Genomic DNA, 144,179 nt, shown 5'->3' with positions numbered 1-144,179 from the left:
AGCTCTTTGAAAATAGGGACTGTATTTTTATTTGTTTTTTATATCCCTAGAACTAAACACAATGCCAAGTACGTAGTGATTGCATAATAGATATTCTCTCTCTCTCTCTCTCTCTCTCTCTCTCTCTCTCTCTCTCTCTCTCTCTCTCTCTCTCTGTGTGTGTGTGTGTGTGTGTGTGTGTGTGTGTGTGTCTCTCTCTGTGTCTGTCTCTCTCATGCACATACACATACATTTATTTAAAGTATGAAACAAATCAAATCAAATTTTCAGCACTTCAAAATCGCAAAAAAGTTAACATTGAACACCCTAATATTTTGAAAATGTATCCTGATTATCAAATAACAAATCAACATCTTTATCCAAATGAAATATTCAGGATTATGACCCTTGATCTGGTGTCACAGGACCTGGGTTTGAATTTTATCTCTGACACTTGAATGACCTTTATCCAGCTATTTCATTTATCTAGTCTTTAGATCCATTATCTGTAAAATGAGCAGGTTGAAAGAAAAGATCTTTGAGGTTCCTTTGAGATCAAAATCTCATAATCAATCAATCAATCCTGAATCTTGTTGCCAAACTCATCTCCTTTAAGTACTTCTTTCATCATGACTCTTCTCTGTTCAAAATCTTTCAGTTCTTCCATATTTCCTATCACATTAAATCTAAACTCCCACATCTAGCTTTGAAGGTCATCCAGAATTCTGTACAAACCTTGCTTAAATGATTCCCAGGATTCACCCTTTTGCTCCAGACAACCCCTTCACTTTCACACATGTATGCTAGGAGATAAAAAATGAGCTAGGAGATAAAAAAATGTGTAAATTATTTTCTTAGAATATAAAAAGGATTTTTTTAATCCATATAGATTAAAATTTATAAAGCAACTTGTTCACTACACTAGCTTATTTTTCTCTATTGGAGGCCCATTATTTTAGTGACGAGACCACTAATATTATGTGACTATACTTGCATTTTGATACTTAATATAGCATATTGTACTAGTTCTATTAACTAGATATCTTATATTGAAAGTTAGTAGAGCATAATGGATAAAGAGCTGGCTATTAAAGCAGGGAAATTTTGGTCTTTCAAATCCTGTATCTAACATATATATGTATATACATATACATATATATATATATAATTTGTCTGTATATATAAATAGAGTATATTGAGAATCTGTATATATAAAAATTTTTTTAAATTTGTCTATATAGAGAAAAAGAGAAGAGAAGGAGATGGGGAGGGGAGAGAGATAAAAAAAGAGAAAGGGAAGGAGGGAGAGAGAAATAGAGGGAGAAAGGGAGAGGGGGGAGAGGAGAAGAAGAAGAAGAAGAAGAGAGAGAGAGAGAGAGAGAGAGAGAGAGAGAGAGAGAGAGAGAGAGAGAGAGAGAGAGAGAGAGAGAGAGAGAGAGAACGAGAGAGAGAGAGAGAGAGAGAGAACGAGAGAGAGAGAGAGAGACCAATTCAGCATTCAGAATAGGTAGGGTACCAAGTCAACCTGAAAAATGATAAAATCATGGTAATAGATTCCAGGAAAGTCAAAAGGCTCAATATTCTTTCTCCATGATGTGTCACTGATGCATGAAATTCTGTTATAATTCATTGCAACAAGCATATGTTAAATAACAACTACAAAATGAAAAATGTATACCTGGTTTTAAGGAGAAAGCATTACTGGAACATTAATTAAATGACAAGATTTTGTTCCATATTAAAATAAAAATAGTCCTTGAAAACATGATGATCATTAATTATTTTGAATGAATTTATCAAATTCTTTCTTGAGATTTTGAGTTGTAAAATAGAAGGAGCTTGAGAGAGGGTTGAGACACAGGGAAGGAGAGAAGGGAAAAAGGGAGAAACACTGTAGTGAAAGGGAAAGGACTCAAGATAACTATGTCAAAAGAGACTCTTTTGAAAAAAATTAGGATGTTCAGATCTTATAATTTCTCATTATAGATCACACTTTAGGACTACTGTGACAAACCTCTCTCACACTCACTGGAAGTTTGGTTGCCCTCAAGAGTAATTAATAGGGGGCAGCTGGGTAGCTCAGTGGATTGAGAGTCAGGCCTAGAGATGGGAGGTCCTGGGTTCACATCTTGCCTCAGATACTTCCCAGCTGTGTGACCCTGGGCAAGTCACTTAACCCCCATTGCCTAGCCCTTACCTCTCTTCTACCTTGGAGCCAATACACAGTATTGACTCCAAGACAGAAGGTAAGGGTTTTAAAAAAAAGAGTAATTAATACCTCTTCCCTAAGGATCCTAAGGATTTCCCTAAGGGATTACAGTTGGTTCCTAGAAGTATTACTCACAAGACCCTACTGATATGCTTTCCACTGAATATCATCTGACATTAATTAGCCAGTCAGAATTAATTAGCTTTTAGAATGAATGTTTACTAGGGTCACATATTAAAAGTGGTTAATATGAATCATCCTCTCTATAATGCTCCCAAAAAAAATCCCCAGATTTTATGCTATCCCAAAAGTATACCAAGTCCCAGGGAAAGTGGTCTCAAGCTTTAAGCACACACGTAAAATGGATCAAGTGAGAGATGGTATACGTAGCATGTTTTGCAAGCTATAAAGCACTAAAGAAATTATCGTTATTATTGGCATGGTCTTGTGATCTATGGCATGGACAAGAGGAATGTACTCAGATGATATGATCAAGAAAATGACTGCCACTGATCTTGTAACAGTCATTACTACCAAGTGCTTTATTGCTTTCTGAATATGATCTTATATTGTTTGCAATCAGGCTGAGTTTGGCATATATATATATATATATATATTTATATATTTATATATATATATATATGTATAGATATCCTTGTGTATAGATATACAGCACACAAGGGAGCACAGACTTAGATTTCGGGAAAAAAGACAACCAAGAAAACCGAGTTTGTAAAATCATACCATTTAGTCCTAACAAGAGACTTCACTTGGTTCCTTTTTTCTCCCATCTTCAAAAATAATCATCCCTATAATAACCAAAAAAAAAAAACAGGTTATCCTTTAACACAAGAAAAGAAACTTTGCCTCTTCCAGTTTTTAGATGCTGTCACAGGCAGCCTTAGAGTGGGAGAAAAGCTGGCACCCTGCTACCCTGCTACCCTGCTACCCTGCTATCCTGCCCAGGGCTATCCACAGCGGCTGACCCTACAGTTCAATTTCCCTGCCTTTCTTATTGGGATAATGAAAGATGGATGGTCCTACAACAATCTGTTCAAAATTCCATTGTACAGTTTTACCCAGAAAAATAGGTAAGCAGCCATTTTCACAGCAGATTTATAGTCCATGAAATGATGCTGTAACCAGCTTAAACACAATTTAGCCAAGAAAAAGGTAGAGAGGATATGGGGGGGGGGGATGACTGAAAGAATTATGGGAAATACATTTTTTTCTAACATGCTTATTGTTATTGGTATTGTTTCCCATGGAATAAAAGGAAGTACCTTACTTCTAGAGGAAGTGGGTGGTGGTAGAAGTAAAGGATGAAGGAACATCGAGATGTCTCGGGCCACCAGCCATGTCTCTTGTGACACCATCTGCCCTAAGGCGCTTAGGAAAAGAGGTTACTTTGGGTACTGGTTACATCAGAGGTAAATCATTTTGAGTTGTAGTATTTGGCATTTGAGTTCTAGTATTTGGCAGCATTTACACTTTCTCTGAAGAGGAAAGATGGGTTTTATTATTTTAATGACAACCATGACAACTAGATAGCAGCAACAATATGATCATCATTTATTAAGTTACTACTGTAGACCAGGATCTGGGAGAGTTTCAAGGGACACAAAGGCAAAAATATAATAATTCTTTCTCTCAAGGATCTAATGTTCTACAATGAGAATAGCAAAACCATTGCCATTGCTTCACCTAATGCCTGGACCGTTGCCATAAACTGCGAGTGTCCCTCCCTTAACTTCTCTCCATTCCAGGCCATCCTCTAATCAGCTGTCAACTTGATCTTATTAAATGCTGCCTGACCATACCATACATTCAGCAGCATCCCTCCATTCAATAAATCCAGCATTAAAACTGGATTGAGTTGACCAGGGCCAAGTTCAGCAAAAAATATTATTTCATTGGTGATAGATTTTGTGGTGGTTTTTGTTTTCTTGATGTAGTCCAAGATTTCTAGCTTTTTAAGTGATCACATCAATAAATCAATCAGTGAGCATTTATTAAGTACTTACTATATGCCAGGCACTGTTCTAGGCACTGGGGAAACAAAAACAAAGAAAGAAACAATATTTACTTATAAGGAACCTAATACGACTTATGGTCCAATGAAATCACATATCTGACTTTTTTTATACTATTAAAAACACATTCTTCATTAGGTCACAGTAGTTGATCCCTTCACTAATTTCATAAGTGAAATAGGACACATTTGTCATCTATATGCTTGTTAGAAAGCAGCACGGTATTGTGGCTGGAGCTGGCCTCAGCCTCAGGAAGATAGGTCATTCGAGTTCCCCTGTGACAAAGGTTGTGTGACTCTAAGTGAAGTCATTAGCTGCTCCATGCCCCAAACAGCTGTCTAAATTGTGAAATATTGTAGATAGTCTTGATGGTTGTTTTGTAGATGTGAGATATCAAGGTTTGCTGGTCTCTTGTTACCCCACAGTGAAGCTGGTCCTGTAGACCTCCCACATTCCCAGGGCGCTTATCTGACTCTAGACCAGTTTAAAAAACAAAATCAGGGTTTTATTTGAATCATGGGGTGGGAGGATTAGGATTAGGATGCCCTAATCTAAGAAAATCTAGCTAGGCTTCCCCTCTTCCTAAGGTCCCTGCAAAGGGATGTCTTCGTGTCTTCCAGCTCCTTAGAGTCCCTTCACTGACTGTCTAAAATCCCCAGCTGTGTAACTGACTAAAATCTGACTAAAATCCTCCCAAATAAGGTTTGGCAAGGTTTATATAGTTCTTTAGATTAGATTGGCTGACCTGTTATCTCAGGAATCAACCCTGGCCGGTTAGGCTCAAGATGGCTGTAGACCTGCTGGTCGTCTTCCTTCACTGGTTGACCAGACACGGAGCTCAGAGCAGCTGGAAACAATCTCTCAGGAGGCTGGAACACAAGTAGATGGCAAAGTATGACAGATGTCTTCACACGATACCAGAGCTGGTGGCTTTGGCTTCACTAGGATAGGAAACAAAACGCCCTCCTTGACTTGATAGAGATCCCAAGCAGAAAGAAATTATTGCTTCAGGCTCTCCCAGAAACAGGAAACCAAAAAAGCCCCTGGCACCAATCTGTGCCCCCTTTTCTAATTCCCCTCACATTCCAGAGCACAGCTTCTACCGTTCTATGGCATGCGGTGAGTCCAACACACTGATCTCTCTGGAAAATCCTTCCTCTTGCCTGTTTGCACCCATTTCTCTCCTTTCCTTCCAACAGCTGGTAACACTTTGTGTAAGGAAAATGCATCTTGATCACTCAGGTACCAGCCTGCATCGGCAGATGGAGTCTACTTTTAATAATTCCATAATTATTCCATAATAATAATAATAATAATAATTCCATAGTTATTCCATAATAACACCATAATTCCTGGGAATTCCATATATCAAAGAAATCATAGGTCCAGCCCTATCTCTATTCTCTTCTACCCAACAGAAAAGATTTCATTAAAGTATATGTGGAAGACTAAGAATTGGCACATGATAAGAACTTAATAATACTTTTTCATTAATTTATTTCATTACCATCAAAAACAGAATGTGGAAACAGCCTCCACCAAGGCAGCTGGCAGCCAATCTTTCTGTAACCTAGTAAATAAATCTGAAGTCACTGGATGAGTCATATAGAGAACTTGTATGAGCTCAAAATTCTTTCAAAATGAATCCCTGGCCATCTTGACATGAAGCCAAAATCCCAGACTGTCCTGCCTTCAAACCACTGTGTCAAGGTTGTTCTGACTACATAGATACTGATTCGATCGTCCCCTAAACTTTTAAACTAAGATTGTCTGCATTTTTAAGGAGGGGATATTATGACATGAAGAGATCAGTCCAATGGCTCATTGTCATATAAGGTATAAGTGATGTGATGGAGGTTTCAAACCCAAGAACTGGAGTTACAGTCTGGCTGAGGCTCCAGCAATTTCCCACACTGTAACTCCAGTTCTTGGGTTTGAAACCTCTATCACAGTGGGAAGAGGGAGTGTGTGGTGTGAAAACTCAGATCTCAGTCCAAACTTGGCGAATGGTCCAGGAATGAAAATGGGCACAACAACCTCCAATATCTGTGTCTTTGAGTGCCACAAACACCAGATTAGAGTGTGGGAAGACTTAGTCTTCAAAGTACAACAATGATGACTGACAAGCCCCAGATGGAGCCAATTAACCCTCTTCATTATGAACTCCACAAACTCCATTCCCAGCTACTCCATCTCCATCAGCCATCTCCATTATGATGAATAGCCAAAGTCTGGCCCGACATGACAGTTTCCCTAAGTTCCTAGGGGTCAAGCCCTATTTTAACCTTTTAAAGAAAGCCAGACTCAGACCAATGAACATTCTGAGGTATCATTTTCCCTGAAGGCTCCAGGCTGAGTCTGCACCATGGGGACATAGCTCACTGAATATTTAAAATAATAACATCATCTTAAACTCAGGTAGCACTTTACAGTATTTAAACACTTTTACAGCAGAGCTGATCCTCTATTGTCCAGATTGTCATCCTGCCTAAGTGACTCATTGGGAATGACAGATACTTTCCAATATTGTGTGGGGTGGTTGAGGCCAGAACTATCCCTAATAAATTACATTTAGTGGAAACTGGTAGTCTTGGACCAAACAATCTCTGTCCCAGAAGTTGGGCAACTCTCATGTTGCTCAATCCTTATGAAGTCATTTCAGATGTAATATTTTTGAAAATAGTGTTCACACTATGGGTGTTGCATGAATGGATGCATGGATGGATTGAATGACCAAGTGAATAAATGAAACCAAAGAATGAATGAATGAATGAATGAATGAATTATATAAGGGCATACAAGTGTAGAATAAATCTCCTACCTGATGCAGTGCCTGTAGGATATGAGATCTTACTGCTCTCAAGAATAGAGGGTGGGGGGCAGCTGGGTAGCTCAGTGGATTGAGAGCTAGTCCTAGAGACGGGAGGTCCTAGGTTCAAATCTGGCCTCAGACACTTCCCAGCTGTGTGACCCTGGACAAGTCACTTGACCCCCATTGCCTAGCCCTTACCACTCTTCTGCCTTGGAGCCAATACACAGTATTGACTCCAAGATGGAAGGTAAGGGTTTAAAAAAAAAAAAAGAATAGAAGGTGATCCTGTCCCACTGGGCACAGATGAAAAAAAAGTAGTTAGATGAACTCTAAATTGGGCTTGAAAAGAATACAATTCCAAAGTTCAATAAAATCCATTAGCTCTATTGCTTTGGAGGTAGACTGGTTATTATGGTTGGTCTAATTTGGGTGTTTCCTGAGGGTTAGAAAGAAAGATTTTATTATTTTCAATTTTTGATTATTATAATCTTTCTAAGATAAAGGAATGCACTTTTTTTCTGATCATACATAAATGTCAGCTCTGTTTCTCACTTCATAGTGATGCTTTAGGGATCCCCACCGGCTTCAGTTTTTTACTTTATTGACACTTTGACTTGCCTATTTCACAGTTCCCTGTGTAACATTTTCCAGTGTTGATCTCCAATGTGAATGACCTCTTTAGACTTGGAGAAATAAACCAGTAAATATCTAATAACAAATATACAACTGCCACTAAATGACTCTCTTTGGGGGAATAAATCATTTTTCTTTCAGCCTCAAACACTATTTTAAATTAAAAAGTAATTTCCGGCCCCTTATCTTGGACCAGTTTGAGGAATAATTGTCATTCAGAAGAGGAATGGAACTTGTTCTATTTGGGCTAAACTAGGAGCCGTGTTTAGAAGATGCAGAGAGATAGATGCAGGCTCAATATAAGGAAAAACTTCCTAAACAACCAATAAAGCAATAGAAATTTATTTAAAATGCCTACTATGTGTATTCACAATATTCTGGGATGATCAGTTGTGAAAACTCTCAGCAATACAATAATTGAGGACTATTCTGAAGGATTTATGACAAAGAATGCAATCCATCTCCAAAGAAAGAACTGCTGGAGTCAAAATGCAGAACAAAGCATATATTTTTTCACTTTAGTTTATTTAGGTTTATATTTTGGGACTTAGGTTATATATGAGTATATTTTTACAACAATGAATAATAGGAAAATAGGTTTTACATGATAATATATGGATAACCAAGATCAAATTGCTCACTATCTCTGGGAAAAGGGAGAGAGAAAATTTGGATCTTATAACTTCAGAAAAATTATGTGAATTGTTATTATATGTATCTTTTAAAAAAATAAAATAAAGTACCTGCTATGTGTCAGGCACTATGCCAAGTGCTAGAGCTATCAAGACAAAAATAAAGTAGTCTCTGCCTTCAAAGGGCTTGTGATTTCACGAGGGAGTCAGAATGTACAGGTAAAGGGATTTTCAAAATATAAGCAAAGTATTTAGCAGGTAAACTTCCAGGAGAAGACCCTATAAGCTGGAGCAGGGGACCAGGAGAGAACTCACAAAGAAGGCAAATTTTGAACTGTTTCTTGAAGAAAAATGTGGATTTCAGAAGACAGAGTTAAAGAGGAAAAACATTCCAAGCATGGAAACAGGAGATGAATATTTGTGTATGTGAAAAAGCAGGTAAATTGGTACAAGCTGGATCATAGGGTATAGAAAGGAGAATAATATGGAAGAAGAAAGTTGGAAGAAGCCAGTGTGTGAAGCAGTGTAAATGCCATTTAGAAGAGTTCCATATTTATACTAGAAGTGATAGGGTGGAAGGGGAAAGTCAACATTTAGAGTGCTCTAAGAATAGAGTTGAATGCCTTGGGAGTCATAGACGCATAAATCTAGAAATTTGGGAAGGCTTAACAAGTCATCTAGTGCAATCTTCTCATTTCACAGATTTGGAAACTGGGTTTAGGAATGTCAAGTGACTTGTCCAAAATCACACGGATAGTAAATGACAAGATTTGAACCTGTGCCCTTTGACTTCAAACCCAGTGTTCTTTCCATTGCGCCATGTTGTCTCTCAGGTAATGAGGATAACCACTTGGTGGGTGGGATGCCAAAGAGCTTTCAATTCAGATAAGAGTTGAAATATATATCCTCTGAGGGTCCTTCCTCTACTGGGATTTTTGAAGTCTCTGATAAATGATTAATCTTAGGTTCTGTCTACAAAGATATTATAAGCATCTAGTTAGTACAAGCAAATTGAGTTCTTGGAGCTCTGCTGATCTCCTGGATGATCTTTGGCAAGCTCCTCCATGGCTCTTTGACTCAGTTTCTCCTAATCTACTGGGATTAACACTGGCTGTTGTTTTGACACATCCATTGGGGTTTGCAGCTGAAAGGTTATCCAGATGGACAAATATCCTTCTGTCAACCCTAAACAAAGGATGCTGAGCCTTACACATAAGGGTTTGTTCCTAGGAAATGAAGCATTTTATTTTCTCACCTTTGACCATGTCAGAGTCAGTCATGCTGCACTTTGCAAATATCTTGGAGAATGGCTGGAGTCACAGTAGCTTTAGAAAAATAATCTCTACAACTCAATTTCTCCCTTAGAGGGTGCCCAGAGCTCTCAATCTGCAAGTGAAGAGTCTGACATAAAAATGAAACCCTTAGTTCCTAAGCCAAGGGAACTCATCACTTCTTTATTCAAGTTCCTGTCCTAGGCAGGCAGTGAATCTGAAGTGAGAGAAAGGAGGAGGGAGTGGCATGGCGAGATGCCAGTGCTCGACCCAAAAGGATTTGGAAGGAGTTACCCCAAAGCACAGGAACCAAAGAGTGCCCTAATGAGGGAGCTTGGCCACTGCTCAAGTTACCTCTCTGAAGCTGCATGTTTCTAGACCCTGAATGTACCACAATGCAATATAGGAAGCATATACTGAATCCCTGTACCTTGTGCAAGGCTCTCTACTAAGTGGTGGAGATACAAAAACAGAAGCACAAGTCTTGCCCTCAAGAAGCTTGTATTCTATTGAAGGATTCCCAAGGTAGAAAAGTAAAGTAAATAGAGGGTGATTTGCAGAAAGAGGGACAGTCTAGCATACACACAGAGATAGACAGACTAATGGGAGGGGGTAGGGGGGAGGAAAGAAAAAGAAAAAGGGAGAGACAGAGACAGAGACAGAGAGAAACCGAGAGAGAGAGACAAGTGGAAGCATGGAGGGGGGAGAGGAGAAAAAAAGAGTAAGGGAGAGAGAGAGAGAGACAAAGAAGAGACAGAGAGGGAGAAATAAAGACAGAGACAGAAATGGAAGCATAGCGGCACAATAGCAGGACCTAGAGAATCAAGAAAGATTTCTTGTGGGAGGTGACATCTAAGCTAAACCTTTATGAAAATGAAAACTTGTGATATATGCAGATTATTTCCTATAGAGCTAAAGAACATACACATATATGTTATATTTATAGAGAGCCAAATGCATTTTCCTGAAAAGTTAAGTCAAATGAATTTATAAGATATTTTTATCATCAATAATAAAATCATTTTAAATTTAAGTATTTCCCTACAAAAGGTGCTCAAATTGCTATTCTGTGATATCATGATCTAATACAAAGAGCTTTTGATCCAAGAAGTTTATTTTTCTATGAAATTAATAAGAAAATTTAACATTAATCAGAAAATCATTATAAAATTAAAGATTTCCATATAAAAGGTGCCAAATGGCCCTTGTATGATATATATATATATATATATGATCTAATATAAAGTTTTTCTGCATTTTTTCTTTTTTTAATACATTTTTTTCAAGGACAAACAGAGGTAACCTGCTGTAATGGATAGAGATTCAGGTTTGGCATCAGAAAGACCCAGATTCAAGGTCTGCCCCTGGTACATACTAGCTACATGATTCCAGACTAGTCCTTTAGGTCTGAGCATTCTAGACAAAGCACTGATACTTGGATAGCAAAAAGTGATTTCCTCTTTTGGGAATTCATCACCCCAGTGAAATCACAAGTTCATTCCCTCTCTCTATTAAATTTTGTATAATGGAACTGGCATTGAACTGCTTGACTTTTCCCTCCTCTGAATCCCCTGCTGTTCTCTTCTGTGATTTTTTAATACCTTAACAATTCTTTTTTCTTTTTTTGTTTTACTATTAATAACTCTTTCCCTTCACTTCCTTTTCTCCCTTGAATTAATTTCTATGAATGAAATTACCAGTAAAATCATGGATCCTTGAACTATTGAAGTAAGTACATTATTTGTGCCTAAAGAATCCTTACAATGAAATCCAGGATAAATAGCTAAATTGGATATTGCTTCTTCTAGAAATGGAAATATGATATTGTAGGTGTGGAGTCTCCTTCCCGCAGTTTAGTACATAATCCATATATGTTTTCTCTTCTCATGCAGGTCTAAATCATATTTTTCTGTTAACATTTAGAGGACCCAATCCACTTGCTAAAGGCTGTTTTGTATGAGTTCAATATTTAATAGTTCTTCCTCCAGAAAGACAGATGTCAAAAGTATAGCTAAAAACATACACACCCACGTACTCTGTGTGTGACAACCATACATATGTTATGAACTTGTATAGTCCAGTTAAACAAATTCTCACATTGGCCGTACCCAAACATGTATGTGTATGTGAATATGTGTACATATACACATATGTACACATGTGTGTATATATACAGGTATTCTTTTCACAGTGTGACTTTCTCTATCATGGTTTTGATCTATCACGGGTCAGCATAAAAGATTAAATGGGAATTTGGGGGGGGAGTTTTGTGGAAGCTGCAGATGATATAATGAAGGCAAGCAAATGACACAGAAAAAGTTTAGAAATTCAGAAATCCACAAATGATATGTATAGTATTGTATAACACCAAAATATTTATCTTGTAATACTATAAGCATATATAATTTCTTTTTGAAGTTAAAGTAAAATAAAATCTTATAACACTATAAATATATGCAATTTCTTTTTAAAATTTAAAATAAAATTTAAATTTAAAAATTACAGTTTATGAAAAGAATACAAAAGACATTTTATGCAGATTTTTTTAGATTTCTGGGGCACTCTTCCCTAATCCCTCCAATGTGGAAGAGATATTTATGTGTGAAAATGTATGTGTGTAGGTATATGATTATATACATACCTATGTATATAGAAAGTACATGTTTGTAACAGGGGTTTTGTTTTTCTTGCTTTCTCAGCGATAAAGTGGGAGGGAGAGAAGGTGCATCTTCATTTGAAAATGAGATAAAATTGAATTTTAAAAACTTTTGTGGGGCTGCTGGGTGGCTCAGTGGATTGAGAGTCAGGCAAAGAGATGAGAGATCCTGGGTTCAAATCTGAACTCAGATACTTCCTAGCTGAATGACCCTGGGCAAGTCATTTAACCCCCTTTGCCTAGCCCTTACCACTCTTCTGCTTTGGAGCCAATACACAGTATTGATTCTAAGACGGAAGGTAAGTGTTTAAATTTCTTTTTTCAATTAAAAAAATAAAAGAAAACTGTTTTTTTTTTCTGATGATCAAGGGAGCCTTGGGCTATCTACTTGTTTACCTTCACTCTCAGGATTTGACTGGCCCACTTCCTCTTTGGACCACTGTTATCTTAATGGTTTGTTTTGCTTCATTTCATGGCCAAAAGTCATTGTTGTTAATATGCTGCTGTCACTTACATCTATCATGAGTCAAAGCTTTCTGTTAAACAAAACATTTCATCGGAGAAAAGCTACAAGAAAGAAATCGACCCTCCTAGTATGTTGATGCTAACATTCCTCCTCCAGAAAGCAAGCTCCTTTGCCTGCCTCAGAAAAGTGTTTGCAGTAGCTACATTCTAACAAGGAAGGAGATTGATGCATTCAGATTTCAGGCAGTCGATATTTAATCCTATAGACTGGATAGCAAAGACAGTGACTCTCTTCATGGTTTGGTCTTTGTCAAAAGAAAGAGTAGCTGGAGGGAAGGAGGTCCTTTCTCCCACCTCCATTATTTTTGTACAACAGAAAACCATAGGAAATGCAAAAGGTGTGTTAAGTTTCATTAGGGGAGAAGCCAGATCTTGTTTCACACAATAACATCTGTTATAAGTATTCATTTATTCTGGCTTTTCCAAATTAAATTCAATACTTATTAAGCACCCATTGCCACTTGTAAGTCACAATCCAAACTTTTGGGGAGCTAAAGACAAAACGGAAAAAAGCTTCTGCCTTCACAAAGATTACATTCTACTGGAAGAATTAATGAATAAATAGATAAAAAGTAGATAATGCAAGGAAAAAGGATTTATTGGTCTTCCTGAATGGAAGATTTCCCATAAATGGTACTGGTGATGATGGAGGAAGAGAAGGAGGAAAGGGAGGAGGAGAAATTTTGGAAGACAGCATGATGTAATGGATTATATATTAACTATTAAGTCAGGAAGATCTGGGTTCAAGTCCTGATTGTCTGTGACCTTTGGCCAAGCACTGAACTTCTTAATCAGTCAATTAGCAAACATTTGTTTATCACTTACTATATAAAAACAACAACAAAAAAGTATATTCCCAAGTCTCACAGTTTAATGAAATCACAGGTCACATCTGAAAACAGACAAGAACAGAAAGAAGCACAATAAACAACACACGCATGCAAATATACATCACTTTGAGTTTGTGGCTTTTAATTCATCGTCATTCTACAAGCTACTTAATCACTTTTTATGTCTTTTCATCCCTCTTCAAAAGCCCCCAGTTATCTGTTTGCCCACTTCATTCATCTGCGTGACATCTTGGCTTATTTAGACTACTTGTTATTAAGAAAAACTCTTCTGACTGTTATTGTGTGAACTCTGAACCTGTGTCACTTTTCAGCTCTTCTGTGTGTGTAGGAACCATCTGGCTGAAAGAATCCGTGAAAGACCTCATTCAGTCCTAAAGCAGACATAAAGCAAGAGAAGAAGAGGGTCGGGTAGAGTTTCCTATCAATCTTTTGGTAGTCAGACATTTGTGTATGAACCTCACCATAGCATGTCAGCTGGTCTGTGCCCAGCAGGAACTCAGAAGTCTGTTTCTGGGATCACTTCACAGCCTCCCACCTTTATAAACTTTGTCAGAGTTCAATTTCCAATGATAATGCCTTCAAGAACCCAGTATCCCCTTCCATCCCCAGAATGCTAACGTGGTGTCACTTTGTTGAGATAAAGTTCAGAGAATCAGGTCTTAAGCTATTGAAGAATCACCCCTTCACACTTAGAACATCGAATATCCATAAGTAGAATAATTTAACAGAAGTTGAGTTGACATTTAAGCAGAGAGAGGAAGGCAATTGGTGACAAAATCTGAGAAACAGAGCAGTTGAGTTGGAACTGAAAACAGCAACACCTACAGATAAGTATAACAGGGCATAAGATTCTCTCCCACTGTGCATCTGCCTGCAAGGAGGATCTAAAAACATGGGACCACATTGCTTTGTGCTGGTGTTCCTAAACTGGCTTTTATGAGAAAAGAGAGCAAAAGAGAAAGGTGAGACCCTTTTTAATCTTTCCTACCACACATAAAAATGTGTAGGCTCCCCTATGCTAAAAATAAAATGAAACAAGAAACAATCTTCATTTGACTTACCCTACTATTCCCTCAAGCTATCTTCTTCTTTCTTCTTTCTTCTTCTTCTTCTTCTTCTTCTTCTTCTTCTTCTTCTTCTTCTTCTTCTTCTTCTTCTTCTTCTTCTTCTTCTTCTTCTTCTTCTTCTTCTTCTTCTTCTTCTTCTTCTTCTTCTTCTTCTTCTTCTTCTTCTTCTTCTTCTTCTTCTTCTTCTTCTTCTTCTTCTTCTTCTTCTTCTTCTTCTTCTTCTTCTTCTTCTTCTTCTTCTTCTTCTTCTTCTTCTTCTTCTTCTTCTTCTTCTTCTTCTTCTTCTTCTTCTTCTTCTTCTTTAAAATGTTTGCCAATAGCGATTACCTTTATTTCTTCACTTCCCAAATCATTTTTATTCCCTTGCAATCTTAGTATTGATCCTGCTGTTCAAAAGAAACTATGCTCCCTACAATTACCAATTATGTGTTCACTCCTGCATAGCCTTAATGCCCTTTGTCCTTTCCTCCATTCTCATCCTTGTCTGCTCTGCAGCCATTTTTTAATACCACCTCAAATTCTCATCCTGAGAACTCTCTCCTCTCTTGGCTTCTGTGATATTGATCTTCCTTTCTTTTCCTCCTATCAGTCTAACAGCTTCTTCCTAATTTCTTTTGTTCAACCATCTTCCTTCATCTGACAGTAAATGTAGATGTTGTCAAAGTCTCTGTCCTAATCCCTTTTCTCTCAATGGTTTTTCCTTTCATTATTTCATCAGTGTGCATGAGCTCAATAATAATCTCAATGCAGATGACTTCCAAAACTCAACTGCAGGTTCTAACGTCTCTTCAGTACTCCAATCCCACATCCCCAATTGCATGGTGGATGTATTTGTTTTTCTTGTCTTGTGGTTCAGTTGTGTCACACTCTTCATCACCTCACAGGACCTTCTGTCCTCCACTATCTCCCTCCATGACCTTTGTTCAAATTCATGTCTGTTGTTTCCATGACATAATCTATCATCGCATCCTTTGCCATCCCTTTCTCCTTATGCTTTTAATCTTTCCCAGAAGCAGGATTGCTTTTTCTCCCAATGAGTCCTGTCTTCTCATTTTGTCACTCAAGCATGTAAGCTTTTGCTTCAATATTTGCCCTTCTTATGAATAGTCAGAGTGAATTTCTCTAAGTATTGACTGATTTAATTTCTCCACCTGGAAGTGCCATAGTTACCTAAAACTCATAATTTCCAAAAGGGAACTCTTTATATTTCCTCCCTAGCCATTCCCCTCCTTCAAAATCCCTTACTTGAGGACAGGTACCATCCTTCTGGTCATCAAAGTTCTCAGCCTTTGAATCATTTTTTATTACACTCTTCATCCCCTTTCTTGATGATTCTCCTCTCATGTCACTCCCCTTCTCTCTACTTATGCAGACTTTGTCCTTTCTCTCTTTCCACTAAATTGATTATTTATTTATTTAAAATTTTTTCTGAGTTCCAAATTCTCTTCTTCCCCTCCCTCACCCATTATGAAACACAAAAAGAATTGCTATATATAGTTAACATACAGTTAGATTTCATTTTTCTTTTATTTCTTTGGGATGTAGATCTAGTAGTGGCATTGCGGGATCAAAGGGTATACCCAATTTTATAAGCCTTTGGGGATACTTTAAATTACTCTCTAGAATTTTTGGATCAGTTCACAATTCTACCACCAATGTATGTGTCCCAATTTTTCCACAGCTCTTCCAACACTTGTCATTTTCCTTTTCTGTCATATCAGTCAATCTGAAGGGTGAGAGAAAATACCTTAGAGCTGTTTTGATTTGGATTATTCTAATTAATAGCAATCTAGAGCATTTTTATATTATAGATAGCTTTAATTGCTTCTCCTGAACACTTTATATATTTTGACCACGTATCAATTAGGAATTGGCCAGGGTACTGTATATAATTGAGAAATGAGATCTTTCTTTGTCAGAGAAACTTACTGTAAATTTTTTCTAGTTTCCTGTTTTCCTTACAATCTTGATTGCATAGGTTTTACTTATTTTAATTTAATTTAATCAAAATTATCCATTTTATATCCCACATTGCTCTCTGTATTTTGTTTGGTCATATATTCTTGCCTTATCCATAATTTTGACTGGTTAAATTTTCCATTCTCTCCTAATTTGCTTATGATATTATCCTTAATAATTAATTATTAAAATAATTAATTAATGTAATATTAATTAATATAATTAACCCTTAATTATCCAAGGGTTTGTCTTGACAGAAGATTTCTAGGCATTTCATATTGTCTCCAGCTATTTTAATAGGAATTTTTCTATCTCTTGCTACTGGATTTTGTTGGTAATATGTAGAAATGTTGATGATTTATGTGGGTTTATTTTATATCTTGCCAATTTGCTAATGTTTTTGCTTGATTCAATTATTTTTAGTTGTTGCTCTAGGATTCTTTAAGTATACCATCATATCATCTGAAAAGAGTTACAGTTTTGTTACTAATTACCTATTCTAATTCCTTCTATTTATTTTTCTCTTCTTATTTGCAATATTATTTCCAACTTAATAATAGTCATGATAACTGACATCCTTGCTTCACTTTTGATCTTATCAAGGCTTCCAGCTTATCCTCATTACAGTTAATTATTGTTGATGATTTCAGATATATACTACTTATTTTAAGGAAAGCTATATTTATTCCTATGCTTTCTAAATATTTGTAATAGGAATGAATTCTATATTTTGTTGAAAGCTTTTTCTGCATCTATGGAAATGATCATATGATGTTTGTTATTTTTGTTATTGATAGTCAATTATTCTGATAGTATTCCTAATATTAAATAAACTATGCATTCCTGATATAACTCTCACAACATAATGCTCGTCATCCTGGAACTGGGTCCTGGAATAGTGCATAGGCAATTTTAGTAGGGTCCTGAGCCCAGTACCAGCAAAAGGTCCATGGTCATTTCTTTTTGACCAGGTGTCAATCCCCTTCCTTCCCTGGACTGTGAACATCCAAAGCTACTGCTGTCGCTGTTGTGGTTACCTACAAGGTCTGCTTCTGGTGCTGTGTTTTGGTCCTGAGACCACCGCAGTGTCATGGACTTCTTTATCAACCTCCTGAGTTGTCTTGGACTGAAAAAATGTCATACAGCCACCTTTTGTTAGCTCTTCCACTCCAGAATTTGATTTGAGGCATTATTTTAAAATTTTTGTAGGAGAATTCAACCGAGTTGCTGCTTGTTCTCTGCCATCTTGTCTCTACCTCTCAGTTTCTCTCAACATGAACTCTCATCCCTTTTTGCTGGGTATATTTTCATTGCCATCTAATTTGTCTTCCTATTTTCGGTCTTTTCCCATCCATCCCACACACAAAGGTCAAACCTATTTAAAAAAATAATCTGGCTGTCATCTCACCTATCCTTTACTGCCCATAGGATAAAATATGTAATTCTCACCCTAACATTAAAAGCTATTATAATTTCCCTTTAGAAACTGCAATATTGTATGTACCTCAAGTTAAAGATCTTTTAAATTGGTTATATTTAAATTTAAATAATCCCTTGGAGAGACTAGTCTCCCAAAGGATTACAGGGGTATTGAGTAAATAGAAATTGAACTACATTTCCCAGAATCCCTTTCCTTTCATCCCCACATTGCATCTTTACATTTTGAAGATAAGTTTGTATAACTCCATTCCTTTCTCTCCTGTGTGCACAGTCCAGGAACCATCTCTTTACTAAGGCTTTCACTTTTCTCTACTTCAAGTTTTTATTGATAAATCTTATAAAAATACAATACTTCAAGTATTACAAAGCCTTCTTTATTTTATTTTCTTCCTAGGTTTCTAGTATTGTTTCACATTTCCTCCCTTTATTGTACTCATCATTCCAAAGTGCTTTTCTAGCTACATCTAATATATATCATTCCATCTCCCTAATCTTTGAAAAAAGTCTCATCCACCTACCATGTCCAGATGGAACATAAGACCCCCTCCTCGCCTCTACCTTCAATCCCTAGACCCTTCAACAATTGCCCACATGTTACCACCTACCTGAATGCATGAGATGCCCCCTGACACATATGCCCTCACCACCTGCCATACCCACCCCTCCCGCCAGATATTAGCATGTATAAGAGGGAAAAACCAGAAGCAATGGAAAAAATCAACTAGACTTCTGTTCCACATTCTCTCTCTCTTGAAATTATTTTGTATTACATTTTGTTTCCTTGGTATTTACTCAGACATTTGTCACATCCACAATGAAATATAAGCTCCTTTCCATCAAAGACCACTTTGTGTTTGTCTTTATATCTCTAGCAGTTAAGGCAATCCTTTGCACTGAGCAGATATTTAGCAGATTATTCCAAATTGAATTGAATCAATTGCAGAGGTCTGAATAGTCACCTGGGTGCCTTTCTCTGTATCTGTGTCTCTATTTCTGCTTATTTTCTGTGTCCCACAGTAAATTTTGTTATTAGACTGTCTTCAAGCTGGGTGATGTCTTAGGCAGAGCGTGTGCCAAAGGACTATCTGGCAGTGACTCTGAGAATCATGTACCTAACAGCATCCTCTGACTCCTAACCACTCTTGAATGTGCTTCTCTCAGAACTTATAGGACCTTTGCAATCAGTGGACTGGAGAAGGACCATAACAAAAGTCCAGTGGCCTGCAGCAGCCTCACATGTACTTTATGTGCTTTTTTGGGGTCATGCAGTGACCTATCACCTGTGGAAATCTTGCCAAGCCTGGCAGCATCCGCATTCACCCCGTCAGCTATAGTACAAGGAAAGCATAATATAAGGGATCCCATTAATTTCTGAGCTTGACTAGATGAATCCTGAGGTCTCTTCCAACTCTCATATTCTATAATTCATTGACTGCAGCTCACTTGAGTTATTGAGACCAGGCAGCTTATATGCCTGAGCCATGAGGCTAGCAAAGAAGACTTGAGTACCACTTCCTCCCTCTCCTGATGGGTTGTTAGCCATTGACTCCTCTACCCTTGGTTCCTTTGTTCTCTCTTACAAAATGAGCAGATTCAAATCCAGCCAGAAATACTGCCACACCATAACCTCAAGCCGAGTAGAACAAAGGACTTATATATCAAAGACTGAGGTTTTTGGTGAGTGTGTATTCCGGTGTAATGCCCTTTCCCATTAACCTGGGCTCTGACTCCTGTTTCATGGAAACCACTGCAGCAGCTGAATGGGAAAGGACTGATAAGAAACTCATTGGGAACAGGAAGTGGGTCAAGAATGGTGTCTCAAATCATGTCGGTTTTCCCCACCCAACAATTTAACAGTGATGACCCAACTGAACCACTGGCAAAGGAGAATAGAGAAGGAAGAATTCCAGGGCCAAGCTAATACAGTATCACCATGAAGCAGATTGTTCCAATATGTTTAAAATTTTTATGAGATAGAGAGGTATGTTCCCTGGAGATTCCTTTGAAAACACAGACTCTTTTACATTCAGAATGTAACCGAAGTCTTCCCCGGTAATAAGGTCATTCCTCTAAGTGAATGAATATACACAGCTGACTTCTACCTTTTCATTTGAGGTCCATAAAGAGAAACAGAGATAGAGTGATAGAGACAGACACAAAGGAACACAGATAAAAACAGATACAGAAAGAGAAACAGAGAAGAGCGCTTTGTTTATCATACAGATCTCAGTTTATTGTGCTAACTACATCTCCTAACCTAAGTGAAATATGGGAAGGGATTGCTCAGGTTTCATGCTGGAAAAAAATGATCTTCCTGGCATATATTGATCATGAACTATTTGCTAAATTTCTTTCTTAAACAATTCACAGTAATGGACTTCTCTACTAATAGCAATGCAAAGATCCAGGACAATTCTGAGGGTCTTATGAGAAAAAACACTATCCACATTCAGAGAAAGAACTGTGGGAGCAGAAACACAGAAGAAAAACAACTGTTTGATCACATGGGTTGATGGGGATATGATTGGGGATGTAGATTCCAAATGATCACCCTGGTGCAAATATCAATACTATGGAAATAGGTCTTGATCAATGATACATGTAAAACCCAGTGGAATTGCTCATTGGCTACAGGAGGGGGGTGGGAGCCTGGGGAGGGAAAGAACATAAATCATGTAAGCATGGAAAAATGTTCCAAATTAATTAAATAAAATAATTAAAATTGATTAAATGAAAATTTTCAAATCTAAAAAAACTAATTCACAGGACTTATTAAATTTAATAAGGTTGATAATCATCAAACGTGAAATGGGGTAAAAGGGACAAAGTAGGCTTGGTTTATACATGTATGATAAAATGGTTCAAAAGATCCTAGCCATGGGAGCAGCTAAATGGCTCAGTGGATTGAGAGCCATGTCTAAAAATGAGAAGTTATGGGTTCAAATATGACCTCAGATTCTTCCTAGCTCTGTGACCCTGGGCAAGTCTCTTAACACTCACTGTCTAGTACTTACTGCTTTTCTACCTTGGGATCAATACACAGTATTGATTCTAAGCCAGAAAGTAAGGGAGGGTTAAAAACAAAGATCCTAACCATGTTGTAGAAATATAACAGGTAATTTTGACATCTTTCTTGTCAGAAATACCTACTAACTTTACCATCCCCAAGTATTCTGATTTTAAAAATCATGCAAAATTCATTGTTCGAAGGGTTAGTTTAAACTATACTTGAATGAGTCTATTCTACAGTAAATCTATCCAATGACTTCCAGTAAAGAGAATCCCACCTCCCTCGGAGGCAAGTAGCCCATTCTCCATGTTTGTTATAATTGGTAAGATACTTTTTCTTTACCTAGACTAAAAATTTACTTCTTTGCCCCTTTTACTCATTGTTCTGGGTTCTTCCCTATGGAACTAGGTAGACCTGTCCAATCCCTTTTCAGGTAGAAGTTTTTTAAAGGCTGAAAATAGTGGTTATGTTTCCCATGAATCTTTTCTTCTCTAGTGTAGCCATTTCTGTTCCATATATCCTGGAGTCATTGCTGATTATACAGTCACTTAGGACTATTGTTTGACTTTACTGTTAGATTATTCAAGCTTCCTAAGAAGTCAAGAAGAGTTTATTCCATTAGGATCAATATCTCACTGGCATCCCATAATGAGATCTTTCAAAGAATAACAAGTGTTGACAGAAAGTTCCCCCAGAGGCTTAGAATTTGCATGTGTAAAAGCAAGCTATTGGTGAATTAATTAAAGATCCTATCAATGGTATCCACAGGACTGAACTCTTTCTCTGAGGGTGGAAAATGGGAACAAGATTAGTGCATCTCATTGAAGTGAGAGTTCTTAGGTGGATTTGAGCTCAGGTTTGTTTCATTTTATTTTTTTTTCTCCAGTTTTATTTTCTGCAGTGTATGGATGTTGGAGAAACATATTATCACTGAAAATTAGAGCATTAGCTAACCCTTCTCTCTGGCCATCTCCTCAGTCTTTCCAACTGCCTAGCCACCAGTATCAAGACCTGCCAACCCAGGACCCTTATAAATGACTACTTCTCCCAGACCACTATTTTAGGAAAGCCTTAATTACCTTTTGTTCCCCTCTCATCCAATTTCTGGACACATGATAAAATCAACTCTGGCGATTATTATGGACTGACCTATTTCTTTATGGTCCCACTCAATTTGCCTGCAAATTTCTAGACCAAAGTGTTATTCCCTGGCCATCTCTTCCCTATGTGTTTGGTATCCTCATTTTACAATGTCCTTGTGGACAGGAACTATTTATTTTGGGGGGGGGGGGGTTGTTGGATTGTTTTACTTTTCCCAATAGTTCCCAACAAGTACAGTGCATCTTGAAACATAAAAGGTACTTAATTAATGCTTATTGACTTTATGCTTAGCATACAGCAAGCAATTAATAAATGCCTTCTCATTCATTTTTGCATACTTTCAGTTGAGTCTCATGAGCCCTGCGCAACATATGTATGATAGATATTATTACTTTTATGCCCATTTCAAAAAGAAAGAAAATGAGGCTCACAGAAATTAAGGGACTTACCCAGAGTCACATAGATGTCTTGAAAATATCAGAGGCAGAATGGAAACCCAAGATTTTTCTACCTCTATGTATATGGATGGCCCTGTCCATTACACAGTATTCCTTTCTAGCTAGACTCCTGGTTGCCCAGATATTGGCAAGAACTCTCATACACTACAATGAGTTATAAAAGTGAGGACCAGGTCTAAAAAGCATCAGGCATTTTTTAAAACAGTCCTTCCAGGCCCTTCCCATTCCACCTAGCCAATCCCTTTCCTGTATACTCCATTTATTGATTGATTATTCTCTCTCTGTCTCTCTCTGTCTCTGTCTCTCCCTCTCTGTGTCTCTCCCTCTCTGTCTCTATCTGTCTATCTGTCTCCTCTCTGTCTGTCTGTCTGTCTGTCTGTCTGTCTCTCTCTCTCTCTCTCTCTCTCTCTCTCTCTCTCTCTCTCTGCCTACCTTGACTTCACTTCTCTCTCCTACTTAAAGACCAGGATGGTCCAAAATATAGCAGTTTTCTTTCTATTGCTTGACTTCCTTAAATACTTAGCAGAAGTACCATTTCAAAATCATCATATCTTATTACTATTATTATATTAGCTGACCTTTATATAAGGCTTTAAAGGAGCAGCTGGGTGGCTCAGTGGATTGAGAGATAGTAGATCCTGGGTTCAAATCTGACCTCAGACCCTTCCTAGCTGTGTGACCCTGGGCAAGTCACTTCACCCCCATTGCTCTTACCACTCTTCTGCCTTGGAATCAATACATGGATATTGACAATACATAGTATTGATTCCAAGATGGAAGGTAAAATATATAAGGTTTTAAAGATTGCAGCATGATTTTTATGCACTACTTTATTTGATCAATAATGACTGGATGATATTCGTACTTCAGATAGCATATCCTCATTTTTAGAAATAAGGAAACTGAGGCAAAGAAAAGTTAGGTGACTTGTCCAGGGTCACTTAACTGGTATATGCTGGAGCCAGGATTCAAATCTAGATCTCTCCTTACATCAAATTCTTCATATCTTTGACTGTACCATGTTGCCTTACCCTCTTAATCAGTTACACTTCTCTTCACATGCTTCCCGAATAGTCCCAATATTTCTAGGAAGAATCTTTGAGAATCTCCCTTGGGAGGTACAAATGGCTGACTACTCTCTCTTCCAAATCCACATTCCACAATGATTCAATATTCCCTCTATACTGAAACTTACAGTCTCAAATGTCTTGTCCTGGGATCACAAAGCACTTAAAAATTGTTAATTTAACAAGAATTGAGCCTTCCAGGAAGGAAGGTATTGCTCTGAGCCCCTCTTTCCACAAGGAGAAACTACAGCCTATAAAGAAGGATGAGGTGCTTTGCCTATTTCCATTCCAAAGGAAAGAAACATGAGAAATTCCAAGTCTCAATAAAGCCAAACATTCATAAAATTATCAGATAAGAAATCCTATTCACCAGGTGGTAGGGAGCAGGGAGTCACTATGAAATGTGAAATTATTCCATTAGGCATCTATTTTTCAGGTGGCTAAAAATAAACGCCGTCTTGCCTTTGCTAGATGAACAACTATAAACAGCTGAATGAATGGGGATTTTTCTATCTTCGCCTTCAAGAAAAATTAATAACAGTCTCCCATACTTTTCAGATGGCTCCCACATTAAAAGGAACAGGCCAATGCTGAAAATGCTTTTTCCCAAGCCAAGTTTTCACCAGCAAAAGGTTATACCAGAGAGGCTCATAAACATCATTCTGGGCTAAAAGGTTCAAGACACAAGGCCGGCTTCTCAGCAAAAAGGGGTGTCTTATGAGCTGTGGGAAAAATTAAAGGCCACCCTCCAGGGAGAAAATCAAGAGAAGTCCAGGAAAGGGATGATATGGCTTCTATGGAATCAAGCAGAGATGGTCAGGTTAACCAGTTGAATGGAGACCTTTGATGACAGTATTATTAATAATACTTCCTTGTGTAGATATCATGCCTTTCTTCCTGAAAGTACCATTGTATCCTCTTCTCAGCTTCAAAATGAACAAAGTTTGGAGAAGCTACAGAAGAATTAGAGAGCCTATCATTTGCAAAACTAAGGAAGGATGTCTGGTACCTGTATACACGAGAAAGAACATGAAGGGGAAATGAAAGGGTTCAAGACTTTTTTTATACTTGAATACTTTTTTTTATACCCATAAGCCCACGCTGGTCAAGATACTGTGGGAAGTGATAGAGGAAATACAAAATAAGTGTTAACTATAGTCTCTGCCCTCCAGAAACTTGTATTGGACATAGGGAGATGAGGTATGGGAATAACTCTAGGTCAGTATGTATTAAGGAGTGAAAGAGAAATATGAATAGAGGCATTCAGAAAGGAAAGATTTTTAGCATGTTAGAGTGGCATTTATGATGTTACTTAAAGGAAAATAAGGATTTTCATCAAAGATATAAGGGTAAAGCCTAGATATTTTAGAGAAAGCCTTGATTTCGGTTATCCCTAACCCTTGTATTTTAAATCCTTTATTTCAAAAGCCCACCAAAAAGGAGTCCACCCTATTTCAAACCCCTAGAGTTCAATGACTGACTGGCAAACTAAAAAGTCTCATTTTCTCCTCCCAGAAACACAGAAAACTGTCCCCAAGATCAATGACAGACTTGTTCTGAACTCAACATGACTTTGTAGAAATGGTTTATTGTTAGAAACCTACTTTCCTCCTATATTTTTCTCTGAGTCACCTGATACTTCATCTTGCCTAGGTTTGTAATAATGTATAGAATGCATAATATGTATAATAATGTATAGATCTGTATTCTAAATTATGATAAAATGTTTTTTTCTTGCCATGACAATGGTTTGGCTAATGGCCAGACTTCTAGGGATAGGTCTCCCCAAACTTATTTAAACCAAACTCAGATGACACACAGAGTATTCATTGGCTGAGCTCAGACTTGGAACCTTTCTGGTTTTATTTCAGTCATATTCAACACTTTGTGACCCCATCTGGGATTTTCTTGGCAAAGATATTGGAGTAGTTTGCCATTTCCTTCTCCAGCTCATTTTACAAATGAGAAAACTGAAGTAAACAGGGCTAAGTAACTTTCCCAAGGTTGTACAGCTAGTAAGTGTCTGAGACCAGATTTGAACTCAGGAAGATGAGTCTCCCTGATTCCAGACGAGGCATTTCTCTAGCATGCCACTGACCAGCCCTTCTAATTTGGTAGAACTTGTTAGATTTTCTGTTTCAGAATAATGTTGGTGAATCTAGGCTATCTCAAGCTATGGTGAAATATCAGGAATATTGCATGGAAGTAGTATAGGATTATAAGGGTGTTTTCACCCTTCATCTTAGAGTATTGCCCTTTTAGAACTCTTAGCTGCATAAAAAATTGTTTTCATAGGGGCTTAGTATAGTAACATGTGTCTTTAATCATGGCTGCAAATGAGACTGAGAATGACTGATCCACTGAGTCCAGGAGTTCTGAGCAACAAGGAAGGCAAAACTAGTGTGGTGAGCACCAGGAGTCATGAAGGTCTCTAAAGATGAGCAAATCATCTCAGATCAGAATGAGAAGAGTTCAATGCTTCCATGCCCATCATCAATGAGACCTGTGAGTGGATACCAAACTTCATCCTGGGAGAGACAAGGAGACCCAATATAAAAAGAGAAAACTTATTTAAGATTTTTTATGTGTCATCTAACATACTGAGATTGTTTCATAGAGCATATTACATGCATCAGTCTTGAAATGAACAATAAGGCATAATGAAAAGTATTTTTCACTCTCAAGAATTTGGGTAGCTCAAATATTCTCCATAAAAAAAATGATCTCTCAGGGGACAGCTAGATGGTTCAGTGGATTGAGAGCAAAGTCTAGAGACAAGAGGTCCTGGGTCCAAATCTGGCCTCAGACACTTCCTAGCTGTGTGACCCTGGGCAAGTCACTTAACCCCATTGCCTACCCCTTACCACTCTTCTTCTGCCTTGGAACCAATACACAGTATTGATTCTAATACAGAAGGTGGGAAATTTATAATAATAATAGATCCCTCACTAGACCTACTTAATCTAGGACTGAAACATCTAATAGATTTGTTTGGTTATTGAAAGCAAAATTCTCATTATTATTAACTATTTTTAAATTTCTCACTCAGAATCAAACTCCTAGGAAGGGCATTTCTTTCATCTATTGAGAGCTGTCCCCATCTGTCCTGGTGATACAATTATGTAACTTTTAGAGATGGCATATTACAGCATCGTCTTGTATATGGAGTTCATGACGAAAGCTTCTGGTGATCCCCTTTTTTTATTCAAAAATTTTTTAATTTTCCTAATTACATGGAGTAATAATTTTCAAAGTATGTTTTCCAAAGATATAAGATCCAAACCATCTCCATCCCTCCGTTCCCTCCCCCCACTCAGAGATAGTAAGTGATTTGATCCAGACTATTCATGTGTTATCATGCAAAACACACTTCCATATTGGTTATTGTTGTAAAAGAATACTTGTACAAAACCAAAACCCCAAAATAAAACTATAAATATATTGATGTGAAAGTATGCTTTGATCTGCTTCTGACTTCAATGTTTTTTTCTCTTGAGATGGATTGCATTCCCCACCATAAATCCATCAGAATTATCCCAGATTATTGCATTGCTGAGAGTAACCCAGTTTTTGTAGTTGATCATCATTCCATATTGCCACTACTATGTACCATGTTCTCCTGGTTCTACTTATTTCACTCTGCATCAGATCATGTAGATCTTTCCAATTTTTTCCAAAGTCACCAGTGATTCCTTCCATTTGATAAGACTAAATTTTACATTTGCTTTATCTCAGGAAAAGATGCTAGCCAATAAAAATGCAACCAAATCCTAGAGTTGGAGGGTACCTTGCAAATCATCTTATATAGCCCGTAGCTAAATTGTCATCTTCTCTGGAGTAGGCCAATGTTCAAAGGATTTTGAAATCATGCATTCAGTGCTGAAAGGTGCCTCAGAGATTATCCATTCCAATCCCCTCATACAGATGGGGAAAGGGAGGCTCATTTAGACTGATATGTGACTAAGGTCCCATATTAAGAGCAGGGATGAGAAACAAGGTCCTGTAGACTAGAGTGCTAGCACTGGAATACAAAGGCCCAGGTTCAAATCCAACTTATGACATTTATGACTCATGATCTTAGACAAGAACCATAGCCTTCCTAAGTCTCAGTTTCCTTATCTATAAAACGAGGATGATGGACTAGATGATTTTGGGAGTCTCCTTTAGATCTAAAATTCTGATTTAATGAGTGTCATCTCCAAGTCTTCCTAAGAATATTGATTTAGCCATCACATAAGGACTTCTAGAGAGGTAATATTTACCATCTCCCAAAAGAGCTCATTCTCAGATGCTTTGAATTGTTCTTGCTAAGTGTAAAATGCGTTGAAAGTTCTGGATCCAATAAGATCCATAATCTGCAGATAAAGAAATATGACCAATGAGTTCAGCAGAACACAAGAGATGCATGCTCCAGCATGGCATCCTTTGATGAGTTCCTACAGACTAGCTGAGAAGCACACAGGCATTTGGTCTGCTTGAAGATTTAAGGACGCAGAGTGTGGGCTTTGCAACGTGGGTCAACATGGGAGATTGTGCAATTCAGACTCTGGTTGAATAACATCCAGGATCTGTCTATAACAACTATATCACCTGGCACAAGGTGATCCTGATTATCTGCATGACAGAAGACTCAATGTTCTATCATATGCAGAGGGTGCATGACTGAGGACTTCAGAATGCTGCAGCATTTGCAGTGGTATTTATGGATTATTTATTTAATCCAGGCCCACAACAACCCCCAAATCTCTGGGCTTTCACATGCCAAGTTTAAGCCTGGGCCCCTTACCCCAAAGGAGCCATTTCTTTCTGCTGAGCTCTTTAACCCTATGCCAGAGTTTTCTCTCGGAAAGTCTCCAAAATAAAAAAGTTGGGTATAGCTTGAGTCTAGGTTTCTCCAAAAGCAGATCCAAAGTCTCTGGCTTCCACAGAGGCATTTGCCATACTAGTTGGTTGATTGTTGTCCTACATACTCAAAGAAGACCAAAATGCCATCATGGATTATGTCTTTTTTTTTTTTAAACCCTTAACTTCCATCTTGGAGTCAATACTTTGTATTGGTTCCAAGGCAGAAGAGTGATAAGGACCAGGCAATGGGGGTCAAGTGACTTGCCCAGGGTCACACATCTAGGAAGTGTCTGAGGCCAGATTTGAACCTAGGACCTCCCATCTCTAGGCCTGATTCTCCATCCACTGAGCCACCCAGCTGCCCCCAGATTGTGTCTTTTGATGTGCATAAATTGGACTTAAGTGAAGCAGAATGCACAATGTTGTCAGCCTCAATCTCTCTTCCAGAATTATCAAAGTCCAGTGGCAAGACAAAAGTCAGGATGACTGGCGATGACATACTAAATACATATGGAATATATTTTACAATCTCTATTTCACCCACCCTTCCCAGAAAATGTATAAGATGAGGATAACTCACTTCTTATAGGATATAAACAGATCAGAAACACATAAAACACACTCAAACAACCCCTTAGACTCCCCCAGAAGGTAATCATATTTGGGGACAATATCCCATATACATACATACATATTTATAAAGTTCCTCATCCAATTTAGTAAAATAGTCTTTCTTTCCTTTTTTTTAACTTGGCAAAGTAATACTGATTCAGGAGTCAATATAGATTCCACCATAGGAAACCAACTTCATAAACTATATATACATTGTGCTCCAGCCAAACCTAATAACCTCATTTTCCCTAAATTTATTTCTAATTGTCAACCTTCCTCACTGTGGTCAAATTATTTCTAATCCCATTCAATATTCTTCATCAAATTTAATTGATAGCTCCCCACCAAGGGCTAGAATACATGCTCCAAGATGTTTCTCTTGTTTCACCCATCCAACTCATAACAATACTTACTCTATCTTCTCGTATCTTGCATGTGCTTAGTATGCCATCTTTTAAATAGGCATTTGTGTGTATATCTTGCCTCCTTGACTAAATTTAAGAGCAGAGACCAGGTCTGATTTGTATTTATATTTTCCCCAACATATACCACCCCAACATTTTACACATAGCCACAACTTAAAAGATAATTTGCTTAATGTTCATAGAAAGATGAATGAACCAGTCCAAATGGGCAAGTATATTCCCAACATCTATGGGCATCTATGAACAGATCTCCCAAGGAAATTTGAAAGTAACAAAGCTGATAGAAGCATCTTCCTTAAAACTATCTTGCTTTTTTTTTTGCTATTTATTCTAAGGACATACCAGAACTATAAAGTGGAAAAATGAATAATGCTCTGGACACTGTGACTATTAAATGGCAATCATCTTTTATTCCTACAGTATATACTTCACAGGTGTATGTGGTATATATTTCACTGCTTTAAAAGAGAAAGTCTTGTCAATGTGTGTCCCTTTGCTAGTTAAAGGGTTGTGGTAGCTCACAGATTCCTAGTTGAGAGTGATTTTTTGCCCCCCTTTTGCTTGTTTCTGCTCTGTATTTATGTCATAATCATTTACCTATATATGTACTATCTCTCTCAATAGAATCTAAGTTCCCTGAAGTCAGGCACCATCTTGTTTTGTCTTTGTATCCCTTTAAGGGCCTAACACAGTGCCTAGAACATTATAGCCAGGAAATAAAAAGGTAAAAAAGGTAAAAAAGCTTGTTGCTTGATTGATTTCTGCCTTGCTTTGACCTCTGAGTCCTGCACTCTCCCCAGTCCCTGACTTCCATCTTGACATCAGTCTTGCAGCTTGTCTTTACCTCTAGTGACCAGGCATGTCTTCAGCTGAATTGTGCACTTGATGGGCTCCTAGACTTCCTACCCAGCCATGCTTTGGCTTTCCCAATCCTGGCTTCCAAGCATGCTTCCATACTCTATCACAGATGTTTCTGACAGAGTTATAGTTAAGAAATACATCCATGGAGAGCTTCCAGGAGAAAAGAGTCCAGGTGCTCTATAGGAGTTGGCCTTCTGCCATATTTGGACCAGATGGAGAGAAAGGGAACTGAAGAATCAGAGGAGATCTGCTTTCCTTTTAGTACAAACCGTAAAAAGGATAATCATCTGTAAAACGAGTTTATCTTTGTTTCTAATCAGGGGCCCCTGTCGACAGAATCGTCTGTCTTGGCATGGTGATACAGATGGGAGTCAGGATGGATTCCATGGCCATCTGAGGCATCTTGGATTGCTCTGTCAATTACAAAAGGAGGGCCAGGTTCCAACAAAGCTGCCATACCACCAGGGCTATGTGGCCAGGGCTGTATTGACTGCTTTGGGGGACATGGAAGCAGCCATCGGGGACCCAGAGATGTTAAAAAAGAGCTGAGGAGACTGTTCTGGAGGGAGGGAGCCAAGGCTTATTACATCAAAGGACTGATTTAGGGCACAAGCTATGAAACTGAAGCTGAGAAATATGTACTGTGGGGTGAGAAAGACAAGTTTTTCTTCTCTCAAAAGATAAAAAGTTCACCAGATGCATGGAAAGAAAACTGTCCATTACCTTATTGACCGATAATAATGGCACCTTCTGCAGAAGCCTTTCCCTGGGCTGCACAACTGCTAATGTCCCTCCCTCTTGGATGACCTTTCTGTACTCTGCATATCTCTCATATGGCCCTGGGCATTTGGTCTCCACCATTAGGATGAATGGTCCTTGGGGCAGAGACTGCTTGCAGATTTCTTTGCATCCCCAGTACTTAGCACAGGCCTAACATATAGTACATGCTTAATAAAACGTGTTGACTAATTGACTGACATTTGAAGAACACTTTAAGATTTACAGATGGGAACAGCCAGGTGGTTCAGTGGATTGAGAGCCAGGTCTAGAGATGAGAAGCCCTGTGGTCAAATTGGGCCTCAGATACTTCTTAGCTGTGTGATCCTGGGTCAGTCATTTAACTTCCATTGGCTAGCCCTTAGCACTCTTCTGCCTTGAAATCAATACACTATATTGATTCTAAGACAGAGGATAAGGTTTCAAAAGATGTACAGAGCTCTTTATATTCATTACTCTTAGAACATCTCTGAAATGTACATGGCATAACTAATGATATTTTGGTCTCCAAATAATATGTGACATTCAAAAAAATTAGACATGTCCTTACTTACATAACTAAGTATGAGAGAGGGACTGCTAGGTGGTTCACTGGATAGAGAGCCTGAAGAGGGGAGGTCCTGGGTTCAAATCTGAACTGAGATACTTCCTAATTGTGTGACCATGAGCAAGCCATATTGCCTCAATTGCCTAGACATTACTGCTCTTCTTCCTTGGAACTAGTAGTTAATATCAATGCTTATTTTTTAAGGTGAACAGGGTTAAGTAGCTTGCCCAGGGAAACATGACTAGTGTTTAAGGTCAAATTTGAACTCATGAAGATGAATTTTCCTTATTTCAAGCCCAGTGCTCTATCCACTGTGCAACCTAGCTAGAAAGAAAGAAAGAAAGAAAGAAAGAAAGAAAGAAAGAAAGAAAGAAAGAAAGAAAGAAAGAAAGAAAGAAAGAAAGGAAGGAAGGAAGGAAGGAAGGAAGGAAGGAAGGAAGGAAGGAAGGAAGGAAGGAAGGAAGGAAGGAAGGAAGAGGAAGAGAAGAGGAGAGAGGGAGAGAGAAAGAGAAAGAGAGAGAGAATCCCAAAGAGTTTTGCTTATTTTATTTTTTGACCCTTATATTCTTTCTTAGAATTGATACAAGTACTGATTTCAAGACAGAACAGTGATAAGGGACAGGCAATGGGGTTTGAATGACTTGCTCAGGGTCAGGAATTATCTGAGGCCACATTTGAACCCAGGACCTCCAGTCTCCAGGTCTAGATCTCAATCCACTGAGCCTCCTAACTGACCCTAAATATTTATTGATTAAATGATTAGTTGAAGTCAACTTTGCTGCTTTTTGCTCCAAGATAAAGTTCCTGAATCTCAGAACTAACATAGCATTCCCAGATGCTCTCTAGTCCAATCCAAACCTAAGCAAGATCTCTCTACTACATCTATTCCCTAGTGGTCGTCTCTCCACCAAGCGAAGGCCACCAGCAAGAGGGGAATCAATATCTTTCAGCTGCTGCCATTGAACTTTTATATAACTTTATTATTGTCAGCACTCTTTTCCTAAGATAACACTAAACATCTACCTCTGAAACCTGGCCTAGCTTGTAGATCTGCTCTATGGAGCCAAGCAGGCAAATCTAATTATTCTTCCACATAAAACTCTGGTACGTGCCTGAAATTACTTACCATTCTGCCCTTTCCTTCAAATCTTCTTCAGTCAACAATCAATAATTAAGCATTTAACAGATATAAGACAAAGTACTTAGGAATGGAGTTGCAAAGAAAGAAAAAAATAAGACTATCCTTCACTTGAATGTTACACGGCATGGCCTCAAGTTCACCAACATCCCATTTGACTTCTGAACACATTTAAATTTCTTAATGTCCAGAAAACAGTATTCTAGATGTCGTCTGACCAAGGCAAAGTAGAAAGGGATTATCCTTTTCCCCATTTTGAACAGTGACTATTTTAATGGAATCAAAGATCATGTTAGCTTTTACAATGGCTTTACCATACTTTGAACATACATATTTTATAGACTACTTGCTCCCCCAAATTTTTTTTCAAAAAAAACAAAACAAAACAACAAAACGTGATTCTTTGTAGTCACAACCCTTTCCCATACACAGGTAATTAATTTTTCTGAATCAAAATATAGGATTTTGTGTGTATCTCTATTAAACTTATGTCAGGAGGCAGAGTCAAGATGGTGACTGAGAAGCAGTGAAAGTCAAGTCCTCTGTGAAAACTCATCCAATCAAATCAAAAACAAAGTGCTTTGAAGGGAACACAAAACAAAATACAACAAAACAGAGCCAGGGGACCCGCCTGCTCGATTCAACTTAAAAGATACACAGAGAAGGTTGAATTCTCCAGTTTAAGGAAAAGGAAGGTCCCAAGACCCTTCCCCCACCTACTGTGCTGAGTAGGTGGTTGTTGGAACCCACTCAGGTGGCTGTTGGAATCTTAGGCAAGGGCTCCCGCCTGTAGAGGGTGCCTTGCTACCATAGCTACTTGAGACTCAGGACTCTGACCATAGTTGGTAGGGAGGCAGCTGAAGGAAAGGGGTAGAGAGGAGGGCAGCCTGGTCACAGCCTTCAACCATCACTCCTCCATCTTGGACCTCTGCCTCTGGAGGTCAGAGGGCACATGCAGCACTGCAGATCAGATTGGATGGCTTATTCTAGTCTCACAATAGTGCAGATAAGAAGCTTTCAGAAGGCAGAAAAGATCAGTCTCCAACACCCCTCTCCTACCTACTGTGCTGAGACCTGTGGTAAGAATTTGGCTGACTGAGATACCAGGGCAAAGGCTGTGATCACTACAGAGTACCTTGGTACCACTACAGGAAGCTCAGGGCTCTGACTCGGAAGCTAGCAGGGAGGTGCCTGGCAGAAAGAAAAAGAGGAGGAGGAGGGTAACTACCTTCAGCCTCTATACCTTCACTTTCACCTTCATCTTCTGCTGCCAGCTGGGGAAGATCTGGCCTCAGAGCTCATTAATACAACGGGTCATTTTCATTAACCTAATCCAGTTAATCAGCAGAGCAGAGAAGAAGCCCCTTCAGGACAGATTGGATCAAACCCACAGATGCAGTAAATAAATGAAGGAGCAAGATTATAGCCAATGATGAGGGGTAAAAAAGGAAAAAAATATGAGCAAAAAACAGAAAAAGAAAAAAAATTACAATTGACAGCTTCTATCCAAGTAATGAACAAAGAGCAAATGGAACAGAGGAAGACCAAGGAACACCAAGGAAAAACATGGAAACTCCAGCAAATTGGACACAGGCTTTGGAAAAACTCAAAACACAATTCAAAAAAACAATTAAGAGAGGCTGAAGACAATTGGGAAAAGAACTTTCAAAGCAAAATAAGTCATCTGGAAACAGAGGCACATGAATTAAATAAGAAAATATTGTCTTGAAGGCCAGAATTGACCAGCTTGAAAATGGGGCAAAGAAAATGAAAAATGACCTACAAAGAAAATCAGACCAGAAGGAGAAGGATGACCAAATAGCCAGGGATAAAATTAAGTCTTTAAAAATTAGAATTCAACTGGAAGCAAACTACTTAACAAGGCATCAAGAGTCTATAAAACAAAATCAAAAGAATAAAAAATGAGGAAACCTAGAGACGGGAGGTCCTAGGTTCAAATCTGGCCTCAGACACTTCCCAGCTGTGTGACCCTGGGCAAGTCACTTGACCCCCATTGCCTAGCCCTTACCACTCTTCTGCCTTGGAGCCAATACACAGTATTGACTCCAAGACAGAAGGTAAGGGTTTAAAAAAATGAGGAAAATATGAAACCCCTCATTGATAAAATTACAAACCTGGAAAAAAGATCTAGGAGAAATAATTTAAGAATTATTAGACTACCAGAAAATTATAACAAAACAAAAGTCCTGGACATCAATCTATAAGAAATTATCCAAGAAACCTCCCTGACATTCTTGAACAAGAGGGTAGAGATTGAAAGAATCCACAGATCACCTCCTGAATTAAAGCCCCAATTGGCAATGCCCAGGAATGTTATAGTCAAGTTCAAGAACTTCCAGACAAAGGAAAAGATATCACAGAGCCATATTTAAGATAACACAGAACCTGGATGCAACCACACTGAAGGACTAGAAGGTATAGAATATGATAATCCTAATTGGGTCTACAACCAAGAATCAACTACCCAACAAAATTGACTATATTCTTGCAGTGGAAAGAATGGTTATTTAATAAAATGGAAGCCTTCCAAGCATTCCTAAAGAAAAGACCTGACTTAAATAGAAAATTTGATCCCCAAACACAGAACTCAAGAGAATCACCAAAATGTAATTAAGAAAGGGAGAAAAAAAATTTAAGGGACTCAATAAGTTCAAAAGAATTGTATTCCTATAAGAAATTATGGTGTTGGTAACTTAAAAATTGTTATTATCATCAAGGTAGATAGAAGAAGTATACATAGAGGGTACAGTGACAAATTGCATAGGATGATATTTCAAAAAATATATTAAAAACTAGGAGTAAAAAAAAGAGGATAATACTAAGAGAAATGGGAAAAGAGATAAAATGGGGGTAAATATATATTTTATAAAGAAGTGCATGGGGGGAGGGAGGTAGAGATAAGACCAATACAATGGAAGGATGGAAAAGGTTGGTGACAGGTAATAATTAAATCTTATGCACATTGAAATTGACTCAGAGAAGGAAAAATAATCAGAGTTCCACTGGAGCAGAGAATTGTATCATACCCTATACAGAAGTAGAAGGGTAATAAACAGGCTGGTGGGGAGGGGAGGAATACAAGGAAGGGAGAGATTGGGGTGATTTAAAAGGCACTATAGTAAGAGGGGAATAAATAAGAAAGGAGGTAGTGGAAAAGGGAGCAACATTAGGAAGGGGAAAGAGGGGAGACTAAAAGTGAAAAGTTGGAGGGGAGGCCAAGAGGGATAAGAGAAAAGGCAGAATCAAAGGAAAAATTCAAAATGGAGGGGAATACACAGACAGTAATCATAACTGTGAATGTGAATGGGATGAACTCATCTACAAAAAAGGAAGTAAATAGCAGAATGGATTAAAAACCAGAATCCTACCCTAGTTGTCTACAAGAAACACACTTGAGGCAGGTAGACATACACAGGGTAGAGGTAAGAGGATAGAGTATAATTTACTGGGCTACAACTGAGACAAAGAAGGCAGGAATACCAATTACAATCTCAGACATCTTGATGAAAGACAGCATAAGTAATGAAGAAATATTAATATTTAGCATATATGTGCCAAATGGTACAGCATTCAGATTTCTAAAGGAGAAACTAAAGGAACTTAAGGAGGAAATAGATAGTAAAACCATACTAGTAGGAGACCTCAACCTTCCCCTATCAAAACTAGATAAATTGAACTAAAAAATAAATGAGAAAGAAGTAAGTGAAGTGAATGAAATGTTAGAAAAATTAGAGCTAATAGATATCTGGAAAAAATAGAGGGGAAAAAAGGAATATACCTTCTTTTCAGCACCAGATGGCACATATACAAAGATTGACCATTTACTAGGGCATAAAAACATTGCAAACAAATGTAGGAAAGCAGAAATAATAAATGCAATTTTTTCAGATCATAATACAATAAAAATCAAAATTAACAAGGGCTCATGGAAAAGAAAATTTAAATTAATTGGAAACTTAATAATCTAATTATTCAAAACTGCAGTATCAAAGAACAAATCATAGAAACTACTGATTTCATTGAGGGGAATGGCAATGAGGAAATAACATGTCAAAATCTATGTGATACAGCCAAAGCAGTACTCAGGGGAAAATTTCTATACCTAAGTGTGCCTATATCAACAAAATAGAGAGCAAGGAGATCAATGAATTGGACTTGCAACTTAAAAAATTAGAAAGAGAACAAATTCAAAATCCCCAGATAAAAACTAAATTGGAAATCCTAAAAATCAAAAGAGAAATTAATAAAATTGAAAGAAAAAAAACTATTGAACTAATGAATAAGACTAGGAGCTGGTAATTTGAAAAAACAAATAAAATAGATAAAGTACTGGTTAATCTAATAAAAAAAAGAAAGAAGACAATCAAATTAACAGTATAAAAGATGAAAAGGGCAATCTCAATTCTAAAATGGAAAGGAAATTAATTACTAAGAACAATTTTACCCAATTGCATGGCATTAATTATGACAATCTAGGTGAAATGGGTGAATATTTACAAAAAATGTAAATTGCCTAGATTAACAAAAGGGGAAATAGAATACTTAACCAGTCCCACCTCAAAAAAAAAAAAAAGAAAAAGAAAAAGAAATTGAACAAGCCATAAAGGAACTGCCTAAGAAAAACATTCCCAGGGCCAGATGGATTCACAAGTGAATTCTATCAAACATTTAAGGAACAACTAATCCCAGTATTATACAAACTATTTGACAAAATACACAAAGAAGAAGTTCTACCAAATTCCTTTTATGACATAAATATGGTACTGATTCCAAAGCCAAGCAGACCAAAAACAGAGAAAGAAAACTACAAACCAATCTCCTTAATGAACATAGATGCAAAAATCTTAAATACAATACTAGCAAAAAGACTCCATCAAGTTATCATGAGGATTATTCACTATGATCATGTGGGATTCATACCAAGAATGAAAGTATGGTTTAATATTAGAAAAACCATCCATATAATTGACTATATCAATAGCCAAACTAACAGAAGCCACAAGATTATCTCAATAGGTGCAGAAAAAGCCTTTGACAAAATACAACATTCATTCCTATTGAAAACACTAGAAAGTAGAAGAATATATTGGCCTTTCCAAAAAATAATAAATCGTATATATTTACAACCATCAGCAAGTATCATCTGCAATGAGGACAAGGTAGAAAACTTTCCAATAATATAAGAAGTGAAGCAAGGATACCCAATATCACCTCTATTATTTAACATTGTACTAGAAATGCTAGCAGTAGCAATTAGAGAAGAAAAATAAATTGAAGGGATTAAAGTAGGCAATAAGGACACTAAACTATCCCTCTGCAGATGATATGATGGTCTTCTTAAAGAATCCTAGAGAATCAATTAAAAAGCTAGTGGAAATAATTAACAACTTTAGCAAAATTTCATGATACAAAATAAACCCACATAAATCACCAGCATTTCTATATGTTTCCAACATATCCCAGGAGCAAGAGTTAGAAAGAAAAATTCCATTTAAAATCACCCTAGACAATATAAAATGTTTAGGAACCTATCTGCCAAGACAAACACAGGAATTATATGAACACAACTATAAAACACTTTCCACACAATTAAAACTAGATCTAAACAAATGGAAAAACATTAATTGCTAATGGGTAGGACAAACTAACATAATAAAAAATGACAATCCTGACTAAATTAATTTACTTATTCAGTGCCATACCTATCAAACTACCAAGAAACTTTTTTATTGAATTAGAAAAAAAAGTATAACAAAGTTCATTTAGAAGAACAAAAGATCAAGAATATCAAGGGATCTAATAAAGAAAATGTGAAGGATGGGGGCCTAATAGTATCAGATCTTAAACTATTCTATAAAGCAGTGATCATCAAAACAATATGGTACTCGTTAAGAGAAAAAAGTGTGGATCAATGCAATAGACTTGGGGTAAATTACCTCAGCAAGATAGTGTATGATAAACCCAAAGATCCCAGCTTTGGGGACAAAAACTATTTTACAAAAACTGCTCGGAAAATTGGAAAACAATTTGGGAAAAATTAGGTTTAGATCAACATCTCACACCCTAAACCAAGATAAATTCAGAATGGGTAAATTACTTAAATATAAAGAAGGAAATTATAAGTAAATTAGATGAACATAGAATAGTATACCTGTCAGATCTATGGGAAAAGAAAGAATTTAAGACCAAACAAGAGATAAAGAATATTACAAAATGTAAAATGAATAATTTTGATTACATTAAATTAAAAAGATTTTTTTACAAACAAAACCAATGCAACCAAAATTAGAAGAGAAAGAACAAATTCAGAAAAAATCTTATAAAAAAATTCTGAGAAAGGTCTAATTCCCCAAATTTATAGGAGCTAAATCAATTGTACAAAAAAAAATCAAGCTCTCCAATTGATAAATGGGCAAGGGACATGAATAGACAGTTTTCACATTAAAAAAATCAATACAATCAATAAAGACATAAAAAAGTGTTCTAAATATCTCATAAATATAGAAATGCAAATCAAAACAACTCTGAGGTATCACCTCACATCTAGAAGATTGATCAATATGACAGCAAAGGGAAGTAATTGTTAGAGGGGATGTTGCAAAATTGGGACACTAATACATTGCTAGTGGAGTTGTGAATTGATCCTACCATTCTGGAAGGCAATTTCTAACTATGTCCAAAGGGCTTTAAAAGAATGCCTGCTCTTTGATCAAGCCATACCACTGTTGGGTTCGTACCTCAAAGAGATAAAAGGGGAAAATACTTGTACAAAAATAATCATAGCTGTGCTCTTTGTGGTATCAAAAAACTGGAAAATGAGGAGATGTCCATAGATTGGAGAATGACTGAACAAATCATGGTATCTGATGTGATGGGATACTATTGTGCTGAAAGGAATGATGAACTGGAGGAATTCCATGTGAATTGAAAAGACTTCCAGGAATTGATTCATAGTGAAAGGTGCAGAACCAGGAGAACATTAAACACAGAAATTGATACACTGTGGCGCAATTGAATGTAATGGACTTCTCCACTAGTAGCAATGCAATGATCCAGGACAATTCTGAGGGACTTATGAAAAAGAATGCTATACACTTTCAAAGGAAGAACTGTGGGAGTAGAAACCCAGAAGAAAAACTTGATCACATGGTTCGATGGGGATATGATTGGGGATGTTGACTTTAAATGATCTCTGTATTGGAAATATTAATAATAGGAAAATAGGTTTTGAACAACGATACATGTAAAAACCTAGTGGTATTTCTTGTGGGCTCCAGGAGGGGGGAGGGAAGAGGGGAGGAAAGAACATGAATCATGTAACCATGGGAAAATATTCTAAATTAATTAAATATTTTTTAAAAACTTATTTCATTAGATTTGGACTATTATTGTAACTGGCAAATTTTTTTTTCATATCCTGATTCTGTCATCCTACCAGTTATCTCTCCCTTCCAATTTTCATGTCATCTGCATCCTTGACAAGCAGACCTTCTAAGTCTCCATTTAAGTAAATGATAAAAAGCACAGGAACAAGGACAGATCCTTGGGAAACTCCACTATTGTCCTCTCTCTGAGTTGATATTAAGCCTTCAGGGACTCTTTTCTGAATCTGGTCATTTAGCCAGTTGTGAATCCTCCAAACTATAGAATTGTGCAGCCACATTTTTTTCCATCTTTTCCTTGACAAAAATGACACTTTGTCAAACGCATTGCTAAAATCGGGCTAATCTGGGTTTCCAATATTCCCCTGATCTACCAACTTAACAACTATGATAGTCTGCCACAACCTGTTCTTAAGAAAGTCATGATGACTCAGGGCCTCAATGTTTCTTTTCTAAATGCCTACAAATCACCCATTTAATTATACATTTTAGAATTTTGTCAGGAATTAAAATCAAGTTCAATGGCTTATATTTTTCATACTTGTTCTTAAGCATCACTTTTTCTAAATGGCAGTGCACTTTCTAATTCAATCTAATTCAGTAAAAAATAATTATTTAGTGCCCTCATAATGTGCCAAGAATACAAAAACAAAAAGGAAATAATCCCTGTTCTCAAGGAATTTGCACTATAATTAAGGGGTATAATATAATTATGAACAAGTATGATACATAGTAATAAATAAAGGAGTACAAAGAAGGTAACTAGATAGTGTAGTAGACAGAATGTCAAGTCAAAAAGTCCCAAGTTCGAATCCTACCTCATAATTATTAACCAATAATTAAACATAATAGAGTTATTAACTACATGACCGGGTTAATCACTTTTCCTCTCAATCTCAGTTTTCTCATCTTTTGTGACAAGGAAAAAAGATGATAATAAATATTCTATCTCCAAGTATTGTTGTTGTGAAAACAAGCTGAGATCTTACATGTAAAGTGCTTTGGAAATGTGAGACTATTATGTAAGTGTTGACTTTTAATATTTTTAAGGTAAAATCAAATAAAGTTGCCTAGGAATATTTGAGTATGATGGGAACAATTTTCAACTGAAATGACTTGGAATGAGGGAAGATGTCTGGGTGGAAGTTTCACAAGGAGATGGAAGGATACTGAAAGGCTGAGTTGAGGAGGGAGTGCATTGTAAGCTAACATGGGGGGTCCTTGGAAAAAGGTATGGAGGCCAGAGATGGCATGTCTAGTTTATGAAATAGCTCATAAGTCTGTTTTGATTGGAATGTAGATCAAAGGGAGTCGCAAGAAAAAAAAGGCCAGGGAGGTAGATGGGAATCCGATTGTAGGGTATAGACAACTCCTATGAGAGTTTCTAACAGAATGCATTGATCAGTTACATTGCATATTTTCTTATTCTAATAATTTTAATATTCTCTTATAATGGTTAGTTTTTGGAAAGCTACTCTGAAATCTTGCTTCTGTTCCACTTGACCATACTTCCATCTTTCAGCCCCAAAGCACTCAAATTCCTGGGAACATATTTGGAAATGAACGGACCATATGTTTTCGTGGTGCTTGGCAGATGGGACCTCCCCAAATGAAAAGAAAAAGTGGATTCATTGATTCAGACTACTTTAAAAAATAAAGCTAATTTTAAAAAATATGAAAATAAACAAACACTTATGCAAATAATTTTCAAGTTTACAGTGGGTTTTTTATTTATAAAATTCAGTCCAGCAATGAGAAGTGTCTCTCCTCCCTCCAACCATCCATTCAGCTTCATTTCTAGAGATGAAGAATGATAGGTGTGGATATATAGACAATGTCATTCAGAGCCGCATATAATGCCAGACTTTTTTGATATGCTTGTTAATTTTGATTTTTTCTTCTTTCTGTTATTTTTCATTATAAGGCATTCTCTGAGAGGAGAGGAAAGAGGAACATAATGGGAAATATGGATGATCTAAAATATGATAAAAGGTTTCAAAAAATTAAGCTAAATAAACCAATACTTCTTTTACCTAAATGAAAGTACTTTGAGTTGATTTGTTCACTTTTTATTTAAAGTTCATAAATTCAATAAAGGTAATAATTTTAAAGAGTTGATTATGTAAAAGTAAATACATATTGAAAAGAATTTTACATAAATTTAAATTCCATCTTTTCTACCATATGCTAAACTACAGATCAGAGAATATAATCTAGGTCATTTAAAAATATTTTATTTTTTTTCCTCAACTACATGTAAAAGGAACTTTTAACCTTTGCTTTTTAATTTTGAGCCAAATTGTCTCCCTCACTCCTCTGCCTCCTCCCTGGGATGGTAAGCAATATGATAATGATGTTACATGAAGATCATTTTTTTTTTAAAAGATGGGTCTTTGGGGAAGCTAAGTAGTACAATAGATAGAGTTGGTTCTAGAATCAGAAAGACCTGAGTTCAAATCCAGTATCAAACACTTACTACCTATAGGACTCTGGCAAGTCCTTTAATTTCTGTTTGACTCAATTTCCTCATCTGTAAATAGGAATAATAATAGCACCTATATCCCAGGGTTGACCTGGGGATCAAATGAAATAATAAAGTGCCTAGCACAATGCCTGGCATATATTAAGTGTTATATAAATGCTGATTATTGGGACAGCTATGTGGCTTAGTGGATTGAGAACCAGCCATAGAGATGGAAGGTCCTGGGTTCAAATTTGACCTCAGACACTTCCTAGCTATGTAATACTGGGTAAGTCACTTACTCCCCGTTGCCTTACCCTTACTGCTCCTCTGCCCTAGAATCAATTCTAAGACGGTTTTTAATAATAATAATAATAATAATAATAATAATAATAAATGTTACCATTTCTTCCCCTCACAGAAAGCTTGAGGTCAGTAGAAGACCTTTGTAATTTCCTGAAAGAAAGCGAGCTTTCACCTTTCCTTTTTTGCTCTGATTATTACTGATCATGTTCTATAGGGTGGCCATCCAAATGCTCATTGAAATTTGTGCAATAGACTTTTTTCACCCACTTAGTATTTCTTTTGTGGATGAGCAAACCAAGACATTTGGAAAGATTTCTGATCTCTTCCAGGAAACTCTGCATGGTTTTGTAATTTGATGCCATTACCACAAAGATGATATGCAAACAAGAGCATCTGAAGGACCTCAATATCAACAGGGAATCTCTCTTCAACCTGGACCACACACTGTGGCTCCTGCATGACGGTGATGAAGACCTTTGGTGAATGCATGTCTTCCCGTGCTATTCTGATGTTTGGTTAATGTTTATTATCAGAGAGCAATTTTCTTAACTGCTATCTAGCCACATCTCCACTTCAATATCATAGTTGTGAAAAATATCTTAGAGTAAAGTTGCACATTTATCCCTATTTAAATTTACTTCATAGTTGGCACATGGTTTTAGATTAATACAAACTTTCTGGATGCTCTTTCATCTAACATGTTAACTCTCCCTCCAAATGATGCGTCATATGAAAAATTGATAAACATGGCACTGTGGCTTCATAGATCCAGAACTGGAAGGAACCTCAAGGACATCTATTCCAACTCCATCATTTTATAACTCTAGAAACTGAGGTTTAGAATGGTTAAGCAATTTACCCAATGTTATCCAGGCAATAATAAATATCCAATCCAGGATTTAGACTCTTATTCTCTGATCCCAAATCAAGAATCTTTCTACCACATTATGGTGCCTCTCACAGCACCTTCTTGATTATTATGATGCAATTGTCATGATTAAATGAGACCAAATGAGATAATATTTGTAAAGCACTTAGTATAGGACCTGGCAAATAGTGGGTGATTAATAAATGCTACTTCCCTTTGATCCAGCCATAGCACTGCTGGGTTTGTACCCCAAAGAGATAATAAGGAAAAAGACTTGTACAAGAATATTCATAGCTGCACTCTTTGTGGTGGCCAAAAATTGGAAAACGAGGGGATACCCATCAATTGGAGAATAGCTGAACAAATTGTGGTATATGTTGGTGATGGAATACTATTGTGCTAAAAGGAATAATAAAGTGGAGGAATTCCATGGAGACTGGAACAACCTCCAGGAAGTGATGCAGAGTGAAAGGAGCAGAACCAGGAGAACATTGTACACAGAGACTGATACACTGTGGTACAATCGAACGTAATGGACTTCTCCATTAGTGTCAATGCAATGTCTCTGAACAATCTGCAGGGATCTAGGAGAAAAACACTATCCACAAGCAGAGGACAAACTGTGGGAATAAAAACACTGAGGAAAGACAACTGCTCGACTACAGGGGTGGAGGGGATATGATTGAGGAAAGACTCTAAATGAACACCTTAATGAAAATACCAACAACATGGAAAAGAGTTCGGACCGAGGACACATGTGATACCCAGAGGAAGCACACATCGCCATTGGGGGGGAGGGGGGGATGATCTTTGTTTCTAATGAATAATGTTTGAAAATGACCAAATAAAATAATGTTTAAAAGGGAAAAAAATAAAAATAAATAAATGCTACTTCCCTCCATTCTCCAAACTACTATGGCAATCAAAGTGAGTGCTTGCAACATTTGGATGCTTCTAACCAATGATCTGGATTTCAATTCAATTTAACCCAGAAAACTCTTTTTTTGCTTACTGTGCACTACTAGAACTCTATGCTGGAGGTGTCTGCCATACAAAAATAAATTAAAGCATACATATTCTTGCCTTCAAGAAGCTTGCAAACTTGTAGGATCTTTAGATAATCGATGGATTGTTAATACTCACAAAATGATGATCAAGTCGGGCTAACAACCTAGAACTGGATAATTCTTTCTAGAAGACCAAAGGGGGGCTATAAGGGCATGATCCATGCCTAAAAAGACATCATAAAAACAGAACATCTGGTTTGCTTTGGTTTGGTCAGATAGGATTGCTGGATTTGTACTGAATACTGCACCCCAAAACTTCTACCCTAACCGCCATTGGCACATATTGAAGTATTTCTTTCCTACAGACAACTCTGCAATAATGGAATATGAGGAGGTCTTCCTGCTGGAGACTCTTGCCCCATCCGCATCTGGTGGTCAGCCCTTCATCCTTTGCTAAGCTACCCAGCAGAGTGAAAACATGTGTCCAAGGTGATAGTGCCACGTGTAAACCTGTCATCTGTGAAAAGGCCAGCCAGTGCTCTGAAGAGGATGCAGAAGCCTCTCTTATCTACAGGAATTGGAGGAGGAGGTCCAAAGAGCTGCTTTCCTCCCTGCCCAGGACGACATTTTAGTGCCCCTCTTCAAATACTCAGCTTCGAAGGAGAGTTCCAGGACAGGCACGTTTCCTCCGCACGTACCTCGGCTTACAACCTCTCAGAAAAGGGGCTGCTTTCCTGCCCTCCTGAAAACAGCTCACAGAAGTCTGGTCAATGTTATCCTGGCCGGCTCCACCTCTCTTCCCCAGCTGAAACTGATGGAATATTACGTCCAAGTGATTTATCTTAAAGCCTGACTTGGGGATAAAGAAGAGACTTTGTGTTCAAAGGAGCACTGACAGTTTCAGAGGAAAACCTTACTGTGCAGGTTTGAATTGTTTTATTGTCCTTGCGGGGAGCTAGAGCTGAGGCTGAGACAAGACTAATAGAGAAGGGGTTGGGGAGGGTTTCTGAATTCTTTCATTTGCCATTCCCTAGTTTCTAGCTTCTTTGGTAATAATAAAATCATAATAAAAACAATAATCACTAACATTTATATGTGCAAAATGGTATAGATGGAATACTTCCTCCATAAAAACATTGCCTTATATTTATGTTTTCATGTACTTATATATGGGCAAAGCAGCTTGGTCTGGTCAAGTTGGTAGAGGGTTTACCTCATAATGAGGAGCTAAAATGAACTCTTAACTTTGACAGATATTACCCGGGTTAAATAGAAGAGCAAATAGAGAACTAGACCTAAAGTTGGGAAGATCTGAGTTAAATTGTGGGTTTTTAAATTATTAATCAATAACTAAGTATTATATTTTATAAAATTTTATTAAAAATAACTAAAACAAAAGAACTATCTGACTTCAGCCCGGATGCAGGTCCAAGGTAGCAAGAGGGAGGAGTTACAGCCACTTAAATACAATCACAAAATATGTACAAAATGCAGGAAAATGGAATTTTGGAAAATACTAAGGGACTTCTGGGGGATGAAGTCCAAAGGCTCAAAATCTCCATTTATACAAAATCCAGTTTCAGAAATTTAATATGTGACCCTGGGTAAGCCATTTAACCTCTGTCTCAGTTTCCTCAACTGTAAAATGGGGATAATAATAGAACCTACCTCCCAGGATTGTTGTGAGAATCAAATAAGAAGATATATGTAAAGAGCTTAGTACAGTGCCTGGTACATAGTAGGTACTATATAAATGCTCACTCCTTTCCCTCTTTCTCTCAGTAGCTTTCTATGACTATAAGTTGCAGAGCAAGTTTGACTCTGCATTGGTTGAGGAAGTTTCCTCATTCAGGTATATCTTTTACCAATAAAATAAAAATTCCAAACCTTATTCTTTATATATATGCAAGTTTCTCCTGTTATTATTATTATTTAAATAAGTACCTAGGATAGTACCTGACCATAAAAGACTTTATTAATTGCTTAATAATTAATTGATCGATTCATGTATGGACTGGCCTCAGGAAATACTGTAAAGTAGAAAGTGAGTAATCCTGAGATTCTTTTCTGATACATCTCCAATTGGCCCTAGGTCCACAAAGAGAAAGGGGAATAAGACAGAGCAGAACACAGACCTCCCAGCTTAGAAATGAGAAACAATCTGTTTAACTGATGGCACCTTTTGTTTTGTGTATTTCCATAATATTCTACCTCAATTTCTGCCCTCCTGGGCTGCTTGACTCCCCATTATCTGTTGAACTCAATTTTGGCTAAAGGGCTCCTTTCTCTGGTTTACCCTAAAATAATCATTTCTAGAATCTAGGTAACAGTATTCTGACTAATATTAAACAATTGGCTCTCCAGAAAAGAAAAGGAAAAGCAATCTGCATTACTAACATTTTTCTCCAGTACTTTCTTATGTCTAGAAAAGTAGTAGAACAATAAAGCAAGTCCTGATCTGAGACATTTTCAGATTTTTGAGGTTTAAAAGTACACCAGAAATGTTTCAACCAGTCTAAACTGGTTCTGACATGTTCATGGCTCCATCACACTTTTGATTGAATTCCCTGGGATTCTTCCTGAAAGACTGCCCTAACTCTTACTTCCATAACTTTGTATTTCATGGAAAAAAGATCCACCTGTATTAGTGAACCAAAAATTCATTATTCTTTTAACAGTGAAATATGGAATGTAAAAATAGCCTGCAGGAGAAGTATGGTGGCACAGGTCTGTAAATTCTGCTACTGGGAAAATTAAACCTGCTAGATTTTTTGAGTTCAGGAGTTCTGAGATGCAGAAGGACAAAAGCCCATCAACTGTCTTCACTAAGGAGGGTACCAACAGGGTGAGTTCTTAGAGCAGGAGACCACTAAGCTACCTAAGGAGAAGTGAAACAGACCAGGTCTGAAAGGGAGCAAGTCAAAGGTATTATGAAAATCAGCAATTGGGTCAGGCAAAAAAATAATAATAATCCAGGGCAAAATTGAGAGATACAGCCTCCAAAAGATAGGTAGTAGGGAAGAGAGAGAGACAGAGACAGAGAGACAGAGAGACAGAGAAAGAGAAAGAGATGGATAGACAAAAATATAGATAAACAGACAATTGGTAGATGATATAGGAATGAATTAAAAATAAATTGATCAACAAGCATAAATAGGTAACTAAATGAATGAATTAATAAATAAAAATAAATTAATGAATAAATAAATGCCTGACAGAATGATATAAGAAACAGTATCTAGAATTAGAGAGGAGACACATTTTTCTCATTTCATTCACTCAAAAATGCTAACAGAACATCCAATGCAATCAAATGAATTTTGCTTCAGTTATATTCCTCAGTCCCTGGCCTATAGGGAAAGTCTGAAGGATATTTCTTATTGTATCTCACAGAGATTATACTTGGTCTTTCTTTTGGCTTCACTTTAGGAAATTCTTCTTTCTCTCTACTATTCTATTAAGTTTGAATTCCAACTCTGCCACTTGCTTTATGTAAAATGTTGAGGCATGGGGCTCACATCACTTCTGTGGGTCTCATTTTCCTTTTTCCATAAAATGAAAGCATTTAATTATATGATCTCAAAGGGACTTTCCAATTCTAAATGTCTAATTCACATAAAATTGTAGGCTGGCAATGGATATGGCCGCCATATTTGCATTTCAATGGGAATTCAATCATTTAAAAACCTTAAAGACCCCCAAAAAATAGGTAAGAGGAATAAATTGCCCATAAAGTGTAACAGATACTTTATCATAACATAATGTATACTTAAGGTTTTTTGACTTGGAAAAAACACAGAACTATTAAATAGTAAGAAAACCACTCTTTAATCAAAGGAAAGGGGTTCAATGCAAATAATAGGCCTCCACACAGAGTCTGAGGATTGAACTCTGCATTCTCTGGAAACTGACTCCTGAGAGAGTCAACCACACTAGATGGACAACTCCAAAGAACAGAAGAATTTGGGGAACCTCTATACCATTTGGGAGATCCAGGGGCAGGGAAAGATGATTAGCATCACTATAACTACAAAGAAAATGGGAGTGTTCAAACTATTTGGACAGGATACAATCAAGCCTGGGGAAAGAATCATAGCTAGAGGTGAGGGTCTAAGGGAAGGGACTATTTACAATGGATACTAAAAGGATGGTCCCTGCCCAGGTGTGGGTCTTCTTGGGAAAGGGTCTCTTGATATAATAGGGTTCATTATTCAGTCAGAAACTGTTAGCCTGAGATTCCCTTCAGAGTGGATTCTCAAGGGAACCAGGAACTAGTATAAACTTTGGGGTCTCCAACTTACAATCTAGTACTGAAACTTGGGGTTCATCAGATCTTACTAGGCTACAAGTTTGGGGTTTCTAGATTCCATGCTGACAGGTTCAAACCAACCAATTAACAAGTATGTATAAAGGACCTATTAGTTGGAAGGTCTCATGTCTAAAGGCAGAGGATGCAAGTGCAAAGAATTAATCTATCCCTTCTTCTAGTGAGGAAGACAAAAGGTACATATAAAAATAAATCAGCATAAACACAAAGCCATTTCCCAGAAAATCAGCACCTCCATTAGTTCCCAGTCTTTGTCACAACAACAACAACAGCAAAAGAGATTTTATAAATAATTTTATACATATTCCTACATTTTCCTCTTACTTTGACCTCTTTGTAGCATAGGTCAGTAATGCTATCATTGGGCCAATCAAGAGTGATGTACAATTAGTAATTTTCTGAGCACATTTCAAAATTGCTTTCCAGAATGACTGGACCAATTCACAACTCATATCACAGTACATACATCAACTGTTTTCTTATAATACCTTTGATAAATGTTACTTTTTCTTTTTTGTCAACTTTGTCAATCTAATGTGAAGAATTCAGTATTGTTTTCATTTTTGTTTATCTAATTATTAGTAATTTTGAGCTTTTTTGATCTTGGGATGGATAACTGGGTTTTTATTTTATAAACTATCTGTTCATCTCTTTTGACCATTTATTTATTTATTATGAAATTTTATGAATATATGTATATACATATATATATATATATATTCACCCTTACCTTCCATCTTAGAAATAATACTCTATATTGGTTCTAAGGCAGAAGAGAGGTAAGGGCTATGCAATGGGGATTAAGTGACACATCTAGGAAGTTCCTGAGGTCACCCAGGATTTCCTGTCTCTAAGCTTGTCTCTCAATTCACTGAGCCACCCAGCTGCCCCCTGAAACAGGAACTAATTGAAATATAAAAACAAATGTGGCATTTTATAATAAATAAAATTTTATTAAAATATTTATTATTATACTATATATATAGTATAATACTATATATATAGTATAATAAATATATATATATATATATATATATATATATATATATATATATATATATAAAGAGAGAGAGAGAGAATCCCCAAAGAGTTTTTGCTTATATGGGGTATATCTATTGATATTTAACACATTAGAAATTAAAACATCTTAATATTATTGTGAAAATATTTTTTATCTGATATAACCCCTGAAAGGTTTTGGAATCCACAGCAATCTCTGGACTACACTTTCAGCACTACTGGAAATTAGACTTTCTGTCAAGTCTAATAAGATTCAAACTAAATAGGCTTAATGGAAAATGCTAACCCAAATCTGAAAAAAATCATTTTTCCTAAGTATAATATGTATTCTTTGATCCAGTGAAACCTGCTTCCTGGTTGCTTCATAAACAAGAGACTCTACCTCTCAAATCTGAGCATGTTTCTCTAAATGATCTCCAAGCCTACCATGATCTCCCTCCTCAACTCCATCTATTAACTTCTCTGGCTTCCTTTAAGTCCTATCCAAAATGCCATCTTTAACAGGAAGCCTTTCTCAACTTTTCTTAATTCTAATGACTTCCCTCTATTTTTCCCATTTATTCTGAATGTAGCTTATTTGAATTTATTTCTCTGTTAGTTCTCTCATTTTATTATGAGCTCTTTGAAAGCAAGAATTGTCTTTTGCCTTTTTTTAAACTCCTAGCACATAGCATAGTGACTGACACATAGTAGGTACTTGGTAAATGTTTGCTGAATAATCATCGACTAATGACTTTTTCTTCACACATGTGATGGTCTACACAGCTCCTAGGTGTTATGAGAGTGCAGATGTATACCCCTGGGGTTCAGGAAGGATACCTTTTGCAAGAATGCAAGACTCCAAAACTTAGCTTAAAAACAAAGAGAAATTTATTAATTTAGGAGGTAATGTTGAGAATGGGCAGGAGGATAGCAAGATGGAACAGCAAGATGGGGAGCAGTTCCTGGGAGTACAGCATGAAAGGAAAGGCTGTCCCCCCCCCCCCCATGACATCGGTTCTGGGGATTTTATACTCTTTACAACAGATGCTGTGTCATGGTGTGGACATGACCCTAGAGTGGTAAACCCTCAGGCATTTGGTGGGGTGGGGTGGTCATCTGACTGGGGCCTGCCTGGAGTCATAAAGATTCCTTAACAAACAGATATCTTGAGATGTAGCCTGATAGGATCAATCAAAGGAGGACAATCATCTCAGGCTCAGAGACAGGAGGATGTAAGGGAGCAAGGGAGTTTCCCTGATAATAGTTTGCCTGAGTTTCTGGGGGTACAGTGCTCAGGTCACAAGGGACCTTTTTCAACTCAGAGATCTCTGAGTCTTGTAACCAACTACATCCATTCCTCATTATTCATTTAAATATATATATATATATATACATATATGTGTGTGTATGTATGTATTGTTAGATTTAAAATAGTTTTGAGTGTTAAGTAGTTGTAGATAAGAGAGTGGGAGCCATAAACTGTGATAATTAAAATGTTTGGGAGCAAAGGAATATATATATATCAATTATGACCGCTGAAATATGTTTTCTACTGTGTCTTGGTTTTATATAAATATAAGATGGTCGCCAAGAAATATATTCCCAATTTATGAACATGCCCAAGCCAACTGGGTTTTATAGAGAAATTTAATTTATAATACACCGATTAATCAATAGAAAAAGAGAGAAAATAAGAAAGGAATAAGAATGAATAAATCAGTCAGTTGGTTTTATCACTCACCCAAGATCTTTCTAGGTAAGGCTTCTCATGCCAACCTCAGGCTCCATCTTCAAGAGAGACTCCTTTCAAGAAATGTTTCCAGAGAATTCTCCTCCTTCAGAGCCAGCCTTCTCTCCTGGTCCTCCCACAGAGCAACCTCCTCAGTCCTCCTTCAGAGCCACCTCGCTCAGAGCAAAACCTCCCCTCTCTCTCCTCAGACCCCTCTATCTTTAAGGAAACCATATAAGTTCCCTCCCCTCAGTTCTCACATCTACCAATCACTGTCGATGTCTCCCCTGTGCCAATGATGGCTCTAGCTTAACCCAGGACTGCCCAGAGGTCTGTTTCCTTTGCACATGTGTGTTGTAGGTCATATTCTCAAATAATTAAATCTTGATCTATGCTACAGCCCTTCCTAAATCCTGTTAGACTGAATAGGGTGGAGATTGTAAGTTCCAAGACCTGGTTCTGTCATTCCAAGTATCTCTATTGTATCAATTCTAAAATCAATCATGACTCAAAGAACTTCCTGTTCTATGCTTAAGCATAGGTCAAAGCCCTTTCCATTATTTAGCAAAAGGTTTCGGTCCTAAAGTAGTCTTAAGTAGGGAGCAGAAGGACTGTCCCATGCCAAGGGTTTTCACATTCCAATAGAGTTCTTACTATCAGTAGGAAATTTTTCAAGTATGAAATTTCCCAATGGGGAAATTTCCAACATTCATAAGTCTAAGAAATTTTAAGTTTTACAGTATATATATATATATTTATATATATATATATACATATATATATATATATATATATAAAATCAATGCCAGTGGACTATCACAGATATATCACAAGAAATGATATTTATTTTTTTTAATGTTGATTTGTCTTTTTTAATTGTTTTTAAATTTATTTAGCATATTTTCCCATGGTTACATGATTCATGATTTTTCCCACCCTTCTTCCCTCCCCACTCCCAGAGCTGACAAGCAATTCCACTGGGTTATCACTGTTCAAAACCTATTTCCATGTTATTCATAGTTTCAAAAGAGTAATCTTTTAACAGCAAAACACCAGTCATATCCCCATTAAACTACATGATGGATCATGTGTTTTTCTTCTATGTTTCTGTTCCCACAGTTCTTCCTCTGGATATGGACAGAATCTTTCTCCTAAGTGTCTCAGAATTGTCCTGGATCATAGCATTGCTGCTAGTAGAGAAGTCCATTATGTTTAATTGTGTCACAGTGTATCAGTCTCTGTACAATGTTCTCCTAGTTCTGCTCCTTTCCCTCTGCATCAATTCCTGGAGGTTGTTCCAGTTCACATGGAATTCCTCCAGTTCATCATTCCTTTCAATGGACACCCCCCTCATTTTCTAATGTTTTGCCACCACAAAGAGTGCAGCTATAAATATTTTTGTACAAGTATTTTTCCTTATTATCTGTTTGGAGTACAAACCGAGCAGTGGTATGGCTGGATCAAAGAACAGGCAATCTTTTAAAGCCCTTTGCACAAAATTCCAAATTGCCTTCCAGAATGGTTGGTATAATTAAAAACTCCACCAGTAGTGTATTAGTGTCCCAATTTTGCCATATCCCCTCCAACATTTATCACTTTCCTTTGCTGCTATATTGGCCAACCTGCTAGGTATGAGGTACTAACTCAGAGTTGTTTTTATTTGCATTTCTCTAATCAGGAGGGATTTAGAACATTTTTTTTTCATGTGCTTATTGATAGTTTTGATTTTATGTGAAAACTGCCTATCCATGTCCCTTGACTATTTGTTGATTGAGAAATGGCTTGATTTTTTTTTTTGTAGATTTGACGTAGTTCCTCATATATTTGGGAAATTAAATATTTGTCAGAGTTTTGTTATAAAAATGTTTTCCCAGTTTGTTGCTTTTTTTCTCATTTTTGTTGAATTGTTTTTGTTTGTACAAACCCTTTTTAATTTGATATAATCAAAGTCATTCATTTTACATTTTATAATGTTCTCTATCTCTTGCTTGGTCTTAAAGTCCTTCCTTTCCCACAGATCTGACAGATACCCTATTCTATGTTCACCTAGTTTATTTATGATTTCACTCTTTACATTTAAGTCATTTACCCATTCTGAATTTATTTTGGCATAGGGTATCCGATGTAGATCTAAACCTAATCTCTCCCATACTGTTTTCCAATTTTTCCAGCAGTTTTTGTCAAATAGTGAGTTCTTGTCCCAAAAGCTAGCATTTTTGGGTTTATACTACCTTGCTGAGGTCATTTACCCCAAATCTATTCCATTTATCCTCCCTTCTGTTCTCTTAGCCAGTACCATATTATTTTTTTGTTTGTTTGCTTTTTGAAATTTTACATGCAGAAAATATATTTAGGTAATACTGTAGCAGAAGGTATTACATGTTTATATTATATTATAGCAACTTGCTTATAATGAAACAAAATCTATTTGCAAGCTATTTTATCTAACAAGATAATTATTATTATTTTTAAACCTTATATTAGGCATTAGGGGTTAAGTGACTTGCCCAGTGTACCACATTGTTTTGATGACCACTGCTTTATAGTACAATTTAAGATCTGGTTCTGCGAGGCCCCCATCCTTCACTTTTTTTTTCATTATTTCCCTTGATATTCTTGATCTTTTGTTCTTCAAGATTAACTTTGTTATATTTTTTTCTAATTCTATAAAAAAAGTTTTGTGGTAGTTTGATGGGTATGACACTGAAAAGGTAGATAAATCTGAGTAGGATTGTCATTTTTATTAAGAAATGATATTTATAAAGGACTGAGAAATTCAAAATCACTTTACCAACAGTTTATGTGATTTTTAGAATAACCCTGTGAGGTATGTAGTGTCAGCATGATAATCTCCTTTTTTTATGATAGAGGAAACCCAGGTTCCAAAAAAGGAGTGATTTGATAAGGCAGATCTAGTGAGTTTCAGAACTGAGAGGACAACCCAAATGTTGCTGATTCTGAATCTAATTCTTTTCTTTTTTCCTTTTATCCCATATTACCCCTCACTGAAGCCAGCTAGTTCAGGTTTTTACATATGAAGGCAATAAGGTTAAGCAGTCCTGGCTAAGAGCCATTCCCTACCAGATAAGTCTACCTTTGAGGCTCCCTCTTTATATCTGCCCAACAAGAGGGTGCCCCAGGGCTAAAAAGATTGTCACTCATGGGACAGAGTTGATGGCCATTTTTTGGCAGTGTCTTTCCATCACGAGGTCCTCCTGATGCATCTGTTCTGTATTTAGGGGCTTGTTTTCAAAAGGTAGCTTCTGAGGATCAGCTGAGGCCTTTCTCCCCTTCCAGGGATAAAATAAGGGAGACAGCTCAGCCAAAATAAGCAGCTGTTGGTTAATTTAATCAGGAAAACATTTCCCTGAATTGATAGACCCTCATGATACTCCAGTTAAAATGTAACTTTTGAGATTTTTCTTTTGTTTTATTATTTTTTTCCAACAAAACATCAAGATTTAAACCGAAGCAAATCATCTTCATTCCATGCAGATTGCTTTCCCCCTAAAGGCTCAGTGGTGTTGGCCTGAGATACATTATGTTCCCTATTCACAGATAAACCTTGACCAAAATTTGGAGATGAAGTGGTTTAATCCAAAAATGCAAATGGAATAATCTGACTTCTGATGTTTCTTATTTCTTAGGGTCCCAGGGCTATGAAAAGGTCTCTGGATGTTTGAAAGAGGGGACCTGTGGTTCTGACATTCCAACTCAGCCATTTAAAGGCTGTACCATTGGCCGAGTTATTCAGTTTTTGGAGGATCACATTTCCTCATCTGTTTGACTATATGATTTTTAAGGTCCTTCACAACTCTTGATCTGTAATCTAATGATCCTCCTAGGCTCTACCAAGTAGTGTCTTCCCCAAGCTACCACTGGAAAGTTGCCAACATCACCAAAGGTAGCTCTCTTCCTGAGCTGTCAAGAGATTCTCTACTTCTATGTTTTATAGCCTTTCTTCCTAGAAATCCTGTAGCTCCCAAAAACAGAACAATTTTTTTTCAAACTGTCCTGAGCAATCAGAGAGAAAAATTAGTGAGGCATTATAATGGAGGGGATAAGAACCCTGAATCTGGCCTCAGAAAGATATTGGTTTGAATTTTGGCTCATATTTACTAGTTATGAGACCATGGGCAAATCACTTAGCATTTTTGAGGAAAAGGGGGATAATAATAATTGTAGAACTTATATCACAGGATCATTGTGAAGATCAAATAATGCTTTTATTGGCTCTGATTGAATAAATGAGGTCTTCATTAAATATTATGTACAGAGATTTGTGTTAAGGATTGGGTATACAAATAGAAAAGTAAGACAATCCCTGTTCTCAAAAACTCACATTCCAACAAGGGAAACAATACATATGGAAGGTTTTAGCTGGAAAGTCAGATGGAAAGGTTCTGGGGTCCTTAGGGTGCAGCAGCAAAACAGATGAATTTGGAACTAGGAAGACCTAGATTCATCTTCTTTTAATATCATTTATTTCCACCAATAAAATAGTATGTTAATGATATTGAACCATTTGGTAGTGTCAATGGTTTGGTGGCAAAAACTTTTCTTTCATCCTTTCATTTTTTTTTCCAGCAAGAGAAATAGAGATTGAAATCAAAATGGATCATTTCACACATGGACCACTTTCCTCCCCCCCAAAAAATAAGGGTCTTTACCTTGAAGCATTATAGTATATTTATGTCAGTATTATCATTATTGATACAACATCAGGGTATATTATTATTCCCGTGGGTACAATAATCTGTTGACCCATGGACTCAGTATCAAGATGGGATAACAGAAATGACAATATATTTGGAGTCATAATCCAGGGTTTAAACCATTTCTTTGCTACTTTCTAGTCCTGTGACCTGGGGCAAAGCAATTCCCCTCTCTGAACTTCAGTTTTCTCATCTATAAAATCAAGGGATCAGCCCAGAACCATAGACTCAAGATAAAATCTAAGGTTCTTTCCCACTTTAAATCCAATTGGTCTCTTTCTCTACTTAATCTAAATAAACAGCTGGGGAGGTAAAGACAAAAGCATCCTCTTGAGAGTTAGCTGCTCTTCCTCACTCAATCCCTCTGAGTTACTACTAGATGCTGGGTAGCAGCAGCTCTGGGTCCCCCAGTGCTCTAACAGTGCCTCTAACAGTGATTTATCACTTCTTACAGGGGCCTTCTACAGAGGAGGAATGAATGACACAGTCCTTTATTTTCTTCAGATGTACATTTTAGATCCAGAAAATAAAGGTAAAGCACTTCTCTACAGAGTACTCACTTGCAAAATTTCTTGGAAATTGAGTCCAAAATAGAATCAACAAGTCCTTTCAAAGGAATCTGTTTCAGAAATGTCAGCCCCTTGCAAATATGTATTGTCTCAATCTTTGTACTTATTTCCCCAGCATCAAGCATGATGTCTCTCGGTAACCGAGGATGACAATTGTCTTTGTGCGTTTTCATCTATGATAGACGAGTGTGCATAAAGACACTTGTGTGTGAAGGAGATTTAAATGGAAAAGTTGGTGCACAGAGACAGTCCCACTCTCTCAGCGTTGGAAGCCTGGGTCCAGTGGTACGAGAAGTCCTTACACCTGGAGACTTCCTCAGCTGCATTGGATGGCCGTGTTGTCTTTTGTGCTCCAACACGCCCTGAGCACTCCACAGTGCTTTGCTGCGTCGCCATCTCAGCCATTGAACCTTCTTATTAGTTTCTTCCATTTCATAAATACTTAATGATTTCTTGATACAAACCTATCTCCATAAACTTAGTGAGCTGCCTGTTCAGGAGATCCCTGGGAAAGGTCTGGTAGCAAGTAGAGAGGGAAGTCATTGTGTTGGATAATAAAGTAATGGACTTGGAATCAGGAAGAACTGGATTCAAGTTCTATCTCTGTCTCTTAGCTGATTGATCATAAACAAGTCATTTAATCTTTATAAGTTCCAGCTTTCTCTTTTGTAAAATAAGATCTTTAGATTTATGATCTTCTGATACTTGCTTTTTTTTATCCTTTATTTTCAGTGCAAACTTTTGTTTTTAATTTAAGAAAGTGTAGGAAGATCAGAGTTGCTTTATAATGAGGCACATTATTTTGACAAAAGCACTTCACTTATTCAACTTTTTGACATTTTCCCATCCATTTACTTCTCTTGTTTCTTCTGCCTTAGCCAAGAACAAAAGTCAATTCATTTTGTTTCTGGTTATTGTGCTATGTTGAAAGAATCCTGGGGAAAGAGCTTGAAATGAATTAAGAATTCAGGGTTAGGAATTGGGGGGCAGAGGAGGGAGAGGGCTAGAAGACTGATAGATTGATAACTAGGCCTAGAGATGGGAGGTCCTGGCTTCAGATATGACCTCAGAGACTTCCTAGCTGCATGACTCTGGGAAAGTCACTTAACCCTGTTTGCCTCAGTTTCCTCAGCTATAAAATGAATTGGAGAAGGAAATGAAAAGCTACTCTAGTTACTATTGTCCAGAAAACTCCAAAGGGGGTCATGTTGAGTCTGACAACTGCAATGACTGAATAAAAATATATATGTATATATACATAGAGTCAATAGCAACTTTTACAGGGGCAAAATTCTTAGAAAATAGCGCAAAAGTTCAAAACTGAAATGGTAATACATTGATCCTATAAGAAATATTGGGGTTGGGTTACCACAACCACCAAAAATAGCAATCTTTTTCTTCTAGAAATTGCTGAAAATACATTTTTCTGCATATAATTTTGTAACAGTATTAATTCTAATAATATGCATTTTACCTAATACAATCTTGAAATAGTCCATAAAATACAATCTCCAAAATAAAATGGGTAACTTGCAAGAGATTTTTCTCCCTAGTAATTCCCAGGAATACTGTGACTCTGTGATAATCTTTTTAAAATTTTTATTTCATATAATACTATACTGTAAACCTGTCTACTTTGGCCACCCTCTGAAAAGCAAAGGAGAGGTTGCTGGGATTTTATTACTTCTGTCATAAGGTGCAGAGCTGGGAGAGCTCTCAAAATCATCCCCAATATTCTGAATGAACAGGATGCTCCTTACAACCTCAGAGGTGAACAAGACCAGCGAAGTACCCAGTAGGACACCAGCTACTCACAAACTTGTCTTCATCATCCCTCTTTTTTTTTCCTCCACTGCACAAAGCCATGTATGTGTGTGGTTAACAACGCTCAAGTGAAAATGGAGTTACTAATAAATTCACCCAAAAGCTTGAAGCCCCAAAAATTAAATGTACAAATGCTGAGGATTGTCTGTATCTATATCTATGCCTATATCTATCTGTACATATATGTATGTGTGTTCCATTAAAGCTTAAGGATAATAGGGATAATTTCATTCTTTGTGCATATATTTCCAGTTTTTTGCACAACACCTGACACATCATAGATCCAACAAATTCTTATTGACTGGCTAATAAAACAATTTGTTTTGCAAAGTGCTTTAGATAAATTATCTAATTTTATTCTCACAAAATCTCCATTTTACCAATGAGGAAGTTGAAACAGAGAAATTAAGAGTTTTGTAAAGAATCACATAATAAGTATCAGAGGCATGCTGGGAAACTTTGTTTAATATTAGTCTGATCACTGTCTTCTTTTATTTTAAAAAATGGCCAAGTATGAAGTTGTCCAGTGCCTCTATCACAACTGATCATTCAATAAGCTCTTATTATGCATCCTAGAAAGAAGGCTCTAAGAATACAAAGATACTTGAAAAAATTACTTTGGACCCTCAAGGAGCATACATTCTATTGTACAAAATGATTTGTACACATACAAAAAAAAGAAAAAATACTAAGTATCTGTGAAGATAATTTGGTGATAAATTATACTAATAACATGGTCAGAGGATTGGCTTTCATAGGTGATGATACTTGAGCTAAACTCTGAAAGAAATTAGAAATTATGAAAAGCATAAGTAGGAAGGAAGCACATTCTAGTCCTGTGGACCAGTCCTTGCAAAACAAAGATGAGAGATGAACTAGTCTATAAGAGGCAAAACAAGCAGGCCAGCTTGGCAGGAAGGTACAGTGTGTGAAAGGAAAGAATAATTAATAAGCTTGGAAAGGTAGGTTAAATCCAGATTGTAAAGGGTTTTAAAAACCAGTTTCCATTTTATCTTAGAGACAACAGGAAATGGATGTTAAAAAAAAAAGGTTATTTGCCTAATTTCCTCCTAAGAAAGAAGATTTCAGTAAACATAATTTAATCTACCCTTGTTAATTGAGTCTTTTACAGGATCAGCACCATTTGGAACATCACTTCTCTCCACATAGGATCCATAAAAAGAATAAACCTATCTCATTTCCTGGCAGCTGTTCATTCCAATTTCTTAATATCAGCTTCTGATGATATTGCTTCCTTTCTCCAAGCTGAACACAGAAAAGCATTCTGGTAAAGATTTCTGTTTGCAAGATTTGGGTAGTGACAGCATCAGGGTCTCATGGGTCATCTTTGGACACCATCTCCTTTCATCAGAAGAATAAGTAACTAAAGGAGATGCTGTTGACTCTTCTTTCTATACTCACATTCAGGCCATGCAGCTAAATGAAGCATGCTGCTTATAGACTCTACTTTCTAGATATGAGTTTTTGAGGCCAACCTTCCTGAGTTTGTTTCTTTCCTCCACAGCCTAAGTAGAAAGCCTTTATGCTCACCCTAAAACCATTTTTCCATCACATTCATCACTAAGGGTGCACATGCATTTTTCAATAATAGTTATAGGTCTTTTCAACCTGAGGAATCTTAGAGCCAAAAGCCTCTACAAGTGGCTTCTTTCTAGACTTCCAGGAGAGCCTTTCAGTCATCTATTTTCTAAGGGTGATCCCTGTATTCCTTTCGAAGCTCCCAGATTCCATATGTCGCACCTTCTATTCCTCCTAAGAAGGAGTGGTAGTCTCTCGGTGTCCAAGAATGACTATGAAAAGAAAGAAAAACATGGATGAATAGAATGTGTTGTATGGTTCTTCTCAGCATGCATACTGTGAAAGGCCCCTTTAAACTGATTTTTCTCAGCCAGCTAGTATAGCTCTCAATCTTTTCCCAATTTCCTTGAAGCATCATTTAAAGTGATATTGTTATAATTGAATTCATTGCACTTTTCCATACTGGTCTTTGCAGTTTTCCACATTGGCATAATGCTCTTAAATTTCATGTAACAAATATCGCATATATTTCCTAGCTGAAAGTAAGACCTAGGAGATCATCTAGCCTGATTTTCTACACAGAAGAAGAGAATTCTCCAAGGGTACATGAATAACAGAGATGTTCTTTCATATTGTTGTTAATAATTGGTGATTAATCTTTTGAGTACTATTTCTGATGATGCTGACCACTTATCAATTGATCCCTTAGCTTAAAAAAAAAACAAGCAACAATTAGGTGGCTCACTGGATTGAGAGCCAAGCCTGGAGACAGGAGATCCTGGGTTCAAATCTCGCCTCAACTTTCTAGCTGAGTGACCCTGGCCTCCTGGCCCTTACCACTCTTCTGCTTTGGAATCAATACTTGGTATCAATCTAAGACAGAAAGTATCTAAGTGCTATAGTGGAAAGAATATTTAATTTGGAGACAGGAAGACCTGGGTTCAAATCCTAATTCTGACAACCAATTAATTGTTACTCTAGAGAAGTTATCTATATATTTCCTCATGAATAAAATAAGGATTGCAATAAAACTTCCTTCACATGGCTATTATAATAATCAAATGAGATAATATGCATAAAATCTTTTGTAAGTTTTAAGGTGATATATAAATTAATTTCATTGATCAGAAGCCCTTTCCACACCATACTGCTTTTTCTAGAGTGAATATAATCTTTGAAGTAATGTTCTCAATTATGGAGGTAAAAAAAAAGGAAAAGAAGATTTGTATTCTTGATATCTCAGATAGCTTTTAGTCTATGAGGGATAATTTTCCAGAACATTCTTTTGAAAAAATATTTTAAACCCTGAGTCATAACTAAGGCTTGCCCATAATAGAGGACTTTCACCTGACATCATCTATGCATATGGCTGGGGAAAGAGAAGTCACTTAAGAGACTCTAGAGCCTGCTTTTTGGGGATGGAAAATAAATCGAGTGAGCTAAGAGGCAGAGGACGTCCCACTCTAAGTGGGCCAAGAACCTTTGGTTGGAATGAAACAGAAGAAGAAGAATGGACAAATAGAGAGCAGTCCTCCTGCTATGATGTCTCTGAACTCAGGAATCTAGCAAATGCTGGTGACGCTGGATGGACTAAGGCAAATGGCAATGTCCAGTCCCATCAGCATCCCATCTTGTTTACTAAGACCAAGCAGAAAAAAAGACTGACGGTTACCTTCCTCTGTCCAAACAAACAGGAAAGGGAGTTTTCTTGACCCTGAGTGAGTTTTCCCAATAACTAATATTTCTCTTCTAAGGTCTAAAAGAGGCTACATCCATTTTGCACGGGTGGAATGAAGGAAGTTTGTGAGAATGATTCTGTTGCCCACCTATCTTCCTTTGTTATTAATTAAATATGGTGCTCTCATTTGTGATTTCTGTGTGTTGTAGGATTTGATAATATGTAATTGAATGGGAAGTAGAGTCATCGTCATATTCACATGACTTGAATTTAACAACAAAAAAAAATCCACTGAATATAAGATGCCTTGTGACTTCAGCACTGTGATTTCCTTGTCACAGAGGCCACATGAAACATTTGTGTTTAGGGTTTTTTTTTTTAATTGGTGCCAATTGATTTACTTATAACCTAAGAATTTAGTGCAAGTTATTTCTTAGATTTTTTTAAAGACCTCTTACTTTGCATTAGTCTTAGAATCAATACTGTGTATTGGTTCCAAGACAGAAAAGTGTTAAAAGCTAAGCAATGGGGGTTAAGTGACTTCTCCAGGGTCACACAGCTAGGAAGTTTCTGAGGCCAAATTTGAACCCAAGACCTCCCACCTCTGGGCCTGACTCTCAATCCTCTGAGCCACTCAGATGCTCCCATTTCTTAGACTTTCTGTAGCTTTGAGATCTCCCTCCCTCACTCCTACTCTGTAGTTTCTTGTAACAGAGTAACAATGGACCCTTCCTATGTTAAAGTCTACACTTGCCACATTCTCTGCTCTAAATTTGATATTCATCCCATGTTTATTCCCCAATTAATTCTCTGAATTATTTCTTCCCCTCTCTGTTGCTCCTTTTACTACTGGGTTAAAAGACTGAGTCTGTCACTAGCAAACATAAAGAGTGTATCCCAGCCCTTAGTATGAGTTAGAAACTCTGAGGACTTAGAAAACAGAGTTCTGATTATATGCTCTGTTCTTTTCAATTTAAAAAGAAAAAAATATTCAGTGTGTGAGATCCACTGCTGATTTCCAGATTTGCTCATTGAGTACACTGCATGATTTCTTGATTTAGCAAGTGTTTCTATTTTCCAGGTTGTTTCTTGTTGGATGTGTCTGTTCTTTATATATATATATATATATATATATATATATATATATATATATATATATATATATATATATATATATATATATATATATATATTTGATTTTGTTAATAATTCTATCATTCCTCAGCATTACTCAAAGACATTCATAATTTTTAAGAAGATATAAAGAGGTTTCAATACAATAATCCCATTGCCCTATAACTACCCAGAACATGGTGATAAGAGGGGGCAGCCTTTATGAATCCCCAGGATCACAATTTTATAAGGAAGGCAAGACTTAGACTTGAAATAAGGAAAGATTTCATCACATTCTATACTATCCAAAAAAGAAACGAACTGCCTCGGAAGGCTGTGGGTTCCCTACCATAGAAAGTCTGAGTAATAACTGAATAACTCCTTGTTGGGGATGGTATAGAAGGGATTCCTGCCCGAATATGGGTTAGATTAAATGATCTCCAAGGTCCCTTCTAACTTCGAGAGTCTGTGATACTGAGATTTTATAAAGCTCTCCCCAGCCCTTGCAGATGGTCTTCATAAGTTGCTGTGACCAATTGGTAGTTTTCCAATTTTAAAAGAATTAGAGTACAACCAACATCACTCAGCACTACCACTCTACAAAGCACATACTAATCTGCAGTGATTCAGAAGGTGCTTCAGGATTCCTCAGTGTCTCACTCATCCTTTTAAAATTTAACTCTCATTGTCTAGGGCTGAAACTGGAGATGTCAAGGGACACTGGAATAAATCAAGCACTGAGCCCTAGAAGTCATCTGGTCCCCTGGTGGTTGGTTTAGGCATAAATTCCCAGTATCCATTTGTTACCGTCATCACTTATCTCTTTCTAATAGAAATAGAAATTATATTCATACACTATAACCAAGTGGGTTTTATACTAGGAATGTAAGGATGTTCAATATTAAGAAAACTATCAGTATAATTGACCATAATACTAACAAAATCCACAGAAACTGTATGATTATCTCAATAAAAGCAGAAAAAAGCTTTTGACAAAATATAGCAGATTCCTTATTTTTTTTAAATTAGAGAACATTAAAAATAGAAATTATAGGGAAGAAAAATGCATATAATATCAGATAAATAGGAGTTTCATGGACTTAGTCTAAAAGCAATATACATTGGGTCCCCCAAATCACTCTCAGGTCAGCTTAAAAAGCCACCATTCGTTTTTCATGAATAAATTTGGACAGTGCCAGAGTCGTATCATTGAATTGTGTTCAGATTTGATTGTTGGAGATGACAGATATTTTTTGATTGTAGTAAATCTAAGATTAGTGACATATTATGATATCCATTCAGTTTCTTCTTTATAACAAAAATTATTTTATAAAGAAGGATGCCCTTCATGCTATAAGATGAAGGACCCAATCCACTCTTGATTTCATGCACCCATCTATCCATTCATTTATTCAACACGTTTATCAAGGGTCTACATGCGTTGGATAAGATTAAGCATTGCACAGTGAAAAGAGTGCTGGGTTTACCACCAGGAAGTCCTAGATTCAAATTTAGCCACTGCTATTTACTAAATATATAACACTGGGGTTTTCCCTGGTTAGTTAGGCAGCGTGTTAGATTTGGAGTCGGGAAGAGTTCAAATTTGGTCTCAGATATTTACCAATTGGGCAAATCAATTAATCTCTCTTTGTCTTAGTTAACATTTGTAAAATGAGGATGATAATAGTGTCCAGCTCCCAAGGTTGGGGCAAAAATAAAATGGGATAATATTTGTAAAGTGCTTTGCAAACTTTTACATGCTATATCTTGGTGTGAGTGTTGTTCAGTCATTTCAATCATGTCTAACTCTTTTGACCTCATTTAGGGTTCCCTAAGCAAAGATATTCAAGTGGTTTGCCATTTTCTTCTCCAGTCCTTTTGACAGATGAGGATTCTGAGGCAAATAGGATTAAGTGACTCGCCCAGGGACACACAGATAATAAGTGTCCAAGGCTGGGTGTGAACTCAGTTCTTCAAGACTATAGGTCCTGTGTTCTATCCACTGCACCACCTAGCTGCCCTTCACATGCTATATAAATGCTCACAATCTTCGTCACTTCATCTCCCACAGATGACTCCTCATGACTTATCTAATGAGTCTCAGATGGGGCGCCATTTGCCGTGAGTCTGGAGCTCCTCAAGCTATTGAAATCATCAGTCCTGGATGTGTTTGATTACCATGAGATATAGGGACATAGGTGGGATGTAATGTGCACCTCTGGAGGTCAGACCTCTGTGAGTGAGATCACAGATGCACAGAAGCCCAGAAGTAAATATTTGGACATTGAACTGCGTGCTAATGTGAAACAAAGATAGAAAAGTCAGTTTGCCTTTACTAAAGGATAAAACATGCATGTGGAGCCTAAATTTCTGAAACTTGCCTCCTATCTGGTCAACCCTCTGACTACTCTCACAACGTAGACAATCGAATGTTAACCTTTGCCTCACTACTTAGATGCTGAGACTTACTTGTAACTTCAAGTTTTGTCCTGGTGTCTCTGATGGCCAAGTTCTTTGCCTCTTCAGAAACAACATCCCACTCTGTTTTTTTTCTCTTATGCATTTTTAAAGATCTATACTGTATTTATTTATAGAGAAGCTGTGTGATATGGAGGAAATAATCTTTCTTATTTACCCTTTAAAGTTGATGTAACTTTCCCCCAGCAAACCAATGAAATTGATTATTACATATTAAAACAAATATTAAACCAATTTTATATATGGGTAAACTGAGGATTAATGAGGTTAAATAAATTACGTACAATTTGTGATAGAGCCTGGATTCCAATGCAGATCTTGTGATTCTAGCCCCCATACCACTTTACTTTAGTAAAGAGTTAGTCAACAAGTGACTTAATTAAGAGCTTACTATATAGGGTCAGAGAGGTGACTCAGTGGATGGACAGCCAGGCCTGAAGTAAAGATGACCTGGGTTCATAACTGCCCTAAGGCACTTTCTATTTGAGTAATCCTGGTCAAGTCAACTTAACCCCAATTGCCTAACCTCATAACTCTTCTGCCTTAGAACTGATACTTAATATTGATTCTAAGACACAAATTTAAGATTTTTTTAAAAAGAGTTTATTGTGTGCTAGGTTTTTGCCCTCAAAGAACTCACATTCTAATAAAAAAGCCCATGACTTGGAATCTTAATTCCTTAATTTGCATCCCAGATTCAATACTTGTTAGGTATGTTACTAAGGGCATGTGTTCATCATTTTGAGCTTAAGTTTGCCCATCTGTAAAATGGGGGAAATAACATTTCACTATGTGCTTTGTAGGTTTGCAAGAAAGTGCTTTGTAAATTATAAAATAAATGGAAGTTATAAATATTAGTGAAGATTGTTTGTTTATGTGCTATTTCTTCCTCTTAAATATTAAGCTTCATAAAGAGTCTCATCTATATGATTCATAGGAGATGGTATAGAGACCAAAATATTATGTCACAGGTTTAAAAGAAGAAATGCATTTGCAACAAACATGGGTAGTAAAAAGAGTATACTAGAGATCTTCTTACAAGGAAAAAAATTTGACCCATGGTAATCACTATTTTGTGAGGTGAGACTAACAATTGCAATATGGTTCTAGAAGGGTAAACCTCATTCAAAGAGAAAAGAAGAGCTCAAAAAGGGTTGTGAAGTAACATTGTATATTAAGAAGATCTACACCTGGGAGGAAATCCCAGGAATTCAAGGGGGAAAACACAATAAAAAACATTTGGGATAAGATTAATAGAGAGAGAAAGAGAAGTGATATTACCCTAGGAGTATACTATAGAGCATCTGGACAGAAGGAGGAAATGGATGAGTTGTTCAAACAACAGAACACAAATCTGTATGGAGGCATGATAGAGTAGTGATGTGGGATTTGAACTCTTCAGATATTTGCCCAAGCTCTGTCTCTTCAAAAAAAATCACAGCTGATAAATTTTTTAAATAATGATCACATTAATTTTCAAAAAATGGAGAAAGTGACAGTGAGAATGGCTATTTCAGATGTGATTCTGATTGACAAACAAGAATTGGTTTCTAACAAAGAAATGATGAGAACCATGGAAGGGAATGGCCCTTTCAATGTTAAAATTTGTGATAGAAGAGAAGAGGTGAACCAGAAATATTGTGACATGTACCCTAGATTTTGGGAAAGTGGATTTCATTAAGTTAAAGGAAAGGAGAGATGGGATCTCTTGGCCTAAAATTCTGTTTGTGCTTATACATGCTCCCATGAACACACATGAACACACACACACACACACACACACACACACACACACACACACCAAGAGGGATAGGAAGCTCAAAAAAAATTTATAGGGTAGGAATAAACAATGAAGGCAAAAGTGTCCTGTTAAATCTTTAGTAACTGGTTCTCTGAAGAAAAAAAATTGACTAAATGTAATTTTCATTAATAATATTTTCTCCATCATTTTCTTAAGCCTAGACAATCAACAACTTGATCCTAAGGTTTACAGATTTCTGAGGTGTATATGCACCCATTGAAAATTTAACCATTAGTTTCAAAAACCAGATGACTCCAACATGCCCCCAGTGGGGGGAAGCAGGAAAGACCACCTGTAGAAGATGAGGTTTGATCTGAGTTTTGAAGAAGTCTGGAGAAACCAGGAGGAGGAGTTAAAAAAGGGAAAGCACACTAGGCTTGAGAGACAGCCATTACAACGACCCAGTGACAGGAGATGGACTACCCTGAGTAATAAATAGAAAAAAAGTTGATGTTTCTGGTTTGTAGGTTGTGTTTTCATAAATTCTAACATTTATTATCTTTGGAAATAAACTAAGACTTTTTTCATCCTGAATATATTTCCAGTGTTCGGTGATGCAATAAGTAACCTTTGGTAGAAAGCAAGAAAGATCTTATTTATTCTGTGACTGTATTACTTATATTTGAAAAGAGTCGACCCAATTCACAGGATCAACACCAAGAAAAACTCTGAAAAAAACAAATGGCTCATTAAATTGAGGACAGAAGAAACCTATAAAAATGCCCAATTGGCTGGGGACAGTTTTACACTATCCAGATCTGAACAGATAAAGAGAGCAATAAGAGTTGTTGTCCTTTGACAGAAGGAATTAAATAAAGCTAAGAACTAGGATTTCACTATAAAATTTATTAAAAACACGTATACACAAGGGTGACCTTGAGGCCATTCAAGATTCCCAGCTGACTTTAGAAAGTTTATGTGGGTGTGAAGGGGTCATACTGTGAATATATATCAGCCTCCTAGTTTCTCTTCCTTTTCTCCCTTTTCCAACCCCTTTCCTTTTTCTCTCACCATTTGACACCTGCCCAGGGTCCTCCATTGCCTTATGCCCCACCCAATTGGGATTGTCAAGTCTCAGGCTGATACCCAGGATCAAATTCTATCCTACCAGCCCATAAATTTAGGACTGGCATAGAAAAATGTATCCAGAGAGCAGTTAATAGCTTTTGGTTCCAATAATTATATAGACTCAGACTTCCTAGAATAACTGAAAGAAGAGGGAAAAGATAAGGGAAAAGGGAGAAGAGAAAGAGACATAGACTTCCTTTCCGTGAACTTTCAGAAAAGAGGATAAAAAAGTAAGCAGGAAAGTTCCTGGTTTCCAGGGTCCTAATTTCAGGAAGAGCTATGCTGAAGAAGATTCCTCCTCTACAACTGTGTCCTTCCATCATTGATCTTTCTAAATTTCTCTCTTCTTCCATCAGCTCCAAAGATGAAGGAAAGAATCTATCTCATCACTTGTGACATCAACATGGTATAGGAATAGGAGGATAGCAGCAAAGTAGGGGGGAAATCTTGTATATATTCAGAATTTCTTCCTTTATAGAATCACTAAATTAGAAGGTGCTTCAAAGTCCAAAGTCCTCCTGCATTTGGGACATGATGATGTGATCCAGCTCCAGTCATTCTAGTTTCTCCTTAGAAACAGTGCTGATAGATAGATAGATAGATAGATAGATAGATAGATAGATAGATAGATAGATAGAAAGAATTTTGACACCAAAGCTTCCATTTTTCACTATTTTCCAAAACTTCCCCCTCCATTTGCATCCTTTACTCAAGGTACCACAACTCCTCCTTTTCTCAGTCTCTAAGCTCGCCCGGCTTCATTGATTCTAATATCTTCTTCGCTCAATCTCTAATTACCTTTCCCGCTCGCTTCTATTGCCGTCAAAAAATTAGCTTTCATAGAGGGGTATCCACTCCATTTTTCTCTTCCTGCTTACCATGTCATATACCTCTCATCTGCCCTGTATTCCAGACAATAAGAGAGTGTTGACTAGAAATAATTTGCAAGGTGGAAAAAAATATCCAAATTCAGAGGAAAAGACAATGTCAGAAGTCTATATGAAAGGAAAAAATATCCAGTCCATGACTACAAGGTAGCCAAGATTTAACTGAAATTTCCCAGGCCTGACTCAACCTTTATGATCTTCTCTAGGCCAGGGGCATCTAGGTTCCTTCCTTGAGGCCCCAGAAAAGATATACTTCTTCAGCTTCACACCAACTATAAGCTAAGTGAGAATTTACACACTAGAGTTTCCCAACTAGAGTTCATTTATCCTTTGAACAATATCAGCCTCCTTCACAACCTATAAAGGAAATTCTTGAATTTAAGAACAGGTTTTGGGGACCCTTTCTATATTCCCCTTTAAATTTTTGCTATCTAATTGACCCCATTTCCACCTATCTGATGAAGGGAAAAGCAAGAAAATACAAACAGGTACAGACAGTGTCTCTATTACTAAAGAGATCATAATAATGAAACTCCACAATGTTTTTTTTATTTTTATTTAGAATATTTTTCCGTGGTTACATGATTCATGGTGCCCCTCCCCACCTCTGCTTTCTCCTCCCCCCTCCCAAATCTGACAAGCAGTTCCCCTGGGTTAGACATGTATCATTGTTCAAAACCTATTTCCATGTTATTCATATTTGCAGGAGAGCCATCCTTTAGCATCAAAACCCTAATCACGTCCCTATCACACTACATGTTGATTATATATTTTTCTAAAGCATTTCTGCTCCCACAGTTCTTTCTCTGGATGTAGATAGCATTCTTTCTCCTAAGTTCATCTGTATTGTCCTGAGTCAATGTATTGCTGCTAGTAGAGAGGTCCATTACGTTCGATGTACCACAGTGTATCAGTCTCTGTGTATGTTTTTCTGGTTCTGTTCCTTTCACTCTGTATCATTTCCTGGAGGTAGTTCCAGTTCACATGGAACTCCTCCACTTTATTATTCCTTTTAGCACAATAGTATTCCATCACCAACATATACCACAATTTGTTCAGCCATTCCCCAATTGATGGGCATCCCCTCATTTTCCAATTTTTTGCCACCACAAAGAGTGCAGCTATGAATATTCTTGTACAAGTCTTTTTCCTTATTATCTCTTTGGGGTACAAACCCAGCAGTGCTATGGCTGGATCAAAGGGCAGGCATTCATTTAAAGCCCTAATATAACCCATAAAATTAATAAGAGACAATCTCTTCTTTTGTACTGGAACCCACATTGTGCAGAACACCTGATGCTTGGGATGAGCAGTTCTTTGAACAGATGCCAGAGTTAACCCACAAATCTTATAGTTTGATGGTAACTATATTGAAAGAAGAATAATTGAAATAGAATATGCTAGAGAACTTGGAATTCTCTCTTTAAAGGTACCAAAAATCCATGAGGAATGGGCAAGGGTACTATTCAAAAGTAAAGACCTCCAACTACATAGTCAGTTTGGGGGGGGGGTGGGAGATGGAGTAAAAGACTTCATCACTGGGTCAACAAGCAATTGGCTCTGGGAAAATATAAGAAAAGTTATGGTATAGTGGAAAGGGTCCTGGATTTGGTATTCCAAGACATGGATTTGAGTCTAAACTCAAGCATTTTCTCGTTTTGTGACTGTCGGAAATTTACTATTGAAGATAATGAGAATCCCTGATTCCCTGACCCCTTTATATTAGACTGCAGATATTAGAATCAATCAGTATTTGGCCAAATTAATCTGGGATAAAGATAGATTGGAGATTAATAGAATTATAGTATATATATATTGTTTATATATATATAATATATATTATATAATATAATAAATATATCATATAAATATATACAAATATAAAAATAAATATATTATATACATCTTTATATAACATTTGTAAGTCTCCAGGTGTAATGACATTTCGTGCCAATGGACCCAGGCTTCCAACACCGAGAGTGGGACTGTCTCTGTGCATTGGCATTGACTTTTCCACTTAAATCTTCATGCACAAGTGTCTTTGTGCACAAAAATGCACAAAGACAATCGTCATCCTCGGTTATCGAGAGACTACTTCTATATAACATTTATAAAATATAAGATATATGTATAAGTATATTTTATAAGGTGATTAAGCAAACCAAAAGTAATATATTTAACCATTTTTCTGTAACTTTCTAAAATCCAGCATTTTGCAATAAGGTGTGACTCCACCCAGGTAGAAGGTTTGTGTACCCTAAGTAGAAGCTTTGACTCATTCGTGGGAAGGTGAGCATCCTCTAAGCAGAAGGCCTTGAGGGCCATGCCCTCTGAGTGACCAGAACCCTTATAGGTCATGACTTCTGAGCAAGTACTTTAAGCAGAACTGCCATATAGGGCATTTGCCCTCTACCATGTCTAAGGCATGTCTGGAGGAATGTGAGTGGCCTTGGACCCTGCAACATGTCCTCTTGAGATCCAATATGCTGTAATGGTGAAGTTATGGAAAACTCTTATTTCATTGTCTTGAGTATGAGAAAGCCTAATGACCCAGCTTTGCAGTGTGTAATCAGAAAATCTTGTGATGTCTCCCAGCATCCCTTTCCTCTTTCAGTCCCACCTTGTGTGCTTGCATATTGTCTATTTGTGTGTAACTCCTCCTCTTGCACTCTTCTCCCGCATGTGCAGCTGGGTTAACTGCCTCTTTAGCTTTTTTCCCTTTAATTCAAGTTATTATTATTAATAAATCTTATTAGATATAATACTTGAGGTATTGAATATTAATTTTTAATCTTACAGCTGAAGGACACCAGTCTCTTCTCTCAATAAACATGGAATTGCCTTGGAGTTTGCCTCTTTGGTTTCTTTCAGCTTAGCTGAAAATTATTCATCATAATACTCTTCTGAACCTCAGTTTTCTCATCTATGAAATGGGGATGAAACTTGCATTGTCTTCCTTATAGGCAATCTATGAGCAGGAGAACTTTAACGTGCTATACAAATGTAAACTAGAATTTCTGTAATGATTACACAGTGGCTTGTCTACTAGTTATTAGGGGTAGAGGTCAACTATTTCTGCCCACTGGCTCTTAGATCTACCATGGAGGATTTATAGAAGCATTAAGACATAAGCCCCACAGGTCAAGAAAATGTGAATGGATGCTTTACAGTTTGGGTGCTGGCTGGTGTACCACATCAGTGAAATCAGAGATACACTAAAGAACAAAAGAATTAATTTGCTTGCCAGGCTTGCTGACAAGATGTATTTACGTTTCTCAAGCTTCCATGATACATGATGGGGGGGGGGGGTGTAGCATGAATACATGGAAACCAACTTTAGCGACCAGGATAGGAAACAAATCTAGAATTCAGCATGAATAAAACCCACAAGGCAAATAATGCCTGGGATTTCCAGGGCATGTGAACAAATACCAGAAGTAGGGCTTTAGGTACATTAGAAACCAGCTGAGGGGGCAGCTGGGTCACTCAGTGGACTGAGAGCTAGGCCCAGAGATGGGAGGTCCTGGGTTCCAATTTGGCCTCAGACACTTCCTAACTGTGTGACCCTGGGCAAGTCACTTAACCTCCATTACTTAGCCCTTACCACTCTTCTGTCTAAGAACCAATACCCAGTATTGATTCTAAGATGGAAGGGAAAGAAAGAAAGAAAGAAAGAAAGAAAGAAAGAAAGAAAGAAAGAAAGAAAGAAAGAAAGAAAGAAAGAAAGAAAGAAAGAAAGAAAGAAAGAAAGAAAGAAAGAAAGAAAGAAAGAAAGAAAGAAAGAAAGAAAGAAAGAAAGAAAGAAAGAAAGAAAGAAAGAAAGAAAGAAAGAAAGAAAGAAAGAAAGAAAGAAAGAAAGAAAGAAAGAAAGAAAGAAAGAAAGAAAGAAAGAAAGAAAGAAAGAAAGAAAGAAAGAAAGAAAGAAAGAAAGAAAGAAAGAAAGAAAGAAAGAAAGAGAGAAAGAGAGAGAGAGAGAGAGGAAGGGAGAAAGAGAGAGAGAGAGAGAGAGGAAGGGAGGGAGGGAGGAAGGGAGGGAGGAAGGGAGAGAAAGAGAGAAAAAAGAAAGAAACCAGCAGAATTTTTGTAATGGAACTATGAGAAAAGTTGGACATTACTGAAACCAGGAAGATGCTGTACTATTAGCTTAAAACATGCTATTAAAGTGGCAGCACAGTCATTGAGCTAAAGATTAGTGAAAAGATGATGAGCACATTAGTATAAGATTCAAATGGATACTGGTCCAACTGGAGGGGCTGGGAGGCAATTTGAGGGTATGCTTGGGGAAATGGGGCTAACACCTAATCAGGCATCTGACAGGTGTAGGCTATATCTGACAAGTGAAGCCAGAGCACATATAAATGCTTCCACCAGTATGCTAAAAGCCTATAAAGTAAACTGGATGAGTTGGAATGCTTGGCAGCCAGTCAGGACTTAGATATTATTGGCATGCCAGACGAGGGGTGGACAGAAGAAAACTGATGAAGTCTGGGGCTTCCAGGCTATTCCAGGTAAACTAGAGATGAGAAGACAAGAGAAGGTATAGCAGTGTGTGTGTGTGTGTGTGTGTGTGTTCATGTGCATGTGTGTATGTGCATGTGTGTTAGGAGGTTGGAGATGAAAGAATAAGGTATAAAAAAGGAAAAAAAATCTTATTGGCTTCAGAAAATCTATGAAATCCCTGTGGTGGGAAATTTCAGGCATAAATAATAAAAGGTTACCATAGAAATATATTCTAGGTCACCTCATTAATGTTAACTGAGTTTGGGAGACCTAAAATATGATGTCAGGTAGTAATAATGGAGAGTTCGAATATCTACACACAGATTGATGGAATGCCTTAGAGCAGGAGAGTTCAAGGTGTTGGGTTCTTTGGTTGGTTGGTTGGTTTTTTTTTTTTTCATTTGTGAGCCTCATGATAAAAATATCCATGTGTGCAGGTCATACATATTATTTTCGCTACTATAGTTATTCATTAATCCAAGCCTGATAGTATGACATCTGACCTCCAATTACATAGCATTATTGGTGAACATGGAGTAAGTCATGTGTGCTTACAAAATAGCTTTTTTAAAGCCTCTTTTTCAATAAAGATTAAGCATACCATGATAGATCAAAATGGCATAGTGGATAGAGAAATGGTCTCAAAGCCAGGAAAACCTGAGTTCAAGATTTTCTGGTTAATAGGACCCTGGCAAGTTACTTAACCTTCACATGTTTTATTAACTCTTAAATTTTATAAGTTGACAACCTTTTTTATGAAACTCTAAATTTACCCTTGTCCCATGGAAACTTGACTTCAAGAAACTCCTAGACCAACCTTTATCTCAGACTGAACAATAAGCCATCAAGTACCATTAAGCACTCAGAATAGGAGTGATAGAGGTACTCAAGTCTTAAGTACCTTTTTGTCTTCTACGTTTCCCTTTTGTATCTAGGATGCTGCCAGATAGTCTAGCTTCCAACTTCATTCCTCTTTCCCTAGCCTCCATGTTAGTCAAATAGTTGTCCTTCCTTTCTTACACTCTCTAAAGTATATATAAGACCCCAAGTTCTTTAATTTGATGGAAATTCCTATTTGTGGTGTATTTTCCTGGATACTTTGTTCCCAGAGTTTCAGAGTTTTGTTTCAGTGTGGTTTTGGTGTGTGTGCACATGACTCTATGTGGTGGCCATAAGAGCACTGTCACCCTTGCCCTGATTAAAGACATGTTCTTTGTGACAACATTATTTCATGAAATCCCAAATTTACCTTTGTCCCATGGGAATTTGCCTTCCAGAAACTCCCAAACTGGCCCTTTTCCCAGACTAAACAAGCCATCAAACACCCATTAAGCACCCTGAATAAGAGTGATAGAGATATTTGTCTTAAGTATCCTTTTCTGATTTCTTGGATTCTCTATTTGTATTTGGCCTCTCCCAGATTCCCTAGCTTTCTCTGGTTATATTCCTTAAAGTATATATAAAACAACAAGTTCCTTAGTTCAATGGAAATTCCCAAGAGGAAAATTCATGATGGATGTTCCCATTCGTGGTGTATTTTCCTGGAGACAGGGTACCCAGAGTCTCAGAACCTAGTGCAGAGTGATGGTGTTGATGTTGTGTGTGCATGGCTCTGTGTCCTGATTAAAGATTTGCTCTTTTTAACTGCTTCAGTATTTTTGTGTTTCTCCAGGTTGATATGTAGCATTAGTATAAGAAATCTCCTCACCTGAAAGCTTCTTTTATACATGAAATATCAGGTCTATCCTTCTACAATACTGTACAAGTACGTAAATTGTATTTGGCTGCTTTATTTATTATATAAAGAAGGAAGGAAAAAAACATTTATTAAATGCCTACTATGTGAAAAAAATCTCACTTGAACCACAGAACAACCCAGAAAAGTAGATGCCATTATTATCCCCATTTTACACTTGAAAAAATTGAAGGAGATAGAGGTTAATTGACTTTCCCTCAGTAATATTGCAAAAAACCTTATTTGAACTCAGATCTTCAGACTCCAAGTTCAGTACTCTACTCATCAAGCCACCTAGCTGCTCCTAAGAGAATTACAAGGATTTTTATTAAAGGCACAGAAAAGCAGAGCCTGGAACACCATTTCCACACCTATCCCTGCAGCATTCCTAAATTCCCCTTCAGTTTTATTGAGTTTCAAAGTAATTTGCATGTTTAAAGAACCACCAAACAAGAAAATATTCAGGATATTCACAAGTATTCACTCTCTAAGGCAATTGGGAAAGATTCCTAAGAACTTCCCTTATGGATCATATCACAGATAATGTCTTGCCTTGCCAATGAATTGGACTTAAGTGAAGCAGACTTATACAAAGTCATCAACCTCATTCTTTTTTCCAGAATCATTGAAGATGAGTGGCAAGACAAAAGTCAGGACTATCTATTAGTGATGGCCCCAGGTACAGTGAATGACCTTGGCTTCTTCCATGTCTGATCAGCCTCAAAGAGTTCCACAGCACTTACTTTAGTTGCATTGATGACTACTGGAACTATACGAATTAAAATTTTGAGACTAGCCTTAAATTAATAAAGCTTTTTAAAGTCACTTGGATAGGTAAAAGATGTGAAATAGGTAGAAAGATGAGTAAAACAGTCTAATCTAACCATCAGCCTGATCTCCAGCAACTCTATGACCCAACACCGGAGACAGACAGTGAACACTGCCTCAATTGTCCCTTTTATCCTCTCTCTCACTTCTGGGTCAAATTCAGAGTCATGTCCAGATCAAACTCAAAGTCATGTGCCCTACATAAGTGACATAGGTGATACAGACTCACACAGACTCACATACTCAAGTGACCTAATTTACCCAGTGGTTTCCCTCACACAGTCCTGACTTCTAGGTCAAATGGCAGGAGATGAGGTCAAGTGTGGGACCCCAGAAGAGTAATTTCCTTCACACCATTCTTATCCCCCTTTGATTCTTTGGGAGACCAGCATATTAAATCTCCTTACTCAAATTGAGGTTCCTGGGAGATTAACATGTCAGGTCTCTCCAGTGAATCATTCCACATATGCAGCCTATACATCTAAAGATTCTCTTACTAAAGGTGTATAAAATATTGTGCCTTACATAGAGGAAATTATTACAATTTGGGGGAATAAGAGGGAAAGAAGAGAAAAAGGAGAAAGAAAACAAAAAAAAAGATTGATAGATGCATTGACAAAAAGCTAATTAGGGGACATCCCTTAATGCATAAGAGTTTATTTATTATTCAGAATAAATTATAGGTTCAGACCCCTTGAGTTCAGTTCATTATATTACAAAGTTCACTCTGGATCTCTTGATGTGGTGTGTAGTTTCTGTAGGCATCCTTATGACATCTTCTTGTTGGCAATTTTATTTTCCTAAAATTGCTTTAAAAGATCTTAAACCTTGGATTTTAGGGAACAAATTATTCCCATCCATCTACTCAGTCAGGAGAATTCTCCACATACCTGAAGTAGACATTCTTCTAACTTATCAATGGATGATTACCTCCCAGACACACTGGCCTGAGTCAAATTAATAACCAACTGACTATTCCGTATGAAGAAAATGGCAGGTCTAAGAGATGTTAACTAAACTTTGTTGAAAAAAAGCAGAATATGGAGACTTGGAACTCATAAAGAAAAAAATAAAATCATAAATAAAATAGATCAACAATGACACTTGGCTAGTTATCTAGAGAAACTTGACTTCTCCAGGAATTTCATCCTCTTGTGCCCTCCAAGCAGTCTAGGGAGATTGTGTTCCTCAACAACAGATAATGTGTTTACAGCATGACTTCCCTTCTCTATTTATTTCTTTATTCTGTCTTAATTAAACAGCTTTTTTGGTTTCAGCTTTCTTCTTGATCAATTGATAGATAAAGCACTAAATAGAGGTTCCAGCAAATTTGTGCAGTTGTGGTGATAGAAAAATCCTGTCCACACTGAATTTAAAGTAGCAAAGGATTCCAAAAGTCAATGGGACACTTCTTAAAGACAAGTCGGGCATGTGGCCTTGAGATGAATGAGATATGAAAGCAAAGTTTGGGGATAAGTTGAATGAATGAAAGGAAATACAGAGGAGTTGGTCTTGATTTGGCAACTTTTTTTGTATAGTAAGTATCTCAAATGAATGTTGTTATTATAACATTCATAGAATGATGAAGCTGGGTATTTTAGCTTTAAAAAGCTGAAAATTTTTCATCACACAAGTAATCAATTTTGGAGAATAGAATAACCACATAATTTTAGAACTACTAAAATGTATATTTTGTTCATCATGGAAGATGGCTAAATGTTATAGACTTCTATTCATAAATGGGGTCTAGTTATAGATGAGTGAACTTCATTTTCAGTAGAGAGACTGGTGAAATCAATAATAAAGATGAGGCACATTTAATGCTTAAATAAACATAACCCTACTAGGGCAAATAAAATTTGATTTTAGTAGGAGGAAGTTGTAGCTAGCTAAAGTAGAGGATTTTAAGCAAATAAATATAAACAAGAATAAGGAAGAATTGGGGGCAACTGAGTGGCTCAATGGATTGAGAGTCAAGCCTAGAGATGGAAGATCCTAGGTTCAAATCTGGCCTCAGACACTTCCCAGCAATGTGATCCTGGGCAAGTCACCTAACCCCCATTGCTAGCCCTTACCACTCTTCTGCTTTGGAGTCAATATTGACTCCAAGACAGAAGGTAAGGGTTTAAAAAAAAGAGAATAAGGAAGAATTGTGTATGCAATCTACTTTATTTAAAGATCATTGCTTCTGTCATTATAAACATAATAAAAGATAAAAATAGAAATCTTTAATTCTAGAGAGATGAAAGGTGAAAAGAAATATTGTAGACATTTATAAGACAATTAAAAGTATGGATGCAGTGTCCTTAGACATATAAGCTTAAAAAGGGGCGATTTAGCATAAATAAAAGGAAGTAAGAGAATACATGCACACTTGACAAATTAGAAAACTGGACCAAATGTAACAAAATCACAGTGAAAAGGGGAAACTTTTTCCGAAAAAATCTTTTGGGTTAAAATTTCTACTTGGGTTGAAAAGGAATCAGTTTCACAAATACAAGAAGGAAAAGATATGGGTGAGTAGAAGTTAGCCTGGGGGAAGTGGTTTCATTGACTTCAAACTCATTATGATTCAACAGCATGATATAGCATACAGAAAAGACATCTGCACTTTGGAATGAATTGAGAGAAATATAGATTCCAAAAATGATGATCTTAATGCATTCTGCCTTAGTTGGATCATACATTGAATACTGCATTCAGCTCTGAACATCATAATTTCAGGAGTGAATTGTTAAACTGGATTATGCCCAGAAGAGATAAACCAAAATGATAAAATATCTTTTAAATAAACATCCTTAAGAGCAAAGACTGTTTTGTGTTTTAGCCTTTATTATTTTTCCCTGGCATCTAGTACAGGGAACAAGAGGCACAAAGTAAGCATTTAATATATACTTATTGACTTGATTCAGTTTGACACAGAACAGTAGGGTGAGATGAGACATGATTTTGAGTGAATATTGAACCGTCACATATCCCAACCATGGAGTAGCTTTTAAATGAAACCATGTGCTCCAAGGACCATAAATGGTTAATTTGTAAGGAATCATCTGGGATTTCTCTTTTTGGATACTCTAGGACTGAAGGGACCAACTGAAGATTTTTCTTTTTATATTGTTTCCTAGAATGGATTAATAAGCAGGTTTCTGATTTCACTTTTATTAACTCTATTGGTCATTTTTCTAGAATAGGTTATTTCCTATGATAGTTTTTGCACGGTGTATTACATACACTAACAATCTCTGAATGGTTGGGTTACATTGTGTTCATGAATAGAGTTCAGTAGATGTTGGACCAATGATGCTTTTTCATAAAAATTGACATATACCAAGGACTATTGGTTGAAGACCTATTGATTGTGCTGATAGCATTGTATGTTTATGCCTCACCAAAGGATAATATAGTTGGGCAGGAATTCTTTTTTTATATTTTGATAATTATTCCATTATAATTTACTTACTTTAAGATCTTACGCATTTTATTTTATACATTTAAAAACATCCTCCTGAGAAAGAGTACACAACCTTCACCATGTTACCAAAGAGGTCAGCTAATACACAAAGGTAGTATAAATATCCCAATGTCAAGGGTGGATTAAAGAGTACAGAAGCTGAGAAACAGTAGTTATATTGTGTACATAGTCTATAATGGTGATACATTTTGGCATTCCCAAGGAAATGACTCTTGATGGGAAGGTTTGGGAAATATCTCATAAGGTACTCGATGATGACAATTATCAGGCATTTATGAGGAAGGTTTAAGGCTTCCTGGTTTAAAAAAAAAGTGATTAGATGGCAAACATGAGATCATAAGATCATAGATTGAGAACTGGAGGGCATTTTAGGGACTATCAAATCCAAAATTTTAATCTTACAGATGAAGAAACTGAGATGAAGAGAAGCTACATGATTTGACCAGGGTCATGAAACTAGATTTTGAAGTCAAGCCTTCCTGATTCCATACCCAGTATCCAATCCTGTACCCCCATGATGCATCTCTTAGAGGAGTTTATCTCTCATTTTCAGCTCACCATGGAAATGTAATATTAATATTAGCAACTCTGGAAGCAGTAAAAACCATGACACTAAATAAAATAAGGTTTATTCCTTGAGTAAAACTCTCTTGGGAGGTGTAATGGTTTAGGAAAAGACAGTTGACATCCTTTAACGTTGCCATGTCCTCTAGAATTTACCAATTCTCTCAGAAACACTGGCATCCCCTTGGTACCTTAGACAAATGATCTTTCCCCAGGAAAAGATCAAGGAACCTAGAAGAAACTGGTGGTTGTACTTTGGAATCTCATCATTCCCATTTTCCAGATAGAATGCATTTCCATAAGCCTGTCTTAGAGGAAGTACTCTCACCCTTTCTTTCATCTTTGGAGGACTACCTTGATACCTGTTGTCATTTCCATTCCACAAAATCCTCAGTCTACAAGTATTTGCTAAGAAGCATGGTAATGGGGCAAGCATACTGGATCTAGCCTAAAAGGGCCTGGGCTCAATTCCTGTTTCAGCTGCTTACTTAGTATGTCTTTGGCCAAATCATTTGAATATTCTAGATCTCTATTTCTTCATTTACAAAATAAAATGAATTAGACTAGATGACTTCTAAAGAAATAAGGGGGGGAAAGCTGGGTAGGGTTATAGTGAGGAAATTACTCTCAAATTCTACCATATTTCTAGACCACCTAAATCAACTTTAGAGCCAGATTTAAAAGGGCTGGTAGAGATGATGAGCTTTGCTTTAAGTTTATCACCAAAATCTTATATGCCCTATATGAATATTTTAATAATGATGTACATATGAGAGTTGATAGCATTGAAGACAGATGCATGTGACCAGAAAAGGAGATAAGTGCTTGATATTGTGGATATGAGGATGGACAGCCTTTACATGGAACATTAAAAAGAACCAGAGGAAGATCGCTAGCATTTGGATGAATCCCTTGGAGAAAACTGATGGAAAGGTAATGATTAAACTGCTCTGGGGACTGTATGCTATTTATAATTATTAGTAAAAAATAGAGAGAGAAAGAGAAAGACCACATGATCCCCTGGCTGCACCTAACTAAAATCCTCCACTTCCCCAGCTTGGAAAGCTGCTGGCTGGTCTTGTGATCCATCAGTGAGATAAGACAGCACCTGCCAAGCATTAAACACTCCAGGGAAGGGAGAAAGAGATCCACTCCCATCCAGGAAGAGAGAGAGAACACAGCACCTCTGTCACTGGCTTAGAAAGCCAATTGTCACCACTCCTGCTGGGTCTCTCCTCTCTCAATGGGCAGGTTTTAACCTCAATTCAGGTCCTGAGTCCTGACTTCTTGGACTGCCACCTTTGGCACGGGGACTTCCACCAGCATCATGCCAGGATGCCCTGTAGCCACATGTGCTTGACCAGTCAAAGGGTATAAAGAATCAATTTCCAAATGGAATGGGTGGGCACAATTTATATTAAGGTCACAGAGAAAGATAATGACATCAATTGGCCACAGCTGAGAGACTATCCTTGTCAGGGAATCCATTGCTTCATGTTTCAGTCTCCTGACAGAATGGAAGTTCCTTAATGGAAGAGATTATTTCCCAGCCCTCTTGGTATCCCCAGCTCTTAGCAGAATAAGTGAATTTTTAAAAATCATGTATTACGATCACTGTGCTAAGTGATAGGGATTCATAGACAAGGAAACAAAACAGTCCTTGCTCTTAAAGAGCTTACATTCTAATGGAAGAAGATTAGATATGTGTGTGCGTACATATGGGTGTATATAAATATATATGTATGTGTATGCATGTGTATATACATATAAATAAAATTTTTAGGGATACTCCACCAGATTGGCTACAAGAGGGTGTATTTTTCAACCAGAATAATTTTTTTAAACCCTTACCTTCCATTTTAGAATCAATACTGTGTATATGTTCCAAGGCAGAATGGTAAGGGCTAGACAATGGGGGTGAGTGCCTTGCATAGTGTCACACAACTAGGATGTACCTGAAACCAGATTTGAATCCAGAACCTTGTCATCTCTCATATACATGTCATTATTTAAAATATTCATATAGGGCATATGAGAATGTGGTTGCTGATGATAAACATAAAGCAAAGCTCATCATCTTTCCTGGCTTCAATTGATCCCTTTTAATCTTGTTCCAAAGTTGATATATTTGGTCTGGAAACATGATGGAGTTTGGGAGGAATTTCCTCAGGATCTTTAAGGCTAGCTCTCAATCACTGAGCCATCTAGCTGACCCTGCCGTAACAGCTTTCAAGGGCCATGTACAAAATTTCAGAGGGCTCACTACCTTATATTACTGAAGGAACTATGAACCTTGATGACATAACAGAATTCTTAAGTATTGCAATATGTCCCATTTGGTGAACAAAACTATACTTTATACTAAGGATAATTGGACCATAGATTTAGAGTTCAAGGGGTCATCTAGACCTTATTTTACATATGAGAAAAATGAAACCCAGAGAGATTAAGTGAGTTGCCTTAAGTTACACAGGTATTAAGTAGTAGAGCCGGTGAACCCAGGTCATCTCATTCTAACTGAAAAGTAGAGTATGAGGCAATAGATATTTTTGATTGATTCATTGCAACAATTTTTCAGATCTTTCAGAATTAAGTATTTAAGTCAAATCATTTTTCCAGAGCTGCAGCTGCAACTCAAAATCATGGAATCAGTTTGGAAAACCAATTCCCCCACATGCTTTTCGAAGCCTTTCAAAAGGATCTTACCAAATTTTTAATTCCCAAGAGAACTATTGTTTTCATAAGAGAATGTCAGGTCCACTCTTTCACAAGCAATTCCCTATACATCAAACACTGCCAGTCAATCAATGATGGGGCTGGAAGACATAGAGTAGATGCCATCCACACCTTCAGCTCTCCAGCAAGAAACAAGTCACATATCAGTTTCCACTTTTCCCCAGCTACTAGGTAAATCAATCTTTAAGATCAAGAGGCCTGTCTACCCTAGGACAGAACAATCAATTCAAGGAGAAAAGATTAATTCAGTACGTTACAGGTCTGTGATTTCATTCACCAGTTTAGATATTGACCCTGTGCAATTTTTTACTCTGTATTATTTAGGAGTTTTAAAATAAATTTAATTCATGAGGATGGCTGTGAGGAGAAGCCAATCCATTGGAGAAAAATACAATGGATTGTACAGACAGAACAAGTTGACAGATCCAACTTTCTAATTGTCAGTTGGTTATAATGATGTGATGATGCAGCCTAAATACACACATTAAACTACCTCAAGGAATAGTGGAGAGTCCCAACACTTTGTCTTCCAACTGTTAGGGGTAAAATTGGGGTTGTTGACTGACTATATTATATTAGTGGTCACCAGAGATTTAAATTCAATCCCAATAAAATACTCAAGTCATTTTGAAATTTTTATGGTGGTTTAATTACAATAGTAGGAAGAAATTAAGAAGGAGAGAGAGAGGAAGGAATATAAGAGAAGAAAAGAACAAGATCAAGAAGGAGAAGGAGGAAGAGGAGGAGAAGTAGAAGAAGAAGGAGGAGGAGAATGATAAGAAGAAAGAGGAGGATAGGAAGAAAGAAGAGGGGAGAAGGAGGAGGGAGAGAAGAGGAAGAAAATGAGAAGGAGGGGAAGGAGATGAGTAAGAAGAAGAGAAAGAGGGGGAAGAGGAGAAGGAGAAGAAAGAAGGAGGAGGAGGAAGAGAAGGGGAAGACAAGAAGGAGAAGGAAAAGGAGGAAAAAGGAGGAGAAGGAGGAGGAGGGAGAAGGAGAAGGAGGAGAAAAGAAGGGGAGGAGAAGAAGGAGAAGAAAGAAGAGGAGGAGAAGGAGGAAGAGGAGGGGAAGAGAAGGGGGAGGAGGAGAAGGAGAAAAGAAAGAAGAGGAAGAGGAGGAGAACCTTTCTTGTAGAAGATGAGCTTACATCCTAATACTCATAGTTGACTATAAAAAGCAGTAATTATTTCCCCATTTCAATGCAATTAAAATATGAAATGTAAAGAATTATTAATAGTATAGCATCTTAACACAGAACCATTATTATATTAACCCCAAAAAAGATGATGATGATAACAACTAATATTTATCTAATGATGAAAAATTTTCAAAATGTTTGACATATTTTTCCATTGATCATCACACTAAGCCTGTGAGATAAATATCACTGTCACCATTTTGTAAATGGGAAAATTGATGCTCAGATCAGGTAAGTAATTTTCCCAGAGACCCACAGGTAGCACATATCTGAGGTAGGATTTCATTCTCAGTTTTTCTAATTCTAAATCCAGAGTTGTAGCCATTATGCCATACTGACCATTTGAAAAGAATCATACTTCCCCATAGCTGCCCCCACAGCTTTCTTCCACACCCTCTCTCCATCCACACAAAACAGACATCTACAAGTTGGCCACCAAGAATAGAGATCAGCCTGCCTGAAGCTCAGGCCCATTGCTGGAGTAGCTCAACCTTTACATAGAGAAAAAAAAATCCCAATTACTCATCCTGTCACAGGAACACAGTATCAGATAAACCCCATCTACATACATACACACACAGAGCCTCCCCACCCTGGTCCAGGCCCTTTTTCTCAGCTGCATTCACAGATGGTAGAAGAACGAGGAAAGAGCAATCACTCACTTTCTTTCTCCTTCACTGCCTCCACAGGGTGGACTATATCTATGTTTAGCCACTTAAGTCTCCAATTCTGTGAATTGAATCTCAAGCGCCAGAGTCCAGCTAGATAAATAAATCATGTGCCTATGGAGAGGACTCCCCCGATCTCCCATGGTCAAGCTGAGTTTCCCATGGATGATAAACATGGGATGGAGAGTAAGCTATGGACCTCTTCACACTTCTGTGTTGGAGGAGAGGGGGAAGGGAGAATCACATGGGACTCAGAGTGACCTGAACTGAAATATAGCCTAACCCACAGCTCTGCAACTGTGTGAAACGTTCAGAAAGTCTGCATGCTGCCATTTATGGACAACCTTTACTGCCAATCTCTGCAGACCTTGGAAAAAGCCAGAGGGAAAAGTCCCCTTGTAGAGACCCCAACATATTCTAGTGAGTCAGTGAGAAGATCACAGAATGTTTCTGATATTCATGTTCAAAAGCACATGTAACCCCTCCCCCTACAAAAACTAAATTCCTGGGGATGCTCACAGAAGTGATAGCATTATTGCCATCTTCATCTTCATCACCTTCATCATCATTACCATGATATAACACTCTAAGGTTTGCAAAGTAATTGAATTTTTAAAAAAATTATCTCATTTGCTTCTCACAACAACCCAGGGAGATAGGTGCCATCTTCATTTACAGATGAGGAAATTACCGAAAGAGGCTGTGACTCGCCTAAAACCACTCAGCTGTCTTCCTGACTCCAAGGCCAGTACTTTATTCACTCCACCTCATAAAGGTGAGACACAGATGACGTGGCTTCACGTGTACACAAGAGTCTGCTTCCTAGATACATGTTGCCTTCCCAAGTGTTCTCAGTCTTCCTCTCCAGTCTTTCCAGTTCCCACTACCTGTCCCACCCTAGAAGGAATTAAACTAGCATTCAAGCAAGAGTCCAGTATGTGACTCCATGAAATCCTTGGCTGGGGAGAACTAGGGTTGGTTCTCCTCTCATGACTGCCATAACCTGAAAACTTCCTTGAAATGAATGGAAAGTATAGTAAAGTTCCTTTCTTTTAACTCAGGTAAGTCATATCTACTTGAAATTCTCCCTGAGCCCTTTGAAAAATGTATGGGCTTCCTAATTACATAAAATAAATTGCCATTTATTTTTAGGTGAGAAAAGAGATTTCTCTTCTCTATCATCAGTCAGTGGGATTTCTGCCCTGTCCATTTCCCTTTTGTGTGGTTAGAATAGCCAGTTTTCTTCTCTGTTGCAGCCCTCCATCATGACCATAATCTATCCAAGAAGGAATTGTTTTTATTGAAATCCACATTAGAATAATAAAACAATCAGGACATAAGAAAAGAACAAATTATAATGAAAGTTTATTAACCAAGAAATAAAGGAAAATGGAAGTAAGGGTTGGGAACAAGCATTTCTATAAAACCTACTATATTTACTGTGCCCAAGTCCCATATGTCTGTTATTGCATTTGATCCTCTCAACAATCCTGTGAAGTGATTACTGCAATTAAAGTTTTAAAGTTTAAAGTTTTTTATTTTAAATTTTAAAGTGGAGGAAATTAAGGCAAACAGAGTTTGAGTAAATTGCCCAGGTCGCAAAGCTAGTGTCTGAAGCTAGATTTGAAAATCCACATCACAGAAGCAGACATGACTCCAGTCCTCAACTATGTGTCCCTCTCCTCTCCAGATTCTGGAGATGAACAGGAAACCAGTATTTTCCATGATATTCAGCACATTGTCACCAATGCAGTGGCAGAGGGAGGCTGCTTCTCTTGATGATCCTCACTATCCTTCTTTAATCTCTTGGTAGGGTTACATAATCTTGTGTTGTCCAATGTCCAGACTTCATATTAGTTCCAACAAGATCTTGAACAATAGCAGAATGTTTAGCTAGAATTCCAACAACTTGTCCCTCCCATGGAGAATCCATCTGAGCTTACTCAAATACCAGTTACACAAAGTTCTATGGATTTTGTGTCTTGAATGTACCAGAGATCAGCCCCAGTCTGGTACTCCTTTAGCTGGTCATCACATCCCTAAAGCCTTCTTCATTAATCTTGCCTTTGTATGTTCCAGAAGAATTCCATTAAGGTGCGTATTAAGTAGGTGGCACAAAGGACTTTACTGGAGATCAGTGGTACTACAAGTATCGCTGAAAATTCTAAAGAGGACTTTTATAATGAATGCTTCTTCCCCACAAGAGAGACCTGTCAACAAATTCCTCAAGGCCCTAGGGTCCAATTTCCTTTTATCTCCATTTCTTTCTTTCCTGGATTAGGTGGCATATCCCAAAATAAAAAAAAAAAATACCCACAACCTTTAACTAGGTTCTCGAATTCTTCCAAGTTCTCTCCCTTCATCCTCTATTTGAAATCCAAATAAAAATGAATAAATAAAAGCTGAATCTATTCAGTAAATGAGGTCATTTTCCAAGATATGAATCCTCTCTTCAATAACCTTTCTCTGTCTTTCACCAAACCTCACTTCCTCCAGATCATTTTTCTTCTTTCCTCCTGTAAACATTCTGGTAGTATAAATTATCACTTTTCTTGGGCTGTTTACAGTCTACCTTAGTCTTTGTGGAGACAGTGCAAAGTCTAATGGGCCTCCTGTGTGGTGGAGAATGAATCCCTGTGATCAGACTCCTTTTAATAAATACTTCGAGCCCCATAATTCAGGAAACCTCAAGCATTTCTCCTTTTGCTCAGACCTAGTCTAATGCACAAAAAAAGGATATATTTCCTGTCCCTCTTTATAAATCTATTGATCTATTTGTCTAATTTAAACAATCTATAAATTATACACTTGTCCTTGAAGGAGAAGAGCTGGGGTTGGGGCCTTTGATAGATACTTCTTTAGGCGGCTTGAATCCATCACAGCCTTCTCTACTTCAGCGATGGGACCTTTCTACTGAATGGATGAAGACCACAGCACACTCCGATCCACGTGGTCTTCTCTACTTGGTTTTGTTTTTTCTAATGTGAGCTGAGATCCCTGGCTCAGACATTACTGTAGGAGGGAAAGGGCAACAGTTCATCTAGCTTTAATCGATGGTTGAACTTAAGCAACCCAGAGGTCTTTGTCCTCAGCTTGTTATTTCTGACAGCAGAGCCTATTCCCTCCCATTTCCCTCCATATCTTCCTTCATCTTAATCAAATGTTCTGATAAAGAAAAGTTCAAACAGGGTGGGCATGGACTCCCAGAGGAAGTGAGCATGTGTCTTTCTGTTCAATGCAACAGAAGACATATTCAATGTGCTCACTGTTCCATTAGCTGGTTCTTGTCACTCAAGCTTAGTTAAATAAAATCCAGGTTGGTTGACCAAGATGAAAGATCTGTCTTTGGGGTTTAGCGTTGCCACTCTGGCAATTGTTTATTTATTTGTTTTGGGGGGAGGGAAGAATTTTTGGAACCTCCACTGGTTTCCCTTATTATAATAAAATTATAATAAAAATAAATATAATAAATAAATATTATAATTATAATATTATAATCATTGGATTATAATAAAGTGGAGGGCTTTATTCTTAAAGCCCTACAGGACAGTTCTACAATCACCTTCCCCTCTAATGGAACCTATTATTACTTCCATCATGTAGTTTTTCTCCCAAAAATAATAAAGAAAAAGGAATAAAAAATAAATATATGTTAGATATCATTCTAGTCTGACCCTTCATTTGACAGATATAGAAACTGAATCTCAAGGAGTTTAAATGATTTCCTTAAGGATACACAAATAAGTATCAGAGCTTTAATTCTAATGAAGAGTTTTGGAATCCAGATTTTGCTGTAGCATTTACATTTAGAACTTTGTTTCTATGAGATTTCAGGTGATAGAAAATGAAAGTCTAGACCAAGAATTTTTAACTGGTATACAGTTAGCTGCTACTGCTTTCTTCTATTAATCTATTTGCTCTGTACATATTATATGTATGTACAAATATGAGTTTGTACATGTATAAATATATACTTGTTCATGTATATTTCTGTCTATGTACATGAATACATGTGTGTTACATTATAGATGTATGTATATATTTGCATATATACATAAGTGTTGTGTATCTTTAAGGTCATGCATAATATTTTTGCCCCAACCCTCTGCAAAGTTTACATTACCTACATTACTTTATTGGCTTATATTAATTACTAAGTGAATGCCTTTTGATCGACTAACATCTTAATATTGAGAGATTACTAGTCTGGTGTCTCATGGAGGTATCATTCTTATCCCAGGGCTTCTTTTATTTCATGGGAATTCAAAGAGACCCAAGGATCAAGAACTTGACCAGGACTGCTCTGACCCAAATTAGATAGCCTTCAGCTGACTTCTTTCTTTTCTCCTTTTAGTAGTATTCTGCCTACCAGATACCCAGTGTACTCAAGGTCTCCAGAATGACAACCCCTTTGGTTCTTCCCTTGCTTCTAGAGAGATCCATATACTTGGCCTTTTCCCCATCTCTTTGCCATATCATTTGTTCTATAGGTAGATTGTGCTTCCGAGTTAGAAAGGACTTTATTTTTTATTCCTTTTTCTTTATTATTTTTGGAAGGAAAGCTACATGATGGAAGTAATAATAGGTTCCATTAGAGGGGAAAGTGATTTTAGGACTTTCCTGTGATTAGTTTGTTTTGGGACTTTTGTTCTTTTTTTTTAAGATTTTTGGAAATTTTTATTTAATTAGTTAATTTAGAATATTTTTCCATTGTTACAAGATTTATGTTCTTTCCCTCCCCTTCTTCACCCCCTCCTGTAGCTGACATGCAATTCTACTGGATTTAACATGTGTCATTGATCAGGCCCCATTTCCATATTATTGATATTTACACTATAGTGATCACTTAGAGTCTACATCCCCAATCATACCCCCATCAACCCATGTGATCAAGCAGTTGTTGTTCTTCTGTGTTTCTACTCCCACAGTTCTTCCTCTGAATGTGGATAGTGTTCTTTCTCAGAATTGTCCTGGGTCATGGCACTGCTGCTTTTAGAGAAGTCCTTGACATTTGACTGTACCACAATGTATCAGTCTCTGTGTATAATGTTTTTCTGGTTCTGCTCCTGGAAAGAACATTAAAGAATATCTAGCACAACCTCTTAATATTATGGATGAAGAGAGGAGAAGGCATTTGCCCATTTTCAGAAAGATAATAAGATAAATGTCTGCATCTTCTGACTCCAAAGCCAATATTCTTTCCCTTGCAGCTCACTATTTTCTGAAACTAACTTGATAAATTAATCCGAGTAAATGGGAGATTCTAAATTGGTCCTTTACCTATTGAGATTTGAATAAATATCCTATATTTGGACAAAGCCCTTCTTTCTCCTGTAGAAATCCAAGCAAAATCCAGGAAACATCTCTTTCACTTCTATGGAGAGATCAATTCTGTAACCCTTCACCAAAAGAATAGACACTTCGTGTCAGAAGATCCAGCATGTTTGAGCAGTGTGGAGGAAGTGCATATCAAGAAACAAACATTAGGATTCTTCTCTGACCCCAAGGAAAAATTCATTCTTTGCATGCAGTAGGCATTTGAAGTTCTGCACAATTTCCTAAGAAAATTCAGTTTCTTCTAATTTAATGTTATAAAATAAGAGATAGGCTCTAATCTATGAATATTATATATGTGTGTATATAAACTGTGTATATATCATATATATGTATACACATATACATGTGTGGGTATGTATATATATATATATATATATGTACTTAGACTTTATCATATAAGCTCTCCCTTTAATTGAACTTTAGCACAAATTTCCTGCAAATTAACTGCACATTTTTCAGAGGTCTCCATTGCTCATATCAAAAAGGGCATCTCAAAAGCTTCTTAGATGGAGCATGTTTGATTAATGAAGTTCCCCTTAACTTCACCCCTATATCACTGCTTCACATCCACTCCCTGGGGAGCAGAAAGTGGCTACAATTCCCCAAAGAGCTAGATCCTGCCAAACACCCAGAAACACATGGTCAAGTGGCCAGAATTAAACATCATGGATTCACTACACTTCATAAATGAATGTACAATCAATCCCCATATTTCAAACACAAACTCCAAAATGTCATTCAAAAATTTAACCAATGAATTGTTCTAAAATCAGATCATCATCATCATCATCATAGACAAAACTGCTATCCATCATCTCCCAGATTTAACATTGATGCATACAAGTTAAAGAACATTTTTTAAATGTTGCTATGTCTAACACAAGTTCTAAACTACTTGAGGGGGAAAAAAACTTACCATCATCACACCTACTGCTGGAAATATCCCAAAAATATTTTCTGTGAGCTTCGACAAGGTGAACTCACAACTCAAACCATTTCTTCAATTACAAAAGTAAGATGCAACAACAACAAAATAATGACTTTCCCAGGACCATTTTTATCTAAACTTCATTAATATATTAAATGAGAAGGATGATAATGATGATGATGACGACGATGATGATGATGACAATTACTGACATTTATATAGCATCATAAATAAAGTGCAAAACACTTTTCAGACATGATGTCATTTGATCCCACAGGGAGATAAAACAAAAGGCAGTAAAAGCCTTAATGGAGTCAAAAAAATCATAGTTTTAGATCTAGAAGGAACCTGAGAAGCTGTATAGCTCAACCACTTTGTTTTGCAGGTGTAGAAAACCCTAAATTAGACAATGAAGCCCAAAGCAATGAGGTGATTTATCCAAGGTCACATAATTTGGGGGTATTTTTGTGAAATTACCTTATTCTGAAAAAATATATATAGCTAAGTATATCTTAATACCAAAAAAAAATGTGGATCTTCCTGAATAGTACATCCAGAATCTAGGATACCAGCAGGAGTTTCTTTGCTTTAGAGAACTAAAATTCAGAAGCTCTTGACTTGCACTCAAAGAATAATTTGAGAGTTGGAAGGGATGTCAGCAGCAAGCTAGCCTAACATAACTCAAAGGAATTCCTACTTTCAAATGACTGAAAAGCTTCTGCCTGGAAATCCCAAAGAGGAAATTTCATCCATAGCCTCTCGAGGTTGCCCATTCCACTTTGAGATATTGCTATATTTTTGGAAGTTTGTTGGTTTGGTTTTTTTTTTCCTGAAATCAAGTCTAAATTTTCCTCTTTGCAGCAATCATCCATTTCTCTTATTCCGATCCTTGGAAGTTCAAAAGAACATGTCTAGACCCTCTTCTACATGAAAGCCCTTCAAATACTTGAAAACAGCCTTCATGTTCTCCCTGTGAAACCTATTTCCAGTCCTAACTCCAGGCTAATCCATTTCCTACAGTTGATGCTCATTCAACATAGTCTTAAGGTCCTTTGCCATATTGGCTGAACTTCTTTTGACCCTCTAAAGCTTATCACTGTCCATCTTAAACTGTGGGAACCAAAACTGAATACAATAAATAGTAAGATTGAGGTTGGAAAAAAGTGTGGTATGTTGAGACTATTATTGCCCTTTTCCTGGAGTTATGTGTCTCATCATATAGACCAAGAAAGCAATGGATTGGGCGGTGGGGGAATGGTGGCTTCCACTTCTGATTCATGTTGAGTTGGTATTCCATTAAAACCTTGAGATCTTTTTTATAGAAATTGCTGTCTAATTCTTCTGTAACACAGAAGCAAATGTCCAAGTTGAGTACAGAGTTAGCAAGAAAAATTAGTTAAAATGAGAAGCTAACATTTCCCTGACTCAGTTAAATTGCCTCAGCATTAAAGTGACTCCCTCAAGATACCCTACAGTCTCAAGTGAATGACTAGTTGAAATCAAATTTCTTAGTCATCAAATAGCAAAAAAAAGAAAATGGAAAGAGGAGCATCACACTATTCATCTTTCCCCTCCCTCTCTCTCCATCTTCTCAAAGAAAATAGTTCTAAAAAAGTGAATTTGCCTAAATTTCATGAGGACCTGATTCAGGGGGTAGGTTTCTATTCATGAATGGTAATTTAAAACATGTGTGTTCAATTGTTTCAGTTGTATCTGATTCTTTGTAACTCCTTTTGGAGTTTTCTTGGTAAAGATCCTGGAGTGGTTTGCCATTTCCTTCTCCAGTTCATTTTATAGATGAGGAAACTGAGGCAAGCAGGGTTAAATGACTTCTCCAGGGTCACATAGCTAGTGTCTGAGACCAGATTTGAACTCAGGTCTTCCTGAATTTGGGCCTGGTGTTCTAACCACTGAGTCACCTTACTGTCCTTTATCTAATGAGTCATGTGGATGAAATTGAAGTGGTCACTTTCTCTTATGAATATGAAAGGGTATACTTGGTACAAAACTAGTTCCTTTATTAGAAGGACATGGGGAAACATCTCCACTGACCTTGAAACCTGTAAGTGTTTGGAATGGAGACAGCAAGATATTATCTCCTGCCCTCAGAATGGAGGTATGGAACAGGGACTGAGGAAAATGAATAAAACTTAATCTGATGGCTTGAGGTAGGCTCTAGAGCTGGGAGGGAACTTGGAGGCTGTCTAGTATGATCTCTTCATTTTACAAACGAGGAAACTGAGACCTATAGAAGTTAAATCACTTGCTCAACATAACATAGTGGGTAGTGACAAAGACAGGATTTGGACATAGATGCTCTGTCTCCAAGAAGAAAGATTAAGCTAGTGAACTTTTAACATCCAGTTCTTAATTCCATAAGACCACATTCATTTTCTCTGTCTCTTTTTTTTTTCACATCAAGGGCTGAATTTAAAACCTTAACTTGATTCTTCTGTTCTCTGCAACATGTAGGGATTGATGGACCAAGGGCAGCTAGCTCATCAGTTGACAAGTATTTATTAAATGCCTAGAATGTGTCAGGTATCAATCAGTAATCTATTTCCACTCTCCTTCCCGAAATAATTATATTTCCTATTTTTAGGATTATTGTTAAGCATTTTATGCTCATTATGTGAAAGTCATTATTGCTGAAATCACATATTTTACTGAGTTAAGAATTTACCCCTTATAATTCATATCCTTGCTAGATCTCATGAAATTTCTTCTTTCTCTGTAAAACAAAATTGTATGTATTTAAGGTAATGTTTAGGAAGTTTAATCAAACCTTCAGTTATCAGGATGAATTATTAAGTCACTACTAAGTGCCAGACAATGTGCCAGGCTGAGTGGGCATGCAAAGGGAATAACAAGATGGTCCTGGATCTCAGGGAGCTTGGACTCCACTGATCTGGGATACAATCATCTTAACAAATGCAATTTAATCATCATTTTGAGGACTTTTGCCAAGAATCAAAGTTATCTTCACCAGTTTCTGGGTTTCTAATGGATGTATGTCCCCTCTGTGAGAATCATGACCTTTGCCTGCCTTTAGTCCTATATAATCTTTTCAGAATCCTCAAAGATCAATGAGTAATATTTTACATTCACAAAGCAAAGTTATTTTGGGACCATAGGATGTAATCTATCCAGACCAGGTGACTTAAACTCATCCGGGATGTGATGGACAACGTCTCCGGAGACTTGTCAAGCCTGACAGCCTCTGCACATTTCAAGAGATTCATGGGGGAATGCATCATAATGCCAGAGAAAAAATCCTGCAATGAATCTCCAGGGATTACAAAGTCCTAAGCAGGAAATAAGGACTTGTGGGCACAGGTGGTGTTTTCATCACTTCTTCTAATTAAAGGTAAGGACTTTAGAAGGAAAGAGAGAACACTGGAAGTGAATAGCTAAGTCAATTATGTCTGAAATGGTATTTGGCTTTCTGGAGCATGGTTTAGAAGGCAGGGCTGATGGGCTTTTGGCCAAGCAGAGAATGCATCTAAAGAGGACTGAATGGAAAGTATTTCCCCTGAGACTTCCTGATCGGCTAAAGAGGGCTTTCAACTAAAAATCAAGTGATAGAATGAAACTTGTCCAAATATAACTGTTAAATCAGATACCATGGAGCATAATGACCCCCAAAAGGAGAGTAGCACTGAAGGTGTCCAGCAATCCATAGGAGAAAACAAGTGAGATGAGAACCAGAAGCACTACTCAGGGCTCAGCTGTCAATACACTAATGTATGGAGAATAAACATAGTGAACTTGAGCTATTAATGGAAGGAGATAAGTATAATTTCATAGCTATGTCTGAGACTTGAAATGATGGAATTTATAACTGTGATACCGCAATGTAAGGAACGGATGAGATAAAACAAATTAAAAGTCTGGGGGAATGATACTATCTGTCAGGAAGGTAGACCTCAATGAAGAGGTGAACGTGGGCAAAATTCACACAGGACTAGAAGGCCTGGAAAGGTTTGTGAATCCCCTTTTGGAGAAAACTAATTACATTGCTGACATCACAAAGCCATTCAGGTTCTGGAAATACAGAAGGCTTTGGCACGGGTTAAATTAATTCTCTTAATAAACATAATAAACACCTACCAAATATTAGGTTCTTGGAAGAACAACAATAACAAAAGGTATTCAGTTATCATCTTCATGGAGACTGTCTTCTTGGGAATGGGTTGTTCATGGATGAGTAAAATATAAGATAGGAGACAAAGATAAATCCAGAAAAAAAAAAGTTCTAGGGCAAACTTGAGAAGAAAGAGAACACCTTCAGCTAGGGATAAGGCATTAGAATGTAGTGGAGGAAGGGGCAGCTGGGTGACTCAGTGGATTGAGAATCAGGTCTAGAGATGGGAGGTCCTAGGTTTAAATCTGGCCTCAGTATCTTCCTAGTGGTGTGACCCTGGGCAAGTCACTTGACCACCATTGCCTAGTCCTTACCACTCTTCTGCCTTGGAGCCAATACACAGTATTGATTCCAAGATGGAAGGTAAAAGTTTAAAAAAAAGAAAGAAAGTAGTGGAGGTTTACCCCCAAACTTTCACCAGGTATTATCAGGGATCTGTCAACTGGGTTGGTGAACAGGGAACTTGTAAAGATACAGAGCATGACATTTACAAGATAACATATGAACAATGGAGAATTGGTAGGTGGTATACCTGCTTGGTTCTACAGTAGACCACTGTGGATAAGGGAGGAGAATTCGTTTTGAACAGTAAAAAGACTTTCCAACTGGTTTGCTTCAAGGCCCAGCTAAAATCTTACCTTTTATAGGTATATATAATTCTGTATTTTTATAGATATATAACTTATATGCAAATATAATATGTAATTCTAATGTCTCCTCTTTAATGATTCTTTCCAAGTTAAATGTACAGCTTCTTTTGATATAGTGACTTTCAAGGTGGCTCCACTATTAGACAGGGAGATCTTGGAGATCAGGGATTGTCTTTTGCTTTTCTCTGAATCCCCAGCACTGAACACAATGCCTGGAAGATAGCCGGAACTTAATATATCAGTCAATTGCTGTTAGATCATTCAATCAAGCCGTACTCTTCACGATCACATGGGCCATAGCATTACCAATTCTTTCCATGAGGTTTTCCTGGCAAAGACACTGGAGTGGTTTGCCATTTCCTTCTCCAGTGGATTAAGGCAAACAGACTTAAGTAACTAAGCCAGGGTCACACTACTATTAAATGTCCAAGGCTGGTTTTGAACTCAATTCTTACTGACTCCAGGCCAAGCATGCTATCTTCTCCACCAAGCTACCTAGGCACTTCTATATCAGTCAATTCAGACTCTCAAGTTTTGTCTTACAATCAGGAAAACTATCTGCTGCTCTCCAATTTTCACCATGAATTGGCAACTCCCATGTTCACATTCCCTCACTACCTTGCACTTCACCACGAAAGGGTACCAGGAAAGTCCACCAATCTTCACATCAATATGTAAACTGTTCAGAAGTAGATGTATGACTCGAGAATTGAAACAGGCAGACCATAATAAATTATTCCATTCCCTAACTGGCCACTAGCTATATGCATCTGGTTATTGAGTATGAGAACCAAAGACTTTATTCTACCTCTGAGCAGCATTAATCAAAACTGTACAATGGTTCAGTGGAAACCTTTCTTATTAAGTTGCATTTTTTTTCTTTTTTGAAGGCAAACTGGAGAGGCCTGGACAATTGGAAAGTAATGAAAATTTGGCTGATGGCAGTGCTGATAAGGAGTGCAGAAAAATACACATGGGAGAGGATCTCACTGGCTCCAAGGTCTAGTAGCCATGTCCGCATAGATACGGTAAGATCTGCTTTGGGAATATGATTTACAGTGGAGTCCCCCCCTTCCACCCCCAAGCTTCCCCAACTCCTGCTCCTGGATTTGACTTTGGCAAGAAGCTATTGTGGAAGAAAGAGAAAGAGAGATAAAGAATGGATTCTATTTCATAGAACTTTAACAAACCATAGTAGACTCATAAATGCAGAGATTTGTAGGAGCTTCAAGAACTTCATTGATCATCTAGCTTAAACCCCTCATTTTACAGCAGACAAAATTACTGGTGAGGAATCCTACCCAACATATATAGTATCAAAGAGTAAGGCTCAGAGACAGGATTCAAACCTCTATTTCTGGATTCCAGTTTCATCACTCCTACTGTATCATGGGATTTTGATATAAACATGTAAATTCTATTTCCTTTAGACTATGAACTAATGTCACCTGGAATTCGCAATTTCCTCAAACTCCCCACTCTTCTAGAATGACAGAGAGCAAAATCTGCAGGGCAAAGTCATCATTATTCTGATAATCTATTTTAGACTTTTACTTTGGGTTCCACTTTTAGCTATCTAAGGGACAAGTAACAAGATGTCCATTCAAATGCTGAGGAAAACAATATCCTCTTACTTTCCTTCCAGTAAAGTTTGGTCTCCTCCAAATATGTGCCCATCGAATCTATCTTTGCACACACCCTCATTCTGCCAGTAAAACTCAAAAACATCTGATTTCATCAGTGGGAACGTGCCTGCCAGTTATGTACTGGATCATGTTGTGCTGCAGGTTTGTTTGGGATTTTGTGCATTTTTTATCGTCTCATAGCATTGCGTTGTATTGCATTGTCTCGTGTTGTATTATATTGGATTGCATTGCGTTGGATGACGAGTCCTGTTGATCAGTGCTGAGGAGTTGGCCTCACCTCTATTTTATTTCTCATATTTAATTATCGCCTCGCAATATGTTCACGACTGGGGAATCTGGCCCTGAAAGGCTAAGAAACTCATCCCTCACCACATAATAGTTACGTTAGACTCCAGACTCAGAAGCCCCCGGCTCTAATTTCTATGAGTTGGACCATACTGCTTCCCTTCTATGGAACTTGGTACCAAAGAGATGTCCTAGAAGATTTTTATATGGAAACTTTCTACTTCGTTTCACCTCAAACAGCATAGCATGTCAGCACCTCCCTAGGGTTGTTTCAATAATTGAAGTAATTCAGTCCACCCCATAGAAGAGTAGTCCAACTTTATACTAGTGTGGTATTGATTTACTTCTCCTTGAAATATTTTAGGGTGTGACTAGAGTGCTTGGACTTGAGTCAACCAAATGATTGTCAAGCAGACTTGCAAAGGATGGGAAATCCTATTGCCTGTTTATTGGAAAGATGCTTCTGACACAAAGTAAAGGAAGTTTCATGGCAGCTCCAGTGAGCCTCTCCTGCTGTATGTAACTTGGGCTTAACTGCACATCTTACAGACTTTTTTTAAATTTCAAGATCATTTTCCATATGTTGATAGTTCTCCATCATAGGAATTGGGATAATAGAGGTGAAGAGGCAGTGATGGTGATTCTTCTCCCAGGAGGCACAAAGCAAGCCTATTTCCAAGCACATTCAATTTAATGCTTGCCCTCTGGTCTCTATGACAGTTGCACTCTTCTAAGTGATGCCATATCTCTTGGTTGCCTTTTCTCAAAACTAGAATAATGAATTAAAGTGTTCTTTTCTATCAGCTGGGAGGAAAACAGGAGTACTGTAGTAGAGGAGGGAATAAGAGAAGACCTCAGTGTTCCCCTGAAATCCCACCCCCAGACTTGTTCCTAGATTGACATTCCTCATTCATTTATAAAATATTCATTAAACATTTACCATATATCATGCAGTGTTCCTGAGAAATATGTAATAAGAAATGAGATGCCAGTTCCTGCCTTCAAGAAACTCACAAACTAAAACTATTCCCCATTTAAGTTCAAGATACTCTGGGAATTCAAAGTACCCATTGGAATGAGCCCCCACCAATGTGTTTCTCTTACTAATTAGTGAAAGGACACAATTTGATGCCTTTGAGGGACAAAAAAGAGAAGGAAAAGTGCATGCAGGAGCTATAATAGACATAGCATTAATAGGAAAGTTCTCTACTTCCCGGGATGGTGTGGGAAGACTACTCATGCTCAGTGTGGACCTGTGTGGTTCATACTATCAGATGTCCATGGCAGAAAAAAAAAGAAAAGATGAGAAAATAATGACTTTCATTTGTCTAGTGAGGTTGTACAATTTGAACACATTGTCCATGGGGTTCCTGAAGCCTCCATCCCTAATCTTTGGTTCAAGAACAAGGTGTCTGGGAGGGCAACATATTTGAAAGGAATGGTCCATCTCATCTGGGTGATCTTGTTATACTTGGAAAATTGTTGGAAGAACACAAAGAAAGACTAGTGAGTGTATCACTCTGGCTGTAGTCATATCTCAAATAGGGTCTTTCCGAACACCCATTTTTTTGTGATATCATTGTTTATCATATGTATTAGTATATATTATAACCATATATACTCTAAAGTTGGATGAAAGCTTTACTTGAATATCATTCAGTTAATCCCAAAACTACCTTGTATTCATTTTGAATATATTATATATGTACTTATACAATATTAATAATTATAATTACAAACTATTAATATGCCATATATAGGATAAACTATTAAAGTTTAAATCTGCACTAAAACTTTGAAAACATTCTCTATATGCTAACATTGTCTCTCTCATTAGAGTATAAGCTCCTTGAAGTCAGGGACTATTGAACTTTTTGTATCCCTATCACTTAGCACAGTTTATGGCACACAGTATTTGATAAATTCTTACAGATTAATTGAGTTATATTTACTGTATTCCTAATATTGTTCCTAAAAGCACCATAGTATAGCAGAATGATTTTCAATCTTTTTGGTCTCAAGACCTCTCTTCACTCTTAAAAATGATTGAGGATCGAAGGTCTCCATCCCAAAATAACAACTTTAGTTTATATAGATTATGTCTACTACTGATATTTAGAATATTCAAAATTTTAAGTCTTAGTATTATTCTAAAAATGGTTTTAATGACCTGGAGGAATTCCATGTGAACTGGCAAGACCTCCAGGAATTGATGCAGAGTGAAAGGAGCAAAACCAGGAGAACATTGTACACCAAGACTGATACACTGTGGCACAATTGAATGTAATGGACTTCTCTACTAGCAGCAATGCAATGATCCAGGACAATTTGGAGGGACTTATAAGAAAGAACTGTGGGAGCAGAAACACAGAAGAAAAACAACTGCTTGATCACATGGTTCGATGAGGATATGATTGAGGATGTAGACTCTAAATGATCACCCTAATGCATATATTAATAATATGGAAACAGGTTTTGATCAATGACACATGTAAAACCCAGTGGAATTGCTCGTTGGCTATGGGGGGAGGAGGGAAAGAACATGAATCATGTAACCATAGAAAAATATTCTAAATTAATTAAATAAAATTTTTCAAATTAAAAATAAGTAAATAAATAAATGGAGCTGGTTTTTACCTTAATCCTAATCACTGAAGAGTCTCTCTGAACACTTTGAGAACTGCCTGTATAAAGTACTGACCTTGGAATCAGGAAGAGGTATATTCATTTCCTAACTCTGAAACATTCTAGATGTATGACTATGAAATTTTTTAGTGCCTCGGGCACCTTTCTTAAGATTGTAAATTAAAGAAAAGTTGTTGATCTTGTAGTTTTCCATATCAGGGAATTTCCCAAATCAAATAGGTGTTTTCTCTTTTCTTCTCTTTTCTTCTCTTCTTTTCTCTTTTATTTCTTCTTTTCTCTTCTCTCTCTCCTTTCTCCTTTTCTTTCCTCTCTTCTCCTCTCCTCTTCTCTCTCTCTGTCTCTCTCCCTCCTTTCTTCCCTCCCTTCCTCTCTCTCCCTCCCTTCCCTAAATCAACCCATGGTGCTAAAATGGGTATGGTGTTTAATTTAATTATAGAACTTTAGAACTGGAAGATGGAAATTATATAGTACAAATCTGTCATTTTACACAGAGGGAAAGAAAAATACAGAAAGGAGAAATGGCTTACCAACTAGCATAGATGGAGTGGAACCAAGGTTTTCTAACTCCTCTCTTCCACTGATTCCAAGCCCTCCCCATATCACTATCAAGCAGAGGGTTAAATATGAAAGAGGATGGAAGGAGGAAGTGGGATTCCTCAGGAAACGGGCAGCCTTGACCTTTCAAGCCATACTGCATGAATCCTGCAGGGCCCCATGGTGCAGCTGTGAATAAAAGAAGGCAGGATTGTAAATAGCACCCGCTGAGAGGCTGCATCTAATTAGCTGCCCACTCCTGGAAAAGCATCAAATGGTTAATTGTTCTGAGATTTCCTGTCCTCTTGCCTTTCCCATCATTGATTAACTGAATGTCACAGACCCAGCAAAGGAAAATGGTCCCTGTGGTCAAGGTTCTACTCAACCACCCCTTTCCCCTGTTGTACCCAAGGACCAGCCTCAGTGATCAAGGTCTTTGGCATTCCCCGAAGTAAGGAGTTCCAGGTCCCGTTCTTGGTTCTGTTCATAGTTCAGATTAGTAGAACCCTCAATTTTTTACAAGGTGGCCTCACAAAAGCCCTGGTAGGCAACTACTGTGAGCATATTATCCTTATTTAACAGATCAAGAAACTAAGGCTAAAAGAGCTGATCCTATTGTCACAAAGCAGAAGAGCTTTGGATTCTATGGCCAGTTGTGTTCCTATCTTCCCAGTTACTAACATTTGTATAGTGCTTCATAGTTTGAAAAACATATTCACACAACAACCTCATGATACAGTGCAAATGTTTTCCTGAATAATTATTTGGCACTATGTTAGATTGTTTTAGACATTAGAGAAGCAAAAATGAAAATAAAGCAGTCTCTAGTTCAAAATATCTAAATAAGCCTTAGATAGCTTATATTCTCACCCTAACTTATAGGTGAGAAAACAAAGTCTTTAGTTGTTGCCGTTTCACACAGGTAATGAGTGTCTGAGGTAGGATTTGAACTCAGGTCTCCTGGCTTTAAGTTTAACATATTTAGCCACTTGCTTTTCAAATCCTGCTTCTTCTCTAAACCCCTCATCTTTTTCAGTCATAGTTTCCTTATCAAATGAGGAAGATTGACTAGATAAAATTCAAGGTAGCTTTTGTTCATTTTTAATTGGAAGGAACCAATAACATACCAAATACACTCCTAAATAAACAGCTGAACTAATAAACCAAGTAAGCTTTGGATGGTTTGAAAAACTGTTGGTCCCGAAATATCTACCCCACTGACCTGGCCCTGATCTCCCAAAATTCCACTATCTAGACGAAATAGCCTGTAGAGAGATTTTCTGAACCTAAAATTCTATGACTTAAATGCTTATCCTTTGGGTTCAGAATTGTCTCTTATTCAAATGCACCTCTCATGCTCTCCCAAGTCCCCCAGGGATAATGTATGAAGCTATCCTCACTCCTTAGGTCCAAAATGAGTTCATCTGACCTTTCTGTATCATCACAGCTCACACCTAATGTTCCTTTGACACATTTTCATTTTCAAACTCCTCATATATTACCTCCTTTGATCCTTGGAATAATCCTGGGTTATAATTCAGACAGGTATTGTTACCCCCATTTCACACAGAAGAAAACAAGCTTAGGGAGATAAAGAGACCTGTGCCAACATCCCACAGCTAGAAAAGGGTGGAGATGGAGTGAGAATGGATGACTTTGGATGTATTCCTGTGTATGGTGGGCATTTCTGTGTATGGTAGGCATTTCTGTATATGCTGGGAATTCCTGTGAATGATGGGCATTCCTGTGAATGATGGGCATTTCTGTATATGCTGGGCATTTCTGTATATACTGAGAATTCTTGTAAATGATGGGCATTTCTGTATATGCTGGGCATTTCTGTGTATGCTGGGCATTTCTTATATGCTGGGCATTTCTGTGTATGGTGGGCATTCCTGTGAATGATAGACATTCCTGTGAATGAAGGGCATTTATTTATATGCTGGGCATTCCTGTGAATGATGAGCATTTTGGTATATGCTGGGCATTTCTGTGTATGCTGGGCATTTCTATATATGCTGGGCATTTCTGTATATACTGGGCATTCCTATGAATGATGGATATTCCTGTGAATGGTGGGCATTTCCGTATATGCTGGGCATTCCTGTGAATGATGAGCATTTTGGTATATGCTGGACATTTCTGTGTATGCTGGGCATTTCTATGTATGCTGGGCATTTCTATATATGCTGGGCATTTCTTTGAATGATGGACATTCCTGTGAATGATGGGCATTTCTGAATATGTTGGGCATTTCTGTGTATGCTAGGCATTTCTATATATGCTGGGCATTTCTGTTTTTGCTGGGCATTTCTGTATATGCTGGACATTTCTGTATATGGTGGGAATTCCTGTGAATGATGGGAATTCCTGTGAATGATGGGCATTTCTGTATATGCTGAGTATTTCTGTATATTCTGGGCATTTCTGTGAATGATGGGCATTTCTGTATATGATGGGCATTTCTGTGTATCCTAGGCATTTCTGTATATACTGGGAATTCCTGTGAATGATGGGCATTTTTGTATATGGTGGGCATTTCTGTGTATCCTAGGCATTTCTGTATATGCTGGGCATTTCTGTGTATGCTAGGCATTCCTGTGAATGATGGCCATTTATGTATATGCTGGGCATTCCTATGAATGATGAGCATTTTGGTATATGCTGGGCATTTCTGTGTATGCCAGGCATTTCTGTATATGCTGGGCATTTCTGAATATACTGGGCATTCCTGTGATGATGGGCATTTCTGTGAATGATGGGCATTTCTATAATGTTGGGAAAACAGAGAAGATTTCCCTCCCTCTCCTCTTTTTTTCTCCATCCCTCTCCCCTCCCCCCGGGTTATCTATCTTAGCTCAAATTTCTGGTTTCATTAAATATCTTCTATTATTAGTGATTGTTTTAGAGTCAGAATCAGCTGGGCAAGCAGGGAAGAGATTCAGACTGCTTACACTTGTTTAAATAGTTCCCCCTCCACATAGGCTCCTCTGATTTAGGTTGTGAACACTACAGAACATCTTTGCTCCTGGTCTCCTCACTTTAGGGGTGTTGGGGGGCATCTTATTCTTCAGGTCTCAAAGACAAGCTTTTAGTTTTTAAGAAGTTGTGTTCTTTTGTCATAGTGACCTTGGGTTTGTAGCTTCTGTACAAGTGAGGAGGGGTATTTGGATGAAAGATGAGTAAGGGTGTCTTCTGGAGGTAGGGATTTTTTTTAACCCTTACCCTCTGTCTCAAAATCAATACTATGTATTTGTTCCAAGGCAGAAGAGTAGAAGGGCAGCAGCTCTAGCCAAAGATGGGTGCGGGGAGGTTTGAGGGGGACAGGAGCCCGGTTTAGGGCAAGCCTCCTGCAGAAGATTGATGGACTATAAAGAAAACTAGAGCTTTAAAGAGGTAGAGGTGAGGAGAGTACATGCCAAGCATGGAGGGACAGCCAAGGCAAAGGAATGGAGATAAGATCAAATGGTTTATGGGAGGAAAATTCAAAAGCTTACATTGGCCAAGCAATAGTAGAGTTCATAAAGGTAAGAAAGTGTGCAAAGGAAAGTGGGATCCAGGATGTAAAGAAATCAAATGCCAATGGGATGCTTCATCCTAGAGGAAATGAGATGGAGAATGGAGGACATAGCCAAGATGGAAATTATTGATTTCAGTGGGAAACATGTGTGTGTGTGTGTGTGTGTGTGTGTGTGTATGTGTGGAGAAGGGATGAAAGGGAAAAGAGTGGAGGCAGAAGCTGTGACTTAGAGACAGTTAGGGGGCTCAGTGGATAGAGAGCCAAACTTGGAGATGGGAGGTCTGGATTCAAATTGTATCCCAGATACTTCCTAGTTGTGTGACCCTGGGCAAGTCAATCCCCATTACCTAGCCCTTACTACTCTTCTGCCTGGTATTAATCTTAAAATGGAAAGCATGGGTTTAAAAAAAAAGTCTAAGGCAATGGTCCAGCAAGAAGGTGATGAGGACTTCAGCTAGTGTGGCAGCTAACTGGAAGAGGTAGGGGGAGACTGTTTATAGGAGAATGAGGATGATTCAAAGGGTGGGGGCATAAAAATGAACCTGTATATGTATGATTACATATTACAGGCAAATACGCAAAGTTAAAAGTTTTGCAATTACTTTTTTCTTTTATTTATTTCTTGCTGTTATAGATTTAATTTAAGAAAAGTGGAGAGCTTCCTTATGAAGAAACTCCCTTGCTCTAAAACTTAAAGTCTTAGAGAATTGCCTGGAGGTTAAGTGATTTACCCAAGGTCACACAGTCAGTATTATATTAAAGGTAGGACTTGAGCCCTTGCCTTCCTAAATGGAAAATAAGAGTACTATTCACTAGGAAAAATATAAAGAGGGAGAGCTCATTTGAGGGAGGGACTAGGAGCTGGAGTAGGGAAAAGAAAGGAAGTTTCTTAGAGGAGGCTACTGAGTTGTATCTGGAAGAAAAGGATAAACATCAGAAAGGGGAGGTAAGGGAGAGGAAATATCCATTCCAAGTATGAGGGTAATAGTTGGAGCCATTTTTGAGTAGTAGAATGATTTGTAGATAGTAGTAGAATGAAAAGTTTGCAAGTAGGGAATGACATCTACTATGGTTGGTATTTATAAGTATTATCTCAAATATTATCCCTAGATCCCTAGATAGCAATTATTATTATTATCCCCACTAACAGATGAGGGAACTGAAGCAGACAGATGTTAAGTGACTTGTCCAGGGTCCTACAACCAATGTATCTGAAGCCAGATTTGAATTCTGATCTTCCTGACTCCCAAATTGGTATTCTATCCATTGAACCATGTTGGTGCCTTTTCTCAGAGGACCTCAGTTCCACTTCTGGCTCTACTAAAGATTTCTCATGGGTTATTATTTCTCACTTTGAAGGAGGCATTACACTAAATACTATCTATAGTTTCTTCCATATTCAAATTCTCTGATCTCTTATGAGAAGCCCAGAGATAGAACAGGTCAGAAGAAGCATGGCGGGACACTAAGTCAACATGTGATCCATCGGTGTAAATATAATGACTTAGGGGCAGAATGGTAGGGAGAAAATGTATTGAAAGCCATCTGCAACACCAAATCAAAGGTTGCCTGTGGTCCTCTCTCCCTCAACTGCCAAATTCAAGGTAGCCTGAGGCAGATGACAATGGTATTAGATATCTACTCTCCCTTTTCAACCTCCCGTCCATCCTTATTATCCCAACCTGCTACTTGTTAATAGCCACATGGGGGAAAGTTTCCAGATTGTGTTGAGATTCCATGCAAACCCTCCACCAACCTGAGGTCTTGGAAACAGGATAAACTGATGAGTCTTCTCTGTCCCTCACAGCACCATCTCTCTTAGTTCAGAAACAGAAATAGCAGAAGGAACAGCTGACTATAAGGAGGAGCACAATGATTCATCAAAGGAACTGCAATCAATAAACAAGCATTTATTAAGTGCCAGTCACTGTGAGCCAAGTACGGTGCTAAGTGAAGGGGACTTAAAGTGAAACTTCTACCTGCCCTCCAGGAGGTTAACTTCCAATGTGACAATAATATGCCCATATACAAAACACTCACAAAGTAGATCAGCCAGTAAAAGGTTGTTAAGCATCCACCTGCCCAACCCCAGATAACAGGGATATAAAGGAAAAGAACTGAAACAAATCAAATCCCTGCTCTTAAAGAGAGAGCCTAACTGGGGACACAGCGTACAAACAGCCATGTACAAATAAGAGAGAGACAGGAAAAACTGGGGATAATCCCTAGAGAGAAGGAATGACAAAGCGTGTCGAAAAAGGCTTCTTAAAGTAGGGAGGAGGTTATGAAAAAGGACATCCCAGGGATGAGGGTGAGCCAGTGAAGATGCCCAGCGCAGAGATGGGATGCCTTGTTTAAGGAACAGCAAGGGTGCCAAGTTCATTGGATCACAGAGTATGTGGGGGGCTGTAGAATGTAGAAGAAGCCTGGAAATGTAGGAAAGGATCAGATTATGAAGGGCTTTGAATGCCAAACAGATGATTTTATATTTGATCCTGGAGATGATAAGGAACCACTAAATTTATTGGATGGGAAAAGGGTGACATGATCAAAGCTTTCTTTTAGGTAGATCAGTTTGACAGCTGAAGTGGGGGGGGTGAACTGTGGTAGGGAGAGACTTGAAGCAGAAAAATCAACCAGCAGGATGCCATAGTGGTCTAAACTTGAGGTGATAAAGATCTGTTTTAGAGTAGAAGTAGTATTAGTGAAAAGAAAGGGGCAGAAACCTCTGGTTAAATGGGAATTATTTATGAAGAGGGTGCCCTTGAGCTGAGAACAGAAATTGCAAGATATGGGGCAGCCAGGTGGTTGAGTGGATTAAAACCCAGACCTGGAAGTAGGAGGACCTGAGTTCAAATTTGATTTCAGTAATTTCCTACCTATGTGACCTTGGGCAAGTCACTTAAGCCCAATTACCTAACCCTTACCGTTCTTCTACCTTAGAACCTGAAGGTAAGGGCTTCAGAGAAAAGAGAAAAGAGTGAATTCCAGGTATGGGGAATAATCATGCAAAGTCATGGAAACAGAACAAACATCTTGTGTAAGGAGCAGCAAAAAGGCCAGCCTGACTAGAGAGTACTGGAGCCAGGTTGTGCAGAACTTTAAATGCCAAACAGTAGTTAGATCCTGGGGCTAAAAAGGAGTCTGGGAGATTCTCAGAGAAGTTTCCCAACATGACATTACCTTCTGTCTCCCTCCTTTCCCCACATCCATGTTTTCCTCGTTTGAGAAAAGTGGTTGTGATTTACTGGTCAGGAAGCCCAGGATGGATCTGGAGCTACAAGTGAGAGTGGCATCTGTTTCCATTCTTTGCTCAAGCTGTTAAAATCTTAGCAGTGGGCTCCTAGGCCAGAGTGGGCACAGCAGAGTCATTATCCAGGGTCTTTACCCATTAGCCACCATGATTAAGCTCCCCAGCTTTTAGAAGATAAAGAACAAGACTCAGGAATGCAGGAGAGAGAGAGGGGCCAAGTATGTTGCCACACAGTGCTGGCTCATGTGACCCCAGACGGGCATGGTAGAATGACTTTCAAAACATTCTTCTTTTTTTTCTTTTTATTGAGAAGTTAGAATATGAGTCACAATCCTCCTGGTCCCCCAAGGGGGCCTTTGCAGAGAAGAACTGCAAAGTACTGTTCAGCTAATTAAACTTCCCTGCCTTCTAAACTCAGGCCAGATGACCACTTTCTCCCCCACAAGTTGGCAACATGTTTGTTAAAGGCTAGGTAATCTTGGATCCATGAAAGCCTACTGCCCCCTGCAGTCAAAAAATTATTACCGGAAAAGTTAGGTCACTAATTCTGTAGTTAAGGAGATCTGTGTCATCTTCTCTCCATTAGAGTGAGAGCTCAAAGTGAAAGGCATTCTAAAGGTCATCTAGTTCAAGTTCCTCATTTTACAGATGGGGAAACTGAGGCCCATGGAGATGAAATTATTTTGACTTGTTCAAATAGATACTAAAAAGACACGATTGCAACATGAATTCTGCATAGCATTCCCACCTTCTCAGGCCCTCATTCCTAGTGCTTGTTGACTGACTTTAAACTGACTGGTAGGTACTTCAATGCCCTTCTATTCTAGTAGTTTTTAACCATTTTTGTGTCAGGAGCCCCTTTGGCATTTTGGCAAAACCTATGAGCCCTTCTCAGAATAATGTTTTCAAATGATATTTTAAATAAATGTTTTAAAATGCTTAAGATTCAAAAGATAGCCAAAAGTTAGTGAAAATAGAGATGCAATATGCTTCCATGAAAGTTCATAGACAAACTAAAATCTATCTACAACCCCCCCCCAAAGAATTCTAGGAATCCCATTTTAAGAATACCAGATCTAAGCCAATCACATCATTTAATAACTGGAGAAACTGAGAGAGGCTCAGGAAAGTTGTGATAAGTAAAAGAGCTGACATTTGAACCAATATGCCTCAATGGCAAGTTTAGAACTCTTTCACCTGTACCATAAACAAAAGGGTAAAAAGCAGGTTGGATTAATCAATAATGGGTGGTAATGGAAGAGACGTGTAGGGAGGGTTGCACTTTGGGAAAAGGCAAGTGTTAAAGGGAACAAGGTCCCAATAGGTTTTGAATAGAATTACTCTTTTTCTTTCCTAGAATCCTCCCATTTTCTTACATAGACATTACTGGGCAAAGAAGTTAAGCAATTTCTCTTCTCCTTCCATGAATTAGTGTGAGAAAGTAGTGAGGAAGACAAAAAGGGAGTTCATTGGGTCTGCAAACATAATTGCTGAGTCTTTTCATTGAAGAAGAAAGACCAACAGGAGAAGTTTTCTCCTATCACCTGCTGTGTCTACCCTTGTAGGTTAATATTCCTCCCCATCCTGGGACCGTGTTTTCACCAATGTGGTATAATAGACTGTGTAATGAATTGTGGCACCTATTTCCCAGGTTCAAAGACTAAGAATTGAGAAGGGTCTCAGAAGTTATCATACTCCAACTTCCTCGTGTTATATATGAGAAAACTGAGGTCCAGATAGGTCAAATGTTTTGTATATTGTCACAGATGTAATAAATAGCAGTTCAGGGACTTGTATCTCGATCTCTGTGATGGAGAATTCCACTCTACTATGCCTTCCCCATTGCTGAAAGGAATTTTACACTTTAAATCGCTGTATAAATAATCATATAAATACTGATGTTGTTATTGCTAAGTGTGTGTACAGAGGTCATGAGCTTCTCAGCAGAGATGAGGGCATAGATCAGTTCTAAATGTACTAATTCAAAGGAGCCCCATCCAAAATGAGAGAATTCTCAGGGACCAAAAGAATAAGCAAAGAGCCAGTATGATTTACCAGTGCCAACAGAGGGCAGCAGAAAGTCACCTGAGGCAGAGTCTGGCTGCTGTTTACACAACAAAGGAGAAGAGGACCCTGGAAAGATGGGATGACAGAGAGGGAAGAAAGAGATCCAAATCAGAAAAATGGTGGTCATAGACTTGCAGACCTAGAAGGGGCTTAGTGATAATCAGACACAATCTAAGACTAGAGAGGAAGGAGAAGAAAACAGGATGCCAAGTCAGCAGAGGAAAGCAGGACCAGAGACATTTAAGATGAAGGTTCCTAGGATGGAGAAGACAGACATCAGAGCTTCAGAGCCCAACAGGACCAAAGTTCATTAGAACTGACAAATCTTTGTAGACTGAGGACATTTTTGACATCCTCACATGGCCCTTATGGTTCATTCTCTCTAATTTTCAAAAGGTCACCTCCGAGTTAGCCCAAGATACATAGGAAGATCTGAGATATAGAGCTGAGGATCTCCCATAAAGGCACATTAAAAATTTTCTGCAATGATAGAAATGAAATAATTGCATTAATTATTAGCCATTATTTTTACACATAGGATAATAAATCTTGTAGTTATTAACCTGAGGTCCAGGAAGTTATTGAGTTTTTAATATATTTTTATGATTATATTTCAATGTAATTTGTTTTCTTGGCAATCCAATGCATTTTATTTTGTGCATTTCAAACATGATTCTAAGAAGGGCACCATCTTCATCATCAGCATGACATAAGGAGACAAGAAATCTCTGATAAAGTCAATCTTGGAGATTTGCCCTCTAGTCTAACCCTCTCAGTTTTTATAAATTAATTATAGAGAATTTACATGATTTGCCTAAAGTCATATATATGGTAATTGTCAAAGATAGATCTTGAACTCAGATCCTTTGACTCCCAAGCCAACACTCTCCACTATGTCAAACAGTGTCATGACTATTCTACTTAATCAAATATACTCATTATTATTACTACTATTAACTAACATCTATATTGCATCTAAAAGCATCAAAGCATGTTACATACATTATCTCATTTGACCCCCAAACAACCCAATTGAGGAGGTATTATAGTTGTTTTTTTAATCCCGTTCACATAGAGAAGAGTGCGACTTAATGATGTCAAATGACTTGCCTATGGTCACATCAATAAAAAGCATCCACAATGAATTTCTAAGTCAGATTCCTTCATTCTAAGAAAGGGAGGGCAGAATGACTTAATGGATAGAGGGATTAGAAGAGAAGGGTTCAAATCCTCCCTTGAACAACCATTGGCTGTGTAGCATCAGGCCTGAGTTTTGTGTTGTTTTGGATTTTTCTCATCTATGTAACAAAGGAATTGGACTCCTAAGGGCCTTTCCATCCCTATGTCTAAGATTCTATGACTTCATGAACACTGATCTATCTGCTGTGCTACCATTTAAATCTCACTGGGAGGGTGGAGGGTGGTAGCTGAGTGGATCAGTGGATTGAGAGCCAGGCCTAAAGACGGGAGGTCCTAGGTTCAAATCTGGGCTCAGACACTTCCCAGGCGTGTGACCCTGGACAAGTCACTTGACCCCCATTGCCTAGTCCTTACTGCTCTTCTGCCTTGGAGCCAATACACAGTATTGACTCCAAGATGGAAAGTAAGGGTTTAATAAATAAATACATAAATGATAAATAAATAAATGTCACTTGGATTGCCAGATTTTTAAAAAAGGGACTCAGCCCAAAATACAAAAATGGTATATGATTTGATGTCTTTCACTCCTAGGAAGGCATATGTTTCAATGCTTCCAGGTCATCATTATTATCAACACTATGCCATGTGCTCTGCTTGGTATGTACTCTCATTAGTGGCAAGAGAGCCCGGGTTAATAATCTACTAGCTAACAAACTAACTTTTCTGGAGGGGCTTAAAATGTGTTCCATATTCTCTAGAGAATGTAGAGAAAGTTGGGGTGATTTAATGAATGCTGCCTAAGATCCAAAATGGCCCCAGCAGGTTCTCTTTAGCAATCCAGTCTATCCCAGAACTCTTGCCAGAAGTAGTTGTAGAGAAGAAGGGTAGGGACCATGGCAGCCAGGAAGGGGGTTTCTGGGGTTCCCCAAGAAAAATAGAAAAGTACTCTCTGTCTGAATCGCTGATCCCAAATTATCCTCCTTGTCTACTCATAGGGATATTTCTCCACTGCTGTGTTATTCTTCCAGGCCAGCTTCCCTCCAGACTCTCAGAGAAACACAGGGATTAGAGCCTACTTAGTGCCCTTCAGTTTCCTACATAGTAACCTATTAAAGGAATAGGGAGAGGAGGAACTAGGGGACCCTTTGACCCAGCCACAACACAGATGTCAACTCCTCCTTTAAATAACTTATAGTTTAAGACCATGACTTGTGGGGAGATGGTATGCTTGAGAGTGAAGGAGCTGCTTAGCATCCCCCTTCCCTTTCTGGGGGCTTGGATCATTCTCAATTGCAACAGATTTGTTGAACATAACTGCCTACTACTTATTTACTATCCCACTACCCCTTATACAACCTCCAGCCGCAACTAAGTGAATTAATTACTTAGTGCCTTAGGCATTCCAAGAATATGATACAGTTGGTTCTGCTATCTACATCACCGGAAAGAATTTCCACAGTGCAAGTTCCCCATGTGAAAAAAAAAATCAAAGGTCTAAGACACAACAAATTAATGCCTATAAAATATTAAAAGGTACCAGTCGTTGGCTCCTTGTGTTTGTCTGAGAGCAGATATTATACTAAGGGCCATGTGTGACCTGAGCATCTGGGTGTAGCGTTTCATTTGAGTTTAGGGGATGTGTAATTTTACCAGCCATGATTCCATTCTGACTCTCTGTGCGTGCTTATATTGCCAAGCTCATGTCCTCTAACCAGGAGTAAGGCATGTAGATTTTCCCATCCTCCCCTTGCCAATGTGTATGGTGAAAGTCTGTGAGCACCTATGAGTGGGTAAGTCTACAGACTTCTTTTTTGTTTTTTGTTTTTTTTTGTTTGTTTTTGTTTGTTTGTTTGTTTTTTGTTTTTTAAATATATTTTATTTGATCATTTCCAAGCATTATTCGTTAAAGACGTAGATCATTTTCTTTTCCTCCCCCCCACCCCCCATAGCCGACGCGTAAATCCACTGGGCATTACATGTTTTCTTGATTTGAACCCATTGCTTTGTTGATAATATTTGCATTAGAGTGTTCATTTAGAGTCTCTCCTCTGTCATGTCCCCTCAACCGCTGTATTCAGGCAGTTGCTTTTCCTCGGTGTTTCCACTCCCATAGTTTGTCCTTTGCTTATGAATGGTGTTTTTTTCTCCTGGATCCCTGCAAGTTGTTCAGGGGCATTACACCGCCCCTAATGGAGAAGTCCATTACGTTCGATTATACCACAGTGTATTAGTCTCTGTGTACAATGTTCTCCTGGTTCTGCTCCTCTCGCTCTGCATCACTTCCTGGAGGTTGTTCCAGTCTCCATGGAATTCCTCCACTTTATTATTCCTTTGAGCACAATAGTATTCCATCACCAACATATACCACAGTTTGTTCAGCCATTCCCCAATCGAAGGGCATCCCCTCGTTTTCCAGTTTTTGGCCACCACAAAGAGCGCAGCTATGAATATTTTTGTACAAGTCTTTTTGTCCATTATCTCTTTGGGGTACAGACCCAGCAGTGCTATGGCTGGATCAAAGGGTAGATATTCTTTTGTCGCCCTTTGGGCATAGTTCCAAATTGCCCTCCAGAATGGTTGGATCAGTTCACAACTCCACCAGCAATGAATTAATGTCCCTACTTTGCCACATCCCCTCCAGCATTCATTACTTTCCTTTGCTGTCATGTTAGCCAATCTGCTAGGTGTGAGGTGATACCTCAGAGTTGTTTTGATTTGCATCTCTCTGATTATAAGAGATTTAGAACACTTCTTCATGTGCTTGTTAATAGTTTTGATTTCTTTATCTGAGAACTGCCTATCCATTTCCCTTGCCCATTTATCAATTGGAGAATGGCTTGATTTTTTGTACAATTGATTTAGCTCTTTATAAATATGAGTAATTAAACCTCTGTCAGAGGTTTCTATGAAGATTTTTTCCCAATTTGTTGTTTCCCTTCTGATTTTAGTTACATTGGTATTGTTTGTACAAAAGCTTTTTAGTTTGATGTAGTCAAAATTATTTATTTTACATTTTGTGACTCTTTCTATGTCTTGCTTGGTTTTAAAGTCTTTCCCCTCCCAAAGGTCTGACATGTATACTATTCTGTGTTTACCCAATTTACTTATGGTTTCCTTCTTTATGTTTAAGTCACTCACCCATTTTGAATTTATCTTGGTGTAGGGTGTGAGGTGTTGATCTATTCCTAGTCTCTCCCACACTGTCTTCAAGTCTACAGACTTCTTAAGAGGGAGGCATAATAATACAGGAAGAGCATTGAATCTAAGATCCAAGAACCAAGGTTTAAATCACAGTTCTACCACTCACAACTTGCCCTCCATCTCCTTATATGTGATGCAATAAAGGGAGGAGGTTGGATTAAATGCCTGCCAAGGTTCCGTTCCAGATCAAAATGGATCTTTGCAAGGTCTTCTACTCCTAGAATTGAATTAAACCTTAACCAAAAACTGTTCACGTCCAAACTTCCTTTCCTTGAATCAGGATTAATAATAATCAGTCGATTGATATCAATTATTAAGCACCTACTATATAGCAGGCATTGCAGCCTGAGGATACAAAAAAAAGGCAAAAACAAGTCCCTGCCCTCAAGGAGTTCACAGTCTAATGGGGGAGACAGCATGCCAACAAATAGGCACAAACAAGCTATAGACGGGAAGAACTGGAGACAATTTCAGAGAGAAAGGCGCCGGCACGAAAGTATTCCCTTTGCAGCATTTGATCAAACTTGAGCCAGAAGTCCGTGGTAGACTCTGGAGAAGTTAGATCAGAGGCTCAGAGAGGACCCAGGATGCTGAGCTAGATCTTTGCTTATTGTTTTCATAGTTCACGCCCTTGGTATTTGGCTCCCACGAATGTTATACATTCTTTAGTGTCCTTAGCATACAGTCAGTGTAAATATGTACAAATATGCACTGGCTCATGTTCTTTGGTTGACTTTTGATCATCTCCAGCCAATTTCTCCAGGATGGCGGCTGTCCAGGGTTCATAGCACACTCCTGTGCATTCCAGTGGAATGAAGCGTTCAGAAAATAGATATCAAACTTTGAGAATTATCTATGTCAATGTTCTCCATTATTGCTGATAATCCACATTAGACTATTTCTATGGAAACCTGCTTCCACTCAAACTTGGGGAGGTTTCACATAGCCAGGCTATTTATGGGGATGGAGATGTGACTCCTGATTAGCAGAGGAACTGAGAGAGACACTGTGTGCTGGCATGAAGGAAGAAGGCATTGACTGGAAATCATTAGAGGTTTGGGGGAAAGATTATTATGATAGGCAAATGCCAAGATCTCCTCAGAGTCACAGACACGTAGGGGAAGGAGATATTTCAGTATGTTAGTGCTTGTGCTACAGGGAAGACTCCACAGGGGCAGCAAGGTGGCACACTGGCTAGTGCTGGCCTTCAAGCAGGAAGACTCATCTTCCTGAGTTCAAATCTAGCCTCAGTACTTTCTAGCTATATGACCCTGAATAAGTCTTAACCCTATTTGCAAAATGAGCTGGAGAAGGAAATGACAAATTACTCCAGTATCTTTGCCAAGAAAAAAAAAAACCATAAATGGAGTCATGAAGAATCAAGCATGGCTGAACAAGAGTTCTCTTTCTGTCTGTCTCTGTCTCTGTCTGTCTGCCTGTCTGTCCCTCTCTCTCTCTCAAATCTTGCCCCCGTTGATGAGTTCATGCACTATTGATTATTTTCTGACATATTCCAATCTGTGTAATTTATCCAATTTCTTTTTACTATTCACTTAGATAAAAGATTTTACTTACTATTCACTATGTGTGATACTTTTTTTGTGTAATCAGCATTTCATGGAAAGGATCTAAGCTGGCGAAGGCTGCCATCTTCTTTGGGTGACCAGAAAATTGGCTTTTACTCTAAACTCAGATTCAAATTCCTTGATATGACATGTATTTTAGAGGAATCATTAGATATAATTCTAGCCAAATACCTCCTGCAGAAACCAAAGAAAAGAGCACCCAGCCTTGGAGGTTCTCCTGAAGTCTACCTGCATCTCTCCTCCAGCTATTGTGCATTTATAGGTCCTGTATCTCCCTCTTTGCACATGTGGGCCAGGTCTTAGATCATCTCTGTGCATACCACCCACAAATCATGGCTATACCTTTAGAAAATCTCTGCACACATATGTATCCTATGCAATGGGTCAATGAGCCTAGGTCTTATGAGCATGAATGGAATTCTAGGTTAATGGTTCTATGTGAACATTAAAGCATGTTTAGACATTCTGTAGTTGAATAAAGAATGTATACCGAATCCAGCCTCAGATGTTGTATGTCCTTGGGCAAGTCACTTAATCCCAACTGCCTAGCCCTGACAACTTTTCTGCCTTAGAACTAATGCATAGTGTTGATTCTAAGATAGAGGGTAACAGTTAAAAAAAAAAAAGAATATATTTGTATGCTCCAAAGCCTATGTTTTTATTTCCTCAACTAAGTATACTGCCCATTCTTGTAAGGACTAGATTCATTAGCCAAGCCTCAATTATATATATATGGACCAAAACCATTCAAGTAATGGAAAGAGTCCTTGCCTCAGTAAGTAATATCTAGTGCAAACCTAGTAGAGTGGTCAGATTCCTGGTGATGAGCTCCTCCCCTTCTAGTATGGCACACATCCCATCAGTGGGTACATGCTAGGAGGTATTCTGTCTCAGGAGACCCTACCAAAACTTGTATCCTCCTGGCAGAACCTTTCAGAGCCCAGAATCACCTCTTTATTGTGGTAAGGGTTTGGGAGAAAGTGGAGGCTAGAACTACAAACAGGTGACCAAGAAATTAATGGGAAAGTTGCATTTATGACCTAATCCCCAATGCCTTTGCATTTCTAACTTCCTATCTTTAGGAGAATCTAAAACTTTTACTTTGTGTAAACCATAGAATCATGGATTTAGGGCTAGACAGAAACTTAAAAGACATAGAGTCCAGCTCTCTTATTGAACATATAAGGAAACTGAGGCACAGGGAAGTCAAGTGACATGCTCATGGTCTTCTAGGTACTACATAAGAGACATAGGATTTGATCGTTTGTCCTCTCCAATAAGTTATGTTGTCTCTCCCTATTGTTATAGCCTGTGACAACTTGTGGTTGTTAATCTTGTGATAGTATGGCGGATTGCAGTGAGTCTGCCACCACATCCATTTTATTCCCTCCCTTCCCTGTCTCAAGGTCTTTTCTCAGAGGCTAGCTCTGAGAAAATTATTTAAACCTGATTCACATAAGAACAAGCCTTCTATATTCCATCTGTCTGTATGTGATTTGTAAAATGTAGTTAATGAGTATCTCATGATCCCATAAATACCACCGAAATAGGTGGCAATGAGGGAAGAGAAGGTATTATTATGCTATAAAATATTGTGAAGAGCTTTGACCTCTCTTATTCTGAGTAAACAGAGCAGCTTTGATATCACAAGATACACTAATACTCCCATAGTCTAAGGCAGTACCAAAGGCTTAGCCAGTCTGGGTGGGTGTTCCGAAGCAGTGCCTACCTGTGGAGCAATGGGAACTTTGGGAGGACCTCCTGTAGTGCATGATTCAGACAGTTAGAGAGAGACAACAAGGCGATTTCCCAGTTGGTGTTAAAAACAAAATAAAATCCTTGCGTAACATGTACTTTCAACCTCCAGGACAAAGCACAAAGCTGGCCCCAGTGCCTCCAATGCACACACCCCTCGTGCAGACCCTGCTATGGTTTCTCACTCCCTTCAAGATTTTCCTTGATGTCTCCTATATATCAAACACAAGGAAAGAGGGGGGAAAGAAGATATTCACAGTCTCATTTGTCACCAGCCTCTTGGAATGGAGTTAGAAAGCTCTAAATGAGGTCAGGCTGCCCTATTTCTAGCAATATTGCTCAAGGCTGTGGATTTAGAGAGGGACCACGTTAGAAATTAGAAGAGTTTCTTGAAGTCATTCTCCATCAAGCCTCTGGGACAACTAAATGGTACAAGAGAGGAAGACTCCATTTAGAGTCAGGATGACTTGTTTTCAAATCTTATCTCATTTGACTCTGTGCCTCAATTTCCCCATGTGTGATATGAGGGACATAGAAGCAATAATCTTTAAAATGCTTTCCTGTTCTTAATCAGTGTTCTCTCCCCTTAACCCCCCAGGTAGTAAAGGTTCATACCCCCAGTCTTCATTTAACACTATTTGTAACTCTAATGCAATCACTACTATTTAGTGCTTATTATACCTAGTAGTGTTCATACTTTATCCCTTTCCTAGACTATAAGTTCCATGAGAGCAAGGACCATCTCTAATCTGAACCTTGTTCTTAAGTCTAGCCAATTGCTTTTCATGAAGTAAATCCTTAAGTGCTTATCGGTAATGTTAGTCTTCTCTAAAATACCTAGGGTGGTTCTTGGGTGATAGGTACACTAAGCTACTTCTAGGCAAGCACTCGTAGATTCAGAATCTGTCAAGATGGAGTGGGAGCCAGGGTTTCCCTCTGGACACCCCAAACTCCAGAAATGTTCCACGTCAAAAGGTATAGAGGAGATTCCTTTAAGATCCCTGTGAGAAGCATTCCCCTTGGACTTCACCCTACCTTTTTGATTAACATAGATTAACATAGATACACACCTCCCAGTTCTACTCTGATAAGCATTAAGTGGTATCTAATGGAAGCATCCCTTGAACTCCACAGGACATAAAATATCACCAGACATCTCTTATGTCTTCCCAACCCCAAACATTACCTCTTTCCTGATTCACCCCATTTTCCCCCCATCATGTAACCCCTGTCATCAAGAGGGTATAAGAAGCCAAGACCCCATTTCCTCAGGGAGGCAGTATTCCATCTGCTCCTGCCTCCTTCTGCCATTTAACCTAAATATTCAACTTACATTCAATATAATGGGTCTTTTATTTTCAAGCCAACCATTGGAGTTCATCATTCCTGAACAAGGGTACCCATCCCGATCCAGGTTTTACTTCAAAGCTCTCCCACATCAAAGAGTATTTTCTCTACTAGTGTACCCTTTAAGAATCCAGAGTCACCTCAAACCATAATAAGGCATTACTGGATTTCTGTTCAGTAAAGGGAGTGACTTTCTACCATTTGGGATTGATTAATGATGGAATGGACTGCCTAGTGAAGGAGTGAACTGATCTTTGGATATATGGAATGATCACTAGTGGCATGGACTACCCTATGGTAGGATGAGATTCCTGAAGAGCAGGCTGCAAAGTATGATATGGCTTGTCCAATGATGGGCCAAGATGACTCAAGAAATGGTAGTTTCTCATTATTGAAGACATTTGGGCAAATGAAGTTAATCTCTTATGGGGAAAGATGTAGAGTAGATCACAATCCATACCTTGGATAGGGTTTGTAATATTTATAGGGCTTGTTGAGATTTAAGAGGGACAGGGGGTAGTAAAGGTTTTGTAACAGGGAATGGAGGAGTTGAAGGGAGAGAGGGAATATGGTTGCCAGTGAGGTAAAAGAAGGAAGATGCTCCCTGCTGAGAGGCTATCTTTGAAAAATGGGGTTCCCAAGAAATGGGCCAACTAATATAGCCTGAGGGGATGTCTTCTCTATTGATTGATGTTGAAGATACCCAGAGCAGGTAAACATGGAACCTCCTGAAGGACAAGCCTCCCCCAGACCAAGGTCATCCAGCAGGGGTCCAATGAAGATCGTTTATGGTTAAATGGCTGTACTGAGGTTCAGCTCCCTCTATGTCCCCTGAAATGACAGTCCTCTTTATCTGACTCTGGTTATTTTAATAAAGATGAATTTTAATAACAAGTTTGGGTTGGGAGGTATCAGGAAGAAGGAATAGGGATTTCCCTAGATTGGGTTTGAGTCTCCCTCAGCTTTTGAGCTGAGGCCAGGCCTTGCAGGCTGTTGCAGGGTTTCTTTTATTCCTGTCTATGCTAATCTGTGCTAGTTTTCTTAAATTCAAAGTCTTTAGCAATAGACAGCAAGTGGAAGAAAAGTTCTGACTTTCAGAGCTGGTTGGGCCTGTCTCTTCGGGCTGACACCCCTAAAGTCCAGTCTTACAGTTGAAACTGCTTCCCTTCAGTCCTTTTGTTCAATGACACAATCACACGAATCCAGGTAGAGCACACAGGTGGGAAAATCAGGAATAGAGGCACTTCTATCCAGAGACAGGGAGAGAGGCTCCTTCCAATCCAAGGGTCAGGAAGAGAGAGTCTCACAAGCCCAACTGTCACTTCAAGTGCCCCTCCCCGCCACCAACTATAATTCTTGTCAATATCTTCTCCATAACAGTCCAACTGCTGTTTGTTCCTCCTGATTGGCAGAAAGTCCAAAACTTGCTTCAGTTTTCCTTTCCTAATCATTCCCTTTTTTTGATGTGACCTTCCCAAAGTCACATTTTTATTATATTTACCAAGCTACTAAATCTAATTTGTAACTACTCCCCCCAAAATAATAAACTTCCCTCAATTACTCCATCACTATTCTATGCTAACTTTATCTACTCTAAGGAATTCTATGCAGGAAAGTTTGAGTAACGGTAGTTTGGGAGTTTTACAATAAATTCAGTACAATAATTGTTTGAACAAAACCATTACAAAGAAATTTGAATCTTAGTACTAATACTACTTACTCTTGTAAAGTTAAACTAAAACAAAGAGTTTTCCTATTTTATATATCTATTATTATTTCCAAACTATTTTATCTATATATATTTCCATTAAATACTATTTCAGCATCACCTTTATGATAAACAATTAAAAATTTACTATCTGCAAATGAAGCTTAAGTCTAATTCTAAGTATAATTAACTGTCTATGCTATGCTTAACTTAACTTACTCCTAATCTATTCCCTTATTATAGCTATTCTCTAAATCCCTAGTCTAATCTATAACCTAGTCATATATACAGCATATATACATGCTATGCTACATACTTACAGACTCTATCACTATGTTACTAACCTAATTATAGTATATACATTATTTATAGATTATTTACATATAATACAATAATATACTTGGTTACCTAATCTTGATGTCAGTCAAATAGAAATATCTATTGATCTTTCTATTTGCCTAAAACATACGGAACTATATACACATTTACATTTTGCATAAATGCAATTTCAGACACTTGTTTATTTAAACAAGGTCTCTCAATATGTCAGGTTGTGATTTTGTGTTTTGTGTCTAAAAGTGTTGTGTTGAATTAATACTTATCAAGTTTCTTCAGATTTCCACTTCTCATGTTGATTGATGGATCTCTTCTTTCTTCCAAGTTATGTAATATTGGATGCTATTTCCCTAATATGTGAAATTAATTTTGTTTTATGATTTCACCGCACTCAGTCTTACATACAAGTTCTGTTTTCCATCTGTCCTCTTCTTATACAAACAAATTTACAAAGTTCAAAGTCTTAGCTATCTCATTTCAGCTTTTTCTCTTTGTTTCTTCTCTCTAGCAGCTTTTCTTGATGCTTTCCCTCTGGGATGCTCTAAAATCTTTTCCTCTGGGCAGGAAAGTTGTCTTCTCACTGTGGCATGCTTGATTGCTGGGATCTTGTTGTCTCAAACATTATGCCCCCTATAATCTGGAGTCTTGACAAAAAATAAATTGTAAACCATATAAATGTCCAATCAAGGCTAGATAGCCCATGGCAAGTAATAATTTCTTTGCAGTCTTGTATCTTGAAATATTGAAAATCCTTTTGCAAAAAAAAAAGATGGTTTTAAGTCTGGCCCTTTAAGAGTCACCTCCTCCCTTCAGAAGGAGTTTCTTATTGGCTGGGGTGTTGCTAGGCAGATTAGCTGCCCTCAACACTGCTCTCAAAATAGCTGCTTTCCACAGTCACACAGGCTTTTGAAATGTATGTAGACCGGATTTTGCTGAAGCTACTCTGACACCTCCAACTTCCTTCTCTTGGCAAAATAAGTTGTCTTCAGGAGATGTTTTAAAACAGATTTAGTTGTCCCTGTATCAATAAGAGCTGGATATATTTCATTACCCATTTTTATCATGACCCTTGGTTCCATGTTCTCATTCCGTTGGCATACTTGGACCATAAGTCCATGTATTTCTATTTTGTTCATATCCCAATTTTGTTCTTCAGTTACAGACTTTTCTTGTTGCTTTGAACATTCATTTTGAAATCCATCATCAGTTTGCAATAGAATTGCATTAGCATGAAAACTTAAGGATGGTGTAATAATGTTTGTGTTTGCTTTTTCTTGTGCAGTTACTATTGGTTGCAATTCTTTGGCATAAGGATTTAAGTCTGGCTTTTCTATTATGTCATTGGAATGTTCTTTTGTAATATCATCCCTGCTTTCAGTGTCATTTTCTCCAGGAAGTCTGCTAATTTGAATGTTCTCTGTTATTGCATTTTCCTCCCTCTTGGACCATTCTGTTTGCTGTTTGTTTCACCTGATTGGCAGAAAGTTCAACACTTGCTTCAGTTTATCTTTCCACAAGTTGAACTGGGCCCCTTCCAATTCTGAGATTATGTTTCCATTACTCTTAAATAGTAGGCACCTCAAGAGCAGGAACTAGCTCTTTTATCACTGGAATAACAGCTTTGAGCATAGAGCCTTCTATATAGGAGGTACTTCATAAACATTTGTTGAGTTAAATAAAAACAAATTTAATTGGACTGAATTGGCTAAGAAGAATTTGGGCACTTGGTAATTCATTGTCATTTATTTCACAGCATCCCATTTTAAGTGAGAAGAAGCACATAATCATAAAGCAATCCAATACCCAGGACCTATTATAAAAGAAACTTTTTAAGAACTGTTCAGTGAGTTCGATTTACACTTAGTCCCATCTTCTACACTTTCTTCTAAAATTCTGTAAAACTCTAGTTGAAGTGAAGATTAATAACTGAAGATTTTGAAAACATCCAAAAATCAATTATATTCTGTATATTCTATGCCCTAAGGAAGAAAGACATCTGGTACAATTTTAAAAGATTTTAACTAAAATTTAAAACACAAAAGGTTTTCTAACTTTTAGTTCCTTGGCACATTATGTTATCATTTTTGTCCAAAAAGATTAATTGCTTCCTCTGCCCAGATACTAATATTAAAATGTTACTGAATTAGAGTTTCTAAAAATATTATAGCCTAAATTGCTCCTGATTTACTTATATGCAATCAACATAGAAATGAGTATTTTTATAGCATTTGAAGTTTTGCAGTGTCCCATGACCCCTTTCTTATTTGAACCTCAGGACAACCACATTGGCTAGGCATCCTAATGAATCTTATGCCTCATTTAAGAGGTGATAAGACCAAGGCTCAGAGATGTTAAAGTATTTGCCCAGGCTCCTACATCTCATCAATATCACAGGGAGGAGTCAAACCCAAGTCTGCAAGGTCAGCATTTTATCTTCTGGGTTGTATTGTCTTTCCACAAAGAGTAAATATACACTTATAAATATATATGTATGTATATAATATAAATATACTTTACTCTTTGTTGAGAAACTGTACTATATACATATATATGTGTGTGTGTGTGTGTATGGTTTTCGCAAATTATTTTCCTAAAACTAATCTTTGTGCTTTGAGACTAAAAAAAGCTTTGTTTCATGCCTTTTCCTCTTTATATCATTGTCACTCTGTGCTCCTTAACTTTTACTGCTTTCTCCAGTCCTTGTTTTATCTTTGGATTCAAACCGATCAGCTTCTCTTCCAATTTAAAAACTTGAAATACTGTATTCTCAGTTCTCAGGCACTAGTTTCCATGTTGTTTTGACCTTTGTGACTTATGGTCATTCTCTAAGGGTCCTCATATTTCTTTAGGCTGCTATGACCCTCTCCATAGCTGGATTACAAAATTGAACTGTTGGAATTGAAGAGAGGGGAGGCCCTCATCTTTATTCCATCTAAGGATGGCTGGGGCTCACCATGCAATAAATATCACTGCTAATCAAAGACAGGGAGAAGAGAAACAAAAATCCATCCGCTTTTTGATAGAATGTAAGTTCTTGAGAGTAAGAATGATTTCATCTTTTTTTAAATCTGGATCCCCAGTACATGGCACAGGGGCTGGAACAAAGTAGGCTCTTGATAAATGATTGGTTTTAATGATGGAAACAAAATGGAGTTTGATAGAAGTTTGACAAAATTTTTTATGTTTTATTAGAAATTTAATGTTAAACATCATTATAAAAACAATTTAATTGATAACTACTTATACTCAGATTAATTTATCATAACACACACACACACACATAAATCACAGGCGTCCTTTTAGAATCCTAAAGTCTGCTGTCATTGGTATAACCTGTCTTTGGTGTATCTCTTAGATCCTGTTTAGACGTTATCTCCTCCTGGTTTAGTCTCTCAAATGACATGGCCAATGCATCATTGAGAGAAGGAGATCCATCCAATAAGCCAGGGAGATCCACCTTTGAAAAGATAAATTCTTGTCTATTCATGATTTCTTGGAATATAGTCAACAATGAATCTAGCCCTCTAAGAGAAAAAGATAAGTATATTTTTAGAGAAAAGGAGGTTGAGACCTAGATTATAATTTCAGATCTGCCTCTTATTCCTAAGTGACCTGGGACAAGTCCTTTTCCTTTTCTTTACAGCAACCAATATGTAAAATGAAAGTCTAACCCTTTAATAAAGGGAATAGAGGAGAAAGGAGGTATGATTTTTAAATTCTCTCCATCTTGCTTGGTCTAGCACCCAGGAATGTGCACACCCACACTACACGGGCATGTGCTAGCTAATGACAAATCAGAAGCCACTAACTGCCCCCCTGGGCTGTCCTAAGCCAAGCTTGAGCCACCATTAGCACATGTGAGATGCAGGAAGTGAGGTAGAGAACTGCCTCTGGCATTCTCATCACTTCCTGTGAAGAGGGCAAGAGGCCAGTTCCATCCTGGAACCCAAGCTTGGAGGAGCCCCTCAGACAGCTTTCCTTCAATTGGTCACATGGGTGAGTGATAAGGACTGACTCCCCTTTCCCTTTGGCTCCTAGGCCAAACCCTTGAGCTCCTGCCTCTGGCTCAGCCTGGGCCAGAGCAGTTGAGCTAACTCCCTTCCTTCTCTCCCTCTCTCCCTCTCCTTCTCTTAATTTCTTCCTCCTGTTGTAATTAAATTACCATAAAACTCCATTCTGACTTGAGTGTTTCATTTAGGATCTTATAAATAAAATCCTTGGTGACCAATAATTATTATATTCAGTCTCAACCCCTAAATTTAACCCTTACAGTTGGAATAAGCATCAATTATGTGTGAGGCAATGTGCTAAGCATTTTTATAAATATTATTTCATTTGATCAAACTATGTAGGCACTATTATTATTTCCATTTAAAGACTGAGTAAATTAGGGCAAACAAAAGTTAAGTGACTTCTCTAAGCTAATACACAGTTAATAATTGTTTGAGTCTAGATTCAGACTCAGAACTTCCCAGTGATCTCTAATATCTTTTACAACTCTAACACACTGATTCCTTTATTTTTTTATAATCTTACCTTCCATTTTAGAGTCAATACTGTGTATTGATTACAATCCTGAAGAGTGATAAGGGCTAGGCCAGTGATGGTGAACCTTCTAGTGACCATGTGCTGTGCCCCACCCCCAGAGACTGAATGCTGCCCCCCTATCCAGGACAGGGGAGGGAGGAAGCACTCCCATTGGATTGCTGGGAAGAGGGGATGATGTGAAAAATGTTCTCAGGTCGGGGAGAAGGGAAAGGGAACAGCTTAGTTCCGATTCCTTCTGCCTTTCTAGTAACTAACTCTGGCAGGCTACACTAGGTGTGCCCAAAGAGGGCTCTGTGTGCCCTCTTTGGCATGTGTGCCATAGGTCCAATATCATAGGGCTAGGCAATGGGGGTTAAGTGATTTGTCCACTGTCACACAGCTGAGGGGTGTCTGAGGCCACATTTGAACCCAGGACTTCCCATCTCTGAGTCTGTGGGTCTCAATTTCCTGAGCTACCTAGCTGCCCCCAATATACTATGTATGATTCTGATAATTCTATGATCTTAGTGCTATATGGGACCTAATGAGTATGTATTTCCATTACCTTTAGGGAAACCTGTTCCCTGCTCTGGCTTTGAATACCCAAACTGCTGAGACAGTATCCAGGATGGATGAATGGTAGACTAGGAAACATGTTATTATAGTTACAATCACTAACACCCAACCTGGGCTATTTAAACCAAGTCATGTGAAACCAATCTCAGTTCTGTTTTTAAATGGAACCAACTACCCCCAGGAGGTCCCCGTCACATTCAGGCAGGTGCTGGCTGACCTGGGAGGTTCCATCCAATGATTCTAATATGTCAACAGTATGATGTGACAGCCAAAAAGGCTCAGGTGGTCTAATGGAAGCAGGGTATCTAGACTGGGATTTAGCCCTGAAGTGATACCAAGAGCCAACAGTGAGAAGGGAGAATATATATTTCAAGCATGAGGGACAACCAGGGAAAAGGTGTGGACTTGGAAGAGGGAGGGTTATATATAAGGAATAGAAAGGAACCCAGTGTAGCTGAATTGTAGACAGTATAGAGGAGAGGAAAGTGAAAAATCACTGAATGGACCACACTGTCAATGACTTTAAGTGCAAAAGAGAGTCTTATATCTCATCCTGGAGATAACAGGAGCTGATTGGGATTTAATGAGTAGGAGTATTATAGAGATGTGGCCAGAACTGTACTCAAAGAAAAATTGGCAGTTGAATATTAGAGTGGGAAGAGACTTGAAGAAAAGACAACAAGGCCATTACAGTAATCCAGGCATGAAGTGATGAGAGTCTATAATAGAGTACTGGCTGTCTGAGTAGAGAAACAATACATACAAAAGATGTGAAGTTGTGAAGGTAGAAATGGCAAGATTAGCCACAGACTAGATTTGTGTTGAGAGGAACAGTAAATGATACCATGACTTGTTGTCGATGATTATGGTACCCTTGTAAATAAGAGAGAAATTGGGAAGAGAGGGAGATTTGAGGGAAAAGATGGAGGGTTTGGGGGACAAGTTAAATTTGAGATGCCTATGGGACATCCAGTTTAAAATGTCCAAAATCAATTGGTGATGTAATATTGGAACTCAGAAGAAAGATATGGGTTAGATGTATAGAGAAGATAATTAAACCCATGGGAGATGATGAGCTCCTCAAGCTCACTTGATGAGATAGCAGGAAGGGAGAAGACCCAGGACAGCATCCCAAGTTAATGGACATGACTGAGATATAGATTCAGCAAAGAGAAATGAAGAAACAAGACAGGAGATAATGTCATAAAAATATATGAGGAGGGAATACCCATTCAGAAGGAAGAGAAGGGAATCCATAATGTAAAAGGATGCAAAGAGGTCAGGTAGAATGAGGCTTGATTTGGCAATTAAGACATTATTTGGTAACTTTGGAGAAAGCCATTTCAGTTGAATGATGAAGTCAGGAGCCAGAATTCAAGAAGTTAAGAACTTAGTGAGAAGGAAGAAATATGAGGGAATGATTATAAATAGGTTTCGCAAGAAATTGAGACAAGAAATAGAGGAAGGTGCTAGCAAGGATAGTGGAATCCAATGAGTGCTGTTTTCAAGGTGGGAGAGAAATGGGTGTGCAATTCCTTCCAAGGTATTTTTAAATAGAAATATTCATTTTCCTTGTTCCCTCAACTGCTAGTGCTCTCTATTACCAAGTACATTGCATTTATTATATATATATATATGTGTATATATATATATGTAAAATGTAAATTCCTTGGAAACAAAGATCTTTTTAGAGGAGTAAAGGAGAAGTGCCTTTGTATCCAAAACACCTGAAATAGTTATTGTTTGCCCATTTTGGAAGCAGAACACTGACATCATGAAATTATATCTGGATTTGTGACACGAATTGGTTTTGAGAAAGATTTGCACAGTCACCAGTATCACTGTCTTTTCCAAAGTCAAAGCCAAGTGACAAGACTAGTCAGGATGACTGGTGATGGTCCAGAAAGCAGCGAGATGACCTTGGCATCTTTGACATCTTAACAAGCTCTAAGAACTCCACTCATGTGTCATCCACCTTCATGGCTTTGGAACAAATTGTTTTCATCCATCATTCCTCTGGAAGAAGTCTTCATATGCTTGTAATAGACACCTCCCCCAACTCAAGTTAGGTTTATGGCCCATCAATCACCCTCAACCTGGTTTAGATCATCTGCTGAAATGATTTACTGGAGTGTGGCCATTGTGTATGCTACAGTTCTTTGGAGCTACAGATAAGAGTTAAATGCCAGGTATACACCAAGGTAAGAAACCAGCCTTGAAAAGGGCTTAGTAAGCCCTCACGCCAGAGGTGCTACTCCTTCTTGAACATGCCTGTACCTCTGAAATAGTGCTTATAACAAAGTAGGGGGTTGAATGTTTATAGACTGATTGACTTATTTGCAGGAAATTGCTAGAAGATATTTAACAACTAAACAGGGGTGGTTGGTTGGAATCAGTCCATAGCATACTTTTCAGCTTAATCTTCATTATTAATATTTTCTCCATCACTTCTTTAAATCCAGACAATCAACAAAACAATAAATCAAGGCCTGACTGTTAGCACTGGCTGATTTCCAGGGTGTAAATACTCATGCTAAAAATTTAACACTTGGCTCTCTAGAGCCCCTTCAAGCTAACTCTACCACAACTCTACCATTTAGACTTCCAAAATCCCACCTAGTACCCCTCACCAACCACACACACACACTGTCCCAGTCCCTGTACTGTCACAAAGACAGTAAGCTTTTGTCTATAAGCCATCTCATTATTTGAGAAGCACTGAGAAATCACATTCCCCTGCTCCCGTCAACCCCATTGAAATAGTCATACTCATTTAGTTCATTCAGTTTTGCATTCTTTCCTTGTTCTTTTAAAGGTTTGCAATATTTAAGCTGGAAAAAAGCTTAAGATTTCTATCTAACCCTTTCATTTTACAAATGAGTAAACTGAGACCCAAAGAGGATGTGTCTGGAGATGCTCATAGTCAATAGCAGAGTCAGGGCCAGATCCAAGTGCTCACTTCCTCTTTTGCTTGCTGCTCTTTTTATATAAATGCTCTTGGAAAAGAAGACACAGTAAGTCCTTAATACTTGTTATTTTTCAGTAGATCCTTATCTCCTGAGAGCCCTGGGCAACCATCAGGACAACAGCTAAAAGGCTTAGAAAAGGAAGAGGGGGCACAGGTCACCAGATTTTCTGTTTTGATGAAGGGCTACCTGCCCTGGCCAATAAGAAGTGTTTCCAGTAAATTGATTGCCACCTGGAGTTCCAAACCCAAGAAAGAACCAGAGACCCAGATTGTTTTCCCCAAGTCTGATTTCCTCTAAAAAGTTCAAAATGTAGGATCCAAAAGAAACCGAATGAATATGTTTGAGTCCTTCAAACTAGAAACAAAATCCTTCCAACCCAACCTGGGCTAATCTTGGAATGAATTTAGCAATTAATCATGCAAAGCCTGGCGGGGCCCCAAGTGGAGAATGGTTTTCATTCTTTTATGAAAAGCAGCTTTAAGTACCATTGTACTCACTGTGTTCCCACCAGCCTGGCTAGAACTAGATGTTCTATGGTATGACCCTTACTTTATAGAAAAGGGTGTCTAGGATTTGCTGAAGCTTCAACTCTCTCCAGTCTCTAAAATGATCTAAAATGAGGCAGAACTTTGGGCAGGCAAGGAAGGCAAGTAGCTCAAGCTCAACCTACAGGGACATGAGATCCTTCAGAACTTATATTCTCTTTTATCAGGACTTTCAAAGTGTGATCAATATTTGCTTTCCTTCCTCCAAAAGCTAATGTCTTCACCTTTTCTTGATCCATCAATCAGGCAACAAATATTTCATAAGCACAGGAAATACAAAAAAAGAGTAAAAGATAGTTCCTACACTACAATCGTAACAGAAGAGACATAAGCAAACTACTATGTACAAATGAGAAAATTTTAAATCCATGACATTTTTGTCACTGTTTTCACCAGAGATGCTCTCCATCTCTACATCTAAGATCATATGATTCTATGAGGTAGACATGATTCAAGTCACTCTAGTTTAGACAAAGAGTATTAATCATCCATTCTTCTCTTCCAAATAGTATGCTAGTTGCTGATGATTCAAAAAACAAAAATACATATAGCAGTCCCTGTCCTCAAGGAGCTTACTTTCTAAGGAGGAAAGCTACATATAACCAGATAAGTAAACATACTGGAAATCTCTGTAGAATTCTTTTAGTGCCTTAGGCATGCCAGTGCCAACCCTTCTCCCTTGTATAAATGGATATTTTTTAATTTTTGGCTCCATTTCCCAGAAGTCCTTGGTATTTCCCAGAATTCCCTATAATCTCTCCTGTGTCTCCACGTTAGCAAGGTCACATTATTGGTATTTAATTGGTAGTAACGGCTCCGATGTCCTCCTTATTTGCATGATGAAGCAGCAGCAGTGATGGTAGTAAGGTGGGGAAAATTTGAAAAAGGCTAACCAGCCATGGGCACATGGCTTTTATTTTGTATCCTCTTTATTCCTTGATGTCTAATAATCCTTAATAAACCTCATGAAATATAATATTTTATTATTAGAGATATAAATTTAATTTCTATACCCTACATGACTTTTATCTATCTTCTTTCTTACCCAAAAATATCTGTGATTTTATCTTGTATAAGATTTCTGTTACAGTTAACATTTTCTCAAACGACTGATTTTTCCATGACAATTTGTTTATTGATTATATGAAGTATATTGATTAGGCCAAAATCATAACTGATAAAATGATATAGGTCTCCATAGTTGTCTCTCATCACTAGAGGTGGCCTAAGATGGGTTAGGCAATCTAATAAATGGGCTTTTATGACTTTATTTAGCCCTTCTCTTGACCATTCCAAGCTATCCTTAGATGGTGATAGCTAATTAAGAGGTGGTCTATTTGACCTTGAGACCTTCTCCAAACTGACAGTTGGACAATCAGGTCCACAGAAAAAGAAGTCTTATTTCCTTCATTTAGTAACCAAATTCTAATAAATGGACCTCTTCTCAGAATGTTAAAGAATATTAAAAACATCGAAACTGTTAAAAAAAATTCTTTGGGATTCCCAAGGACAAAGGAAATGGGGGAAAAAAAACAGCAGACTAGGTGGTATCTCTGACCCAGATCCCAAAGAGAGGAATATACAGTAATGTACAGAAGAATCAATACAGTATATGAAAAATAAATTCTTACATTTCTCACATTTAAGTTTTTTCAGATAGGTAGGAATGAACTTACCCCTTTCATACCCACCATGTGTGTTTCCAATGCTCTTTGACTTGAATATCATTTTCATCCATCTAAAACTGTGGTCTTCCATGACTCCCAGCCCTCAAACATCATTGAGAAAATATGGCACTGAAGAGATAGACTGCTGGAACACCAAGTAGTTTGGGTTCACTGAAAATTGTGGCTCAGGTTACCAAATGGAATCCAGCTGGATCTCTGCCTCCCACTCCATTCTATAACTAGCTGGTGATCATAACAAATGTTCATCTTTGTGGTACCGAAAAATCCCACTCATCATGGCACCCAGTGAATTATTTTGTGATAGGTCAGATTACTGACTTGAAGTGAAGGTTTAAACAAGGGATGTGTAACCTGGGGTCCATGAGTAAATTTCAGGGTAGGATAGGAAAAATGTGGATAGGAAAAAAAAAGAATTGATATTTCACACTAATTGAAATAGTAGTCTAATTTCCTTTAGAATGTAAGACATTATATTTTATTTTATTCATTTGACAATGTTATTCTGAGAAGAGGTCCTTAGATTTCCCCAGACTGCCAAAAGGGTCAAAACCACAAAAAAGATAAAGAATGCCTAGCTGAAAGCAATGAGCAGAAATGAATACTCAGAGGATCCAAATTTCAAATGTTGCTTAAATTTATAACAAATGCTTTGTCAGGATATGCTCAATACACTCCATCAATATTAACTGAACAATTGAAAGCACTCATCAACTTTATAAAAAATAATTTATGTTATAGTTAAAGATCTGTTAGATGACCAAAAAAGACCCATAAAGAATGGCTTTGTTACTACGTTAATTTTAACAAATACTCCTTTTTTAAAAATTGGTTAGATGTTGATGATGAACTTTGGACTTTTAAGTTGTTCCTCAGACCAAAGACAGGAAGACAAAGGGTCTGTCACTTGGACTCTAATAAAAGCTTTAGTTCAGGGGGACCTTCCAGACTTCCTCTGCTAGATTAGATTTTAGTACTCTAGGATGACTTCCTCAACAGGATGAGATATTGAAATATAACTTTAGATTATTAGAAATATTTTGAGGAAAACATGGCCCATGAGTTAACTCCAATCTGCCAAGAGTTTTGGCAGTGACAGAAAAGTGTCTGGCCTGTGCCTAGACTCCATTTCTAATTGTCATTGATCAAATATTTAAAGATAATGGGAAAAATCACTGCCACATTCTCAAGAAGTAATTGGCAAAAGGTATTGACCTGCAAGCCCTTCCCAAGTCCAATCTTTTAGTATTCCCTGGATTGTCTTTAACATATTAGGTCAATAAATTAACATGTATCTAGGAAGCTCTATGGGGTGGTGGATAGAGTGCTGGATTTAAAGTCAAGACCTGAGTTCAAATCCAGCCTTAATTGCTTACTAGTAATGTTTTGGATTTTCCCTCCACTATTATGCTTGATATTAAAAACACACAGAATAGTGGCTCAAAAATTTGAAAAATATAGAATTAAATTATTTTCTGCCTAATAAGAAAAAGTAAGAAACAAAGATCATGAAAAGCTAGAGGAGCTAATTATGCAACTGCCTCATCACCTTCTTCTACAAAGGCAGGCAGACATTTTAAAAAGGTAGCGAGATTCACAAGAAAAGTCCACAACTTCACTGTCTCTCAGTTTCTTCTTCCATAATATGGGGTTAATAATGATACCTTACAAAGCAGTTGACAGAAATAGAGAGATACAAAGATATAGAGATAAAGTTAGAGACACAGAGAGATAGATACAGCAAGAGAGAGGGGAGAGAGGAGAAAGACAGAAGGGGGGAGAGAGAGGGAGGGAAAGAGGGAGGGAGAGGAGGAGAGAGATAGAGTGGGGGAGGGAGGGAAAAAGAAGGAGAGAGAGGGAAAGAGAGAGGAAGGAAGGAAAAAAGGGAGGGAGATAGAGAGAGGGAAGGAGAGAGAGAAAGAGAATGGGAGGGAAGGAGGGAAGGAGGGAGAGAAAGAGAAGGAGGGAGAGAGGGAGAGAGAAAGGAAGAAGGAAAGAGGGAAAGGGAAGGAGAAAGAGAGAGACAGACAGGGAGAGAGGGGGGGAGGCAGTGTAAAAAAATAGATGTAAAACACTTTGTAGACCTTGAAGTGCTATACATGTTCATTGTTGTTACTTTATTACCAATTTGTTAAGTGCCCATTATATGCCATATACACAGCTAGGTGCTAATAATACAAAAACAAAAATGAATCAGTCTTGCCTTCAAAGACCTTACATTCTATTGGAGGAGGCAAGTTCTACTTAAGTAAATATTTAATGAATCAGTAAATATAATGTAGTTGGATACAATGTAAATTGGTAGGGTGAGTGCTAGTTGTTGTAGGGAATCAGGAAAGGCTTCTTAAAGATGGTACTTGGACTATATCATGAAGGAAGAGAGGAATTCTCTGAGGCACAGATGAGGAGTGAATAGAGAACTGGTTGGGTTTTGAACTTTTCATGGTGATTCCCTTTCCTTTGCTTGGTAAGCATAAGCTAGCCCCCAGTTCTCCAACTCCAATATTTTTCCTGGCTTTCTATTAATTACTTAAGAGGGAGACCATACCCTGGATACTACCGTTCCCTTAGGGATGGCATTCACTCAAGTCATTTTTTTGCATACCTAAAGCATCTCTACAGTTTCATCATAGTTCAAACAATGCCTCTATTTGTCCAGTGAAGACATGAACAGGGACTAGTCTGTTGTGTCCCATACTCTGCCCAAGTAAGAGGATTACTCAGTCTTTATTCCTTCAGTGCTACATTTTGGAAATGGGAAATAATAAATGAGCTTTTCAATAATAAAAGCAGAGTTATTCAAACCAATTAAAGTATACCTGAAAAGTTAAAATGTCTTGCTTCATTAATTAACCCTTTCAATGCTCACAAATAGCACAAACGAGTAATTTCTTTTAGAAAATATCATTTGGGGGGCCATTGGGTAGCTCAGTGGATTGAGAGCCAGGCCTAGAGATGGGAGGTCATAGGTTCAAATCTGGCCTCAGACACTTCCCAGCTGTGTGACCCTGGGCAAGTCACTTAACCCCCATTATGAAGATGAGAAGTATCAAATGCAAATTTTGTACAGTTTTGCACGGCAAGCTCATTGGGGGTGAGGGGGGCAGTGATTTTCTTCCTGATCTTAGACTATCTTCTCTCCCATCCCCAACCCCAGTCTACTTGTTCTAATTTGTCAATGCAACCCTAAAGAAATTCTTTCTGGTACTTACTCCTTATGCCTTAGGCAAGCCACCTTCTGAATTTAAGATTCCACATCAATAAAATGGTTATTATACCTACCTACTTATAAAGTGTTTTGAAAGCCAAAAGGCTTACCTAACTACATTTTCTCCCCTCCAATATATCCTTCATATCCCTTCCAAGTAGTCTTTCTAATGACCAGATAAGATTGGTTTCCTTTGTTGTCCTGAATGTTTTCTTTTATACATATAAAAACATTGTTCTTAAAAAAAAAAAAAGGATCCATGGACTTCACTAGACTTCCAGGCATAAAAAAGTTCAAAACACAAAAAAAATTGAGAACTCACGATTAAAGGAATAATTAATGACAGCTGATAAAACTGTTAGTGAAATTGTGTGAAATGGAGCAAAATGTCTACTATTCTGGGAAACAGTGGACAATATACATTTACAACTTCCTAAAAGGAACCTCTAGCACATAGATGTGCTATGAGTCTGTCAATCTTGATGATTCCAAAGAAGAGATTATTGTCTTTCCTCCTAAACAACCTCTTCTAGCACCACTATTGTCTATCAAAGACCCATTTTTAACCCCACCTTGTTCTTGAAACCTCAGTAATTTCTTTGACTCTCTCTTCTCTCTTGCCTTCTTTATAACATCCCTCCAATAAAGCAATTCTCAAACTTTTTGATCCCAGGACCCCTTTATACTCCTTAAAATTATCAAAACCAAAAGAACTTTTGTTTATATAGACTAAATCTTCCAATATTTACTGTTAGAAATTAAAATTTGTAAAAATGTAAACACTTATCACCTAATATCCATCAAAATGCCAAGAAGAGTAAAATTGAGTTTTTTAGATTCTGCCTGGATTATGGTATTTTATCCCATAGCAATAGGGAATCAATGAAAGATTTTTAAGCAGAGAAATGGCACAATCTATGGCCATGCTTTAAGATTATCTTGGAATCTGTATGAGAGTTGAATTATAAAAAGGGAGATGAATCAGTTGTAAGCAAGGGAGATAAATGAGGAGACTTAAAATAGTTTCAGTAATATATAATGGCCTCCTAAGATAGGATTGCCCATTTATAGTACAGAAGAGGAAAGATGCTAAAAAATATTGGGGAGGTAGTCTTGACAAGACTTGGCAACTGATCAGATATTCAAATAGGAGGGGAAAGATGGGAATTTAGAGATCTGAGTGACTAAGAGGATAGTGCTATCCTCAACAAAAACTCTTTGACCCCAAATCCCATGATTAACTTTACACCTTGAGACATTAATGGGGGTGAAAGATGGGGCAGAAGAATGATGGGTGGGCGATAAAAGAAATTGTCATACAATAATATCTCCAGCATCATTACTTGCAGCAGCAAAACAAAAATAAACAAATACCTGAGAATAATTTATGTGATCAATAATTGAGGAATGACTGAATAACATAAAATATGTGGATTATTGAAAGAATGATGACTATTAAAAATTCAAAGAAAAATGGAAGGCATCTGAAGTGACAGAGTGAAGAAGAGAGCAAGTCCTTGAAGAATACTATACACACTACCAATAACTGTAAAAGCAATGTTAGATTGCAATGATACTCAAAACATAGTAGGTGATCCTTGTCCTGACTTGATACGGTTGAAATACACTGGATTTCCACCCCACACCTTTTTAATACTCAGTAAATTGAAGCAATTACAATTACATGGACAATCATTCACAATCACTTTGGGTTGTTTTGTTATATTTTTGTTTTTCACTGGAGCATAGATTTAGAGCTGGAAAGGACCTTAGAATTAACTACTTCATTCTATGGATGGGAAAAACTGAAGCCTACATACAGGGAGGTGAATTGTTCTTGAGCTTATAAGGAATGACAGTTGACATTTGAACACTGCGCATCTTGCTGTTAGTATTTTGGTTTTGTTCCTACTATCATTTTATTGGTTTTGTTGACTACTCATATATATTCATAAAGAAAATTTCTAAATAAAGCTAATGTAGAGATATTTTTCCCAGTAACTTGCTTGCTAACAAGTCCACACTCTTCCCTGGGTGTCTAGATGTTCCACAGTCTACTGTGACACTACTTCTCCACATAAGTAGGTACGACAGATGGTATACTTCAACTGAAATGGGCAACTCTCTGTCCTCTGTATGTAGTCTGTACTTTCTCATTTCTCTATTGAAGTTCCCTATACTTTTCCTTTCCAGTTTTTCCTTAAATCACCCTGCTCATCATTTCCAACAGCACAAAAGTATTCCATCACCAACATATGCCACTATTAATCAAATGCCTCTCAAAGAGTCAAATGATGAGCACAATGGGATCCCATTGCATTTTCTCTGGATTTCTCAAGCAACTCAGTGACTGTAAAGATGGAGTTTATTTTTGTATCCAAAAGTATGATTGTCCCATTCTCTCACTTTGCTTAAGGATCCCTTCAAACCATAAATCAATTATTCTCATAAAGATTTTGCAAAAATGGAAAAGTAGGAATGGCTTGATTGCTTTGATGTTGTCTCTATAGTACTCAGTAATAATAATGTGCATTTTTGTATGTTCTCTTTTCTTGGATAGCTTCATTATTGATTCTTCAATGTTCTCTCAATTATCCAGTCTCCAGCAGAGACCAACTCTCCTTGTACTTCATCTTGGTCCATGTTCTTCTCATCTTTCTTCTCTGTCTTGGCTCCTTCCTACCTTTGGTATCCACTATATCCACTTCCTCATGTAGTACTCACTGTGGACTGTAAAGCTTGAGTGTGAATGTAGTGACTCCACAGACTCTGACAGAGAAGAGTTTGTTATAGAAATATTTCCAGGTTTTTAATGTTTTCATCTTGCTTTTTTTTTTTGTTTACTGTCATCATTCCAGTTTTATACTAAAATAACCTTTTGGATAATAGAGTTCATTCAGGTCTCTCATCAGTCTTTCTGTGAACTTACTCCTTTCTCTATACTGCTTCTTACGATTTTAAAAGATGATACCACTCATATTTCCCAAGATCCCTCCTCATAAGATTTTACAAGTAAGTTTATATTTGAAACCAGCACTGTCTCTGGCTACATAACTCTCTTCTTATCAAGAAGATCCAATTTTTGCTGGCTAAGGCAATTTGAGGTTCCTTTGGTCCCCTAATTATTACAGTTGCTTTACATGTAAACTTTCTTAAGAAATGGCAGTAGTGGGGCAGCTAGGTGGCTCAGTGGATTGAGAGCTAGGCTTAGAAATGGGAGGTCCTTGGTTCCAAACTGATCTCAAATACTTTCTAGCTGTGTTACCCTAGGCAAGTCACTTAACTCCCATTGCCCAACCCTTACTGCTCTTCTACCTTGAATTTTTTTGTCCCAGGATATCTTTGTACTCTTAAAAAACTATTAAGAATCCTTCTCCCCCCCGCCAAAAAAAAGCTGTTGTTTATGTATTATATCTATGGATACTTGTTGTATTAGAAAGAAACATTCTTAGAAGTCTTATAAATTATAATAAAAATAGTTTTGAATTCATGGACCCCCTGAAAGGGTCTCACAATCCCTTAGGGATCCCACACTTTGAGAACTTCTACTTTAATAAATCAATGGTTCGATTGTTTACAGACAAATTATTAGAGCTCACTCCAACACTAATAATCAGTTCTTTCCTGTCTGTTAGAACATAATAAATTTCCTCTTTTGTGATGGTATTTGGTGTTTGGCTATGTCTACAGCAGAGACAGCCTGTGCTCCCTTGAAATACAGCAGGCTGTCAGGCTATGTGGTCTGGAGGAAACTGGGTGCCCTTGGGGTTAAGTGACTTGCCCAAATTCCCACAGCTAAGAAGTGCCCAAGGCCACATTTGATTCAAGGGCCTCCTGTCTCTAGTACTGACTCTATCCACAGAGCCCCCTAGCTGCCCCTCTAGCTTTTCTTTTGATCTATGTTTCACTGGGTTCCAGAAACAGATCTGTTCATTTGATCTAATAGTCAACAAAGTGACACAGGTCATTGGTCTTCTCTATGACCAAAGACCTCAAAGATCCAGGATCAGTTACCTAAATACACGTTGGGGAGCTCATTATTCAGCTCCTTCCTTGAACATCTCAAGATATCCCTAAGTGGTAAATAGTTAACTGGGAGGTGGTCCATGATGTGTCCAGGAAAAGAACTCTTATCCCCTTCATTTATTTACCAAATTCTGTTAGAAGGGAAGGCGTAATATGTATATATAATATATGTGTATATATACATGCACATTTTAATATATACATGCATCCTTTATACATACACCTCACAAATAAATCAAGAACTTAAATACATACCTTTTGGAGTAGTGGTGATGGAGAGGAAGTGTGTGGTGTCCAGCTACAGCTGTCACATTGCTTACACATTCACTAGAATGAATGTCAAAGAGAAGAGTGGGTAGAAAGGTGAAAAGAATAGTCCCTAATTTGGAATGGAAGAGCTCTCTTCTAGAACCGTGTCTGCTACTGTATAACCTTGGCCAAGTCTTTCAGCAGTCTGAGTATTTGCAAAATGAGAAGGGAAGGTCATGAGGGTGGAGATGTTAGATGATTTTACCTGAGTTTCCTCATCCAAAATGAAGTGGCTGGACTAAATAGCCCGTGATCTCCCTTCCAGCACTAAGTCTGTGATCTTTGAGATAAATGAGATTATGTGACCATTTGATTAGTTATCAGATGTGACCAAGTTCTAGAGCAGTCAGCCTAACTTCCTGCCCACTCTCCACCCCCAACCCAATTCCTGCAGCTGTAGCCACTTAAGCCCACCTGGAGATTTACCCTCAAGGTGGGGAAAAACATAAAGTTCTGTTTGGAGTCAAATTAAGACCTAATTAAGGCCTAAATTATATCAAATTTAAGACTAATTTTGTAAGGAAAATTATATTATTTTAGGAGAAAAGAGGAAAAAAACAACAGTTTATTTTTCAAATCCTTTGCTAACTCCTTATGGCTACAGGTAATCCTGGGTCCTTGAAGACATAGGCGACCCTACCCTTTGTCTGTTACCTAAGGATCAGCTTCAGGAAATTTAATGAAGCTTACCAATCAATAGGCTGGTCTGTCACAAGATGATGTGATGTTTTTAATCATAATTCATTAAAAAAACCCAACCCAACTACTATTAAAGCATATAGTAATTGTTATTATTCCATTCTGTCATGTGGCCTACATTACCATTAGATATGGGCTTGCATAATTAGGTCAAGATTTTTCTCAGGTCAAGTCTGTATGTGTGATCTGCACTGAATATCATTTACCACCATTGTTAGTCAGCAACTTAAAGACACCTGACCTAATGAAATCCTCATATTCACAGCTATTCCATCCATATTTTTCAACAAAATATCATAGTCTGGTATGTTTTGATATATTAAGTGAATGAAATGAAAAAAATACTTTTCCCCTATTCCTCTTATTTTCTTTTTACAAGTTATGTATTAATCATTTTGGATTTTAGAATTGGAAGGAATCTTGAAGATCACTGAATATAAAAAGCTCTCTCCTCATTTTACAAATGAAGAAATTAATCTACGGTTTGTAAAAATAAAGTGACTTGCCTAAAGTTACCCAAATGATAAGTTTCAAAAGCAATATTTAAATCCAGATCTTTGCCAGTGAACTTTCCTACATAGGACAAGTTCAGTATTTAAGGTTTTGTATATAAAGAAGAAAGTCATCACCTGAATTATTATTATTATGAATCTTATTTAAGTGAAAATAAGTCATTGGGTTTTTATCAACCCTTGCTGTTGGTTCCTTGCATTGGTTATAAAGGTGTAGCTATCATGGTTTCTGGTCTGATTTTGAATCTTGACCCTTTGGGTAACTAAGGTCCTTCCTAGTCCCTATCTTCTACTTAAATTCCATTGACAAAGCCCTTGTCATATTCTCCAGGGCCAAAGTCCTTGCCTTCAACTCCTGCTTATTCTCACTCATCTTTCCAAATATTGGAGTCAAACTTTGAAATACAACTACTTCCAGTACATCCTATCACCTAATACTAACAGACTTCCTGTGGATTCTCTGTTCACTGGATTCCATTATATTCTCATGACACCATGCTCAGCTTCCATTTGCTTCCCAACAAGGAGCTTCCTTGATACTTGTCACTACTAGCTCCTGGTGGATTAATGGAATGGTTCAGCTCCACCATAACTAAGAAGTGAAGTTTGGCAGTCTAATTAAAGCAGAGAAAATAATTGCTAAAGTTCCTACTAGGGAAAATAGGATACAGTTTCTATTTTTCATTAGAGGAATAAAGCACCTGGTTAGATTTTTTCACTCTTATCAGTTACAACGTCTCCTTGGTGCCTAACCTTTTATATTATTATATTATATTATATTATATTATATTATATTATATTATATTATATTATATTATATTATATTATATTATATTATATTATATTATATTATATTATATTATATTATATTATATTATATTATATTGTATTGTATTGTATTGTATTGTATTGTGTTGTATTGTATTGTGTTATATTATATTGTTATATTATATTATGTTATATTATGTTATGTTATGTTATATTATATTATATTATATTATATTATATTATATTGTATTATATTGTATTATATTGTATATTGTAATTATATTATATGTATTATATTATATTGTGTTGTATATTATATTGTATTACATTATATTATGTTATGTTATATTATTTATATTATTTTATGTGTTATATTATGTTCTATATTTTCCTATATATTCTTTTATATATTCCTATAAATATGACATGTAATATCACATATATATATACACACATATCTCCTCATAGGACCTTTACCAATTTCTTTCCCTGTCTTAATTGATCTGTCAGCCTCTACTTCTTTGCTGTCCTGGCTCTGGTTCACTCTATCACTCACCAATACTGTATAATGACAAGTATCAGATAAGTGGAAGATTTGCAATCTAGAGTCCTTTAACTTAAAAAAAAAAAGTTTTGATAATTTCCTTTCAACATAATTGGTTTCCTTTGCAATCTTATATGTTTTATTTTATACATGTAAAAAACATAATTTTGAGAAAGAGACCTAAGACGGTTAAAAGGGGTCCATAACACTAAAATGGTTAAAAACTCCTGCACCAGTATATTCTGAGTCTTGTCCATCCCACCAGCCATGAAGCCTGATAAATATCACAATGAAAAAGGTTAGCTTAGTCATATGATGACCAGGACCAGGAGTTTTGATGGGAATTCTTATCTATCTGAGTATATTTCTTAGGGGCAAGCAATTGGATTCCAGATACTCTCTCTGCCAGCCAACATGTATTTGTTTTGGTTCAGTTCATCAGGCCCTAGAAGTAGAAAAATTCATTGAGCCTAAAATAACAATGCATCCTCTTTTTCCCATTCAAATATTAACCAAGTTTGCCCATGGCCAACATTTAGTCTCAGTTATTAACTTCAACCTTGGCTCAGTGAATTTCCAGGTTTATTTTTGGCATGAACTGTTATATTAGTTTCTAATAAGAAAACATAGATCTTAGGATTATAACAGGACTCAACTCAGCACCATATTTGCAACTGAGGATTAGTTTATTTACATTGAAATTAGAGCATAGCACTTTCTAGTTTGGGGAATGCCCCTTAAAGGAAAATGGAGCAACAGAGGGTGAATACAAGAATAAATTACAATATAGCCAACCTATAGTAATGGAAAATTTTGTTAGAATTCAGAGCAAAGCCCTTGCTCCATGTCCCTTAGGCCACTCTGGTAGGTACAAAATGGACTTTGAAGATATCACATCCATCTTTGTAGAAGATGTGTTATTGCTACCTGGATATCTCAGTCAAGTGAAAAACATTATCGTGGAATTTGTTCTCTTCCCCTCGAGTTCCATTCTTTTCCTAATTTGTTGATTTCTATAAAGGGGCTCCACCACACTTCTGGAAATCTGGAATGTTGGGTTTGTTATCAGTAAGGCTTAAATTTTTATCCTGCCTCTGACTTTTGGTGTATGCGTGACCTTGAGCAAATCTCTATGGGCATCAGTTTGCCAATCTGTAATGGTGAAGGGATTGGACTACATGACCTCTGAGGTTCTGTCTAATCATGGAATTCAGGTTTAAAACCTCAGAGTTGTACTCTATTCTTCATTTTCTCTTTCCTCCCATATGGTAGTTATTTGCCAAGTCTTATCAATTCTATATTGACAACATCTAGCACATCCAGATTCTTCTCTCCCTCCGTGGCCACCATGCTAGTTCTGGCTCTTCTTCCTTCTCTCTTGCCTGAACAATTGCACTGACTTCCTAAAGGGTCTCCAGTTAGTCAGCCCTTTTCCTGTTCAATCCATATTTCACCTAGCTACCAAACGAATATCACTGAAATACAAGTTAGACCACAACACTCTTCTGGGCAAGAAGCTTCAATGATCCCTTCTTGCCTCTAGAATAATATACAAACTTCTTTTTGGAATCTTTAAATGTCCTAATCTGGCTCCATCCTGTCATTGTAGACTGAATCCACATTACTCTCCAACATGCATTCCTCACTCCAGGTCACCTGGGCTATGGAATACATGAATGCATGATATCCCATCTCCTCTCTCCATGTTTTTGCACTGATTGGTCTCCATGACTTGGATGCTCTCCCTTTTCTCTTTTCCCCCTTAAAATCCCTATGTCCCTTCAAGACTCAGATCAAGTATCACTTCTTACATAAGAAGTGTCAAGTTCATTCCAAGTAAGGCCAAACCCAAATTAACTATAATTAGAAAATGTTGAACAAATAAATATAAATTGTGTCTGACTCTTTATGACTCCATTTGAGATTTTCTAGACAAAGAGAGTAGTTTGTCATTTCATTCTCTATCTCATTTTACAAATGAAGAAACTGAGACAAATGGGATTAAGTAACTTGTCCAGGGTCACACAGCTAATAAGCATGTGATGCTGGAGTTGAACTCAGATCTTCCTGATTCCAGATCCAATGTTGTTTCTACTGGGCCACCTAATTGCTCTGAATAAAAATGCAACATAGATTTTTTTCAAATTTACCTGCCATCTTAGAATTGATACTGAATATTGGTTTCAAAGCAAAAGAGCAGTGAGTGCTAGGAAATTGAGGTTAAGTGACTTGCCCAAGGCCACAGAGTTAAGAACTGTCTGAAGTCAGATTTGAACACAGGACCTCCCAATTCCAAGCATGACTCAATCCACCAAGCCACTTAGCTATTCCTATCATGGATATTAAT

The sequence above is a fragment of the Monodelphis domestica genome, chromosome 1, assembly GCF_027887165.1.
Source record: "Monodelphis domestica isolate mMonDom1 chromosome 1, mMonDom1.pri, whole genome shotgun sequence".
NCBI lineage: Eukaryota > Metazoa > Chordata > Mammalia > Didelphimorphia > Didelphidae > Monodelphis > Monodelphis domestica.
This window is presented reverse-complemented; position numbering follows the sequence as displayed.